General features: G+C 42.4%; 1 protein-coding gene and 1 pseudogene across 1 annotated transcript; both read left to right on the top strand.

The window, feature by feature from the left end:
• Positions 1-41,650: 41,650 nt before the first annotated feature.
• DCX (doublecortin) lies at positions 41,651-141,142 on the top strand. Its single transcript, XM_026478757.1, is given in 9 exon segments — positions 41,651-41,750; positions 41,753-41,818; positions 41,821-41,869; positions 42,190-42,575; positions 50,707-51,047; positions 113,123-113,225; positions 115,264-115,386; positions 130,026-130,120; positions 141,086-141,142. Coding segments are annotated over 9 exon segments (1,320 nt in total).
• On the top strand, positions 93,131-93,257 carry LOC113241300 (U4 spliceosomal RNA; annotated as a pseudogene).
• Positions 141,143-144,179: the final 3,037 nt, after the last annotated feature.

Genomic DNA, 144,179 nt, shown 5'->3' with positions numbered 1-144,179 from the left:
GTGAAGGACCTAAGTCAGTCAAACCATGGCCAGAACTCAGGCGCTAAACTCCAGATTCAGTGCTCTTTAGTCAGAATGGCAATATGGAAGTAAAAAAATACAGTGTGTTTGACTTAAATGTCCAAACGGACTTTTATCTTGCCCCAACACTGTTCTTCCTCCTAAAATCATAATCAACATTAAAAGAGTTATTGGCAGGGTGCCTGGGTGGTGCAGTCAGCTAAGAGTCCACTGCTTGGTTTCAGCTCAGGTCGTGATCTCAGGGTTGTGAGATCGAACCCTGCGTAGGGCTCCACGCTCAGCGGAGAGTCTGCTTGAGATTCTCTCTCTCCCTCTCCCTCTGCCCCTCCCCCACCTCTCTCTCTCTCTAAAAATAAATAAGTAAATCCTTTAAAAATTTTTTAAAAAGAATAAAAGAGTTATTGGTGGGCGGCATCTACCCAGTCACCCAAAACAGAAACTCAAAGTCAGTTTTAAATCTGACCTCTCCTTTATCCACTACATAAAATATGCCACACAGTCTCATGGTCTTCTTTCTTAATTGATCTCACTGTCTTCTCTGTTTGCACTGCCCTCATGTAAGCATCCATCTTTTTTAGCCTGTGTTATTTCCATAGCCTCCTAAGTGTTTTAGCAGCTTCTTGCTTTTTGCTTACCCTTTTGCTTACGTTTTGCCCAAAAGCCTTTTGCTTACCCTTCCTGCCTTTGTTCACCAGAATAAAGTTATTTGTTAAATGCTGACACATCCCAAGCAGTATGCTAGGTATGGAGAATTACGAGAGAAGCAGACATAGTCTATGCATTATAGGACTCAAAATCTGGTAGAAAGAGATGAATCTGTAAACAAATGTGGAATTCTGGTTCCTCCAAAATTATCACCAAAGCAACCTCTTGATGAAACAAAGCGGAGTTTCCGTTCTCCATGGTAAAGGGGAGAACTAGCTCAGAGACTTAGTAGCATCTGCAAGCCATGAAGGCAAAGTCAGGATATTTACCAGATTTCGAAGCCTTGTTTAAGGTAGGTCTTTCAGTGGAGAAGGGTCTTGGTTAGGACTGGATAAGAAGCATGATAAAACAGTTTCAGACTGGTGGACCTTGCAGGTGAGGATTTTGAGGAGGGGGTTCAAAGAGTCTTTGAGTATAAACTCTTGGTTGATGTTTTCTGTTGAGGAGTGTATGGTTCTCTCAGTAAGTTCCTGGAATGTACAATAAGGTTTATTTGCAACTTTCATCTTTCCAGGCAAGAATTTCCTGGACTGGCGATGTTGATGTAGATAATAGTGTGATGGTAGATAGGTTCATTTCTCACCAGGAAAAGCATAATAGACACATGTGTGAGGTACTGTGAGAACAGGAAGGAGGGAGTGTTCAGTGATCCCTGGAGTCAGAGTAGCAAGAATTGAATAAGGTTTTACGAACTTGAACTGTCTCCTAAAAGATGAGTAATATTCCATTCATGGATGTACCACATTTTGTTACTCATTAACGAGTTGATAGACTTTTGGGTTGTTTTGATTTTTTTGGCTATTAGGAATAATGCTGCTATGAACATTCCTGTACACATATTTTTTTGTGAACATACATTTTCATTTCTCTTGGGCATATACCCAGGAGTGGAATTGTTGGATCATATGGTAATTCTCTGTTTAACTTTTTGAAGAGCTGCCATACTGTTTTCCAAAGAGGCTGTACCATTTTATATTCCTACCAGCAATGTATAAGTATTCAAATTCCTCCATATTCTTGCCAGCACTTGCTATTTTTCCATGTTTTTTAAAAAATCGTAGCCATCCCAGTGGTGTAAAGTGTTATCGCATTGTAGCTTTGATTTGCATTTCCCTAATAAACTAGTGATGTTGAGCACTTTTTCATGTTCTTGTTAACCATTTCTAGATCTTCTTTAGAGAAATGTCTTTTCAAATCATTTGCTCATTGAGTTTTTAATTGGGTTATTTGTCTTTTAATTGTAGAGTTGTAAAAGTTAATTACTCAGGATACGAGTCCTTGATCAGATATATGATTTGCAAATATTTTCTCCAACATTATGGGTAGTCTTTTTGCTTTTTTGTTGGTATGTTCTGAAGCACAGAAGTTTTAAATTTTTTATATTGATATGAAAGTCACATGACATAAAATTAACCATTTTAAAGTGAACAACTCAGGGACATTTGGTGCATTTAATTTCGTTTCTTAATCAATTGACTGGACTTGAACTTCAACATTTTGAATAGCAGTAGTGAAAGAAGTCATCTTATTTCTGATATTAGGGGAATATTTTCAGTCCTTCATGATTATGCTGTTAGCTGTAAGCTTCTTATAAATACCCATTATCATGCTAAGAAAGTTCCCTTCTATTCTTATTTTGTTGAAAATTTTTATCAAGATAGGGTAATTGGATTCCATCAGTTGATTCTTCTGCCTTAATTAAAATCATCATGTAATTTTGATCCTCCTTTCTGTTAATGTGGTGTATTACACTGATTAACTTTCTTATGCTAAACAACCCTTGCTTTGCTGGGATGAATCCTACTTGCTCTGGTCCTTTTAATATGCTGATAGATTCAGTCTGCTCGTATTTTGTTGAGTCTATATTCCTATATTTGCATGTTTGAGTCTATATTCCTATATTTGTCTGTAGTTTTGTTTTCTTGTGATGCCTTTGTGTGGCCTCTGTATTGGGGTAAAACTGTCCTTGTAGAATGAGTTAGGAGTGTGTTCCCTCCTATTCTATTTTTGGGAAGAGTTTGAGAAGGATTGGTGCTTATTTTTCTTTTAATGTTTGGTAGAATTCACCAGTGAAGGCATCTGGTCCTAGACTTCTCTTTGTTGATAGATTTTTTTGTATTACTGATTCAGTCTTTCTGTTATAGATCTGTTCAGATTTTCCATGTACTCTTTAGTCAGTTTTGGTAATTTGTGGATTTCTAGGAATTCACCTATTTGACCTAGGTTTCCTAATTCATTGGCACACAAAAGTTTTAAATATTTATGAAGTTCAATTTTTCTACTTTTTCTTTTGTTACTTATGCTTTTATCATATTTGAAGGATTTTTGCCTAATTCAAGGCAATGAAGATTTACTCCTATGTTTTCTTCTGAGACTTTTATAGTTTCGGCTCCTACATTTAAGTCTATGATTAATGTTAATTTTTGTATATGGTATGAGATAAGCATTAATGCTTATTTATTTTTGCATGTGGATATCCAACTGTTACTGCAAACATTTTTGACACAAAGAGGATTTTGTTGCTTATTGGCCTTGTGTCCATTCGTTCCCCAAACTTGATGTAGACTTTAGCATCAGGGTAAGGATGTCGCAGGGAGCTTTAGTTTGGTGTCAGGTTGGAGGAGAGGAGAGCAAAGTTCTCAGAGAAAGGCCTTACTTTTTGGGCAATTGAGAACAAGGAAGGCTATATGGACATCTTCCTCAGGCTGGGCCCTAAGCCGGTGCAGAAGGCTGGCACTTGGCTAACACTTATCTAACATGCATCAGGCCTGAGGCTGAGGCCTTGACTGCTTGTGGCCCCAAGCACGGAGCTTTTTCTTCTCTTTCTTCTCATTCTCTCAAGATTCTACCCTCTGCCTCCCAAAGTGGCTCCAAGTAACCTGGGAGATCAACTAAGATTCCATCGGTGGTGGTGATGGTGTTGGTAGTAACAGGAGGAGGAGGAGGAGGAGAGTGGGGTAGGGAAGAGAGAGCACTCAGATGCATTAATAGAAAGGAAACAAATTTTTAAAAGCCAACTGTCAGCTCACGGGAAAGGACATTTAAGAAGTCTGAACACAGGTGTGAAACATTATTTACATTCTCCTGGGGTCTGGTCTCCATGTCTTGGACCTACTAGAAGACCAAAGCCGCCCTGATACTCTCGGTTTGGTTTAAAGCCTAGAGAAGTATAATTTGCCCTTGCCCAGATAATTAATTAGGCAGTGCAATTAATCAGGCACTGTGACAGGCCTGAGAAAGATAATTGGAGAGAGGGTGCATGTCTGTTGCACTACTGAAATTGCACTCTGGGGGGCAGTGTGGTAGAGTCGAAAGATCTCAAGTGTTGCGGCCAGACAAGGGTTCAAATATTGGGTCTACCACTTTACTCCTTGTGTGCCTTTGGACAACTTACCTAACCTCTCTGAGCCTTGATTTTTCTCTCCCCAAAATGCAGTTTTGTCTGTACCTCCAGGAGTTTTTGTGATAATGAAGTGAGAGAATGTTGGCCAAGCACCTAGCATGGTGCCTGGTATGTGTACTAGGAGGTGCAAGTATCTGCGATTTCCTTGCCTCCAGTCTCTTACCACCATTCCGGGCACAAACTGTAGCCGTCTGCTGTTTCCAAAGGTTTCCATCCCATCATCCTACTTCTGATATTCGATCACGAGGAAACCCCCAAGGAACAGAACACATTTTATGGCCAAGGATGTTCATTGTGTTTGTTAGTAGTACAAATGAACAAATGAACAAACGAAACCCTGAATACCCCAAATGTCTAACAGTAAAGGAATGCTATTATTAAAAATGACATCCACAAAGACTTTCAATAACACAGTGAAGTGCTTACATTATAGTATTAGGGAGAATAAAACCCACATATACAAGTTTATATGCAAGTATATTCAATATGTCGAACCCATGAAACAACACTGAAATGAAATACTCAAAAATATTAACAATGGTTGCCTTGGGGTGGAGGGTTTTGTGTAACTTTTTCAAAAACTGTTCTACCTTGCCCATAACATTGTTATCCTTCTGAAAACACAAAATTGATCTTAATTACAGAATAATTTTTAAAAGGCTCTTGAGGAATGCTCCACAGCAACGAGAATGATCCACAACTACACGTGACAATATGGATCAATTTCACAAGCACACTTTTGAGCAAAAGAAGTCAGCTGCCAAAGAGTACGTAGTGCATAATTAGCTTTGCGTAAAGTACAAAACCAAGCAAAACTAAGCTATGCCAGTGGTAACTGGAGTAACAGTAACCCTCGGAGGAGGAGCAGGTAGTAACTTGCACATGGCCCCTTTTGCCCGAACATTACATTCGTGAAAGCCATTGTCTGGGGGGAAGGAAGCGACTGGAAAGAGGGCCTCTGGGATCTGGTAATGTTCTGTTTCATGATCTGGGTGCTAGGTGGGCTCAGTTTGTGAAAATTCCTCACCCTTATGAATAGTGTTATACTTTAATAAAGACGAAGAAAGGATGGATGGATGGATGGATGGATGGATGGATGGATGGATAGGTAAGTAGGTAGAAATGTAGTGAGTGAATGCAAATCATCATTGGTGCCTTACTGAAGGGGAGAAAGTCATCTTCAGAACAAAAAGAAACCCCCAATTTGGCCACAAGATGGCGTTATTAGTCGCTTGGAAATCAAATTCCGAGACGCTCTTCAGCACAGTTTCAAAACCAAATATTTGGTGTATTGTCTTAAAAGAAGAAAAGTTAGAGATTTTACAGTCTGGCCTTCTCTCATTTTCCAGATGAAAGAAATAAGGCTGTAGAAGGATGACTTGCCCAAGATCACACTGCCGGTCAGAAGACCTGGGCTGAAAACCCAGGTGTCTGGGCTATCAGCTCGCTCTGCCACGCTCAAAACCTATTTTTAGCTCTGTTTCCTTCCTACCATGGTCTGGAATAAGGCACTTATCGAAAAGAAGTGCCCTTCTTTTTATAACTCCAGAAAACAGAAGTTTCAAATGGAATAGAAAATTCATGACTAGAATTGGCAGTATTGACAGGCTGCAGTGTGAAATTTCCATATAAGGACATTTGAAAACATCATATGGTCGATCCTGCCTGAGCTGGCTTAGGTTTCTACTTCCTTAGATGTGAAGGAGAGACCAGATATCCTCTGTCTGATTTTTTTTCCCTCTGTCTGCCTCTCTTTGTTTCTTTCAATCCACCCTCTCCTCCCTCCTCCCCTCCCTTCCTTCCTTCCTTCCTTCCTTCCTTCCTTCCTTCCTTCCTCTTATCTTTATTTAAACCACAGGAACCACCAATGCCTCTCAGAACCCAAAGGTCAAAACCAAATGCAATGGCTTTATTAAACAGACCAGACCTTGGCTTCCTGTGCTGTGATTCATTTGTCATCGTTGCAGAGGACTCGCAGGAGAAAAGTCCATGTGGCAGATGAAAGTGTCAAGCGGAGATGAAAGATCTCTGTCCTTGTATCCTGGACCTGTGAAGAGGCCCCCTAATGGATGAGGACAAGCCCATCCAGCAGAGGAAGAAAACCATCAGCAGGCTCCAAGATGTGCGCTGCCATCTTTTCTGATAACCTCTAATTAAAAGGTGGGCTTTTTATATGGGGACCAAATGGATTGGAACAAGGTGGGGCTTATTTGTCCCCCGGGCACATGTGGCCATGTCTGGAGGTATTTTGGGTTGTTACAAGTGGGAGGAAGGTGCTGCTGGAATCTAACGGGTGGAGGCCAGGGATGCGGTTAAACATCCTACAATGCACAAGGCAGCCCCCACAACAAAGATTCTCCAGTTCCAAGTGTCAATAATTCTGAGGTTAACAAACCTTACTCTAGGGGCGCCTGGGGGACTCGGTCAGTTAAGCGACCGACTCTTGATTTCAGCTCAGGTCATGATCTCAGGGTCATGATATCGAGCCTGGCATTAAGATTCTCTCTCTCTCTCCCACTGCTCCTATCCTGCCTTCTCTCTCTCTTTCGCTCTCTCTTAAAAAGAAAAGAAAGAAAGAAAGAAAGAAAGAAAGAAAGAAAGAAAGAAGAAAGAAAGAAAGAAAGAAAGAAAGAAAGAAAGAAAGAAAGAAAGAAAGAAAGGAAAGAAAGAAAGAAAGAAAGAAACCCTGATCTATGGGGCACCTGGCTGGCTCAAGAGCTTGGCACTCTTGATCTTGGGGTCATGAGTTCAAAGCCCCATGTTGGGTATAGAGCTTACTTTATTTTTTTTTAAAGATCGTATTTATTTATTTATTTGTCAGAGAGAGAGAGAGACAGAGAGAGAGCACAAGCAGGAAGAGTGGCAGGCAGAGCAGGCGGAGGGACCGCTGAGCAAGAAGCCTCATGTGGGACACAATCCCAGGACGCTGGGATCATGACCTGAGCCAAAGGCAGACACGTAACCAGCTGAGCCACCCAGGCGTCCCTTTAAAAAGTAAATAAAATAAAGAAAGATAAGCTAGACCTTAAGAAAAAAAGAAACCCTGCTCATTATAAAATTAGACCCCAGTGAAATAGTGTGGCACCTTAGAAGGTCTTTCTGTTTTCTCATAAAGCCAGATACAAAAGAAGGAGGAGGAGGAGGAAGAGGAAGGGGGGGAACCCAAAAATAAAATAGGCAGTATCTAACTCCAGTATCTGTCTCCTAATGACAAACAATGCAGCTAGATTAGGGATAATCCACAGTTTACTATATATCTTTCTTTTTAATTTTTCTCAGAGCAGAAACATTCAAGTCAGCTCTTAAAACACTGAGTGCCTGTGTGCACAAGGAAGGCACAGTACTGGTTCACCAAGGGGACTCCAGAAGGTCTAAGCTGTAAGGTGAGGAAGTCAGCCTTAGCCTGTTATTTCCTCTCCTCTGTTCTCTTTCCAAAATGGTGACAGAGGAATTTGAATCTAAATCTCCTTTGAAAGAGCTGCTAAATGTTTCCTAGCATCACTCCTATCTTATGTATTACCTGACCCCTGACCCCTCATTCCTGACCCCTAAGAGGACAAGATTGTCATCCCACTCTGTGGCCCATAGGGTACAGACTCCAGCTGCCCCCCAGCCTACCTCTTTCCGCCATGCTTGCTTTTGGTCCCCAGCAAGTGTAAAAGACACAAGCAGAAGAGCTTATCAGAGAGAGGAGCCTCAGGTTACCAGAACTCTTGGTGGTTGAGAGAATGTTTCTGGTTTATCTACTTTTCTGAGTAAGTGAAGGATAACCAGAAAGGGCATTGCGTCAATCCTCATGGCTGAAAATCTTTCTCATGTATGTGTCTCTTTTCTGTGTTAGGAAGTAAGAAGACCTGAAAGACAAGGTTGAGGCAGATATTTTCATGGCCTTAGTCACTGTCTTGCTCATTAGTGACCATTGTCTAGGCCTGGAGATAGTAATTGGAATAGAAGAACTTTAGAAGTAGTCCCACTCCTCATTTTATAAATGAGGGAACTGAGCTCCAGAGAGAGAAGTGAACAATCTGAGGTCACAGGGGTCACAGAGCTGGAAAGGCAGAAAACCAGTTCAATGTGAGCTTATAATTTCTAAAATTGGGAAGGAAAATAATCTTGCTTCAGTCGAAGTTCCTGGCTACAGAAACAGAAGGCATAAGTTCCCTGTTCTTCATCCACTTCTTCGGTAAGTACCAGCCAGAACTCGACTGACAAAGTAAAGGATTGAAGCAATTTTCTGAATCATTTGGACTGAAACCCCATCGCATAGCTTTAGCCTTTAAATATACGTGGTGTGGCTGTAAAGCAATGTGACCAGTTTCCACAAACCACACAAGAAAACTGGGCGCGCTATTATATATTCATACCACATGCTCTGGATTTTCCATGAATACAGGGGACAGGAAATCCAGAAATAACCCCAAACTTGTTTTGAAGCCAGTTTCTACCTCCACCTTCAACAAATCTTCTGCAAAAAGCCACTACGGAGAAGCAAAATAGACTTAGCCACACCGTCACCTTTCTTCTTATCTTTTCTCTTTGTGCACGTTGCATTCATCGTTTCCTGGTGCTAATATCATGGCAAGTGGCCAGAAGGTCAGAAAAGAAGGGGAATTATAAGAAGATGGCAAAGAAAAGTCTCCTCGTGGAGCAAAAGATACGAACGACAGAACACTGGCCATGACTCTCAGATTTCAGGAAGAGGAGGATTTGTTGGCCTCTCTGGTGAATTATGCCCAATAGCCTTGTGACTCAAGGTGTGCTCCAAGGACCAGCAGCATTGGCATCACTTGAGAGCTTGTGCCAGATTCGAAACTATCTCGGGCCTCCCTGGCATATCTCACATTAGACAAGACCCCTGAGAGATTTGTGCACACGTTAATATTGGTGAGGCACTGATGAGAATAACTGGTGAGAATAACTCTGGATCAGAACTTGGAAAACCAGGTTCCTCCTCCTGCTTCTGCCACTTGCTGGTTTAACAAATATATCCAAATCTCTTCCCCTTCTGAGCTTCAGTTTTCTCGTGGGTACAATGAACAAAATAGACTAGAAGACCTCTGAGTGTCTTTATGCCCCAGATTCTAGGATTCCAATTAACAGTGGACACCTGACCTTGCATGCTTCCTGGTAGACACCTCAAAGTCCTTCAGATTACCGAAGTTTATGATTGAGAACCCAGATGGTAAGACATCTGCTTCCTTGGCCATTTCTAGTCCCTCCTTTCAGCTCATCCCCACCTCGCTGGCCTTTCCAAGGATTCTGAGAAGGGATGTCACGCTAACTACCATTCACAGTTTTTCAGAGAGTCCACGTGAAGTGACAGGAGAAGGCAGCTGTGCTGATGGTGGGAAGAAACCAACATCTGGAGCCATCTCCCTGGAGCTGGAGCAGGCAGAGGGAAATTCTCAGGATAAGGAGACACAGGGACAGCTTGAGAAGCTGACCCTACTCCACCTGGCACTTCTTTCTCGCAAAATCCCTTAAGAGGCACCAATTTAACCCCCGCGCTTATTTTTTCTCTTTCTGCTTTTCCACCTCTTGGACCAGGTCAAGTTAGTCGTATCACTATGTGGTGTTTGGCCATGGCCTTATTTTTGAAAATGGGCTAAAATGAGATAGAAGAGAAGCATCACCACAAAGGCGAGGGGTATGTTCCATAGGGATTTGTGTGGGGTATCTTGGGTCTCTCAAACCTCAACTAAAGATCTGGAGACCCTAACTAAGTACTTGTTCCAGTAGCAATTGCTGAATCATATACCACCCTTAGCTTAGGGGCACAGCAACAATTTTATTATGCTCATGGATTCTGTGGTTCAGGAATTCAGGCAGAAATTGGCTGGGTGATTCTTTTGCTCCTTGTGGTATCAACTGAGGTCACTTGAGATACTTAGGTGATGGATGGAATAGTCGGAAGGATCCAAGATGGCTTCACTTCCGTGTCCAATGCCTTTGTGGGAATGGCTGGAAGACAGGATCAGCAGAGCCTATTGCCTGGAGTGCCCACATGTGGCTTCTCCAGCGTGGTAGTCTCAGGGTTATTAAACTTCTTATGGGACAGCTAGCTTCCCTTAGAGGGATTACTCTAAAAGAACCAGGTGGAAAAGGCATGGCTTTTTATAGACCGGTATCGGAATTAATGTAGTGTCCCTTCTACCATATTGTGTTGGTTGAAGCAGTCACAAGGCCACCTTGATTCAAGGAGAGGGAACGTAGTCTTCACATCTGGATAGGAGGAGTTTCAGTGAATTCGTGGCCATTTTCGAAAACCTCTACTGCACCCAGGGGATAAAATGCCACTGAGAAAACACTCTTTATTCAATCCTGGATTGGACCAGGTATGCTTCCAAGGACTCCTTTTTTCCATCCAGTGTGGGGCCCGTTACAAGAGGGCAAGCTCAGCAGGATGCCAGGGATGCTCTCTGGCCCTTCTCTCCACAGCCCACACCCTACCTTTCTTCACTGGGTCTTACAGCTTGGTCTAAAAGGAGGAAGTCATTGAGGACATAGGAAAGTGTTCTTTCTTTCCCCTTCTTTTTCACTACCCCTGTCTTTTTTTATAAGACCTCGATGGGCTAAGCCTCCCACTTTCTGCCTCCTTTCTCCTGGGCTGCACCTTGCTCCTGCTCAAATTTCCAAGAGCTGGGGAATGGTATCTTACTGCAGGAGCCCTCTGGGATCAGAAAGAATAAAAAGAGCAAATTATGCAGAAAAAGGGCTCCTGGAGAGCCAAAAGAAAGCAAGCGTTTGTTTGCCTTAGGCCAGCTCTATTTATATTTCCTATACTCCACCCTAGCAGGGTGGTCTAATTGTGCGGTTCTGTGGACTTCAGAACTCCATTTTCTTCTTGATCTGCACCAGAGCTCTTACTCGGAGTGGGAGGCGGCAATTTCTGTCCCCCGCCTCACTTCTCTCCCCGAGAGTGGCAGCGTGTGCCCCTTAGCTCTTGTGGGTCACTTAACTCTGTGCCAGTCACTGTGCCAGGTAAGTCAACCATCGTCAGCCCTACCACATCAGTCATCAAGGACAAATACTTTCCTCTGATTTTCCAAGGCTTCTATAGCTCTCTCTCTGGCCCCACCCTAATCTACGGACTCCATCTCTCCCCACCCCTGTCCTCAGGAATTACACCGTGATCATTCCTGCTCCCTTCTGTTTGTTCACTCAATTCTCCTTTCCTACCACTATGATCTCTAGTGCTTGTACCAGCCAAGCTACCACATAATGATATCCTTATGACAGGCACCCATTATTTCATGTATCAGCTTTGACTTCTCAACTATACTGTTGTGCTCATGTGATTTATAATGAGAAATCTATATTTGATTTTTGTTCCTGCTTCTGGCACAGAGCCCCTAAAACCCTTGGAATGTCTTAAGTGAGGAAAATGATAAAGGTGTCTTCTGTTATGTTCATGGGGCCACTTTTGGACCCCCGCCTCAGTATCAGGCTGGTTGCCAGAAGAGCCAACCATGTGATTAGTGAGTTAGAACTTTTAGTCCCACCCTTCTGACCTCTGGGGAAGGGAGAAGGGCTGAGTGTTGAATCCATCACCAATGGCCAATGGTTTAATCTTTCATGCCGATGTAATGAAGCTTCCAAAAAACCCCAACAGGACAGGGTTCCAAGAGCTCCTGGGATGGTGAACATGTAGAGATTTGGGAAGAGTGGTGCACGTAAAGAGTCCGCCCTCCTTATCAAAGGGGGCTACGTTTGGCTTTACCACTTAAAGGTCAGTGCTCTTTTCCCATCTTTCTATCCATCTTATTCTTCCCTGTCCCTTCTAAAAAACAAAACTTCATTCTGTGTCCCATCCCCACAAAGCTTGATCAGTGTGAGGGCAGTGGTGATGAGAGTGACTACTTTTGGATGAGTTCTGTCTACAAAAACCCACAGCTGCAGATTGATCAAGCTATGTTCTTTTCCCTCCTTGGTCTACAACCAAAGATGCTCTTGATTTATGATCTCTTATTTCTTCAACCCTGTGGTTCTTGCGTGAAATGTGAAAATTAGTTATGAGAAACCTCACTAAAAGGGATTCAGGAATTTTGGCAGAGGGAGCTCTTACGCTCTACCACTCTTAGTCAACTGCAGGTCCAACACGAAGAGGTGTCCTTGACCTTATATGGACTTGACCTTGCACATAGATATACTACTCTACTACTCCAGCCAGAGGAAGAGACGCTTTCTTCATCCCCCGCCCCGGGCAACAGCTCAGCCAATGAAAACCCACCATACTTCACACTCACAGTTTACTCCAGTGGACTTTTAGTTCATAACAGCCTTCCCACCTTACTCCTTTTCGCCTTAAGAAAAGCGTACCTCACCTTTGTTCCCAGGACTTGCCTGCAGATTTGATGCAGCTTTTTGTCCCAGATTGCAATTCTCTTTTATTCCTGAAGAAACTCATCTTTTGCTGGTAAAATAACTAGCAGGTTAACCTTTAAGGTTAACAGAAATAACGTTGGCGGCCACATTGGAGGACTGAGAGACTGGGGCAATGGAACATAAATCAGGTCCAGGAGGATGGAATAGCTGTACTTTTCCCTCTTCCTCCCACTAAGTCCTGGTAAAAACCTCAGAACATTATATATAAAACAAACGTGCAAAAACTGTAAAAGTAAAGCAAAGAAGGCAAACTGGTCGGGGACCTCAGGACCCAAAGAATGACACACTGGTGAGTTCCCTGAGTTTTCTTTTTATCTTCTGTTTCCCAGACTTGAAGCTGAAGGAAGCCAGCAACCTGGAAACACCAATGGCTATGGAAAAAAAAAAAATAGAAGAGCTCAACGCAAGCCTGCTGTCTCTAGGCAAAGGACCAGGACAGGGACAGATTAACATGATAGAAAACATTCATAAAATAATTGTTCTACTCCAGTCAAACACCACTGAAAAAACCATGACCTCACCTCCACCCACACCAGCAGAGGTTAAGTGGGGAATATAGACGTTCACCCTTGTGAAGCTGTATAGAACATCCCCTCCAGAAAATGTCAATGTTGAGGGCTGAGATTTTCATCCCTGCCAGGCAGTAATGAGCTCCCCTTCCACCACGATGTTGGGGAGACCATCTGGGGTGGGGAGGGCTGGACCTCTATGCTCATGCTGCTGTAGCAAGGTGTCCCTCATGTTCTGTGCTGGGATGCTGTCAAAGGTAGCAAGGTCAAGAGTAATGAAACCATGCCTCACATTATGTCAACTGAAGCTGCCTGGAGAGCTAGAAGTCCCATCCCCGCACAGCAAAAAGGAGGCGGTCCTCCCTAACTAGGATATCAACAAAGGCCAAGTGGAGAACTTGAACTTCTGTCTCCACTCACAAGGCGGCACTCTCTCCTTCCCCTGCTGGAATGGTGTCAGATAAAGTCAACTAAAACAGAAGGTTTAAATAAGATTCTGAGACTCAGGACATAATGTGAAAATGTACAGGTTTCGGTAAAGAAGCATTCATCATCGCAAGAAACAGGATGATGCCGGAGTGAAAAAAGACAGTCAATAGATTTCAATACTGAGATGACAGAGGTGTCAGGATTATTTGACAAAGATTTTAAAGCAGCCATTATGAAATTCTCCAAAACATAACTATGAACACTCTTGAGTCAAATAATAAAAAAAGGAATGCCTCAGCAACGAAACAGAAAATCTCAGCAAATAAATAGGAGATACAAGGAAAAGGGAGATGGATATTTTGGAATTGAAAAATCCAGTGACTGAAATGAACAGCTCCAGCAGATAAGCTCGACAGCAGAATGGTGTGGATAGAGGAAAGACTCAGTGAATTGGGAAGTAACACAATAGCAGTTACTGTCGTCTGAACAAGGGAGAGAAGATGGACTGAAAAAAAGAGCCTCAGGGACATGTGGGACTATAACAAATGATCTTACATTCGTGTCACTGGAGTACCAGGAAGAAGGCAGGGCTGGAAAAGTACTTTAAAAAATGATGGCTGAGAACTTTTTAATTTTAGCAAAAAATGTTGACCGACTGATTCAAGAAGTGAACCCCGAATAGGATAAACTGAAAGTAATCTATGCCGAGATGCATAATAATTAAACTAAAAATTATAGAAACGGAGAGCAGATTAATGATTGTCAGAGGTTAAGTGGGTAGGTGTATGAAGGAATGGATGAGGCTATAAATGAGCAAGGTGAGGGAATTCTTGCAACGGATTTTTGCACTGACCCAACTGTTCTGTATCTTGATTGTATCAATGTCAATATCCCAGTGGTGATAACTGTACTTTAGTTTTGCAGCATGGTACCATGGGGAAAATCTGGGTAATGGTTACATGGAATCTTTCAGTATTATTTCTTACTGAAACAAATGCATGTGAATCTCCAATTATCTCAAAATAAAGATATAATTTAGAAAATCAGAATGCACATGAAGAAAAAAAGTTATGAATGGAAATATACTATCTCTGGGTGATCAGATCATTGCTGGTTTTTTTTCTCCCCTTTTGGGCTTTAAAAGATTTTTGAGTTTGTCTAGTATGAACTGCAGTATTTGTGCATTTATTTGTTTTGTTTTGCAGATGTGTGGGGAATCATCAGAATGGTCTTTCCTTCCTCCCCCTTCTCTTCCCCTTCCATGCCAGGCTCCCATCCCTCCCTACCCCACCTCCTCCCTATCTGCATTTAAATCTTGCATTTTTGCTGTAGCCTTTCCTGCACCTAGCTGGGATCAAAGCCTTACCTTAAGGCTAGGATCCTGTAAGTGGATTTTGGATTTCAATCTAGGGAAAAGGACAAGAATAGGATTTGAAGGGTTCAGAAAAGGAGCAGGAGGGCCTTTGCAACGTCCCTGAAAAAAAAAAAAAACGCAGTGCATAACCTAGGAAATGAGAGAAGGACTCTTGGGATATTGTTGTGCTTGTTTTTCTGTTCTTTTTTCTTTGCACTCGCCCACGCAGCTTCACAAATGAATCAGGAAATAGGCACCTGGCTCCCTTTTCTTTTCTAGAAATGCTGATTCTTGTCTTCTGAGGAATGAGTGCCTCCCCCCTTCCTAAACAATAAATCAAAGCCCTGAAACTCATCTGAAAGGCACCAAGGTTTACCCTTGATTAATTTCTTATTTCACCTTGCTCTTACTCAGTGCTGAAAGCATGTGGTGCATTTCAGTTTCAACGGAAAGCTGCTGGCTTGGATTCATGAAGGATCTTCTTTGTTTCTCTCTCCCTTTCCCTCTCTCTCTCTGAAGGGAAGATTCTGGTTGAAACTTTTCAGCATTTTATTATGAAGCTTTCAAAAATACAGAGAAGTTGAAAGAATGTTTCAGTGAACACCTGTATACTCACCACCTGTATTCTACAATTTACATTTCATTGAACTCACTGTATAATACCCCTTTCCATCTAGCCATCTTATCTATACATCCATCAAAGTAAGTTGCAGACTTTGTTACACTTTCCCTACGGATTTCAGTGTGCATGTCATTAGCTAGAGTTCCATAATTGTCTAACGTTCTTTTTTCTTTTGATGTGAAATTTACATATGGCAAAAGATACACATCTTAAGTGGTACATTGGCTGAGTTTTGACATATACATACAAATGAATAATCCAAGCCCCTGTCAAGATACAGAATGTGATCATCAGAAGTTTCCCTCGTGTCCCTTCACAGTCATTACTCACCCACAACATGCTTTATAGGTAACTAGTGCTCTGGAATCATATAGAATGTACTCTTTGTGGAAGGCTTCTCTTACCTGGAATAATGCATTTGAGAGTCATCCCTGTTGGTATGTTATCAGCAGTTCACCTGTTTTTATTGCTGAGTAGTATTTCATTGTTTGAGTATACCATCATTTATCCATTCTTCTACCTGCCCTGTTTCATTTTTTTCTATTACCAATAAAGCCGCTGTCCTTGCTTTTTGTGTTAATAAATGTGTTTCATTTGAGGAAGTACCCTATTGGTATTTCCATTGCAGGAGTTGGGGTGTGGAATGTCTCCCATATGGTGGCCTGGTGAACTGTATCGTAGCTTAGTGGTTGGTTCCCTGAGATGGCATTGGACTCTAGCCTCCCCTCAGCCCAGAGCAAAGGGATACCCATGTCCCTGGCTGGATTTCTTCTCAGCTCCCTAAAAAAAAAAAAAAAAAGATTTTATTTACTTATTTAGAGAGAGAGCCGAATGCACAAGTGGAGGGGAGGGGCAGAGGGAGAGGGAGAAGCAGCTTCCCTGCTGAGCAGGGAGCCCAACACAGGGCTTGATCCCAGGACCCGGGGATCATGACCTCAGCTGAAGGCAGACGCTTCATTAACTGAGCCACCCAGGCACCCCCTCCTCTCAACTCCTAAATTGCTCTGCCAGATTAGGCCGGGCTGCATTCAAAAATGGCTTTCAGCGTGTGACTTAACTGTCAGAAACGCAAATCGGTCCGTTTTTCTCGTTGTCCAAAGGCTCCACCCTAATACTAGCTTCCACCACCGTGTTTAGCGTGTTCAGCGGCAACAGGCTCCTGTGGTTGCTCCAGTTTCATTCTGGTCGCCTATTACCACAAAGTCACCAGGGAACATTTCTAATTTTTTTTAAAGATTTTATTTATTTATTTGAGGGAGAGAGAGAGCGAGCTGGAACAATTCTAATTTTAAAAAAATTAAAAATTAACATAAAGTAAAATTGACTTGGTAAGTGTACAGTTCTATGAATTTTAACATATTGTAGAAAAAATGTGAATTTTAATGGAAAACTATGCATGATCTATAGCACACTCTTCCAGGCGATCTGATTCAGGCCTATTCATGGTCTTTGAGCAATTTTGCAAAGAGCAAAATTGTTTTGTAAATTGTAGGTAATTGCTAGGTATGCAAACTCTGTCTTATCTAGTTGAGTTTTGATTGGCTTCCCTCCCTTCTGTGGGAAAACCAATTTTGCCTGTATTTGCAATTGAATTCTTTCATATAAATTTGTGCTTTTCTCACTTTTACACCAGTTATAACATCTGCCTGTGTTCCTTCTTTGAGTAAAATAAATCTTCTTTAAAAAATGTTTTTTAAAGATTTTATTTATTTATTAGAGAGAGAGAGCACATGAGCAGGGGGGAGGGAACAGCAGAGGGAGAAGCAGACTCCCCGCTGAGCAGAGAGCCCAACGCGGGGCTCCATCCCAGGACCCTGAGATCATGACCTGAGCCAAAGGCAGACATTTAACTGACTCAGCAACCCAGGTGCCCCTAAATCTTCATTTTTAATCCAAAGAAGAGTTGACATACAATGTTGTATCAGTTTCAGGTGTACGACATAGTGATTGGATATTTATATACATCACAAAATGGTCACTACAATAAGTCTAGTTACCATCTGTCACTACACAAGGTCGTTTCAATATTACTGACTGTACTCCCTATGCTGTATGTTGTATCCTTGTGGTTTATTTATTTTATAACTGGAATATTATACCTCTTACTCTCCTTCACCTAGTCGGTGCGTGTCCTTGCCACTGGCAACCACCAGTTTGTTCTCTGTATTATTGAATCTGTTTTGGTTTTGTTATGCTCATCTGTTTCGTTTTTCAGATTGCATACGTAGGTGAAATCATACGATATTTGTCTTTCTCTGATTTATCTGACTCAGCATAATACTCTCTAGGTTCATCCATGTTGTCGCAAAGAGCCCAAAGTCATTATTATGGCCAAATAATGGTCCATTGTAGATATACATTGCATCTTCTTTATTCATTCATCTATTGATGGACGTTTAGGTTGCTTCCATATCTTGGCTAGTGTACCTAAATGCTGTGATGACCATAGGAGTGCATACGTCTTTTTGAATTAGCATTTTCCTTTTCTTCAGATAAATACCTAGAAATGGAATTGCTGGATCATATAGTCATATGTTGATTTTTTTTGTGGACACTCCGTTGACAATTGACAATACCACCAACAGTATACGAGGGGCTCCCTTTTCTCCACATCCTCACCAATACTCGTTATTTCTTGTCTTTTTGATAAAAGCCCTTCTGACAGATGGGAGGTGATAACTCATTGAGGTTTTGCTTTGCATTTCCCTGATGGTTAGTGATGTTGAGCATCTTTTCATGTGTCTGTTGGCCATCTGGATGTCTTTGGAAAAACGCCTATTCAGGTCCTCTGCCCATTTTTTAATCGGATTGTTTATTTTTGTGATATGGAGTTGTATGGGTTCTTTATAGACTTTGGATGTTAATCCCTTATCAGATATATCATTTGCACACCTCTCTTCCCATTCAGTAGGTTGCCTTTTCATTTTGCTGATGGTTTCCTTTGCTGTGCAAAAGCTTTTCAGTCTGATGTAGTCCCATTGGTTCATTTTTGCTTTTGTTGTTCTTCCCTGGAAGAAACTGATCCAAAAAATATAGCTAAGACTAATATCAAAGAGCTTTCTGCCTATGCTTTCTTTTAAGAGTTTTATGGTTTCAGGTCTTACATTTAAGTCTTTAATATGTTTTGACTTTGTATTTGTATATGGTATAAGAAAACAATCCAGTTTTATTTTTTCTCATATAGCTGTCCAGTTTTCCCAACACCATGTATTGAGGAGACTGTCTTTTCCCCATTTTATATTCTTGCCTCCTTTGCTGTAGATTAGTTCACCATATAATCATAGGTTTATTTCTGGGCTTTCTGTTCTGTTCTATTGATCTCTGTGTCTGTTTTTGTGCCAATACCATACTGTTTTGGTTACCCCAGCTACGTAGAATAGTTTGAAATCTGGGATTGTGATACTTCCAGCTTTGTTCTTTCTCAAGATTGCTTTGGCTATTCAGAGTTTTTTTGTGGTTCCATACAAATTTTCGAATTATTTGTTCTAGTTCTGTGAAAAATGCCATTGGTATTTTGATAAGGATTGCATTGAGCCTGTAGGTTACTTTGGATCGTATGGACATAAGTAAGAGAAATCTTTAACATATGTTCACTTTTATATTTGTATGAGAACCATGATTTTTCTTTCTGAAAATTGTGGGTTTTTTTCCTCATTCTTAAACTGAAATATAGTTCGCATACCATAAAATTGATCCTCTTAAAGTGTGCAATTTAGTGGCTTTTATGTATTTTTAGTACATTCACAAAGTGCAGCAATCATCCCTAATTCTAGAACATTGAAATTTATGTTTTAACATACCACTGAGGTTTATCAAAGTTGTTGTATGTATCCATAGTTCACTCTTTTATACTGCTGAGCAGTCTTCCATTGTATAGATGTACCTGTTAATTTATCCATCACTCATTGGAGGACATTTGTGTTCTTTCCAGTTTTTGGCATTTATGAATAGCGCTGCCATAAGCATTCATGAACAGGATTTTTTTTTCACGTATTGTTATTTAGTATTTTATCTCTGTCTTAGTTTTAACATCCCAAATTGTTTGTAATTGTTTTTGTTGGATTTTATAATCGATGGCTATTTAGATTTATACATAGATTAATTTCTTTGTTCCCTGTAGCAGAACACATTTTCCAAAGATAGAGGCAACCATATCTCCAATTGCACATGTTCTGCCGTGTGGACTTACCACACCCCCTTCAAGAGGTAGGGCCTAATTCTTCTCATCTTGAATCCGAGATGGCCTTAGTGACTTGGATTCATCCGTAGAAGGTGGGGGAAGTGACACTGTGTGACTTCTGAGATGAGGTCAGAGAAGGCCACACAGCTGCCACCTGGTTCTCTTGGAACGCTCGCTCTCTGGACACTCCAATGGAGTGGCCATTTGAAGGCGCTCTAACTATAGTCTCCTCTAAGTAGTCTTTGACGTATCCCAGCTCACACGCCAGATATATGGGTGAAGAAACCGCTAGATGCTTCCAGTCCTCAGGCATCTGAGTCATATGCAGACATTTAAGACTGGCCAAGCGAGGCCTCAGACATCATCAGAGACAAGCCATTCGTGCTGTGTACACAGGTTTTTGTGTGGACAGAAGTTTTCATTTCTCTAGGCTAAATATCTGTGAGTGGGAATCTTCAGTCACGTAGTAAGTATACGTTTAACTTTATAAGAAGCCACCAAACTGTTTCCGAGAGTGGCTGCACCATTTTGCATTCCCACTAGTAATATATGAGATTTCCAGTTGCTTGCAATCTTCACCAGCCTTTGGGCTTGTCATCATTTTTTATTTTAGCCGTTCTAATAAGTGTGCAGTGATATTTCCTTGTGGCTTTAATTTGCATTTCCCTAATGGAAAATGATGCAGAACATTTTTTCACGTTCTTATTTGCCATCTGCATATCCTTTTTAGTGAAATGTTCAAGATTTTTGCTGGTTTTTTTTTTAATCAGTTGCTTCAGACTGACATTTAAAAAAAATATCAACTCTGATAATATCCCATGTCTCTCCTTCCCTCCAACATCACCCTTATTTCTCAGTTTATTTTCCAATCAGTTTTTCTTCTTGGTGCACCTTCAGCGAGTTTTCACAAAATGCCTTTACCTGTGGAAACTAAACTCCTATGAAGTGATACAGTATAATTGTCACCCCAGAAACTTCCCTCATGCCCCTTCTAGTTATTCCCCGCCCCCTCTTCTGCCCCCCCAAAGTAATCAGTGCTCTGCTTTTTTTTCCACCACTGATTTTGCATGCTATAAACGGAATCATGCAAAATGTATTCTTTTGTGTAACCCTTCTTTATTTAACATGGTTTGGAGATTCATCCATCTTGCATGTATCAGGACTTCCTTCCTGTTTATTGTTGGGTAGTATTCCATTGTTCGAATGGGGCCACACTTTATTAATCCAGTCCTCTACGGTCGAACACCTGGGCTCTTTCCAACTTGGGCTATTATGAATAAAGCTGCTGTGAACCATCACATTCAGGTCTTTTACTGGATAGACATTTGCATTTATCTTGGATAAACACCCAGTCGTTCAATTACTGGGTCATAAAGACAGATATATCTGTAACTGTATAAGCAACCGCCATGTCTTTTTCCGAATGTAGAGAAATCCTTCCGTGGAAGATGCCTAAGGCGCCTCTGACTCCTGGGTTTCCCAGGAATAGAAGCGCCCTTTGTTGTGGAAATTGTGGAGGTGGAATATTCCCACCCCCTTCCTGGATCCGAATTGATTCAAGAATATATGTGCCTCTCCTAGCAGCTCTGCTCTCACAGCTGTCAGCCCTGGTCAGGGGGAGGCGGGGAGGTTTAATTATAATGCTTCTGACAGTTTCTGAGCAGAAAGCCCAGTGCCTGCTGCACCAACAGCTGAGCTCAGCCTGAAGCCGCCGTGCTGAAAACTCACCTCCCCGTTTCTGGCTCTTCTTCAATAGGGCTGCTTAATGGGCCAAGAATTTCATGTTTCCACATGCTCCGGGGCGGTCAGGTGCAGGTCGCAGGCGCCCTCCAGGAGCTCAAGAGGCTCGGGTCACTTTCCGCCTCTTACCATTGGGTGAGCTGCCCTGCGGCTTCGGCTCAACACACCTCAAGTTCGCAGAGTTCCTCGCATTGGAACAGGCATCTCCTGGCTGGCTCTGCTCCTGTGCCTCTGGGATCCATTTATATGTCCTCGGACGTTTTTCTCCCATGGCCGATCCGGCGAGCAGGAGCACCAAGGTGCTCTGGGAGAGGGCGGGGGTGGGGGGCACTTTTGTTTTTCTCCTTCCAGAAATTCTTTTGACTTCCTCTCAGAGCACTTCAGCAGTGTCTCCTTTACGGCACGGACCTCTTGCGACCCTGTATCACCCCTCTTTGAAGTCATTTGTTTACTTAATGGCCCACCTTGTTCCAGAAAGAATTTGAACTGATTTTTCAGGAAGAAATCAAATACAAATAGATATGAGTTAAAAGTAGAATGGAAGAAGAAGGAGGGTGGGAACATAAATGGAACCAGGAATACTATTTTTTGTACTGTTCTTCACCTTCTTGACAAATAGTGAGTGCCGTAAGGAAAGTACTGTTTTAGTCATCTTTGTATTTTTTAAAAGATTGATTTATTTATTTGAGAGAGAGAAAGACAGCAGGCGCGCAAGCGGGGGGCTGGGGAGCGGGAAAGGCAGAGGGAGAGGGAGAAGTAGACCCCCCCCCTCACCCCCCGCGTTGAGTGCAGAGCCGGACATGGGGCTCGATCTGACAACCCTGAGATCATGACCTGAGCTGAAACCAGGAGTTGGCAGCCCAACCGACTGAGCCACCCAGGCGCCCCTCATCTTTGTATTTCTAACAAGGCCTGGCCCATTCTTTTTTTTTTAAAAACAACTTTATTGAGAGATAATTCACGTGTTATAAAATTCACCCATTTAAGTGTAAAATTCGACAGATTTTCGTATATTCGCAGAGCTGTGCAATCATCATCCCAATCCATTTTGGAACATTTTCACCACCCCACAAAGAAACCCCATGCCCATTAGCAGTCCCTCCCTGTTTCCCCTACCCCAACCCCCCCCCCCCTTTTCTGTCTCTATGGATTTGCCTACTCAGGATTTTTCATGTAAGTGGACACACACAACCCATGGCCTCTTGTGTCCTCCTTGACTTAGCATAATATTTTCATGGTTCATCCATGTTGTAACATGTCTCAGTCCTTGATTTCTTTTTATGGCTGCATAATATTCCACTGTATGGCTGTAACACATGCAGTTTATCCATTCACCTGTTGATGAGAATTCAGGTTATCTCCACTATTTGGCCATTATGAATAATGCTGCTCTGCACATTGGTGTACAGGAGTCTCTGTGTGTGTATGTTTTCATTTTTCTTGGGCATACACCTGGCAATGGAATTGCTGGATCATCTAATAACTCTATGTTTAATTATTTGAGGAACTGCCAGACTGTTTTCCATGGTGGCTGCACCGTTTTACATTCCCATCACCAGTGCGTGAGGGCTCCAATTTCTCCACATCCTGGCCAATACTTGTCATCATCTGTCTTTATGATTCTTCCATCCTAGTGGGTGTGAAGCAGTATCTCCTTTTGGTTTGGGTTTGCATTTCCCTAATGACTAATGATGCTGAGTATCTTTTCATGTACTTTGGCCAGTGACTCTAGCTTATTTGGAGAAATGTCTATCATATCCTTTGCTCATTTTTAGTTGGGTTATTTGCTCATTTACTTTTGAGTGGCAGGAGTCCTTATATATCCTATCATACAAGCCCCTTGTCAGCTGTATGATTTGCCAATATTTTCTCCTATTCTACAGGTTGTCTCTTTACTCTCTCTTCAAATGATGCTGTCATTTGAAGCTCAGATGTTCTTAATTTTGGTGAAGTCCAAGATATATATTTTTTCCTTTGTCCTTTCTGCTTCTGATGTTGTTTGTAAGGTTTTGCTGAGGGGCACCTGGGTGGCTCATTCAGTTAAGCGGACAACTCTTGATTTGGGGCTCAGGTCATGATCTCGGGGTGGTGAGATGGAGCCTTGCAGCAGGCTCCATGCTCAGTGGGGAGTCAGAGGAAGCCTGCCTGAGATTTTCTCCCTCTCCTTCTGCCCCTCCCTCTGCTTGTGTGCGTGCTGTCTCTGAAATAAATAAATACATCTTTTTAAAAAAGGTTTTGTTTAACCGAGGTTCAAGAACCACCCAGCCCTTTCTTGCACAGACCGGACGTGTAAATGTTTATTTACAGCAACAGCTACCATTTGTTACGTGCTTGCTTTATGCTTGACATTCTGCCAGGCACTGCCCACAGGGTACTGATGTCAGTGATGGCAACGGTAGTAGCTGACTTTATTGAGCTCTTACGTGAATGGTGTCATTTAATCCTTGCACCAAATCTTTGAGGTAAATAGAAATACGTCTATTTTACAGATTGAGAAACTGAGGGTCATAGGCATTATTTGCATACGATGCCTAGAGTTGCTGTATCCATCTTCTGGCCATAAATCGATGCATTGACGTCAAGCTGTGAGGGACAGAAGGAGAATATGGAAAGGACCAGCTATTGATGAGATACCGAATTAAAAACCAAATAATAGGGGTGCCTGGGTGGCACAGTCGTTAAGCGTCTGCCTTCGGGTCAGGGCGTGATCCCAGCAATCTGGGATCGAGCCCCACATCAGGCTCCTCCGTTGGGAGCCTGCTTCTTCCTCTCCCACTCCCCCTGCTTGTGTTCCCTCTCTCGCTGGCTGTCTCACTCTCTGTCAAATAAATAAATAAAATCTTTTAAAAAAAAAATAATAACATCCACCGCCACTTTACTAGCTGACATTGATTGAGCACTTAACAAGAGTTATATTGTTAGTATCACAGTGGTTCTGGGGCGCCTGAGTGGCTCAGTTGGTGAAGTGTCTGCCTTGGGCTCAGGTCATGATCCCAGGGTCCTGGGATCGAGTGCCGCATCGGGTTCTTTGCTCAGCAGAGGCTGCTTCTTCCTCTACCCTTCTGCTCTACTCGTGATCTCTCTCTCACTCAAATAGATAAATGAAATCTTTAAAAAAAATCACAGCATTTCTTTGAGGAAGAACATTCTATAACCCCACTGTGAGGCTCAGAAATGTTAAGTACTAAAACAAACCTTATTGGTCCTTTCCATTCTTCCTCACTAATAGACCTTCGATTTGTTTCACCTTCCTTTGGGTAGTCTTGATTTTTGGGGGGAGAGGGGAGCAGAACTCCTTCCAATCCTGAGGAGGTGAATTAGGATTAATTTTAGCCAATCAGGGATCTCATTCCCCTTGCCAATAATTGGTTTCTGCATGGAAATGGAAATAATCCTAGCCAACGGAACTTGAACGGACGTCTCCTGAGGGGCTTCCCGGAGATATTTTCACCGAGAATAAAAAGACACTCACGGGCAGAAAGGTCTTTCCTGTTACTTAGAGTGGATGGTTCTGCACATGATGCCTAGACCATCTGTGACCCCATGGCTCAGACAAGTGGACATTGATGACAGACTGGGGAGGGCAGAGGGAGTAAATGCAAAGCACCGGTTTCCTGATGAGCCACTGAATTGAGAACCCTGTAATTGTCCCCAGATTTGTTATTTAAGCCACTTTTCACCAATTGTTCTTTCACTGGCAGCTAAATTCATCCTGTGTATTTATCTAAATACATAGGTAGGAAATGGCAAAGCCAGGAATCAAACCAAGGTCTTTCTGACTCCAAAGTTCATGAGCTTACTCACTTTATAACATGTCTCTGAATAGGTAGGATGTTTCTTTTCCTGTAGGGTAGAAATCATTTTGTATTGGCCAAGAGTACGTGTATAAATTTAGAAGAGAAACATAGAATCTTAGATGTCCTGATCCAAACTCCCACTTGGTGTAGGACTTCCCTCTTTAGCATCTCTAACTGACGATCCTTCCAGTCTACTTAAATATTTCCAGTGGAGAGGCAATAATTGTAATGGAGAAAAGTTAGACTTTGGAATCTGAGCTGGACCTGAATCCTGACAACTACTACCTTGGCCTTTTGGAGTCAAATCTGTAAAATGGGTGCAATAATCGTCCATCAGGGTTGTGGTGATGGTTAGTACGATAATAAATATAAGATTTCTGACACGAAATGGATTGTAGAGAGGTAATTATCTCATAAGGAAGTCATTCTTCTGTTGATTGTACAGTCATTTCTAATGACAAGAAGTTGAGCTCCTAACCAAACACCTGGGAAGAGGAAAACAAAATCCTCCTTTTTGAGAGCTAAAGAATTTTGAAGGGTGCTAGCCGATACTAAGAGTAGCAATTATACCATTCTATAGGCAGAGGAAGCCTTGGGATCCCATCTGACATTTGCTCTTTCAACTTCCAAATTTGGATTATATGGAAGATTGTATTTTCCCACAAAACCGCAACAGTGTCTCTCACCTCATATGTCCTTAAGCTATGATTATGATCTCAATAGTCCTCCCACGGACGAGGCTTTATGGGCTTTGTTTCTTTCCCTCAAGTCTGGGTAGGGGCTTCTGACTGCTCCAATCAATTACATACAGTAGAAGTGAGGTTATATTATTTCTGAAGTGAGTTCATCATAAAGATACAGCTTCTTTGACACAACCACCATAACCAACTAGCCCAAGTAGGGAGACCACATAGACAGGTTAATATGGAAGGGACCTGAGGCCCTTAGGTGACAGGCAGCATCAACTACCAGACACGTGTGAGTGAGTGAGCTAGCCTAGAGGTGGCTCCAGCCCCAAGCCTCTGAGTATTCCAGGTGAGGCCCCAGACATCATGGAGCACCCCTGCTGTGCCCTGTCCCAATTCCTGACCCGCAGAATCCATGGCCATAAGAAACGGTTGCTTTATGCCGTAAGTTTTCATGTAATTAGCTGCGTAGCCATAGCAACTGTGCTAGGTGACATACACACAAAAATTCAATAACATATCTGTAGGGTAATTTTTAACCACAGCTCCATAAATCATAGCTAGTATTTAATATCACAACTTATGGGCTCCGAACTTAGTGTCTGTTATTTCATTTAATTCTTGCAAAATTCCTACAGGGTTGGCCCTGTTCGTATTTACATTTTGTAGCTGAGTAAACCGAAGCTCAGTGAGATTCAATAACTTGCTGGGAGTCATGCAGCTAAAGTCTATACTCCTTCCACTATGTCACGTGGCTTCTTAAGGGAGGAGTATATTTTAAATATGCAACAAAAGATAGAATCTCTAGGGTTTGATTACAGAAACCTTACTTAGATTTCACATATTTGTCCTTCCCAGCTTCCACAAAGCCACTTTCACTAAATGCCTGTAAGTACCGCGTTAGCTTCTAGTTGGTTTCTCTGCTTTCAGATTTTCAGGATGCAAAGTCCTCCTGTACTTTTTACCACATTGAACTTCCTAAAATGCCAACGTGGGTCTGTCTCTCGCCCATGTTTATGACTTACTAGCTTCATCCGAAATCCCCCTTCTTTTCTGAAGGACTCCATCAGGAATGCCAACTCTTCAAAGACAAGGATCTTCCACTTCCTCTGTCTTTTTTTTTTTAAGGATTTTATTTATTTATTTGAGAGAGAGAAAGAGTGCACAAGCATGAGTGGGGTGGGGGAGAGGCAGGAAGAGAGGGAGAAGCAGACTCGCTGTTGAGCAGGAAGCCAGAGAACGATGACGACAATGATGATGATGCCACCGCTGTGGGACTCTATCCCAGGACCCTGGGATCATGACCTGAGCCAAAGGCAGATGCTTAACCGACTGAGCCACCCAGCTGAACCCCCCCTTTGTCTTTTTCATCGTTGCTCCTTTCAGTGTCTACACAGAGACTGGCAGAGCAGAGGCTCAGGAAATATTTTGTGAAATGAAATCTCTTGAGAACACTATCTTATAGGTCAGTTTTCTGCCTTCTTTCATTTTGCTCCACACAAGGATATTTTAGACAAGGAATGGATCTCTTTCTAGAGTTTGTTTCCTGGGATTTAAACTAGGCCAGTGACCACAGACATCCCTCATGCCCTTCTAAACTTCTGGAAAAACAACCTAAGCATTCACATTCCCTTTGTTGATGTAGAATGAGAACAGAATGTTTTGCTTGGTTTGAGCAAAATTTATGGGTAATACCTTTCACTGACCTTACACTTGTCAAACCTTCTCCCAGGTTGGAGATAGGTTGCATCTCATATTTTTTACAACAACTAATTCTTAATTCTATAAATAGTACATACATGATTTCACATTGTTTCCTTAACACCATTTCTTTCCACAAATTATGTTTCTTTTTGCCAAAGTGTATTCTCTAATAATTATTTTTAAAAGTTTCTGTGGTTGGTAAGTGTTCTGGGTTCACCTCTGTCCAAAATGGCTTTATTTCTCTCTCCCAATTATATAGTAGTTTGACTTGGTATTAAGTCCTATGTTCAACATTATTTTCACTCAACAATTTGAAGATATGCTTCACTGCTTTCATGTCTGATGTTGCTAATAGCAAGTCTGATGTTAGACTTCTTCTTGTTCCATTGTAGGTAATCTTTACTTTCTCTTTCAAGGTTTTTAGTATTTTCCTGTTATCCTTGATGCTCCAGAATTACACTGTGATGTGTCTAGGTTTCAGTGTTTTTAAAAAAATTACCCTTATTGTTTTTATAAGTCCTCCTCCTTGTCACTTAAAGAGTCCTTTCACTCTGAATATGCATGACTTCAATTCTAGGAAGTTTTTTGTTTTTGTTTTTTTTGTTTTGCTATTTATTCTTCAGAGAGTGATTCTCATCTATCCTCTTAATTTTTTTTTTAGATTTTTTTTAAAGATTTTATTCATTTATTTGACAGAGAGAGAGACAGCCAGCGAGAGGGAACACAAGCAGGGGGAGTGGGATAGGAAGAAGCAGGCTCACAGCGGAGGAGCCCGATGTGGGACTCGATCCTGGAACGCCAGGATCACGCCCTGAGCCAAAGGCAGACGCTCAACGACTGAGCCACCCAGGCGCCCCTATCCTCTTAACTTTTATTCAGTGGAACTCCTATTAGACAAAGGTGAAAATTTCTTGATTGGTCGATTCTTCATGCATCTTACTTTTCATTTACTATTTTCTTTTTTCTTTAATTTTTCTTATTATGTTATGTTAGTCACCATACAGTACATCATTAGTTTTTGGTGTAGTGTTCCATGATTCATTAGTTGCGTATAACACCCAGTGCTCCATGCAATACGTGCCCTCCTTAACACCCATCACCAGCCTATCCCAATCCCCCACCCCCCTCCCCTCTGAAGCCCTCAGTCTGCTTCCCAGAGTCCATAGTCTCTCATGGTTCATTCCCCCTTCGTTTATCCCCCCTTCATTCTTCCCTTCCTTCTCCTACCGATCTCCCTGCTATTCCTTATGTTCCACATCATTTACTGTTTTCCACCACTCTATCTTTTAGCCTATGCTTTGGGAGAATGCTTTAGCCTATGCTTTGGGAGAATGCATCAGTGCAATGTTCCAGCTCATTGATTTGATCTCTGTTTGTATCCATTACAAATCTTTTTTCAGTCCACTTACTTACATTTTAATTTTACCCATGGTATTTATTTCTTAAAAATTTCTTATTTTTTCATATTTACCTGTTATTGTTTCAAAACTACTTTTTCTTTTATAGATGTGATATCTTTTCTTATCATTTTAAAATTATTATGATCATTTTATACTTAAGTTCTGAGTAATTTTTCTCTCAAGACCATTTGTCTGAAGGAAGTCTTTATTTGTTAAGTTTATTGTCTGTATTTCATGGTATTTGTTTGAATGTTTGATGATTCTCTTATTATATGCTTCTCTCTGTAGTTGAGATGTCTTTTTAGACTATCTGTTCCCTCTGTTTGGGCAATCTGTTTCAGAGAATCAAGGGAAGAGATAGAGCTTCTCTTTCCAATCAGAGTGGGTGAGCTGGAGAACATGCCATGAGAAGGGCACCTTGATAAATCTGTGTGCCTCTCTATTTTTCATGAATCCTGCTTGGCCATTGCCTATCACCCAAGATACTAGACTATCTCACTGCCTTAAGCTCCCATACTCATTGCTTTCACTTGAAGAGAGATCCCTCTGTTACCGCATGTGGGGGCAAAAGGGATGGGAAAAATTTCAGTCTTCTGGCTTTTCTTCCTGGGATACGAGTAATTGCCTCTAAGACAACTCCTTCATCCTAGTTTTTACCTTTTGGCATGGAGAGCTCCTGTGGTGCTTTCATCATCTGTAAGAATACTCTACTGTGCTCTTCCATGTGCGTCCTAGGCTGTGATTTCCTTCTTTACTCAGAACCCATCTCCTCCCCATCTTTCACACGTCCCTCTCAGTTTTTGGCCTGTCAAGAGTGATTTCAAACATGACTATGTGTTGAATAATTTTTGTTGTTGTTGTATCAGGTATAATAGAGAAAGGGAAGAAACTGTAAACAGCAGTGGCTGAAGAAGATATAAACTTATTTCTCTATTACATAAACAAAGTTTGTAAACAGGTTTCTCAGGGCTGATGTGGTTGCCCCATGATCACCAGGCTCCAGTCTGTCTTTTCGTTCTGCCATTCTCAAAACCTGCCTTCCACTTCCGGGTGCAACATGGCTGCTTCACACAAATCATATCATTCACATTTCAGCCAGTAGGGAGGAGGAAAGGCAAAGAAGGGTGTCATCCCTCCCTCTATGGATACTTCTTATACTTTGTACGTGATACTTGTATATTCTGGGAGTCTAATAAATGTATTTTTATACCCACCATGCATACTGCAAGGAACTTTATATATGATGTTTCATTTATTCCTTAAAACAACCCTTATATTATCCCTATTTTATAGATAAACTCCACTAATTTGCTCAAAGTCATACAAGGAATAACTGGGATCCCAAGTCAGATCTGACTCCAAAGTTTACCTTATTAGGTTCTTTCCACTATGCCTATGGTTCTCAACTTTGGCTATAATAGGACAGCTTTGAAAAGTACTAATGCTTGGGAACTACACCAGATCAATGAAATCATAGTCAAGAATAGTTTGTAAAAGCCTCCCATTTGATTCTGTTGTGAAGGCAGAGTTGAGTATTACTGCATTTTCTAACTAGTTTTTTTCTTCTTTTCTTTCCCTCTGTGTGCTTTATATCAAATATTTTGATTATCTGATGGCTAACTCTGCTTATGTTTTTACTCGTCTGTGTAATTTTTCATTATTTTGAAGAAATACTGACAATTCATATTTGATTCAAACTAAAAAAGTTATTGAGAAATATATCAGGCATGCAAAAGTACACAGGTTTTGAAAATCTATGTACTCAATCATATTAACAGATTACAGAAGAAAAAATCACATGATCAAATCAATACATGCAGAAAAAAAATTTGACAAAATTCAACATCCATTCATTATTTTTTTTGAAAGCCCTCAGAAAACTCTAAGAATAGAAGAGAATTTGCTCTGCTTGATACAGAACATGTACCAAAAAAAAGAACTTACAGTTAATATCACACTTAATGATGAGAGGCTAAATGTTTTCCAGCTAAAGATTAGGAACAAGTTAAGGATGTTCATTCTCACCACTGTGCTTCAATATAAAACTATAGAAGATTCGGCCCCAGGCAATAAGGCAAAAAATGAAATCAAAGGTATTCTGACTGGAAAGGAATAAAGCCATCTCTTTTTGCAGAGGACATGATCTACAGAGAAAATAACAAGATAATTACAAAAAAAACTTATGGAACTAATAAGCGAATTCAGCACACTTGCAAAATGTCAGGTCAATACACAAAAATCAATTGCATTACTATATACTAACAACAGACATGCAGAAAGCAAAATTTTAAGTACAATACTCTATACAATCCTTTAAAAAAACCTAAGGTATATCTCTAACAAGACATGTATAGGATACGTATGCTGAAAATTATAAAACATTGAGAAATCAAAGAAGATATAAATAAATGCAGACACATGTTATGTACATGGATTGGAAGACTCAATATAGAAAGATGCCAATTCTCTTCTTTTTTTTTTTTTTAAAGATTTTATTTATTTATTCGACAGAGATAGAGACAGCCAGTGAGAGAGGGAACACAAGCAGGGGGAGTGGGAGAGGAAGAAGCAGGCTCATAGCAGAAGAGCCTGATGTGGGGCTCGATCCCAGATCGCCGGGATCATGCCCTGAGCCGAAGGCAGACGCTTAACCGCTGTGCCACCCAGGCGCCCCGCCAATTCTCTTCTAATTGGTAGATAGGTTTAACACAATTCCTATCAAAAATCTTGCTGACATATTTGGTAGCTACAGACAAGATTATTATAAATTTTCTATGGAAAGGCAAAGGACCTAGAATAGCCAAAACAATTTTGAAAAAGAAGAATAAAATATGAGAAATCAGTTTACCTGATTTTAAAACTTTTTTATAGCTATAGTAATCAGGATGGTTTGATATTGGAGGAGGAATAGACACACAAATCCATGGGCTAGAATAAAGAACACAGAAATAGACTCACATAAATATATTCAATTGACTTTTGACGAAGGTGAAAAAGCAACTCAATGGAGGAAAGATAATCTTTTTAAAAAATAGTGTCGGAGCAACTACATATCCATAGACAAAAAATATGAACTATAATCTGGACTTCACATCGTATATAAAAATGAACTCAAAATGGATCATAGATTTAAATGTGAAGCATACATCTATAAAACTTTTAGAATATAACATAGGAGAAAACTCCAGGACCTAGGCTTCATGGAGAGCTCTTAGACACAACACCAAAAACACAATGCATAAACAACGAAAGCCTTCAAATAGCCAACACAATCTTGAGAAATTCCTGGAGATAAGAACAAAGCTGGAGATAGCACACTCCTGGATTTCAAACTATACCACATAGCTAGAGTAATCAAAACGGTATGGTACTCGCAAAAACACATAGACTAATGGAACAGAATACAGAGCCCAGAAAGAAACCCATGCTTATATGGTCAATTAATCTATGACGAAGGAGGCAAGAATATACAATGGGGAAAAGACAGTCTCTTCAGTAAATGGTGCTGGGAAAACAGACAGCTACATGCAAAGGAATGAAACTGGACCCCCTTCTGACACCACACACAGAAGTAAACTCGAAATGGATTAAAGTCCTAAATGTGAGACCTGAGCCATAAGGATCCTAGAAGAAAACAGAGGTAGTAACCTCTCTGACATTGGCAACATTTTTCTTTCTTCTTTTTTTAAAGATTTTATTTATTTATTTGACAGACAGACAGAGAGAGAGAGAGAACACAAACAAGGGGAGTGGGAGAGGGAGAAGCAGGCTCCCCGCTGAGCAGGGAGCCCTACAAAGGGCTTGATCCCAGGACACTGGGATCATGACCTGAGCTGAAGGCAAATGGTTAACCGACTAAGCCACCCAGGTGCCCCTGGCAATGTTTTTCTAGATAGGTCTCCTAAAGCAAGGGAAACAAAAGAAAAAATAAACAAATGAGACTACATCAAAATAAAAAGCTTCTGCACAGCGAGGGAAACCATCAAGACAAAAAGGCCATCTAATGAGTGGGAAAAGTTATTTGCGGGGCACCTGGGTGGCACAGCGGTTAAGCGTCTGCCTTCGGCTCAGGGAGTGATCCTGGCGTTATGGGATCGAGCCCCACATCAGGCTCCTCCGCTATGAGCCTGCTTCTTCCTCTCCCACTCCCCCTGCTTGTGTTTCCTCTCCCGCTGGCTGTCTCTATCTCTGTCGAATAAATAAATAAAATCTTTAAAAAAAAAGTTATTTGCGAATGATATATTCAATAAGGGGTTAATATCTAAAATATATAAAGAACTTATGCAACTCAACACCAAAAAACCCTCAAACAATCCGATTAAAAAATGGGCAGAGGACCTGAATAGACATTTTTCCAAAGAAGACATCCAGATGGCCAACAGACACATGAAAAGACGCTCAATATCACTGACTGTCAGGGAAATTCCAATCAAAACCATGATGAAGTATCACCTTACACCTGTCAGAATAGCTAGAATAAAAAACAACAACAACAACAACAAGAAATGAAGAGCTTTGGTGAGGATGTGGAGAAAAAGGAACACTCTTGCACTGTTGGTGGGAATGCAAGTTAGTGCAGCCACTGTGGAAAACAGTGTGGAGGGGCACCTGGGTGGCTCAGTCAGTTAAGCATCTGCCTTTGGCTCAGGTCATGATCCCGGAGTCCTGGGATCGAGCCCCGAATCAGGCTCCCTGCTCAGCGGGGACTCTGCTTCTCCCTCTGTCCGTCACCCTGCTTGTGTTCTCTTTCTCTCTTGCTCTCGCTCTCATATAAATAAATAAAATCTTTAAAAAAGAAAACAGTATGGAGTTGCCTCAAGAAATTAAAAATAGACCATATTCCAATAATTCCACTACTGGCTATTTACACAAAGAAAATGAAAACATTTATCTGAAAAGATAGAGGCAACCTTACATTTATTGCAGCATTACTTATAATAGCCAAGACATGGAAACAACCAAGTGTTCACTGGTAGGTGAATGGATAAGGAAGATGTGGTGTACACACACACACACACACACACACACACACACCGCTATAAAAAAGGGTGAGATCTTGCCATTTACAACCACGTGGATGGACCTAGAGGGCATTAGGCTAAGTGAAATAAGTCAGACCGAAAAAAGACAAATACCACGTGATTTCACTCATACGTGGAATCTAAAAAACAAAACAAATGAATAAACAAACGAAAAGCAAAATCAGACCCATAAGTACAGAGAGCAAACTGATGGTTCCCAGAAGGGAGGGAGATGGGGAGATGGGCAAAATGGGTAAAGGAGAACGGGAGATACAGGCTTCCAGGAATGGAATGAATTAGTCACGGGAATAAAAGGCACAGCATAGGGAATACAGTCAATGACACTGTGACAGGGTTGTGTGGGGACAGATGGGAGCTACACATGTGGTGAGCAGAACATAATGTATAGAGGTGTTGAATCACGGTATCGTATACCTGAAACTAACGTAACCTGTGTGTCAACTCTACTCAAATAAAAAGTCTTTTTAAAAAGCACAATCCATAAGACAAAAAATAATTTAAGACTTTTGCTCTATGAAAGACCATGTTAAGAGGATGAAAAAACAAGCAACAATCTGAGAGAATATATTTGCAAACCACATATCTGACAAAGGACTTATATCTAGAATATATAATAAACTCTCAAAACTCAACATTAAAAAAATGGGGGTGCCTGGTTCACTCTGTTGGTGGAGCAAGAGACTCTTGATCTCGAAGGTTCTAAGTTTGAGTCCCATGTTGGGTATAGAGATCACTTAAAAATAAAATCTTCAAACAAACAAACCAACAACCCCCCACAATTCAATTAGAAAATGAGCAAAAGGTACAGAGTCATCTCCCCGAAGAAGATACACAATTGGAAAATAAACACATAAAAGATATTCAGCGCTATGACACATGAGGGGAATGTAAATTAAAACCATAAAGGATATCATGACACAGCTAGTAGAATGGCTAACATAAAAATCCCAAACGCTGGTGAGGATGTACGGAAACTGGATCTCTCATACATTGCTGGTGAGGAAGTAAAATTTTAAGCCACTCTGGAAGAAAGTTAAGCAGTTTCTTATAAAATTAAACATACAAGTATCATATGACTCCGCAATTGCTCTCCTGGGCATTTCATGACCAGAGAAAGGAAAACTTCTGGCTACGCAGAAATCTGTGCACCACCACTTGCACTTAACACCCATTTATTCTATTTCACTGTGTATAACATTCCACGTATGAATAACCGCTAATCAAATTAGAATGCCGATGATGGGCGTTTGGGTTGTTTTCATTGTTCCGCATTTCAAAAATGCTTTTATAAATATCCTTGTAGCGGTCTCTTTGAATCCATGTGTGAGCATTCCCCTAGCACGGGTATCTAGAAATGAAATTTCTGGGTCATAGATAGATACATACTTTCAACTTTACTAGCTATTGCCCAAAACTGCTCTCCAAAATTGTACCAATTTATGTTTCCTCCAACATTGCATGAGAGTTCCAGCTGTTTTTTTGTCTTTCGCTATACCGGCTATGCCATATCTTAAAGGTTTCTACCAACCTAATCGTTGCAAAATATGTAATTTCTGTTTTAACTTGGATTTCCCTAGTTATGTGTGAGGTTGAGCATATTTTCACATGTTTATTGGCCATCAAGGTTTCCTCGCCTATGAACAATCTGGACTAATCCTTTGCTCATTTTTTTTCTATTGGAGTTTTGCCTTTGCCTTATTGATATAACTTTATATTATATGTTTAAGGACATGAATCCTTGTTAGTTATATAAGATTCAAATATCTTTTCTCAATTTCTTACTTATCTTTTAGTGTTTCAATACTCTTTCACCTTCAGAAGCTTTAGATTTTCACATAATCAAATTTACAAATATTTTCCTATGAGATTTCTGCTTTTTCATCTTGGTTAAAAAAAAAGTGTTTTTTTTTTTTAAACCACAAAGATTTGAAGAGAATCTCCCATATTTTAGTCTAATAATTGTAAAGTTCTGTTCTTTATATTCAGGACTTCAAGACATCTGGAGTTTATTTTTATGTATGGTGTGAGGTGTGGATCTAATTTAATTTTTTTCCATATGAAAGTTAATTGCCCCAATACCATCTATTGAATATTCCATGCTTCCCTTACTGAATCCAATTTAAAAATACCCAAACCTACTATGTGTTAGACATTGTTCTAGGCATTTTGAATACAGTATTAAGGGGTGCCCGGGTGGTTCAGTCAGTAAGGCCACTGCCTTCAGCACAGGTCATGATCTTAGGGTCCTGGGATCGAGCCCCACATCAGGATCCCTGCTCAACTGGGAGTCTGCTTCTCCCTTTCCCTCTGTCGCTCCCCCTGCTTGTGCTCCCTCTCTCTCTCTCTCTCTCTCTGTCAAATAAGTAAGTAATAATAATTTTAAAAAAGAATTATTGAATCCAGGATTAAAAGCAAATAAGGGTGCCTGGGTGGCTCAGTCAGTGAAGTGCCTGACTCTTGATTTCGGCTCAGGTCACGATCTCAGGGTCCTGAGATTGAGCCCCACATGGGGCTATGCACTCAGTGGGGAGACTGCTTGAGACTCTCTTCCTCTTCCTCTGACCTTCCCCCCCTCTTCTACACACCCTCTCTCTCTCTCAAATAAATAAATAAATCCTAGAAAAGTAAAAACAAACAAAAATATTACTATTGGTATGGCGAATTGTATTTCATTAAAGCTGTTAGACTATTCCTGCCCTTGTGGAGCTTATATTCCACTCAAGATATATAATAAACATCATAAATAGGTATATTACATAGCATGTTGGAAGATGATAAATGTTATGGAAATAATAAAGCAGGATAAAGGAAATCGGGAGTGCTTCCTTGAGAGAGAAAGTTCTAACTTCAAATAGGGTGGTCTGGGTTGGTCTTGTTGAGAAGCTGCCCTTTGGGCAAAGACTTGAAAGAAGTGAAGGAGATGCCCTGTGAATACTTGAGGGAAAGTAAAAATTTATACTTGTATCGTATATACTATGTGCCAGGGATTGTTCCAAGCACTTTACATATATTTACTCATTTAACACTTACAATAACAGATACTTCACAACAGCTGGTATTTATGAATTTCACAAAAATTTCTGTTGGGGTTTTTGTTGGAATTTCTTCATATATATATATATATATATATAGAGAGAGAGAGAGAGAGAGAGAGAGATTACTCTGTGGAGGATTGATAGCCTTACAGCATTGCCACTCGCCATCCATAAGCATGGTCTGGTTCTCCATTTATTTGCAGTTTCTGTTATGTTCTTCAATCATTTTATGATTTTCTCAGTAAAGGTCCTACACATACTTGTTGGATTTATTCCCATGTACTTTATACTTTTGTGGTCCCCGTAAAGAGTTTGTATATATTTTCAAAGTCCCTTCCTGTTGCTTACGCTGCCCCACCCCAGATCCTGCTCTCTGTATTTTTGTTAGATAATGTATTCTAGTGACTCTGTGTGTGTGTGTGTGTGTGTGTGTGTGTGTGTGTGTGGTGGATGGTCTTGCTACCTGACCCTGATCTTTAAGCTGAGTTTGATTAACCCAGACCACAACATATCAAGCATGATCTAAGCCCTTCCCCTTCTTGATTTTGGTCCTGTCTCCTCAATGAGGCTTCAAGCTCCCTGGGGACAGTGAATGTGAGCATGTGGGAATTACTCAAAAAGGTCTTACTGCTACTTCTCCCACAATGAGGTTGCTTTACTTTTTCTTCAATCTCTTCACTCCATTCAGCCCTCAACCATGACTCTCCCTTGATCTTCACAGTTGACTTCCATACATAAAGATGCACTTTCTCCCTGGACTCACGTCTGAGCTCTTGTTTTCTGCTAGTGATTCTTCTCCTTTAAGGAAGTGAGAGAAAAATCCTGATGGGCAGCTGAGAGCTCTTTGAGAGCAAATATGTTTGTGAGATGATCTAGCCCAGTTTTTGCAAAAGGTTGATCCACAAAACATTAGTCTATGAAATGCTCTGGAAAAAGAGGTTCTGAGCTTTTAAAAATTTTATTTATTTATTTGAGAGAGAGAGAAAGAGAGCACAAGCAGGGGGAGCATCAGAGGGAGAGAGAGAAGCAGGCTTCCCTCTAAGCAGGGAGCCTGATGCAGGGCTCAATACCAGGACCTCGGGATCCTGATTTGAGCCAAAAGCAGATGTTTAACCAACAGCCACCCAGGCGCCCCGGAGCTTTTTTTTTTTTTTTTTTTTAAAGCAGGAAGCCTTTATACTAAATTGCATTTTTGAAGACACATGCCATATTTTTTGCATATTAAAGGAGAGGTTTCATGGTAAAGAAAACAAATTTTGTTTATCCCCCCACTTTTTAAACATTTTTGACCAAAGAACCATTTTTGTTTGTTTGTTTTTAAGGACCACTTGTTAACATCCACATAGCTCACATGGGGGAAACCTTGATCTTGTTCACCCGTCTGCTCTTTGATGGATATAAACAAACGAAATCATCCACCCCAGACTGTCTCCTAAAGACATTTGGTGGCTTCCAGAGTAGTGTTGCAAAGCCTATAACATGAGGAAATCCCTTCTAAAATCTATTCTAAATCCTTTATTGTTTGTTTTATTATCTCATCCATTCTATCCTCCTCCCCAAAAAAAAAAATTTGAGTTCTGATACAAAACCAATCGCCGTATATTTATGAAACACTCATGATGTGCAATAAAAAAATTAAGACATTGACCTTGCTGGACCGGGAAGTTACAACCACTGTCTGGAATTTCCGTATGTCCCTGCCCTTATTCCTTGATAGGGTCTGCCCTTGACCTGAATAACCCTAATCTTTCCGGAGATGGTCAGAATGTAAGGTAGAAACAAATGGAAGAGGACACAACAGACACATGCGGTCCCCTGAGGTAGTTATTTAGAAGTCAGAAGAGCAGCAGCAAGGTGGGCAGCCTTGACTAGGCAGGTTGCACACGGAGGCTGTCTACCCCACTAACACAGAGAGCTTAGGCTTGCTTTGCCAACACCTTCCCGAGAAGGAATACCATTTTTTTAAAAGATTTATTTATTTATTGGACGGAGAGACAGCCAGCGAGAGAGGCAACACAAGCAGGGGGAGTGGGAGAGGAAGAAGCAGGCTCCCAGCAGAGGAGCCTGATGTGGGGCTCGATCCCAGGACTCTGGGATCATGCCCTGAGCTGAAGGCAGACGCTTAACGACTGCACTACCCAGGCGCCCCAGGAATATCATTTTTTTTATCCTACTCTGAGGCATCTTACAGTAAAACACATGCACCAAAAAATGCTTACCAATTCATCAACAGCTCTATCTAAAAAGAAGGGTTAATTGTGTTAGGAATCAGATAGAAGATCATTACAGAGCCTGCTATTAGCTCTGAGCTTTCTGAAAGCCAAGTGACAATGGAGTCATGGTAGTTCAAGACTCTACCTGTTAATACACGTGGCCTCAGTTGTGAAGATGGTAGCCCGCCCCTCCTTTACTCTCTCACCTTCCTCTTCTCTTGTCTTACAGTCTGACATGATTTAAGAAAGTTAATGTGGTTGTTTCCTACCCTTTTCTAACATATTTGATATAAAGAAGACATTTTATAGCCAATAGGAAATTTGAGGAGCCATTAATATTTATCTTGTAGCCATCAGACTCACTTCACATGGAAAGGTCTCTGAGTTGGATTTGAACTCACAAACTCTCATAGGTAAATGCCACAGATCCCATTAACCAGATTATTACAGCAAGCTAAAAGGTCTTTGGGGTCCTTTTTCAGACATCATCTGCCATGAAATTCTGGAACTCTTTTCGCTTGTCTTGTCCTTTTTATTCTCCCTCGTAGTCTATTCCATTGACCTTATTTCAAAAACAACCAGTTGTTGGATGCATGAACTAAGGATGCCTTCAAGAACGTTCGGGTTTGATTGTTTTGTCTCAAGAAGGTGAGAGGAAGAGAGCTACAATTTCTAAGAACTCTGGTTTGCCTGCCTGAGTCTGGTCCCCAGGCAGATCAGGCGGAGGTTTTGGCCAAGTGAAATTGCCAATTCCCTTTTAAAAAGGGGGTGTGTGGGGGGGCTAACACATTGCTCATTAGAACATTCAGCACTTGCCTGTGCAATCTTTTTGCTACCCTGCAATTTCCTGTTGGTTATAAATGAAACCTTTCTCGCTGTTAATGCAGCCTGTGAATTGAAAAAAAAAGCATATAATTAATCATAGGAGTTGGGGGGATTCATTAAGCCTGAGTTATAGGGGAGAAGCTGGACAAGGCACTAGGACCTAGAAGGCATCTATCCACCCTGGCAGGAATTTCTTGCTTGGAGCTCAGACAACAAAGGCATAGAGAGATTGGTTTTCTTTCTCTCAGCATCTCCACCCAACCAGCAGAAAACCGGTGAGTGGGGCTTTCCAGTGATTTTCAGGCAGAATGTAACAGATGCCAAGCGGGAAAAGCACAAGGCAAAGCGCTCGCTCTAGCTCTCTCTCTTTCTCTCCTCCTTCTCCTTTTCTTTTTTTTTAAATTTATTTTGCCTTATTCTATCGGATTTTTCCTTAAGCCTCTACCTGGGATTTTCCTTTGGAAAAGTGAGTTTGATGTTCATTTGTTTTCGCTGTGATGTTGATTTAGAATAATACCCCCGTGATCCTGAAGCAAAGCCAAGTGTTACCGGCATGCCTGGGGAGATGCTTGCTACTTGTCCTGAGGAGGTGGGGTCTCTCACCACTGCAGGTTGCCTGACAGAGACAATGCTGAGCTCAGCACAGGTCATGGTGACATTGGAAGAAAAGGGGGATCGAGTCTGGCCAGCCTCCTAGGCACCAGTCCTCCTTTATCGGCTGTCCTCCTGGTCCCTTGCAAATATCTCGGTGTGGCAGTGTGTAGCAGCTGAGCCCTGTTTGCTCTGTGAGTCCTTTTATCCCCATCTGTGAGATGCATGTTAATAGTTGGGTTCCTAGGCTGTGGTCACTACCTTTGCTAGTGCTCGAGGCTTCTGTTGTGTTTGGTTTCATGTTTTGATTTCTCTCTGTCTTTTCTCCTTTCTTCCTTCCTTCCTTTCTTTCTTTCTTTCTTTCTTTCTTTCTTTCTTTCTTTCTTTCTTTCTTCTCTCTGGTTCAGCAGAAGGGGAAAAAGCAAATCTGACAAATGACCATATTTCACCTCAGCTAATGCACCTGGGCAATAGACAAGTTTGGGGGTGAATTGTTGCTGTGAGGGGCAAAATGCTCCTTCAGTCAGGGTAGAAATCCAGAACAATGAAAGGTGTGCTTGTTTCGAAAAGGTCCCATATGCTTTCCAGGGACTCATTTGGGAATCTTTCAACAATTAAATTATTCCATTAAGAGGTGGGGCTGCCTTGTTGGGGAGGGATAGAGCACATATAAAAAAAGAAAGAAAAAGAAAGAAAAGAAAAGAAAAGAAAAGAAAAGAAAAGAAAAGAAAAGAAAAGAAAAGAAAGGGATTTTGTGACCAAATGGTACCAGGGGGAAAGCAGAGCTAATAACTTGTTAAATAACTGATTTTTCTAATCCCTTTTTTTCCAGCTTATTTCTTATGAATGTCGGATAGCTGCACCAGCTTGGTGGGGAAAGGGTCTGATGAATAGCACAAAGACACTAGCTATTCCCTGGAGGCTGTCCCTTTAAAGGAGAATCCCGGTTTATTCTGGGGGGCAGGGAGGGGGTGCACACGTTAGAGTAGGAGAGGGGGTTTGGAATAAAATGAAAAACCTTCCCCTCCGTAGTCATTTTACTAAGGCACAAAGATTGCTTCCTAAACTGGAGATGCTAACCTCAGCCAGCGCCTTCTATTCTCTTCAAGGGGATTTTGTCAGGCTATGGATTCATTTACAACTGTTAGTCATGTGGGCATGTGTGAGGGAACAGATGCCAGTTTAATGTATTTAGCCCGAAGTTACAATTTGATAGGAGCCACTGTCAATAAGTCCCAGGATTTCAAGCGATTTCAAAATCCCTCCCTCTCCCCTGTTTGGAACAGTGCCCAGAGTGCCTCCCTCCCTATCTCTCATCCCAACCCCCCACCACCACCAGCATCCCCCGGCCCCTCCTTCTTCTCTATTAAGATCAATATTCCTGCAGGTCAGGGGCAAGCAGCAGATGGGTCACGGGCTTTTTGCAACCAGTTCCTTTTACAAGCAGCAGATTGCAGAACTGGATCTGGCTAATATTTGAATTCCTTTCTTTTTTTCCCCCTCCCCTTTTTTCTTTGCCTCTTTTCACCCCCTTTGTCCAACACTCAGGTCACTGAGGTTCCACCAAAATATGGAACTTGATTTTGGACATTTTGACGAAAGAGATAAGACATCCAGGAACATGCGAGGCTCACGAATGAATGGGCTGCCTAGCCCCACTCACAGCGCCCATTGTAGCTTCTACCGAACCAGAACCTTGCAGGCACTGAGCAATGAGAAGAAAGCCAAGAAGGTACGTTTCTACCGCAATGGGGACCGCTACTTCAAGGGGATTGTGTACGCTGTGTCCTCTGACCGTTTTCGCAGCTTCGACGCCTTGCTGGCTGACCTGACGCGATCTCTGTCTGACAACATCAACCTGCCTCAGGGAGTGCGTTACATTTACACCATTGATGGATCCAGGAAAATCGGAAGCATGGATGAACTGGAGGAAGGTAATGTAAGGGTGGTGGCTCCTGGTGGGGGGTGGCACCCTTGGCTGTGCTTACATTTCTTGGAGTACCCTGAAAAAAATTCGGGGATCGATTTGTCAGAGCACCAGCTTGATGCTGCGACTGCTGAGTCTATAGGCAGTGATGGGGCCATTAGCCATTATCTTTCATGGCCTTCAGTTTCTGCTGGCGTTGGAGCATGGATGGTGGTGACAATGCATTGTGCTTGTCTGCCAGGGTGTACAAAGGAACATCTGAATTGTGTCACTTTCTCTAGATCTTGTTCATAATTCATTCTAAGTAGCATTACTGAGGCAGACCACGAACTCATTAGGGCTGCAAAATGAGGAAGGAACTTTGGTTGGGTTCACAGAAAGATAGCCAAATATCCTTTGAACTGCTGAGAGACTATTTGTGCATGGCAACGCCTGGACATATGCCCCTTAAAAGCAGGACTTCCTGGTCATATTCACGAAGGACTATACTTTTAGGTAAGTGGTCACTGCTCAGCTGTCGCTTCTAAAAAGCCCACTCCAGGGTGTGTCCCTAAGGCTGAGGTCATTGAGAGAAATACCAAAGGAAGCTGGAGGTATGTCTGGTATTTTAATAAAGACTCTTCCTATTAGAATAGGAACAGACTCACTGTACCTAAATCCCTTTAAAGCCTCTCTAGACTTTGGTATTACAACTGAATGTTATGACAAGGTTGTTGAAAACCCAACAACCTGTGTACCCATTCAAATATAAGGAAAGTCTCAGCTCTTACCAAAGCCCGCTCGTCCACAATGCCTTTTTTGTGGTTATTTAGAAAATAGATCTTGGGACACGTGCTTAGTATTTTACTTTGTCAAGTCAGTCATATTGTGGATGCCTCCCTATGCCCACTCTCAAGTGGCTATGACATGTAACCAACTGATAAGGCAAATGGCCCTCCCCCAGACCTCTCCCTGACTCTCTAGCCCTCCCTCCTCCCCCCTTCCATTCCCTGAGCACAGGTGAGTTTAGAGCAGGCAGATCTCTCGGGAAAGCAAATTATGAAACAGCCCACAGGGAACGGGAATCAGCACATTAAATGACTTGGTGTGGGAGTGCCCTGCCTCCACTTCACTGCTTCTAGGTTTCTTGTGCTCTTAGACAAAGGAGCATGAGGGCTTCCCTTGCACGAGACCACGTTCTCACACTTAGCTGCTGTTTCTCAAGTCAGGTCAAGTGATTTGGGGCCAGTTACTTATAAGTGACAGTGTCCTTATGGCTACAGGATCTGCGTCTCAGGGCTCAAGCCTGAGGTTTTTCCACATAGCTGACCTTGAAAAACAACGCTGAGAAGGCTTAGACTATTGAATTGAGTGCTGGATGGCCAGGCAGAGGTTAATCCTAGGCTTTTTCTGCACATTGAAGGATTGACTATCCTAGCCCATGTCTTGAAGGAGAGTCAGGGCAAACTGGATGGACTTGGAGTGAGATTGAGGGAGCTGTCCAACAGAGTAATTGATAGGGTGTGTGTCTTTCGTCACCATGAAATCCATATCTCGGGTGAATTTGAGGGGTGTCTCTGTAATAATTGTCACAAACAAAGCACCTTGAATCACCCAGTGTGTCCTCATTTCCCCTAGCTGTGATTTTTTAAAGAGCGTGACAGATGACAGGACAGAATTCTGGACCCGGGGACATTGTATTCGGAGTAAGAATTAGAATGTTCTTGTGTCTGATATAAGAGAAGTATCATGCACACATTTCCCCCCACAAGTCCATTTTTTAACATACCTTGCTCAAGGACAAGCCCTTGATATTGATTTTTCTTCCTGGATATGTGTGTGTGTGTGTGTGTGTGTGTGTGTGTGTGTGTGTTTTGTGATAATCTCAGTTCAACATAGATAATAAATGTAATTTTGAAGACTGCACTCTTTCTCCTGACCCTTTTGAGTCCTGCTAGATTGGATTCCTCCCCTGGGTGCATGGTGGTACTTCCTGGGTTATGCAGAATGTAAATAAGGTTCAGTTGCATTTATTCATATACCATCTACAACCACAAGCTGCAGTGGGCCTCAAGCCCCTCCCAGTCCTGAGTACTGCCCATGCAGTCAAGGAAATTCTGGGGTATCTCTAGGATAGTGTTGAGGAAAGTGACCAATCTTCCCACTTCTGCCGAGTCAGATGGGAAAGGGCACTGAGATAAGGCAGATAAAGAGGAAAAAGGTCTTTTCTCTCCTGTTTTGTCCTTTGGAATGACTTTTCTAGGAATGAAGGACAGAAGTCCCTCACTTTGTTCACCATTGGAAGAGGTTGCCTGAAAGATTAAAAACATTCATACACATTGCTCTCCAAAAGACTTCACACTGGAGAAGTTTGGAAAGAGCCCTGGTGAAGAGTAAGAGGCAGTGGGTTCTAGTCATAGAGGCAGAAGGTTATCACAGGAAAAGAAGTCTTTGGAATGGGATTTGTTGCCAATCCAAGATCTGCCACCTGCTAGCTCGTGTGACCTTGGGGGAAACCATTTAGACTCCCCGAGTCTCAGGTTTTCATCCGTAAAGTGGGAATAATTGCTTTGAGGATTCAATAAGACAATGAGTATGAAGTATTTACTATTATTTCTGGCATACAGTAACACTCAGTAAAGGGTATCTATGACTGTTGAGTTGTCCTCGTTTATAGCTGGTTAGCCACATGACCATAGGTCTGTCCTTATCATCTCTGTGAATAACCTTCTTTTTTTTAAAACAGCACGTTTGAAGAAAACAACCCTTTTAAGGTGTAATTTGCATAATGTAAATATCACCCATTGAAGTGTACAATTCAATGATTTTTAGAAAATTTATCAAGTGGTACAACTAGCATCATAATCTAATATTAGGTCATTTTATTCATCCCCAAAAGGAACCCTGTACCAATTGACTATCACTGCCCATTTCCCTCATTGTCTCCAACCCTAGGCAACAGCTTACCTACTTTATGTCTCTACAGATTTGCCTATTATGGAAGTTTTATATAAACTGAATCATACACAGTGTGGTCTTTTGTGACTGGCTTCTTTCCCTTAGAAAAATGTTTTGAAGGGTTATCTGTGTTGTACTTTGTATCGGCACTTTGTTCCCTTTTATGGAGGAATAACATTCCAGTGCATGCATGGAACACCTTGAGTCTCTGTTGTAATATTCTTATCTGTAGAAAGAGACTAGTAACACCTGCTTTCTTTATCTGTCAGGGTGGTTGGGAGGATATAATGAGATAATAGATATAAAAACCCATTGACAAGGTAAAACTACAGCTACAAGGTATTATTGTTAATGATGTAAAAAAAAAGTAATATGATAATGATGATGCTAGCGAGGGATTGGGATGGCCAGAAGTTCCCAAACCTGATTGCCTTTCAGAAACTTTCAGAGATTTGGGAAAATATCAATTCCTAGGTCACACCCCTGATCTATGGAATCAGAATCTCTAAGGCTAGGGAGCCAGAATCTGTCTTTTTATAAATCTTCCCAGGTGATTCTTATGAGCACTTACACTTGAGAAATACCAGATTAGGTGATCTTGATGGTCCCTTTCAGATAACTACAGTGGTGGGAGTTCCTAGGAGTGCAGAAGGCCTTGTTCTTGTGTTTGCTTTTTTGTTTTGTAGATCTTAAAGGAATGATGGAGCATAGAACATACTATTTCCAAATGGCCACGTTGTTAAATATTTAGACTAAAAGAAAATGAAATAGAAAAAAAATCACTCTGGCCTGTGATACTCCTTGTCTAATACCTCTAGTCTCCTGTCTGCTAGATACTGAAAGTCACAAGGGGAATGTTTTGGGCCCAAATAGGTTTATTTATGTCAGCTTTCCCACACTCCTTGGTTACACAAAGAGTCTTGGCAAAGCCATGAAGGCTGTGGTTATATATGTATTAGTCATATTCCCAGTGGGTCAATGAATGAAACCCACCACTGACTTTTCCTTTTGTCTTGCTTAGTCTTCCATCACTAAGTCATTCTCCTTCCCTTCCTGCCCAATTCCTGTCCACACTTCCTTGTTTGTGAGTACCCAGATCAATCTTAGGGCTATTGTTTTGAGCATTATTACGTGGACCACAGGACAGAATATTTCCAATTGGGACAGTCTTGTTGGAAAATCTGAGTTGAATGGCGACCCTAGTTATGATCCCGTTCCTTTGCCATAGCTCATTTGAGATGAGATGAGATGAAACCACTTTCTCACTAATTTATCCTCTAGCTATTAAAGCAGGCACATCGCCAAAGAGAAGCATTTAAAGATACCTGGGAGACAGATGCATCATTAATAGATGTGATGATACAATAAAGTATCATTTAATATTTTCCATCTTGAGTGAGGAAGCTCTGGCAAAGAGGAGAAAGCCCAGGCAGAAGTGTTTCTGCGCTGAGGAAACATGAATGCACTTAATGTTTTTGAAAATGGGGTCCTCCTGAAAGTGAAGGGAGGTAGACATTAGATCATCTGGAGCCCGCAGCTTGCTCCCTTCCTGCCCTTTCAGCTGTGCTTCCATGACTTCATTTCCTTACCTCCTCATCCTGAAGCAGGTTGTCAGTTCCAGCAAATTGTCACCTTCCTTGGCTCTGAAGCTAGCTTGCCTTCTAGACTCTCAATGGGTGGGAAATGGCCCCTGGAAGCTGCGGCAGGGTGGGAACCCAGCTGTGTAAAGGTGCAACACACCTCATCCAGCTCCAAGTGCCAGGCAGCTGGGCGTGCAGGAAGCACCGAGCTCTGGCAGCGGACACTGCAGAGGTTTGCAAAATCAGAACGAGGAAGCCTTGGTCTAAAGAAGTAACACGTTTGATGTCTTTCCAGTAGTACAAGTGGAGAGTCCTCAGTAGTGGGCCCCTATTTCTTTAACATTTAATGACCATAACAACTTTACCTCCTACAGCTTTGTGGGGATGGAAAAGAGAAGCAAATTCCTTCTTATAGACCTTTAGGGCTGGAAGGGGACTGAGATGTCGCCTAGTGTAATACCTTCAATTTATAGATGGAGAAGCTGAGACTCAGAGATTAAGTGATTTGCCTGAGGTCACACCGCTCATAAAGGCCTGATTGGGACTGGAATTCAGGTCTGTCTGACTCCCCAAGCTGCCGCCCTCAACCATCATAAATATCCTGCCCTCTGGTAGGGGATGTTTTTTTACGGGGGTGGCTATGCATGTGTGGGGACAGGGGTTGTGTGGGAAATCTCTGTACCTTCCCCCTTAATTTTTCTGTGAACCTAGGACTGCCATAGAAAAAATAAAGTCTTACAAAATATCTTGCCCTCAGTGTGCATCAGCAGGGGCAGCAAGTGGCTTCGCTGGGTGTTAACCATAGAGCTCCTGCGTGTGGCATTTTCAGCAACTGGACACCTCTTAACCAGCAGGAAATCGTTATCTTTAAGGCATGAGACCTGCGCAGTGGTCATGTTATGTAACGATCATAGCTCAGTTCCAAGATGGCTGCCCTTGCTTCTTTCTTTTTTCTTTCCTTGGGCTTTTGTTCCTTCTCTTTTCATTTCGCTCCTTTCATTTCCTTTCCTTTCTCTCAGCCCTTTCTTCCTCCTTTCCTCTTTGCTCTTTCCTTCTTGTTCCCTCTCTGTTTCTTCAGATTAGGGCTTTAATGATAACGAGAGGTGGAACTTATTAAGTGCTTAGCATGCATCAGGCTCTGGGCTCAGCACTTTATATCCACCATCTGATTTGTGCCTCACTCCAACCTTTGAGGTAGGTACTGTTACTATCATTCCCACTTCGCAGACAAGCAACTGAAGCCAAGGGAGGTTAGGTAACTTGCCCAAGGACACACAACTAGGTATCGGAGACCCCATTCTGACTGACATCACATCAGCTGTTCTTTTTCCATTGCTCCATATTGGGGCCAAAAGGAGAGAGTGGAGAGACTAAAATGTACTGTTGGAAGGTGCTCAACATAGATTTGGCCGAGAGCTGGGCCCTCTGGAAAGTTCTTGGTGCCATATGATACTATAGCTGTCTACCATCATGTTCATTTTCATCTGGGGGTGGTTAATCATACTCATAGTTCAGAGGCTTAAGAGGTTTAAGACATGGGAGCAAAATAAGTCCAGAGTCCTAATAGGGCTACACAGCTGACTCTCCAGGGGAGACTGTAGATGAGTGAAATCATAAATATATAGCCTCACACATTTCTACACCACCAGTTGTCAGAGTTTTAAAGTACTTGACAAGTTCTGTAAAACATCTGACTCAAAGGCACTAACCTCTTGGAAGATACCCGTGAATCTGGTGGAGTGCTAAGGCGAGGGGTCATCTCTAGGCTGTGGGGGATATTGGCTCTGACTAGATGGGGGAATTGAAAGGGCTCCTTCACCCTTTGAAGTCACAAACTAAAGACCCTAGCCTCTAATCACTTGGGTTAGGTTGGATTAGCCAGCAAGGGAGCCAGAGAAATTAAGGTTTCTTTTGGTTGAGTTCTTTGACTACTCCATCCTGGGGGTCTTTGTGTGTGTGTGCGCGTGTGTACCGAGTGGGAGAAGATGCCCATGTTCACCTACAAACTGTCTCCTCGTCCCCCTGTCAAGACAGAAGACTAACAGCCTCTGGGACTCAGGGCAGTGTTGGAAGCCCCTCACCCTTCCCCTTCACACATACGCATAAATGTCCTCAAAAGTGTCCTTGAGAATCTGCCTGAATCTTCTCTCCGCACTGAGAAATTTATTAATTAACACGACTTAAAGGATTTGATGCTACAGCAAAACAATCAATATTTGCAAAAAGAGTGAATTATCAACCGGTGTTTCTGAAAGTCCCTGCATGGTTCTCCTGCTGAGACCAAAGGAAGAGCCATCAGACTATAATTGTGTTTAATGCTTTCTTTGCCCTGGCCAGGGTTGACTTACTTATTTCTTTAGAGTTATTACTGATGAGTTAAGCCTGATTAACTCACTCTAGTTTTCTGCAGCTCGACCTCCGGATGAACTTCTGTATACCTTGAGGCTAATATGTTTTACGCAACAAATGCAGCCTTTTCCAATACTCTCCCCCCCAGGCTGAGACTACCTCTCTTCCTCTTTTCTCCAGCTTCTAGTCCCAGGTGTCTAATCCCCCCCACCCGCTGCCCCTTGCCTCTGGCCCCCGTGTTTCTTCCGCTGCATTAGTCATTTCCTCTAGCCCAAGGTAAATGTGAAAATTATGCTAGATTCCTCCAATCTATAAATCTGGCTGTATGATGTATTCTCACATCTCCACCTCATTACTTGTGGCAGCCAAGGGTGAGCCTTGGAGAAGATGGCCTTGAACACACAGATCGAGTGTGTAGCGTTGAGGAAAATGGAAAGATGAGGGGTGGGTGGTGGAAACAAGGCAAAGTATTTCTCAAGGAACGGCTAGATTTGCAAACACAAGCAACAGTATGTGTGTGTGTGTATGTGTGTGTGTGTGTGCATGTTGTTATTTAGATAGTTTTTCCACTTGGGTGTGGGGGTGAGCAATAGAAGACACAACTACACACACACACACACACACACACACACACACACACACACACATTCAACACCCACATTTCACATTTCAGTAATCTACTGCTAGCCATATACTCTGTGCAAAGGACAATCTGGCTTCTTGACAAGTATGTACTCTATGCCCAATATGCAAGGACACTTGGGTCACTTTAACTTGGATTAAACTGTATTCATTGTGAAAGTTCTCCTTGGTTTATACTATAACCATGGAATGGGGCTGTGAGTTCAGAAACAGGACAGGAACATTAAGAAACAGAGACATGTTAAAAACACTCCAGTAATGCCCCTTAGATATTAACAAACATCCGAGAAATTGACATAGGTATTTCAATTGCAGTAAAATCCTATGAAGCTTGAGAACCCGGCTTGTTAGATTATATTTAGATGTGTTCATTGTCCTTGAAACCCTTAACTTTATAGGATTTGTCAACTTAGGTATGCCATTATAATGAAGAATGTTTTGCTGATGACTTGCCCTTGAATTTGAATGAGCTGAGTTGTTAGAGAGAGAGCCCAATTAGAAATTGAGCCTACAGCTGGTTATTATCACCATATCTCCAAAAGTCCGACTCCAAGGTCAGTGTGCGTTAGTTTGGTTAGAATAGTCCATATATCTGCTATTCAACTAATGACTTCTTATTTCTTCCCTTAGGGGAAAGCTATGTTTGTTCCTCAGACAACTTCTTTAAAAAGGTGGAGTACACCAAGAACGTCAATCCCAACTGGTCTGTCAATGTGAAGACATCAGCCAATATGAAAGCCCCCCAGTCCCTGGCTAGCAGCAATAGTGCCCAGGCCAGAGAGAACAAGGACTTTGTGCGCCCCAAGCTGGTGACCATCATCCGCAGTGGCGTGAAGCCTCGGAAGGCCGTACGTGTGCTTCTGAACAAGAAGACAGCCCACTCTTTTGAGCAAGTCCTCACTGATATCACTGAAGCCATCAAGCTGGAGACCGGGGTTGTCAAAAAACTCTACACTCTGGATGGAAAACAGGTCAGTACTTTTTTTTTCAAAGTACTCTTCTTCTCAGTTGTTCCAAATACCTGGATGCCCACCCTGTGCCTCAGGCATCATTTCTGGTTGGAGGACTCTCCCTCCACCTCTCATCATCCCTACCTGAGATTTTCGGTCTCACTGGGAAGAAAGGTCTTTTCGGCAGACCAGGCAACGGACCAGACATCTGAGGCTTTGAAATTCAATCTGCTTCCATCTTATCAAGTCGGATGGTCACTTAGCCTCAGCTTTCTGATCTGCTAAGCAGAGGACCTAGAACCTAGGTCCGACACAGTCTTACAAATATCAATGTAGCTCTTATGTGATGCAACCTTGATCTTTCGATGCACGTGACTCAAAAAGAGATTTGCTGGCTCCTTTCTTCTTAGGCAGCCTCGTGTTGGTGTTCAGCGTCCTTTCTGGTGAAAAGAGATTGAAGTAACCCCTCATAGTCTGTGAGAGGACTCAGATACAGGGGAAGCCTTGAAGTGTCTGGTTCGTTGTCTTTGCCTCACGCTAGACCACGTTTTTTCTTTCCCCATTTTCCATGTGACATAGCTGTCTTAATTTGGTTCCACTGATGGTTTTGTGTGAGAAAGGGACTATTTCAGGATCCTAAAATTAGCCCAAGAAAGATGCTGCCATCTGTTCCTCTCCAAATCAGGTTCTTCATGTCATTGGTTATGCTACTAAAGTGCCACCTATATTAATATCTGGGAAAGAATGCAGCCAGGCGTCTCCATCAGACAGATGCACCATTCTCTTGAGCATAGGGAGCTGTAAATGTGTGACAAAATACGTTCCAAAGGAATTGGAACAGTGGTTGGTTCTGTTGGCTCTAAAGGGAAGCCTGGTCCCTCATCAGAGAAGACAACTGTGGATTATTATCAGTCCATACTTTCTACCCCTTAAAATACCTTTGGTGTTTGAACAACTAGATAGATTCTAAAGAAGCAGACTCACTATACATCAGAGTGACTGATGAGTGTTCAAATGCAGAACGATGGCTCATCCCGCAATTTCTGATATATACCGCGTGTGTCCAGATTTTAAATTTCTGGTAAAACTCAAACTCACGTATGTGGGAACTTTTCTAAATTTGTGACCTCTATCTGTTCCTCATTTTGTGATCTGAGCGACACCTGGAGGCATTGGTTGTATGTGATCTGTGTTTGTTGTACCAAAGCAATTGAGTTTACCTGCAATGGGAAAAGCCCCAACTCACAAGCATCTCTCAAAGAGTATCTCTTTCCTGAGGACCAAGCACATAATAGGAGTTTCCCAGGAACAGGCTTAATCACTGGAAACCTCATCTTGGAGAAATAGAACCTAGAAATTTTGGGACCATTGGATCTTAACATTGACAGGGACCTGAGAAGCCATGACATTTAATCTCCCACCTGTGGCAAGGATATACTCTACCACCATTTTAATTTCATAAGACAGCCTATTCCACTGTTGAAAAGCTGTGAGTTTTAGAAAGATTCTCCTAATATTGGGCATAAGTCCACTTCTTTATACCTTCAGCCTCTTGAAGCAATGCATGACAAACACAAACCAGAGACATAAGACTGGGAATCGGAAGACTTGGTTTCTAGTCTTAATATTGCAACTTACTATGTGACCTTGGGCTAATCAATTCACTATCCGAAGCCTCCTGCTTCTCTGTACAAAGGGGCTGATCACACCTGCCCTACTCAGGCTCACAGGACTCTCCTGAAGATCCAAAGAAATAATGGATATGAAAGCATTCCATAAATTGAAACACAAGATGTAAATATGTATGCATATAATTCACCATTAAATGAGACAATTGCTAGGCAATTTACCTACATATCAATAAATGATAGCTCTTTCCCCTCCACTCTACCGCCATCATTCTTTTTTTTTAAATGATTTTTTATTATATTATGTTAGTCACCATATAGTACCTCCCCGGTTTCCGATGTAAAGCTTGATAATTCATTAGTTGTACCGCCATCATTCTTAGCATGAATTTCCAACGTTTTGTGGAGATATACCACTTTGTCATTTAGTGATAAATGAAGTGACACCCCTACCTCCTAAGTAAGCAAGCTCCCAGTCCAGTGATAGGTGGATTTTCATCCTACAGCAGGCCACACAGAACAGCATGTTATCTCCAATTCCTTCAAGCATTGGCTTCCATTTCTTTGGGGGACACATTACAAAATGTCAGTGTATGACATAGTGAGTATACAGAAACATTGGGGGACAGTGCTCAGGGGAGCAAAACAATGCCTTGGCAGGCATGTGTGCCTTTCTACACAGCCCACTCTCTTTAAAATGTCTCCCTCTGGGGGTGCCTGGATGGCTCAGTCTGTTAAAAGTCTGACTCCTGATTTCAGCTCAGGTCATGATCTCAGAAAGAGCCCTATGTTGGGCTCTGTGCTGGGCGTGGAACCTGCTTAAGATTCCCCCTCTTCCCCTCCCTCTGCCCCACATCCCTCCCTAAAAAAAATAAAATGTCTCTTTCTGCCTACTTGGACCCCTGGGGGTTATCTTTTAAGGCCTGTTTCAAATATCATGTGATCTCTCTAAACTTCTCTGTCTTCACCGTGCAAAGTTAAAGCAGTCTTAACTTTTATTTTTTTAATACGCAGCTCCTGATATGTTGTGGAATCTCTATAAATGATTGTTGATTGAATGGACTAACATAGATTCTCACATGGCTCAGGTAGATGTTCTGAGATGTCCCGAGAAGCCCTCTGCTCTCAGTGCCCCAAACACTCTCCTTATTCTATCAGAAAAGATAGGAGGCTTCCAAAGGAATATGCATTCCACCTGGGGAACTCCTTCCTATTTGTTACTTAGTGGAAGTCATGGAGAGCAGAGTTTTAAGACAACATTTCCCAGAGTATATTCTAAAAATTGTCCCCATTTCCTGCTCCCCAGCATCTTTTCATAAAAGGGTTCTGTGGTCAAATAATGTGGTGAAATGCTGCAAATTATATGCCTTCTTAGAGATTCACAGTGCTCGTTGGCACATTAAATGTTCTGAGAAGTCCTGCAGAAAGGAAACCCATTTAATTTAGACCCAGGATTTCCCAATTTTATTTAACCACAAACATTTTTTATGGACTATACATATATATATTCTCCAGAGCACATGAGGAAATGTTGTTTACAGAATATGCTGAATGATTAGGAACTAACTACCCTAACCTCACTGGTAAGATTGGTATGCATGGGGTAACCCACAAATCAAACATTGTTGTGTGGTTACAGCAAGGACATTAAATAACAAAATTTGGGGGTACAGGGACTAGCCTACTAATTGCAAAATAGATGCTGAGTATACTGAAAGTTAGCCAAACTCAAAATTTTGGAGCCCAGCCCGTTCCCCAATTCTGGTGGTGACAGCTCTAATGTCAACACCTGTCAGTCGCTTTGATCACTGGTGGGTATTCTTACTGCTTGGGAATATGACCTTCCTCCGTGCGGGCTGAAGGCACACGTGTTGCAATGGCTTGGACTTGCCTGGATATTCCATGTCTGTCTTTGGCTCAATGTGGCACCAGGCAGAAAGGACAACGTATGGTCAAGGCTCTTTGTTATGGAACATTTTAATCATGAAATCAAGTCCATCACTTGGTTTCGGCCTTGCTCTGACTGGATCCCCAATAGACAAAAATTACGTGGTTTTCTCCCCCATTGTTTGAGTAATGATCAGTTCAAACAGCCCAGTTGATGATTCCAGATTTACTGTTGCTTCTGTCCTTGTGTGTACCATCTGATTGATTGGCTTACGCTGATTGACAGGAAATCTGCAGACAAGGCTGTCGTCTCTTTCTCCCTGTTTTTATTTTGTTTGGATGGCTTTTGGAGCCCTTGATCTTTTTAGGGCTTAAGTTTTGCCAGTATGGAAGACAGATTTCCTCAGCCATTGCCTCTGAGATATTTGTGGTCTGTGTAGACAGGGAGACTAACCGTCATTACTACAGAGGGGTCCTGATTTATTCCTCACCTCAGTAAGAAGCTGCTAATGAAATAAGGAGTAGTTGGCAGGGCCCTTGCTACTCCCGTGGGCTGTAAGGGATTTCTAGGAGATCAGGGAAGATATGAAGGTTTAGATGATGATGCATATTGGTGAACTCTCCAGTGAGATTGTTCTTTTGATTCTTTGACAGCTGGAGTGGTTGTTGCAGTGTGTTGACAAAATTAACCAAATATTAATTTTTATAAGCAAGCCACACATTTATGCTTAAAGATCATGGGTACATAAAAACTAGAACCCAAATTTCTGGTTCACTTGGTAGTAGTAGCTCCATAGTCTAACCTTAAATTCATTTCTATAAAGCACAAAGCATGCCTCCATTAGAGATGCAGAGCTTTAATAATAGACTCCGAGCTTTTTGGCATCTTAAACAGGGGTGCAGCTGGTCCGCACACCATCCATATTCATGCTACACATATTGGCATCTCTGGTTTCGGTTTTGTCCACATTCAAGGTCTGTGCAGTCAAAGATTTATCATTGCCTCAAGACACATGCCTAAGGGATAAGTATGGCCTTTAGTATGTGTGTTAGCTTTGTTAGGCCAGTTTTCAACTGGATGAATTCATTTCGTGTCTCGGTCTCGGTCCTTCTAGTACCAACTACTTGGACCGGGAATTGTAGGTCTCAGAATAACATGAAAGGGTTTAAAGCTGATTCCAAGATTACCCATAGCCTTGGAAGCTAGAACAGGAGTTTTAAGAAATGTTTTGAACCATAAGATGATGAAATAGGAAAAATGAGAGCACAGAGGATGTTTGAGTGGCTGTTAAGTAGTCCAGAAAAAACTTGCCCATCTTGCTCTACTAAATAACTGGGTGCTGCAAGCACAAAGGTAATCACAGGAAATACAGGAAGACAAGTTGGATTTAACCTTGAAAATGTTGAGTGCATTTCCCAAGGTGAATGTGTCTTTACTTTGCCTGTGTAGCCAGTTTTTCTCTCCCCTGCCCCCCATCGTCTCTGCTCCCTCCAGCCACATCTGGTCTTACTTATATTCCCTGCCCTCCGGCTCTCCCAGAGCCAACCTCTCCCTCCTCCTAATGTTATGACCCTTTCAGCCAACATTGGGCTCAATAGAAAAGGCCACGTGGCCATAAATTATGCCCCAAGAGGGAGATCATTTACCACTGACCTTCTCTTGAGCCAATCAAGGCTGGAAAGGTGATGTTTGTCTTACCAAAAGATCCCCCCTTCCCCAACCTTCCACAGATTCAATTCCTGGAGACAGGTTTTGAGAAGATTGGCTTGAGCCCGAAATGGAAAAGAGCAAAGATGGGAAGCCAGGCCAGGCTCTGTGAAAGGAGACAGTTTGCAAACAACCTTGCCATATATAGTGTATACTTCGAGGTGTCTCACACTGAGGTAGATTCTGTACTTTAAAAGAGGGACTGTGATGGGGGTAACCAAACATCAAATATGCCATCCTTCAGGAAAGAAAGGACTAAGCGTAGCCTGGCAACTGGTTATTTCTTCAGTAATTTATCCTCTTAGAGTTTTATTGTTGATGAGACGCTCTTGGCTCTGAGCAGTGAAGAGTTGGGGCTTGGCCATTTCATTTGAAAGCTTTGGCACAGAATTCCAGTCTCTTACACTGACTAGTCTGTCGATATCCAACATTCAGCCAATGCAAAGAGCCCTAAACTGGGATTCAGAGACCTGAGTTCTAGTAGTCACTCAGTTCTCCACTATGTGATACGGGGTCAATCACATCTCTTCTCCAGGCCTTAGGTTTTGAGATAAGTACATGACCTTTAAGAGTACTTCTAGCTCCATGAGAACAGAGTATTTATCTCACGGTGTTGTTTCTGTCTCGGTATTTTTCACCAAGCCACTAGTCTTCTCAATGCCCTTCAATTCTCTGGGCTCCCAGGATCTCCAATGTGGTGAAGTACTCACTTGAGTGGGTATGTTGTTTCCTAGGAGGGTCCCTATAGTATTTGCACCGTTCTTATGTTCAGATCTTTCTTGAGACTTCTGTGATGGCATGACCAAGGAATATTTTCAAACTTATCATTTTGCTTTGACCTCTTTTTCTTTCCAGTGGATGATATGAGGAGTAGAGGGTAGAGGAATCATAAAACGAAACAAGCGACAAGCCAGCCTGCCAAAACTGTGACAGGGGTTGACAGTGTCATTATTAAGGTGTCTCCACCACCGTGGTGCCATTTTCAATGCTGGGAAAGATCACTGCCAATAAGGAAAGTCAGCATCAGAACTCTTTCTTGAGTAAACTGAGGAGGATCATCCAGTGTGGATTGATCCAGGGATGCAGGCCATTCTATGACCAGCCTTTGAAGTAACTAGCCTTCTGTCCCTCACTCTTTTCATCCTTCTCATTGTTGTCATTCCCTCAAAGTGGCAAGAAAAGCACTGTCTCCAAATATAGTGTTGAAAATATGCTTCATGAGATATAATTCCAATACTATACAATTTGCCCGTTTTAAGTGTACAATCCAGTGGCTTTTAGCATATTCACAGAGTTGTGCATCTGTCATCATGGTCAATTTTAGAACCCTGTTATCTCATCACCACACGCACACGCACGTACACACACACACACACACACACACACACACACACACACACAGTACTCCCTGTGGACATCATGCTCCAGTTCCCAATTGTCCCATCCCTAGGCAATCTCTTATCTACTTTCTATCTCTGCAGATTTGCCCATTCTGGACATTTAATATAAATGGAATCATACAATGAAGTGATTTATTGTGGTTTACTTCTTAGCATGTTTTCAAGGTTCATCATGTCATATCATAACAGTTCTCCGTTCCTTGTTATGACTGAATAATATTCCATTGTATGAATATATCCCATTTTATTTATTAATTCATTAGTTGATGGACATTTGGGTTGTTTCCACCTTCTGGTTATTATGAATGATGCTGCTGTGAACATTCATGTTCAGCTTTTTATGTGGCCTTCATTTATCTTGGGTAAATACCTAGGAGTGTTATTGCTGGGTTGTATGTTTAAAATTTTAAGAAACTGCCAACACGTTTTTTGAAATAGTGTCACCATTTTATATCCCTATGAGCAATGAATGAGAATTCCAGTTTTTCTACATCCTTGCCAACAACGCTGGTTATTGTCTACCTTTTTATTAGGGTCATCCTAGTAGGGGTGAAGTGGTATCTCATTGTGGTTTCCATTTGAATTTCCCTAATAAGTAATGATATCAAATATGTTTTCACATGTTTAATGGACATTCATATTTTGTATTTGTATTCTTTGAGAAAATGTCTATTTCGATCCTTTGCCCATTTTTAAGTTGAATTATCTGTTTCCTTATTATTGAGTTATAAGAATTCTTTATATATTCTGGATACAGGTCCTTTATTACATATGCAATTTGCAAGTGTTTTCTCCTAGTCTGTAGCATGTCTTTTGATCTTTTGAATGACTCTCTTAACTTTACAAGAGCATTTGTTCCATTTTGATGAAGTCTAATTTATTAATTTTTCTTGTATGCAGTATGCATTGGTATCATAGCTAATAACTCTTTACCTAACACAAGGTCCTCAAAATTTTCTCCCATGTTTTCTTCTAGAAGTTTTATAGTTTTATCTTTTATATTTAGGTACCTGATCCATTTTGAGTTCAGTTTTGTGTATGGTGTGAGGTAAGGGTCAAGGTTCATTTTTGGTGTGTTAGGGGCAAACCTATATCTAATTTTCCCAGCACCATTTGTAGAAAAGAAGAGACAGTTTTTAATTTAATTTATTTTTTTTTAATACTAACTCACTCCAAGGCCACTGCTATAGCAATGAGGCTGGCTAAGCCTCATAAGTTGAAAAAAACCAAGAGGGCTTGATAAAAGCTGTTAAAAGGAACCATTATTCCTTGGCAGTGTCCCCCCCACCATGCTCTAGACTACTGATGTTCTCATCCCAGACTCATCCAAACTTGCTTGTCCCATGTCTTATTTCTTTAGGGTAGTGCTAAGCAGGACTGGGGCAAGGGATGTAGGGAAGCACCCTGAATTGCTTAGGTTACTTTTTTCAGTAATAGTTTAATTGAGATATACTTCACCCATTCAAAGTGTACAATTCATGATTTTTAATATATTCATAGATATGTGCAACCATCACTATAATTTTAAAACATTTTTATCACCTAAAAAAAATCCTGTACCTTTTAGCTACCACCTCCTACCCCATATCCCCCCTAGCCCTAAGCAATTTCTAATCTATTTTCTGTATCTCTAGATTTTCCTTTTCTGGACATTTAATATAAACAAGTCATGCAATATGTAGTTTTTTTGTGACTGGCTTCTTTCACTCAGCATATGTTTTCAGGGCCCAACCATGTTGTAGCATGTATCCGGACTTCATTCCTTTTTATGAATGAATAACATTCCATTGTATAGATCTACCACATTCATCCATTTATTCGTTGATGAATATTTGAGTTGTTTGCTTCTTTGGGCTATTATTAATAATGCTTCTATGAACATTTGTGTATAACTTTGTGGACATACATTTTCATTTCTCTCGAATATATACCTAGTAATGGAATTCTTGGGTTTGGGGGTTTCTCCTGTCCCCTTACCATGAAGCCCATGTTTCTAAAACGTGTGCCTCAAGGGATGCTTCAAACAAACAAATTCACTCTTCTTTCTGTGTAGAGATTTGGCCCACAGTTCTTGCCTAAACAATACGGAAGGAAACATGGATGTCTTTTTTGTAAGCTTTCTTAAATCTAGAGTAAATACAAAGAAGTCATTTCTTTTTTCTTTTTATCTTAGTCCCTTCCTGGCCCTTCTAATTCTCCAGAATCAAAGATGCCTTCTAAACAGAGGGGACTCCTAGTACCAAGGGTCACAGACTATCCCCAAACCACCAAAGTTACTTACCTTTAAAAAGGTATATGAAATGGGATTCCTGAATCCCAGTCTATTTTTCCTAGATTTAGAATACTTTTATTCTTGATACCATAAACCCTACCCTTTCCAGGTATTGTGATATTAGCTCCTGAAAAAAGTCAGCGTGAGTGTAGGGAACCACAGAAGGTCTCTCATGGTCTTCAACCAGGCCAGTTTTCTCCCCAGGGGGCATTCGGCAATGTCTAGACACATTATTGGTTGTCATGAATTGGAGGGGTGCTATCAACAACTAGTTGGGAGGAGCCAGGGATGCTGCTAAGCATCTTACAATGTACAGAACACCTCTCCACAAGGAAGAATGATCTGACCTAAAAGGTCAGTAGTGCTATGGTTGAGAAACCCTGTGTTACAGGATAAAGAGCAAGGCATATGTGGCAGAAGATGAAGCTGAGAGGAAGTCAAGGGCAACATCCAGGAACAACCTTGTAAACTATGTTACAGAGCTTGGATGTTACCCTGTAGGGCTAGAAGCCACTGCAGGGTTTAATTAATTAATTAACTAATTAATTAATTAAAAGATGTTATTTATTTATTTGAGAGAGAGCATGAGCAGAGGGAAGGGCAGAGGGAGAAGCAGACTCTCTGCTGAGCAGGAGCCAGACTCTGAGCTCCATCCCAGGACGCTGAGATCATGACCTGAGCTGAAGTCAGACACTTAACCAACTGAGCCACCCAGGCGCCCCACCACTGAAGGATTTTAAGCGGAAGAATAACATAATCAGATTTGCAGTTTGGGTATGTCACTCTGCTGCTTTGGATTAGAAGAAGACAAGGCCAGTAGGGAGACCAAGTAGGAGGCTGTGTGGTATAGTACAGGAAGGAGAATAGAAGGATCTAAATCCAGGCAGTAGTAATGGACATAGAGAAAGAGAGAACAGATTCAAGAAATATTTGGGAGGTAGAAACTGGAGAGCTTTGTGGTTAATTGAATTTGGGTACATATTAGTTTTCTACTGCTATGTAATAAATCCCCACGAACATAGTAGCTTAAAACAGAATCCATTTATTATCTCACGATTCTGTAGGTCAGAGTTAAAGCAGACTTGACTGGATTCTCTGATTAGGGTCTCACAAAACTGAAGTCAAGATATCAGACAGGCTAGGCTTTTATCTGGAGGTTCTGGGGGTGAATCCAGTTCCAGATTCATTCAGGTTTTTGTCAGAATTAAGTTCCTTGGATCTGTTGGTCTGAGGTCCCCATTTCCTTGCTGATTGTCAGCTGGGAGCCATGTCCAGCTTCTAGAGGCTACTGACATCCTTCTCACATAGTTCTCTCCATCTTCAAGCCAACAAGGGTACAGCAAATCCTTCTCATGCTTAGAATCTCTCTAACTTCCCCTTTTGCCACCAGAGCAAACTTTCTGCTTTTAAAGGGCTAATGTGATTAAATTGCTCTCACCTGGATGATTTTCCTTTTGATTGACCCCAAGTCAACTGATTACTAACCTTAAATACATCTGAAAAGTCCTTTTTGCCATATAACATAACATAATTGAAGGAATGATGTGCTCACAGGGTCCTACCACACTCAAGGGGAGGAGATTATACAAAGGCAAGGGTCGTTCTTAGAATTCTGCCTACCATAAGCAAGGGAGGGGGAAGACTTAGGCGACTCTGAGGTTTATGGCTGACATGTATGGATGAATGATAGGGCCATTCATTGAGGTGGGGAAATCCAAGGTGAGAAGCAGAGTTTAGATATATTGAAGTTGGAATGCCTTGCTACATCTAAGTGGAGTCTCCAGAAGGTAGTGGTATACATGGGTCTAAAACTCGGGAGACAGGTCTGGGATGGAGATACAGATTTGGGAGTAATTTGCAAACAATGGAAGTAAAAATCAGGCAAGTAGATGAGCTCACCAAGGGTTCATGTGTGAAGTTGCTGCAGGAGAATATGGCGGGAGCTATTTGCATTAAAGGGATGGGTAGGAGGAGAAGCTCAGGTACTCTTAGAGCCATAGAGAGCTAGATGAGGCTAGGTCCAGAGAGGTTAAGAGAATAGTTTGAGGCAGGAGTGTGCAGCTGTGTCAAATGTGGCAGACAAGGTCTATTTCAGGTGAATATTTAGGCTATGAAGCCAATCAAATCCAGGTTGTTTGATTGCCAGTCATTATTACCAGAAATAGATCAGAGGGCCGGGACTGGCTCAGGAAGACCCTCAGAGGCAACCAAGCAGACAGAGTCATGACTGGGTCAGGCTGTGGGATTTAATGTTTCTTGGCGGCTCCCCATGCTCCAGATCTACCATAACTTGCCTGTCCAGGGTCCCATTTTCCTAGGGCCTTACTCTCCACTAGCTCTTGTGTTAGACATGGTTGCTCAAATGCCCTTCTGAAATAGCTTATGTCATACATGCATTTTACTATGCAGTGCCAGTCATTTGTCCACTTGTGCTCCACCGTACATTAACATTTTAAGCTCCATACCCAGATAAATCAGTTCTTTTTGGGGGTCTGATTTTCTCAGATCCTGGATCTCAGCTTATGGATTCAATTGGTAAGGCTCTAACAAATCAGTCCTCACTATCATGTTAGCTCCTATCAGTTTAGAGCACATTTCCCAAAGTGTGTTATATGTAATACTAGTCTGATCAAATGTTCTTTGATCAAATAAGTTTAGTAGCATTACATAGTATATTCCCCTCTTAGAAAAAAACTCCCTTGAGCCTTTTGTAAAGAAACCCGATTGATTTTGTGTAGTCCAGTGTTCCCCAAACTTGTTTAAACACCAAATCTTTTTTAAAAAAAGAAAAAAAAAAACAGTGACCATATGGTGCAATGCACTTTGGGAATCATTGCCCTCTGCCTCAGGTATTTATTTGCATTTTAATTAGGAAATCTTGAAAAGAAAAAAACGCTTCAAGGCCCAGAAGAATAATTAAATGGAAAGAAAACAGGCTCCATTATGTTTTGACAGGGGTGATAAACCCGGGCAAGAGGGGCTTTGTTGCTAGAATATCAACAATCACCACCAAGGTAACACCTATTCATCTGTGGTCAGGGTAGGGCTTGAGAGCATCTATCCTGATACGAACTCTAGAGAGAAGAGGGGAAACTGATCAGAAGGGGAGATTTCTCTAGCAGATGTTTTAAGAGCCCCCCCACCAAAGTTGTAAGAGATTAAGAGTCCTTTTGATTACAGGCATTAAAGTTGGGCTTCTCCAACCACAGTGGTAAGGAGGCTGAGATGCATTGCCGGATTTAGAACCTTCACAATAGATCTAGTCCTATAGAAACCAACACTCCTCCCACTACCCCATGGGGCGCTGTCTCACTGGAGGAATCCGAGCCAGGTTTACTAATTAGACTTAACTGCCATAAGTAGTGCTTGCCGTATATGTCCACTGCGTGCTCTCTTTTGCACCAAGTCCATGCTTCTCCAGCTGGCAACGATTTGGCAGACCCTAGGGGTCTGAATGGCTCGCCCAGCATGCTAATATTCCTTGCAAGAGGTTTTGGGCCAGAGACCAGTACCTACTGAAGTCTCTTTGTGTCCGCATATACATGCCTGTGCCCCTGTTTCTCTTAAGTATTGGCTGTCTCATCTGATGAAGTCGTATATAAATATTTATATGTCAGGACATTTCTGGTCTTACTCACCAGAGACATCACAGCCTTGATAAAAAGCTTCCCTCTGGCAGTCTTTGACTCCACAGTTTATTTAATATGGCAGTTGATAGGTGAACTTCCTCTTGCTGTTTGCAAAGAGGATGGAGCCTTGCCTTGCTTGGAGTTCCAAGTGTTCGGCTTGTCGCCTGCTGGGAATTGATACTTGTGCTTTCCCAGGGATTCCCCTGGTTAAAAGAAGTATGGGTTCTCTAATGGGCCATCCTACCCTTTAGATTTTGGATCTTCAGGAATAGTTGATACACTTCCAGATGCACCATGACTTTTGTGGGCCCTAGGTACTTTTGCCTTTGTGGACCCCTTCCTCCACTAAAATAATAATAATAATAATTTCCACTGTGTTTGTATAAAGAGGAATATATTAACATTATACATTTAAACATTTTCTTCAAACTAAGTGTTTTTTTCTGATTTTAAAAGAAATGAAATCATTTTCATGGGTCCATAAAAAGTACAGTGGGCCCCAGGCACTGTGCCACTGTAGCTAATGGATAATCTGCCTTGGATATACTGGGCTGTTTCCTGGGCTAGTCGTGAGCTCATGTAAGCCGAGCAGTGAATAAGAATGCTGTGACTCAGGATTCAGATCAAGAGAGCAGTAGTTACTTGGACCTCCCAATGACTAGTTGAGAGGTAGCAAGTAGGACCCTGAGTTTGGTTCCAGCATATTTCACCCCCAGTACAAAGCATGACAAACGCCATCAGTAGTCAGTATTTCCTCTGGTTTGGTGGATTCAGGGTTGGGAAGAGGGGCCCGCTTCCTCATCATCTTCAAGGAGAGACTTCTGCGATTGATGAGTGGTATCATTCATTTCCAGGCTGAAATTGCAGCCGAGGGAAAGGGGGTGTGGAAGCGGATTAGCAATGAGATAGATTTACTGCAGTTCATCCAGGGGAATCAGGGTGGGGGCTGGTTTTAATCTATGTCTATTTTTAGTGGCAGTTAATGTAGACACCACCATCTCAACCCCAACCATAATCTTCTTTAGCAATAGCTACCCACCCCAGAATGGGGTTCTGAATGTTCCTGCTGCTGTAATGTTGGCTACTAAAGAGTCTGTTGGCTAAAGGTCAACCAATAAGCCTCACCTGGAAGTTGGTGGTGGTTGGAATTGGGGATGAACTGATGTAGAAGGTAAGAATTTAGAAGGGTCCCTCTCATGGGGTTTACTTTACATAGCTGCCCCTGCTTTTGGATTTTCCTCCAACTGGGACTAGGGCTAGGACTCCAACTCCAGGGGAAATAGCTGTCACTGGGCAGGCTAAAACATTCCCAACCTCCCCCACCCCACTACTTGGCTTAACAGTCCTGGCTTTGGTTCAGTTCACTGAATGGTATGGGGTTTGGCTACTCCTCAGGGACCTGGCCAAGACCTTGAGGTCAGATTGAGTAATCTCTCTCCCTCCTTTCTTGTAAAGCAAAAAATCTGTTTAAATCAATATGTTTCCTTCCCCCCAGCTGAATGTGGCTTTCAAGGATGACAGCATCTGCTCCATACTGCCCTTGCCCTTGTCAAGTGCTAGCCTGAAGCAGAACAGAACGGTGTGGGGTAGCTGGGTTTGTGTATGTAACACATACAGCACAAATGCAAAGATACAGACCCTGGAAATCTTCACACAAAGGCAGAACTAGTGGTGATACAAAGCAAGAGTGAAATATAATTGGATAGAATTAAGGTTGATCAGAGTTTGCAGTCTCTAAGAAACTTTCCTTGGAATTCGAAGGAGAACTTGGTTTTCCATTACTCGTAATACAATAGATCAAGGGTCAGAAAACTATGTATAGGTCTAAAAAAGAAGAAGAAAAATAAGCAACAGAGACCATTTGGGATCACAAAGCCCAATATATTTATCATATGGCCTGTGTTAGCCAGTGTTCTTCAACAGAAGAAACAGAAGCAAAAGGATACACACACACACACACACACACACACACACACACACACATTGGCCTAGGTGATTATGCAGCCTGGCAAATCTGAACAATGCAAGCAGGCCGGTAGGCAAGAGACCCAGAGAAGAGTTAATGTTTCAGTCTAGAGCCTGAGGGCATGACCCTTTATAGAAAATGTGTGCTAACTCCTGAAATAGAGGCAGGTATAATGGAGAAGACCCTTAGGCAAAGGGCATAGAGACTCTTGCTCTTCCACTAAATAGCTGGGTAATCTACAGTAAACCACTGCCCCTCATTGGATCTTATTTTCTACTTTCATAGAGTAGATTACTCTAAGAGTTCCTTTCCACAAAGCAAACATTGTATGCACTTTACTCCTGTCTATATGTAAAGTTCTATGATTCCATAACTCAAATCTGGAAGATCCCAAATAGGCTAGCTTAAACTGCTTCCTGTTGATGTCTAGAAATGACTCCCCACTGGCAAGAATCCCAGATATCAGTAAGTTTTCATTATAACCTACAGAATAAACAAAACGCCCAATCTTTTTAATTTATCAGTGGTTTAGTTTCTGTTAAAGGTAACTGACTGTGAGAGTTCTCTATAATCATTAGAGACATCTGTTATTGGTATTATACAAGGCACTTTGGGGTACTTTAAATAAGTACCAGAAAACAGAGTATCTAGTCTTGAGGCGCTTATAATCCAGTTAGGAAGACATATGCCATACCAAGAATAAACTCTTTAATCTTTTAGAGTAGCACACAAACACCTGTTGGGGGTGGAGGCATTGGCTTGTTTATAGCTGTATCCTCAGGACCTAGGACAACGCCTAGAACATGGTATGCATCCAATACATATGTTGAATGAATGAATGAGTGGAGGATGGCTTAGTGAGTAGTAAGTACTAAAGGAAGGCAGGCATACTTAGATCAGGGCCATGTGGATGCTGATTTGGGAAGGTCTTCTAATGGAGGAAAGGGTGTGGTGAACTCAACAGAGGAATCCCAATAGCTCAAGAGTGATATTTCTGAAATACCGGGTTTCTGTACACAAAGATACACAGGGCAAAGTCCAGGTTAAGGACCATGCGGGTTTTGGACATTAAGCAGACTAAAAGTTGCCTGAAACAGAGGTCTGAGCCATGGAGTAGAAAGACATAGGATCCATCTACTACCTTACAACTGACTTAGCTTTTCCCATTGGCAGTCATTAACCTCCCTGTGCCTCAGTTTCCTCATCTGTAAAGTGCAAATGATATCTAGATTCAGAATGCCATAGATGGGAGAGAACTTATACCTCCTTTGGTCTGCTGGGTTTCAGTCCTGGATGCCCATTAGAAACACTTGGAGAACTTTCAGAGGGCCCAGTGTTCAGGCCTGGCCCCATACCGATTGGGTGAAAAATCTTTGGAACTGGAACCCAGGCATCGGTTTCAGTATTTTCACAATTTCCCCAGCCAAGTCAGTGTTCAGCCCAGGTTGAAAACCATTGTTCTAGCATGACCTTTTCATTTCATAGACAGATAAACTGAGGCCCAGAGCGGGTTGAGGAACTTTCTTCGACCAACCTCACAGGACCATTAGAAGGATAATATGACACTATAAAATTTTAGCGCTAAAGGGACCTTAGGTATCAAAATACCTGAGAAAGTGCTCTGTATAACATAAAACATTATTCATTTGTAAGAGATTATCACACCAACAGAACAAGAAAGTATTAATTGGCAACTGGGCAAAGCATCCTCTTCATCTTAAAATTACACTAGAAGGACAATGGATGAAACTTGCATCCTTTTTTATTATCCAGGTCTCCCTGAGTTGGCAAATGAGTAGATGTTCCATTCCAAAAGCTAAGATATGGATTATTGCTTTGCATTCTTGGTAAATAAAGATGGCCTACATTGCCCTAAAACTTCACATTTTCTCAGGGAGAAACATTAGCATTTTGTAAATGTAAGAGGACATGAAGCCGTAGCAGGAAGTGTTGTTTAGCCTAGTTCTCCCGTATTTCTAGCCTAGACCATCTCTTTGGGGCGCGGTCATGGCTGGAGGCAGAGGGATAAGGTTTGGAAATGTTAGCGTGCTATCAGGCATTTTTGCTTGGAAGGGCCTTCACTTGCTCCTGGCTTGAGGGACTTTGGCTTGCATTGAGCTTAAAGATGCTTTGCTTTACAGAGGAAGAAAAGCCAGGGTGATTTCCATTCAAGATACATTTCCCCATTCCTACCCTTTCCTTATTTATCAGATCCATTCTTTGTCATTGGTCCTTCCAAACAAGACTGTGAGGTTGGTTGTAAAGTGCATGTTCTAGTTCCCCTGTTTAGCCCCTGTTTTTGACATATGTTTATTCTTTGTCTGAGAGACTATTTGTTGAATTATTTCCTGGAAAAAAAGTGATAAGAATGCAAGATCATTTTTTATGCAGGCCCACTGCCTGCCCCTTTGGGGAAACTTTCTGGACTACTCCAATTCACATACCTTTTTTCAATATCTATTATACTGAGAATGCCAGAGAGTTTATTGTTCACTGTTTTGTAATTATTTTGTTGTGTTAGGTCTATCTCCCCAGTAGATCCTGACTTACACTTGATCTTTCAGCCTACCCCAGAATCTAGAATATTTTTTTTTTCAAAAGCAATGCTTGAGCCATGTATCTGAGCAATTACCCATTTTGTTAAAGGCCTTTTAGAAGCTCGGTAAATTGCTTCTCTGCTGGGGGAGGATAAGATGTGGGGGTGAGGGTAGAGAAGGTGGGGCAGTTGTAATAAAAATATGTTGGGATAGGGGGTGCCTGGTGGCTCGGTCGGTTTTGCGTCCGAGTCTTGATTTCAGCTCAGGTCATGATCTGGGGGTTGTGAAATGGAGACCCACATCCGGCCTGTGCTGGGTGTGGAGCCTGCTTGGGATTCTCTCTCTCTGCCCCTCTCCGTCTGCCCCCACCCCCCACTCCTCTCTAAAAAAAAATTATGTTGGGATATGACTAGTCCAGAGCAAGGTTTCCCAAAATTGGCCGTGCCTCAGAACCACCTGGGCACTGGAATTTCCAGGGGCCTGAGACTATATATTTCGAAACTCGCCCAAATGATTCTGATGAACAGCCAGGTCAGGAAAGCACCGGCCTCGTTGTTCTCTGGTGCTCCTCAAACTTTAATTTATACAAGATTTTGCATTTTTAACAAGTTCCCAAGTGGTGCTGATGCTGCCAGTCAGAAGACCAAACCAAGCTATAAGGTAGTGGTTCTCAGCATGCGGTCCCTGGGCCAACAATATCAATATCACCTGGGAACTTGCTAGAAATACAGATTTTCAGTTCACACTCTGGACCTACTGAATCCAAAGCAATCTGGGTCCCAACAATCCTTGTGGGTGATGTTTGTCAGAGTCTGAGAGCCACCACTATAAATAACAATAGTAATAAGGTTCAAGAGAGCAGTACGGTGGATTTGAAAAAGTTCACATCTCAGCTCTGTCGCCGGGCTTTAGGTTTTTCATCTATAAAATGGGAGTAGAAATCATACACGTCAATTCAACAAACATTTGTTTTGCCGGGCATTTCATCAGGTGTTGGGAATATATTAAGATGAGTAAGCTACATCCTGTGTTGTTGAGGATTTCACTGTTGCTTTGCCTAATGAACAAGGCTATTATAGATCTTAAATGAGATAGTGTGTAGGGAAGTGCTCTGTGAACTATGAGGTGCGTTGCAAATATGAGTTACGGTTCTAATCAAATCTGCCCCCCTTCTTTTTTTACATTTTGCATTTGTAATTGTTCTCAGTGGTCCTTGAGCTTTAGCAGACATTCCACTGGTGAAAGCTGAAAGAAGGGAGTTGAGTAGTAATCAAAATACTTGATTAGAAGAAAATATGTGTTTTCTAGTATTTAATTTTTTAATACTTCAATTTATTTAAATAAAATATTTTACGCACATACTTCATGCTTTTACAAATTCTTTCACTTCTTTTGTATAAAGATTTTATTTATTTATTTGAGAGAGAGAGAGAACAAGCAGGGGAGGGGCAGAAGGAGAGGGAGAAACAGACTCCATGCTCAGCAGGGAGCCCGATGTGGGGCTAGATCCTGGAACTCCGGAATCATGACCTGAGCCGAAGGCAGACACTTAACCAACTGAGCCACCCAGGCACCCTGAGAAGTTCTTTCACTTCTATTTACCCTTTTTAATTGTCACCACAACCCTGTAAGATAATCTAGGTTGATATGATTATCTCCATTTGACAGATGTGGAATCTGGGATTCAGTGAAGTGAAGGGACTCTCCCAAGGTCACAGGACTGATCAGTGGCAGGGGCATAATTAGAATCTGGATCTCTCGGGGCGCCTGGGTGGCGCAGTCGTTAAGCATCTGCCTTCAGCCCAGGGCGTGATCCCACAGTCCTGGGATCGAGCCCCACATCGGGCTCCTCCACTGGGAGCCTGCTTCTTCCTCTCCCACTCCCCCTGCTTGTGTTCCCTCTCTTGCTGGCTGTCTCTCTCTGTCAAATAAATAAAATCTTTAAAAAAAAAAAGAATCTGGATCTCTTAACTCCCAGGTCAATGATCTCTCTCCCATTCCATGTTGACTAATTAAGTAAAAGTCCTTTCAGATATTCCCTACATGCTCATAAGGTTACTGCAAGCACAGATGTGAAACCAACCGAAGCCTTCTTTCAAAATCTTAAACCTATCCGGCTTTTACTCATCTGCTTGAGTTAAAGCATACAGCCCCTGTCAGAGAGACATAGCTAAACTCCTCTGTTTTGAATATCTATCTATCAGGAGCCTTATCAACTGCTGGCAGGCAGTTGGATTACATGTACATTTCAGGAATCAGAGGCTTGTATTAGATAGCTACGTTAGGAAACCAGAGTAATATTCTTGCATCATCGAAAGCCCTTTAGAATGGATTACAAATAAGAACTTACTTATATCTTTTAGTGCAAGCTGAAACTGGAGGCCTCCTCTCTGCCGTTGAATTTTGGGTTTTTTTGACACATAGCCTAATTTTCAGAGTTAAGTAGATGTTGGGGAGTTTCACCTTTGGACAACCACAGTTACTAGGACTTACATCTAAACATAGTCATTTCCTATTTGCAAATCAATGCTAGAGCATGAAATATTTTGCTTGAGCAGACAAAACTCAAAGATCAAATATGCTTGTTTTCTTTTTTTTATGGTGTTCACTTAGCCAACATATAGCACATCATTAGTTTTTGAAGCAGTGTTCAACAATTCATTAGTTGTCTATAACACCTATTGCTCATTACCACACGTGCCCTCCTTAATGCCCATCACCTGGCTACCCCATCACCCCACTCCCTCCCTTCTGTAACCCTCAGTTTGTTTCCCAGAGTCCAGAGGGGAAAACTGAATGGGAAGAACCATGAGAGACTCTGGAAACCGGGAAATAGGCTTGTTTTCTAAAGGAGATGCTTTTGAGATATGTTCTGGAGAGAGTCGTCTTCTTCATATAACAGGCAGAACAAATGGCTGCCTGCTGGTGTCTTGAGGGCATTTCTGCATTCTTCCCCAACACCTCCATAAAAACCTTACTAAAAGGATAGGGTTTCTTTTGGGGATGATGAGAATGTTCTAAAATTGCTGTGGTAATAGTTGCACACCTCTGTGAATATACTAAAAACCCAATGAATTGGACACTTTAAATGGATGAATTATATGATATGTGAATTACAGCTACATAAAGCTGTTATTTCTTTTAAAGTTTCTATTTTTAAAAATTTTTAAATGTTTTTTTAGAGGGAGAGAGAGTGTGGGGGAAGGGGCAGAGGGGGAGGGAGAGAGAGAATCCCAAGCAGGCTCCACGCCCAGCATGGAGCCTGACACAGGGCTCAATCTCCCAACCTCCAAATCATGACCTGAGCTGAGACCAAGAGTCAAACGCTTAACCGACTGAACCACCCAGGTGCCACTAACATTTCTATTTTAAAGATATTCAAATTCAGCAATATAGTTCATGTATAAACTACAATGTACCCCTATCAACTAAATAATTGTATATCACAGCTTGCGATGCTTGCTTGTTTTAAAATTTTAAACACAAAATCTCCAGGTGGCCACATAGAATAACAGAATCGAAGTAAAAAATATTACATAGGGACTGGAGATGGGCGATAGGAGAAATCAGAAAGTTTTCTCCTGCTTGTGAGGTTGGGTGTAGAGTGCCATGTGAACGTGCCTGTTAGCGGTGGCTTCTAGGAGCTGAGAGTGGCCCCCAGCTGACAGCAAGAAAATGAGGACCTCAGTCTTAGAAGGAACTGAATTCTGATGGCTTGGAAGAGAACCTGGAGCCACGTGAGAACGGCATTATAGCTGATACCTTGATTGCGGCCATGTGCAACTCTGAGCAGAGGACCCAGGGAAGCTGTGCAGGGACTCCACATCCCTGGAAACCTTGAGACAGTGATGGCTGTTGTTTTAAGCTGCTAAATTTGTTAAATCACAATAGAAAACGACTACACAAACTTGCTGTGAGAATGGGACAGGGCAGCCGAGATGTAATTGGGGGTGACCTCTTTGTTTTGCTTCTGAATTTGTGCCTTTTGCCATAGCTTAAAGGGCTGTGGGCTGAATAACCCTAGCGTAACCAACATGAAGTCTCTAAATGGGCAGTGTGGTCAACTCCAACCTCGTTTCAAGTCAGTGGACTTGGAGATGGAGACAAATGGATGCTTACCAGACAGACAATTGCAGATATAGTAGTAGAGCAAGCTAGTCATGCCCCATGAAGAGGCTCTCCTTGTCCAGAGACAGAAACTGGGCCACTAGCTAATTGGGCATATGAAGTTGGAAGACAGTATCTGTCAGGAGAAATTGGTGGTGTGGAATGAAGAATATTATTTGATTACACAAAAAATTTTGAAGAGTGCTTTATGACGAAAGATACTATAAACCAATATTTTGCAGTGTTGCACATAGACCCCATGCTTATGGGGTGGTTGTTTGAAATGCAGATTTCCTGGACCCCACCCCAAACCTACTAAAACAGATTTGCTAGTGGGTGGGGCTCAGGACTATGTTGGATGATTCATGTACGTGCTACTGTTTGAAATCAACTGAGCTAATCTTTCACCTTTTGCAACACTGGGAAGTGCTTAACACCTGGGGCATTAAAAAATACAGATGGTAGGTCCCCTCCATCTGTATTTTTTTTAAGTGAGAGGAAGAGAAAGAGGGACAGGGATAGATATCTATAGATAGAGATAGAGAGAGAAAAGGAGCAGAAACAGCCAAAGAAGAGGAACAAGAGGAAGAAGGAGAAGAGGTGGAGGAGGAGGAGGGGGTGGAGGGTGAGGGTAGGAGGGGAAGGAGAAAAGAAATACCCAATTATTGAAGATGTGTATTGAAGATTAAAGATGAGCTCCATTATCAAAGAATAAAAGCCATGTGCATCACACAGAATATTTGACATTTCTGGGAAGCATCTTCATTCCCACTCCTCCCTCAACCCTACCATTTTCACACCCAGGGGTGACTGCTAGAGCAGGTGGAGGTGACAGGAAGCTGAGCCCAACCAGCTTGATCTGGCAATTGAATCAAAACAGGAAGGGGGCTTCAATTCCTGCTTATCATCTTTTACTGGAATATAGTATTAGACCCCAAGACAAAGCTCAGATTGATGCAATCCCCACCCCACCCTTCTTCTCCTGGCTTCTTTTCTATAAGTCATGCTCTCAGTGTTTGGAGTCTGGCAGCTGCAAGGCTTGGTTGCTAGGTAACAATTTCCCAGCACAAAGAACCCTCAGCTGGGTAGGTCAGGTCTGTCAGTGTGAAACAGCTGTACAGAATTTTTATTTGTCTTCCTCTTGTTTTGGTTAATCACAGGGCATGGAACCAGAATCAAACTTTTCATAGAAATGAGAAATGCTGGAGGATACTAGCTCAGCTGCTGCTGCTTTTTTGCTGCTCTTCAAATCACAGCCTTTCTACTCCGGCTCAATAGAGCTACAACAAGCCTGGCAGGCTGCAGGTGGAGGAGGGTGATAAAGGGGTCAGGTGTTCGTTAGCCTCTTTAGCATCTGGGCGGGGGAGGGCAGAACTGAACCATGAGCCAAGAAGTTAACTCCCTTTCTTCACATTGACCATCATGTTCTTAGGATAAGAGTCGCTGGATTAAGTATGGGACATCCAGTTAAATTTGAGTTGCAGATAAATGATGAGAAATTGAAATGGAACTGGGCATCTGGAATTTGTGTTTGCTAAATCTGGTGACCCTACTTAGTTTGCAATCAATTTGTTGTGAATTTGGTGTGGGATGGATACGAACAGAGTAGTAGAAGCTCAAGTTGGAGGCAGTTTTGTATAGAGTCACACAAAGAAAAGGCTGAACCCATTTCTATTGTTGTCACATTTCCTTGCAGTTATCCGTCAGATGCTAGTCCAGTGACTAAACCTGGGTGTGGTGTTCTGGGATAGAAACACATTATTGGAAATCAGGAGGCCTGGGATGTAGGACTCGATGGATGGATGGAATATTAACCAGCTGTGTGATCGTGGACAAGTCATTGCTAGTTTCAGCCCTAGTCGCCTTTTCTATACCCTAAACAGGTTGTATTAGAGCATGGTTTTCAAAGTGTGCCTCCTCCTCCATCGGCAGCATCAGCATCACCTGGAATTGTGTTAGAGATGCAGATTATCAGGCCCACACACATCTTCTGAAGCAGAAACTCTGGGGTCAGGGCCTTGCAATCAGTTTTAGCAAGCCCTCCGGGTGATTTTTTCTTAAAACCCTGTTTCCAAAAGCCCCTCCCCTGCCCCATTCTTGGTTTTTCCTATAGAACAGTGTAGAACCCCACCGCACTGTCTTCATAAATATCTGATTACAAAGGGAGGGAAGCAGAATCAAGAGGAGAAACTCAGGAAACTAAAGAGCCCTGTAGCCGGTTTCTCACAATAACTGGCATCCTGTGCTGTTGTCCATGGTGCTGAATGTGGTTGTTGAGCTTAACCTTGGAAGTCTTTGTGGGAAATGTCTGCAAAAGGAGAGGAAGTTGGATTGTTGTAGTACTCTGACCTCTGTTTCATCTCCCACTGGAGGCAACCTTATGAATTTGGTAATCACATTATGCAACTTAGTTAAGGTAACTAGGGCAATTATGTTGTTTTATAGGCTAGTGCCTTTCCTCTGGTGCTTTCCTAGTTGACTAGCAAAATAAAGGTGCTTCTAGATTGGGTAATTATATTTTATTCTGACACAGAGGGCTGTATGTAAAGTGTGGGTTTACTTAAAAGCAATGAATCATTCCCCAAATGTAACCCTGTAATCATGAATGAGTGGGGAGAACACTAAGATCTGATGTCAGTCTAGGGCCTACAGTAGGACTCACAAATCATCTTAACCATCAAGCAACCATAACGGTAGGGAAACCCAAGAGCACTGCCTAGGCTACTCACAGAAAGCTTTTTGAATCTACTCTGGGCTATTCACAAGTGGGTGGATAGCAGGACGCAGATAATTAGAAGGGATTAGCTTAACTCTGACACTCCTTCCAGCCTTGCATACTGAGCCTCTGTTTTCTTGATCTCCTTTGGGGTTCTCATTATGGCATGAGCTCTACTTTAATAACTTTTGGAGCAAACTTTTATGTGTTCATCTGCATGGGTGCCTACTCTCAAATTTCAGTTACAGATGGCCTCAAATTACAATGGTTTGACTTACGATTTTTAGACTTTACAACTATAAGTTATATGTGTTCAGTAGAAACTGTACTTCTTATTTTAAATTTTGATCTTTTCCGGGCTAGCAATATGTGGTACAATACTCTCTTGTGATGCTCCTAGTCAACCATATGAAGCATGAGGGTACTAGCAATATATTTACAACTGTTCTGTTTTTCCGTTTCAGTACAGAATTCAATAAATTACATGGAATATTCAGCACTTTATTATAAAATAAGCCTTATATTAGATGATTTTGCCCAACTGTAGGCTGATTTAAGAGTTCTGAGCACATTTAAGGTAGGCTAGGTTAAATTATGATGTTCAGTAGGTTAGATGTATTAACTGCGTTTTTTACTTACAATAGATATTTTCAACTTACAGTAGGCTTATCAAGACATACATAACCCCATTGTAAGTCAAGGAAGGTCTGTAATTTTATGGACTCTACAGTCACTTAGGGGATCAAAGTAGGAAAAGAATAGATGCAGGGAGCCCATAGCTATCACTCTAAGGAGCCTGGGTTTGCCTAGAAAAGAACAAGGCAGAAATGTATCAAATTCCAGATCACTTTAAACTGTCACATGTAATTAGAGATTGTGACTCATGTACGTTAATCAGCCTCTTTGAGCCTCAGTTTTATCAATCTGTAACATGGATAAAGTGATAGTTAATAGGCACTGTTTATTGAGTAGTTACTATATGCCGGACATTCCCTACTTCACAAAGTTCTTGTGATAATTAGATATAGCTGTTATAAAGTGCCTGGTGCAGAACAGGTGTTCAAAAAGGGCATCTAGTAAAATTATTAATCATTTTTAAAAAAGATTTTACTCCACTTCTGAGGGAGCCTGGATTCATTTGGGCCATGCATGGTGGATCAGACTCTTGTTTGGCCAGGAGTTGATGCTACATAATGTTAGGTCTTAGCATATCTGGCCGATTTGTCCCAGGAACTGCAATTATTCTCAGAAACAAGAATAAATACAACCAATTCTTTCCATTTCTTGGCTCAGCAAACACCATTTGTGTTTGTGTATATGTACTGATAACCCTAAGTGAGGACCAGGGCAATCCTTAAGATATTTGACTCCTTCGGTTGAGGGTCAAAGTATCCACACAGGCAAAATCTCCTAAAGGACTGGGCAAGTCATTGCTGGTTAATAGTCACACAATTGTTTTGTCTTTTCTGTGAATCAAGAACGAGGGAAGGGATTTCTTGTGGCTTGAACTTGTTCCCTCTGTTCCTACAGCTCTATACCTAAATGGGATGCTCAGACCCTCTGGGGATAGAAGGATAATGATAGAAAGGTCAGCCTGGCTTTGTTTTGCCCACAAGTCCAGTAGCTGATAGCAACAAATAATAGTAGTTGCTCTGGGGACATTAACTCCATGGGTGTTGTGATAATGGAACATTGACTTTCCTAACAGAGAAACTCATTTCATCGCATTGTGTTATCAGCTTTCCTCTATTGGAAAGAATCCCTTGATTACTGACTCCATCATAACCCCAGGCCCTTGTTTAGCTGAATCGCCAGCTCGTTCCCTTCCCTGGTGGAAGGGTCCCTAATAGTCTTCACAGGATGTTTTAAAAGCCTGGCAGTCTGAGATTCCAAAGGAGTCACTGAGCTTGAAGGCTCAGCAGCCCTCCCCAACTGTTCCCCCTCTCCTTGCTGCCTGCCTGCTGAACTGAGCTCCCAAAGCTTTGAAATTGATTTACCAGTCATTCGTAGGTTTTCTGATGGTGATAAAAGAAGCACTGTTCTGTTTTCAGCTGTCACCAACACTTCTTCTTAAGGCTCAGCTACAGAGTTTACTACTAGACACCCATCTGCTGCCCTGCCTAGAGCTTGCCACTCTCTTTCCTTTGCCAACCAGCTAGTGTCATCTCTCCTTTGAGGGAAGGCTGTTAGAAATGAGTGGCCCAATAGGGGAGACTGAAGGGTAAGATGGCTCTGTGTGATTCTGCCTTACTTAGGAAGAAAATGAACTCTGATGTGCATAAGCAGCCACCTCGAATGGGGCGTGGATAATTGTCCAATTTAATGGGATTTTCATTAGGGGGAAGAGTAACATAATGTAGCTTGAGTGAGCCCTGCCCATTCTCTGGTTCTGTGGAGATGTTAATCATGCTGCTCCTGGCAAATCTGTCAGAGCTGAAGCCGATGATGTAACTGATTTTCCAGCAGGCCCTTTGTCTGAGTGACTGCAGCACAGCTGCAGAGCAGAGCGCCAGGGAGCTGAATGTGTTAATGGGGAAAAGGCGCTTCCCATAGTTCTTTCTTCCAAAGGGATGTTGTCACTGGGAGCTTTGTGTGTTGGTCAGCATGGTGACTGGTCTTATTACTGGTGTTTCTCAAAGTCAGGGCTGAAGGGGCATCGTGAGGAATGCAATAGATATATATGCTCACGCCAAGGTGTAGACCAGCAACGTTGGACTTCTGTGATTTCAAAGCATTGTGTCAGAGGTCCTGTGCCTTCATTCAGACTTTGTAACTGAATAAGTTATACAAATAATAGGTATACTAATATATATTATTATATATGTTACATATATAATACTATATATAATACAACACGAGTGTAATAAATATAAGGCATTTTTAAAGGAATAGCAAGTTTTATATTATTTTTTGGAAAGAGAGAGGGTGAGGGAAGGGGCAGAGGGAGAGGGAGAGAGAGAATCTTAAGCAGGCTCCATGCTCAGCTTGTGAGCCCGACGTGGGGCTCGATCTCCCAACCCTGAGATCATGATCTGAGCCAAAATCAAGAATTGGGGGCGCCTGGTTGGCTCAGTCGTTGAGCGTCTGCCTTCGGCTCAGGGTGTGATCCTGGCGTTCTGGGATCGAGCCCCGCATTGGGCTTCTTTGCTGGGAGCCTGTTTCTTCCTCTCCCACTCCCCCTGTTTGTGTTCCCTCTCTAGCTGGCTCTCTCTCTCTCTGTCAAATAAATAAATAAATAATCTTAAAAAAAATCAAGAATTGGATGCTTCACCGACTGAGCCACCCAGGCGCCCCAATATATGACGTTTTTGAGCCCTTACTACCTGTGTCAGGCATAGAAAAGGAAGTGCGGTAGTTAGCAGTGTGGAAGTGTGATCTTTAGACTCAAACCACTTTGGGATTATATTCTAGTTCTTCCAATTATTAGCTGTGTGATTTGGGGCAAGGTACTTACCCTTTTTTAGCCTCTTTCCCTATCTGTCATGGGGATCATTACGGTAGGGCGGATTAGATGAGATAAGCCATGTGATTAGCTTAGTGCCTAGCAAATTGTAAGCACTTAATAAACGTTAACTTTATGACCAAGTTATTTATGTCATCTCATTTAAGTCTCCCAATCAACCTGATGTGACAGGTACTATTATGATTCCTCTTTTATAGGTGAGGAACTCGGGGTTCATAGACGTTAACTTGCCCCAAATCACAAGAATAGCAATTGTTTCAGCTGGACTTGGCCTCAAGTTAGCTGACTCCAGAGCTGTTAACCAACAAGCTGTACTCCTTCAATTACAAAGGGCTGACAAGTTGGAATTTGTCTACCACTCCTTAAGGGGTTCTTCACCCGGGCTGCAAATGGGAATCATCTGGAAAAAATCAGAACTGATTGCCTCTTGGGAGGTGGAGGTGGGTGTTTACAGGGAAGATGCATGAGGGGATTTTTAAATATCTTGATAAGGGTTTGTATTATACAGGTGTATGCACTTGTCAAAACTCATCAAATGGTACACTCACAATTTATGCATTTCATTATATGTGTTATCTAAAAAAAGAAACAAATATTGAACTCTAATTAATGATATGCCTGCAGAAGTGTTTAAGGGTGAAATGTGCAGATGTCTCCAACCTATTTTGAAATGTATCAAAAAAGAACATGAGTGGATAGAGAGATAGATCTGTCATAAAGCAATATAGCAAATGCTAATTGCAGAATTTGGGTGACACAGACTTTACTGCGTGTTCGAAAATGTTGGGAAAAGAAATTAGAATCAGTTGGGGAGCTTTTTAAAAATACTGAAGCCTGGGATCCCCTCAGAGTTTCAGAAACAAAGTAGTCTGGAATAGGGTCCAGGTATGGGTTTTTTAAAAAAAATCTTTCCAGGTGATTCTAAAGGGTCTTTAAAAGAACATAATGTATTCTGGGCTCTCAAAGCCAGTTCACAATAAGTGTCCCTGGGTCCCAAACTGAAAGTGTCGTGATGACATGTCAGACAACGGTAGGCCATCCTTCGTTCTCACGAATACATCTCTACTTCCTACACTCTGTCCCTAGCTTCAAACGTCTCCTCTAGCTGAAAGCAGCACTGGAGAGAATTGAAATAAACAGTGTCAGCTAAATTATAGGTGGAAGCCACCTCCCTCTCCCACCCACTGCCAGCCAACAGAATATTGTCCCCGGTTCTGCCCCCCACCCCAGGTCCCCACTTTGCAGCTCCTGGAGAGGCACACACTCATCTTTTGCCTGAGTGGTTGACCAGATAGCTAGAGCTAAATACACGGTATGGGATCATGGAAAAGAGAGCTCAAGGTTCCCTGGATTTTAGCTCCTGTCTTGTTGCTTCTTGTTTATCAGGAGTGGGTCTGGGATTGTGTTATCAAACAAGCATTATTTAGGTTTCTCCAAGGGGAGCAGAAGCTCCAGGATCTGCGTTTCAGCTTATGGGATCTCCTAGGGGGCACTTACCATGTATTTTTTGCCAACCCTACTTAGAGTTTCATCTTCTCTCTCTCTCTCCCTCTCTCTCTCTCTCTCTCTCCTTCTCTTTCTCTCCTTCTCTCTCTCTCTCTCTCTCTCTCTCTCTCTCTCTCTCTCTCTCTCGTTTTCTCTCTCCTGCCCTTCATCCCTCTCCCTTATCCCTACTGGATTGCTGTAGAACTTTAATATCTCATATACAGGAAATAACTCATGCTATGAATGACCCATAAGTTAAAGTCACGTAGAAATGGTTCCTTCCACAATCAATGCTTTAGGGGTCACAGGCTACTGATTCAGCTGATTCAACATCTTTTTATCATTGATGTAGCTCATACAAGGGATTGTTTCTCCCCTGCATTTGGAAGGCATCTCCGCCAGGAGAAGCAGGGACTCCTTCATTAGACTGACATATGGCCAAAAGAAGGGTCATGTGAAATTTGTGTCAGACTATAGTGGAATCATTTTGGGAATTAGTGCAGTCACCAGTAGTTCAGACTGAGGGGAATGAAATTGGAGCCATATGCTAGATTAAGTTAAAATGGTTACTCCCGGAGTCTCCAAAATGCAGCTAGGTACATTGTTCCAATAGCCAAACCTACTAACTTGGCCTGGCCTGAAATGAAGTTGGGTAGAAAAATAAAATTGCTTTTAAAGGCTCTATTCTTTTTTTAAAAGATTATTTATTTATTTATTTGAGAGAGAAAGAGAGAGTATGAATGGGGAGAGGGGCAGAGGAAGAAGGAGAAGCAGATTTCCTGCTGAGCAGGGAGCTGATGCGGGACTGGATCCCAGGACCCTGGGATCATGACCTGAGCCGAAGGCAGATGCTTAGCCAACTGAGGCACCCAGATGCTCCTTAATGGCTCTATTCTATCTCCAAGCATCACATATTCTGTTAACATTCCTGGCAACCCAGATTCTCTCTATGGCTTGGGCCTGCCCTTCTCCAGAGCTATATTCTGGGTTATGGTTCTTTAAAATGTGATAGATATGCCACTTCTGGCACATAATTTTTTAAAATGAGCTTCCTAGATAAGCGTTTTAAAGGTTTATTTATTTATTTGAGAGAGAGAGCAGGGGAGAGGGACAGAGGGAGAGGGAGAGAGAGTCCCAAGCAGCCCGACATGGGGCTCGATCTCACGACCCCAAGATCATGACCTGAGCAGAAACCAAGGGTCGGATGCTTAACAGACTGTGCCACCCAGGCGCCCCAAGTGTTTCAAGTCTTAATAGTTACGTTTGCTTTGATGTGTTAGGAAAAACTGGCACATCAATCCTATTATTTCATCAATATTATTGCCTAGGATGAGGTTAATTTCTGTAGGCAAAAAGAAAAAAATGGTCATTTTAAACAAGTGTATGTGGAGATGGCAAAAATCATGAAGGCAATACTCAAATGACTAAAAATTAGTCTAAAAGACTGGTCTAGACTGGTAGTTTTCAATCCAGAGTTATTCCCCCATGCCAGGGGACATTTGACAGCGTCTGGAGACATTTTGCTTGTCACCACTTGTGGAGAGGGGTGCTACCAGCATCCAGCACCTACTAATAAACGTGCTATGTTGCACAGGAGAGTTCCCCCAGCCCCGCTGAAGAAAGAATTCTCCATCCCCAAACGTCAGCAGGGCCAAAGTCGAGAAAGCCTGCTATAGACCAGTGCTTCTCTGAAGCGCATATGAGTCACATGGGTATCTTGTGAAAGCACCGCTTCTGACTCAGGAAGTCTGAGGTGAGGTCTGAGATCCTGCATTTGTGACAAGCCTTCGATGATAGCCCATGCCGCTGTCCATGGACCGCACACTGAGTAACAAGGACCTGTAACTTCCCTCTTTATCCCTCTACCAGATCCTGCCTATCGAAAGTTCCAACCCTTCCAGGCTTTGCTTAAGGTTTGGATATTCTGAGAAACTACCAAGCAGTAATGGCTGAAAGAGATTAATGTGTTTCTTGCAGTTATCAGGACTGCTGGAGCCTTAAAACAAAAATTAACTTGGATAAGAATTTCAGGAGCTGAGCAAAGCCAGAGAGAGAGGTGCGTTTTGCTCTGGGATTCCTTCTGGGGGAATAGGCAGTGTTCTCAGTAAAAGCCAGGTGCCCCTAGGCTGTGTTTGGAGAAGCTGTCTTGCATATTTTCCCATGCCTGGTACCCAGCACTGGGCCTAGCTCAAAGCAGATGCCTAAAACATGTTTGTTGAACACATTGAGAAATTATCTGTAGGGGCGCCTGGGTGGCTCAGTCAATTGAGTGTCTACCTTCAGCTCAGGTCATGATCCCAGGGTCCTGGGATCAAGTCCCACATCAGGCTCCCCGCTCAGCGGGGAGTCTACTCTCCTGCCCCTTCACCCTGCTCATGCGCTCTCTCTCTCAAATAAATAAAATCTTAAAAAAAGAAGTTATATATAGTCCTTTAGATAACTGCTGGAGCAGCAAAGCGAAGTATCTCCTAGGGCAGAACACTGTTGTCAGTCCCTTCGAGGCTAGAAAGACAAATGTCCTTCAGCAGCTTTCCATTTGAATGGGTAGCACTAAAATGGTTGCACCCTCCCAGAACGTTCTGCTGACCACCCCCACCCCCCGCCGCCCCGGGGTGGCAGCAAGATCACTGAATAGTTGTGTGTTTTCACTCTTCTTCATTCAAAGTAAAAAATCACTGAACTCTACCTCTGAAACTAACCTCACACTCTATGTTATTTAATTGAATTTAAATTAAAAAAAAGGAAATCTACAGAGCAGGGCGAGAGTGGTGCATCTGGGGGCAGGGGTGACACTGTTCTTTTCTCAGAAAGGAAGCTTTGTGGTCAGGACTGAAGAGTTCAGCCCTAGGAGAAGGAACTGGGCTGAAGAAGGGAATCATCAGTAGTGTTGGGTGAATATGCTTCGCAGTGTAGCTCTTCCCACTACCTCTGATTCTTGGAAATGTGTACTAAGAGATAATGTGATTGGAGGTCGGCCAGTCCTGCCACTGTTCCACATGTTCCCTTTCATGGGCCCACCACAGAACCCGAAAGCACCCCTTTGAGGACTATCACCTTGGATAATGCCCATTTTCTGAAGGTTCCTGTTAAGATATATGGATTACCAGGGTGCCTGGGTGGCTCAGTCGATTGGGCATCTGCCTCTTGGTTTTGGCTCAGGTTGTGATCTCAGGGTCCAGAGACTGAGCCCTGCATCAGGCTCTACACTAAGTGTGGAGTCGGCTTGAGATTCTCTCCCTCGCCCTCGCCCTCTGCCCTTCCCCCTGCTTCCACACACTCTTGCTCGGTTTCTCTCTCTCTCTCTCTCAAATAAATAAATAAAATCTTTAAAATATATGGATTACTATGTATAGAGACAGTAGATTGATTGGTTGCCTAGGGCTGGGGAGATTGGAGAGAAATGGGGAGTGGCTGCTAATAGGCACGAGGTTTCTTTTTGGAGTGATAAAAATGTCCTGAAATGGATTATGGTGCTGGTTGCACAACTCCGGAAACATACGAAAACCCATTGAGCTGTACACTTTAAATGAGTGAATTATATAGCATGTGAGTTATATCTCCATAGAGCTATTATAAAAACATATAGAGGCACTTGGGTGGCTCAGTCGGTTAAACATCCTACTCTTGGTTTCAGATCAGGTCATGATCTCAGGGTCCTGAGATCCAGCCCCACGTTGGGCTCTATGCTCAGCAGGAGTGGGCTTGAGATTCTTTCCTTCTTCCTCTGCTCCCTCCCCCTGCTTGTGCTCTCTCTCTCTCTCTAAAATAAATAAATAAATAAATAGATAGATAAATAAATAGATAAATAAATAAATAAAATCTTAAAAACCATAAAAACAAAAGTAAAAATAAATATATGGATTAATTCAAGAGCTAACCGGGGAAACCCCGGAGTACCACATGGGAGGAGAAAAGAGATGGTCCCACCAACAGGGAAAGAAACATTGAAACAAGAAATACAGGGCAGGAATTGGGAATTTTCCTTAATTTTTCAACTCCCCACAAACCCGTTTCTGCTCTTTTGGAATCCAACTGCCAATGATCCCAACTGTTATCAAGTTGTTCAACATTAGATTCATTGCTTGGAAAAACAGCCAGGAAATATTTGGATGCCATGAACAAAGAGAGCCAGGTCCCCTAAGATAAAATATCCATGGCATCATTAATAAAGCATACGGTTTGGCACTCTCCCTAAGGTTCTGGAAGCTCTTTAAATTAGAACAAGCCACTGGGATCATTGTTGCTTTCTACAAAGAGCTGTAAGACCTGAGGCCTGAGAAAAATGGCTTTCTTTTACATTGAAATGGAGACTCTGGTTTTGGAAGAGGTGATGTGAAAACCACAATTATCTCATATAGCCTTGTGGCCAAAGGCTCCAAAGCCACAGAGGGAGAACCTTTGTCTCTCCACATGTGGCTTTCCATGAACCCACTGTAATTTCGGTAGTTTGGTACGGCTCAATTGGAGCATAAGTGGTAGGGCTACTTCAACAAATCTATTAAAAAAAACAGAAGTGGCAGGGCCTAGGATCTGGAACCCCTGTTCCCAGGGCTGAGCTCATGCTCGCTGAACATCCAAGTGGTACAGTTTCAAACATAGTAAAGACATCTTCGCTGGCCCTCCAACTTGTGGTTTGAAATGCTTTTTGGGAGGAAAAATGGCATATTTAACTATTGTCCGTGTTTGTATCTTGCTGTGAACGAAGGCTCTAAGGAGTGGGGCATGATGGTTTGGCTAACTTGGGAAAAAATGGCCCACCATTGGGGGATGGGGCCACCAGCTAGGAGGTTGGGACTAATGAAACAAACTGGCCTTTTTTTTTAAGACTTTATTTATTCATTTGAGAGAGAGAGAGCATGAGCGGGGGTGGTGGGGGAGGGAGAAACAGGCTCCCCCCCCTGAGCAGGGAGACTGATGCAAGACTCGATCCCAGAACCCTGGGATCATGACCGGAACCAAAGGCAGATGCTTAACTGACTGAGCCACCCAGGTGCCCCAAACTGGTCTTTTTTTTTCAGTTTTGTTCTAGGCTTCTCCTGTCTGCAACTATCACCAGCAAGTCCTGGGCTTGCAAATATAAATTGAGATGGGGCTGTCACTGGGACCCAGAATTGTGAATTGGCCCCAAAGGGCCACTGACTACCCTACTGCTCAGCACATCGTTTGTGATTTGTCACTCTCTTGGGTGCTATTAGTGCCAGAGAAACCGAGGACAAAGGAAATTCTACCGGAAGACAAAGAGAATAGGTACTCAGTAGAGTACCGAATACATATGTATTTCAGAATGAGCAATTCTACTGGATGCCAATTGGAGCTAGTCCAGCATTTGGCCAGTGACTGACCCTGGTTGCAAAAAAAACAAAGCAAACAAACAAAAAAACAAAAACAAAACAACCCCAATTTTCAAGAAAGCATTGCGGAAACTTCTCTGAACTCATCTCATTCTTTAGAGAACAGTGGGTTATTTATAAGGCATAATGATATCCTGCAATGCTCCCTTTCCTGCTAAGAAGAGATTTTATCATCTCCCCAGATTTCACACCAGGGTTCGTCTCACTTGGCTCTGTTTTCCTTGTGTCTGCAGATCTCAAATTGTCACGGAACATCTTGTCAGGGAAAGGCCAGATGGGCAGGCAGGGACGTGATCCAGGCACCACCCCCCCAGCCCTCTGCCCCTGGGAAATAAAGTGCTCGACCTATCTCCACTCCCTCAGGGCACTGGGGAGTGAGGGGGCCAGACAGTGACGCACGAGAGGGTACCTCCAACTGAGCTTAGAGCTGCAAAAACCAGGGCCAGATGAGCATTTTTGGAGATTAAGGAGCAGGAAATTCAGATTTCCATGTTGTAGGTTCACATGATGAAATCTGATACCACCCCCTCCCCTGCTCTGGAAATGAACTCAGTCCTCTCCTTGAATCTGGGGTCCCCGAGCCCCAGAAACTCAAAATGCACTTTTGGTTCATGATACATGGTCTAAGTGCTCGCAGTGCACAGGCATGGATCATGATATGTGGTCTACGTGCTCAAAATGAGGGGCATTCTCACTGCGTTTATATTTTGATTCCCGAGAAATGTTCTTCTCTGGCAATTTTGTGGTAAAGAGATTTTAGACGAAGTCATTCCAGAATCATCTTGGCATCCTCAGCACCTAGTGCAGTGTTCCATAGGTGGTGCTCAGTAAATGTCTTCTCAAAGAGTAAGCCTGATACCTGACGTTAACCTGTCCTTGTCACTTTGGAATTTGAGCATTAGGGCCTCTGGTCTCTTGACCCCCTTAGGCAGATGCTCTCCCTTCTGTGGCCTATGTCTGCCCTGTGGATTGACTATGCCCTAGGAGCCGAGACAATGTCTACATAAAGCATTCAGGGAAGATGGAAGCATTGTTAGCCAAGTAACCATGCCTTGGATTCTTCTGTGAGCTTATCTGGGGTGAGATCTAATTGGCTTCCTCTTCTTGGCCTTGGCCTTTAGATTCTTGACTTTGACCCACAGCTGGACTGATAACTTTCTATAGTCTTATTAGCTTTCCTGATTACTCTGTCTCTTTCCGGACCCATGATGAGAACATCAGTCCACAGATGTCAGGGGGAAGAGGCTTGGCTCTTACTGTATAGTTGCTTTACTGGTGATAAGTCAGAGTATAGTTCTGGGTTGAAGAATTCCAAACCAACTAACTTTCCTAAGAAAGTTAGGATTCCAAACCAACTAAATTGTTGCTCCTAAGAAAAGGAGCAATGAGAAAGCAAGGTCAGGTTATCAAGGCTGAGGTTGAGATCCACAGGCCAGGATCTGAAAGTAAAATAGAGACAACACGCTGGCTTACATTTGGTGATGAAGATTCCTATTGTGACTATGCTAACGATGCATTCAACCAATGGTTCTCAACCAAAAGCAATTTTGCGAAAGGACATTTAACATCCACGAATATTTGTAATTGTCTTAACTGTGGGGATGCTGCTGTCACCTAGTGGGTGGTGACCAGAGATACTGATAAACATCCTACAATGCACAGGACGGCCCCCACAGAGAATTATCCAATGCAAAACGTCAGTAGTGCCAATGTTGAATTAAAGACAGATACAAATTATAGATCGCAACTATATAAAATATACAGATGAAAAAGACTGGAAGGATACACATCACAGTTATAATGGAGAGTGTCTGGGTGGCAGGATTAGGCATCTTTTTTTTTCTCTTTCTCTGGTTTGCAAATTTTCTCATATAACCAACCATATTGCCTTCAGTTTAAATTAATTTTCACCTAAATACTATACGAACATATTCCACTGGTAGAGTATTATAGTACTGCAGACCAAAGACCTCTTTGACCAACCCGGCTTCTCCCACCTCAGTCCCTTTCCCAGAGGTAACTGGTTTGCTGATGTAGACCTTTCAGAGCTCTATCTGCACGTTTGCACATAGATTATGTGCATCTACAGAAAACATATGTTATCTCATTATTTTTACAGCTTCATAGTATTTTGCAGTTTATCTGTGGACATGAGGTTGCTTCTGATCCGGGGCTATCAAAACAAATGCTGCGTTGTTCATGCTTCCTTGAACATGCTTGCCAGACTTTTCCAAAAGTAGGTATGGGAATGAAAATTTCTGGGCTATGGAAAACACACATCTAAAATTTGATCCCAGCTCAGTGGGGAGTCTGCTTCTCCCCCTCCTTCTGCTGCTCGCCCTGCTTCCTTCCCCTCTCTCTCTCTCTCTCTCTCAAATAAATAAATAAAATCTTTTTAAAAATTAAAAAAAATTTTTTTATCACCTACTACCAATTGCCCTCCAAAGAGCCCACATATTTAATTTTCTGACACCCTCACCCATACTTGATAACTTACTTTGTTTTTCACATTTGCCACTCAGATGGTTGCGAAACTGTATCTTGCTTTTGTTTTAATATGCATTTCCCTTGTTACGGATGAGGTTGAGCACCTCTCCATATATTTGTCGAACTCGTTGCATATTCTCTTCTGTGAACAGTGGTGTCCACATCCCTTGCTGACTTTTGTATTACAAGACCCTTCCAATAGTTTTTAAGAAAAAAAGAGAGCAGGGTTCGCTTTTGTAAAAACACAGAAGTCAGCCAACCCAGCATCTTCTCTGTCCTTTCTACCTAAGATAGAGCCTGAATCCCACCCAGGCCAAGATAACCCTGTCTTGCTGTTTCTGAGAACCCAAGAAAGCAACTCTATTAGGAAACACATTACCCGGGCCCGTTCTCACCACTGCTCCCCATTGCCCTGCACTGTGAGCCTTTGCTATGCCAGCATCTTAACACTGAGTAGCCAGCGGGTACTGCCAGTCAGATTCACTCCAGGCAAATACAAATCTGATATGTGATGAGGCATAAAGAACCATGAAAGGCAGCGTGTGAACTGAATGGTATCTACTGTCCGTGCAAATGGCAATTAGGACCATTAAATTTCAGTTAATCTTCATTAAGAACATCTGTTGTCTAGCCCACATGAGGAAACCAAAGATGGGGTTGGGTAATTGTGACCACTGCAAATAAGCAGTTGTATCAACTAGTTTCCCACCCCACAGGCATAAACTGAAAGAACTGTGGCAAGGAAAATGCATAATATGTGATATGTAGTGGCTAAAGAATAAAACTAGAGAGAAGGCTTCTTCAAGACTCTTGGGCATTATTCGAAACCGGGGTACCTGGAAGCCATGCCCCTTTGTGGTGAAGAACTTGATTGATTTCATCCTGGTGAATTTCAGGATCAGAAGAAGGGGCCCCAAAGACCCAACCAGAACTGGCCTTTGGTCAAGTTGGGCCTTACCCAGTCTGGTCTTTCTGCTCCCCTCTGTCTATTTTGGTTGCTCCATCCCACACACCCTCCTACTCTGTCTCCTTGGGGCCCTACTCTCTGCTGGGGGACTGTCGATATTAAGCACTTCAAATCCCTGCTACCAACATGTTGCTTGCTTGCCATCCTTCTGCCTCACAAGTGGAAGACATTTTCTACCTCATGACTCTCCCAGTTGCCTTGTGTCCGTGGTGGAGTGAACTGTTATCACCAGTTTCAGAAGAAGTGTTAGGGGAAGGGTAGGGACTTTGGGACCTTTGTCTGAGTTTAGGTAGGTTAAACTCTTTCTGACCATCGACCGCCATGTTGATGGTTTTCTTTTTGAAGTGAGTGGGGGTCAGGTATCTCACCTTGGTAGGCTGACCACAGTTGTAATTCTGCATTTGTTTGGGTGATTATTTTACCAATATCAGTCTCCCCTGATAGTCTGTAAGTAACAAGGGAGCAGGAACCAGGCCTATTTTTGTTCATCACTGTATCCCCAGCACCTAACACAGTATCTGCCACGTAAGTGTGAAATAGAATTTGTTGACTAAAAACACAAACAGTTGTGGCTCTGATGTTCTTAGAATGAGAGACAGCCAGGTGTTCAGGCAGGCGGGTGGGGAGAGGCATTTGGGAGGGGTAGGGCCTCTCGCTACCTCTCTACTGTCACCCCAGGGAGACATCTCGCCCTGGGAGTCCACAATTCACCTTTGTGAAAAGCTGTCCCCAGCTTCAGCCATCCTCTGAATCTACCTACAGTGCTCTCATTGAGGAAGGTTGGCAATGATTGAGAATGAAGCTTGCCTTTGATAGTTAACTATTTCTTGTGCTCTCTAAGCCACTGTCTTCTCCAGGACTGATGCTCGTCAGCAGGCACAGGCCCATCTTGCTCCTTGGGGCCTAGGGCTAAAACTGTGCCAGCAAGCTGTGGAGCTGGGATGATGGTGGGCAACCAAACAGCTCAGGTACTGTATTTCCACCGAATTTGAAAAGAGGACATACTGGCGCATTTCTTGAATCCTCACTGCTGCAGGAATTGGCCAATATATCTCTCTCTTGCCTCTCAAAGAGAATTGACATGGAAGGCAAGGATGGAGGATGTGGCAAAGATGCTGGAAATGGAGCAAAGATAGTGTGTTGTGAACAAACTTTGACTCAAGCCTTGATTCAAGAGAATTCTTATGAACAGAACTAGTGAGTCTTTCTCCACCTCTTCTCACCATCCCATTTAATCTCTTCAAACCCTGCTCTTTTCCCATGATCCTTCTCTTGACGTCTTATCTATTGCCCAGAATTCATGCAAGGTCTTAATACCTCTGTTCCTCAACAGCAAAAATAAGAGTTTAGCTGAATCCCCAGCCTGTCCTATGTGACCCAGGATCTTGATGCAGAAATGAAGGGCAAGCTGGATGTATGAGTACATTTTCTGTATCAGCTCCTCAGTTGCTAACTGGAATAGCTGTTGTTCATAAAACCCAGAGATTTCCAGGGAGACCATTGCTAATCCCATAACCTCAAGACACAGATAGAGCAGTTGGCTTGAGTATCACTAATTTCATTTCCATGCTTATGTTTGCCATCATTCATTCAGGGAAAAGAGCAAGTCAGCTATGATAAGGGTAAACTGTGGATTAGCATTGCATATCATAGCTGTAAATTTTACTGTAAATGAAATGCACAGATGATTTAAAACTAGTTACAGAAGAAACAAGAAGGGACAGTGAGCCTTTGACGGAAAATAACTTTGTTATTTGCTTAGTTGGGTATTTGGGATTTGTTTATTTTTCTCATTTTATAAGGAGATAGTTCCCAATAGGCCTGAGGATTGGATTTATGATAACAGTTAAGGAGCTTAGGTGAAATTAATAAAACCAAACTTCAAAATATGTTGAAATGAAAGTTAAGAGTTTGAAGTCTAGCTGTTTTTTTAAAGATTTATTTATTTATTATTAGAGAGAGAGATAGCACGAGCAAGGGGAGGGGCTGAGTGAGAGGGAGAATCTCAAGAAGACTCCCTGCTGAGCCACGGAGTCCGATGCAGGGCTCCACTTCACAACTCTGAGATCATGACATGAGCGTCTGACAAGAGTCAGATGCTTAACCGACTGAGCCACCCAGGCGCCCTTGAAGTCTAGCTCTTTTAAAGATACTGACAATTTCCCTTTAGAAAGCAGTCTTTCCAACTCAGAATATCTCAGAGACACAAAGCTCATTGCTTTTTAGTGTCTTTTGAAAATGCACACACATAACATATTCATCCATCATCATTTTTATGTGAGTCAAGCAATCGAAAAGTATAAAGAGAATATGTGAAAGTCCTTTCTCCTCCTCTCCAGTTACTCTTTCTCAGTGCAGAGGTGACCACTCTTAAGTGTCCAATGTGTATTCTTCTAGCCCTTTCTAAAGACATTTATATCAGTGGTTCTCAACCAGAGCAATTTTGTCTTTCAGGGGAGCATTTGGCAATGCCTGGAAGCATTTTTGGTTGTCATAGCTGGGGGTGGGATGTTACTGTCACCTAGTGGGTAGAAGCCAGGAATGTTGCTAAACTTCCCGCAGTGCGCAGGACAGCTCCTCCAAGAAAAACAAAACAAAACAAAACAAAACAACCCCACAATCATCTGGGACCCCTGGGTGGCTAGTGGGTTGAGCATCAGACTTTTGGTTTCAGCTCAGGTCATGATCTCATGGTTGTGGGATCGAGCCCTACACTGGGCTCTGCGCTCAGTGTGGAGTCGGCTTCAGATTCCCTCTCTCATCCTCTGCCCCTCCCCACTCGCACACTCACACGCTCTCACTCTCTCTAAAATGAATAAATAAAATCTAAAAAAAACCCACAAAAAATAATCATCTGACACCAAATGACAATAGTACCAAGGTTGAGAAACCTTGATTTACACATAGAGATGGAGGTAGATATAAATATATCTATTCTTAAATAAGATCACATAATCTCCATTTGTCCACAATCTGCTTTTGCACCATTTGGAGCTCTTTCTATGTGGGTATATACATTCCCACTGCATTCCTTTTCAACAGTTGCATGGTATTCTCTAGTATGGATATATTGTAGCTCATGAAATAGTCCTCTATTGGTGGATATTTAGGTTGCCTCCAATTTTTGCAGTTACATACAATACTGTAATAAGCATCTTTGTACATATATCATTAGATTCCTAGAAGGATAATAACTGGGTCATTGATTATATGTATTTTCTTTTGATACATTCGGCCAATTGTTCGTACCCAAAAGGCTTTATAAATGTTTACTTCCATCGACAGTGTTTAAGAGTGCTGTTTTCTTATGCTTTCTGCAACATTTTCATCAGTCTTTTAGATTTTTGCTAGTCTGGTGGGTAAAAATAATATATAATTGCTGCTTTAATTTGCATTGCCCTGCGAATATAGAGATTGAGTGAGTGAGAATTTTGGCCATTTGAAATTAATTAATTAATTAATCAATTAATTGCCTGTTTGTTTACTTTGCCCATTTTCCTATTGGATGCTTTGTTCTTTTTAAAAAACATTGATATATCTTAGAAGGTAATCCTTTGTTGAATATGAAGCCGGTATTCTCAGGCTTATAACTTGTATTTATTTATTTGATTTATTTATCACTTCTTTTTTTGTAAAATGTTAAATTAAAAGCCTCTAATTTTGGCATAATCAAATTTATTACTCTTTTACTTTGTGGCTTCTGTGTTTTAGATCTTGTTGAAGAAGGCCTTCCTTACTTGAAGATGATCAAAGCATTCTTCTCTATTTCTTCAAACATTCTTATTGTTTTTTCCTTTTATGTTCATCTCTATGTTTTGTGTTTGCTGTGAGCTATAGGGAAGTGTCTACCTTTTTTCGAAAGAGATAGGCAAGTCTCATCCCAATTTATAAAATAATTAATTATTTCTCCACTGATTGGAAGTGCCATTTTGACTCTCGATTCATCTATGAACTCGGTTTCATGGATTTATTTCTGCCTGTTCCTGGCATAATACTACCCTGTTTTAAATACTACAGTTTATTTTGATGTCTGAAGTTGTAAATCTCCGCTGGGGATTTTTTTCCCCCAAGATATCATGCATTATTCTTATACATTTTTCTTCCATATGAACTTTAGAAACAGATTGTCAATTTTCATAAAAGTGCTACTGAGATTTTTATTTGGACTGCCTTGAATTGCGTATCTAAGTTTGAGGAGAAATGACATCTTTAAAATATTTTGAAAATGAAAATATCTTTTATTTTCTTCAATAAAGACTTGTATAGTTTTTACCAACTAGGTCCAAGACATTTTTTATAGATTTATCTCTAGATATCTTATCATTTTTCTTGCTCTTGTGAATAGAATAGTTTTTCTTCTAAACTTTTTAATAATTGGCTATTGCTAGAGTATAAGAAAACTATTATTTTGTATGTTGATCTTGTATGTGGCCATCTTGCTAAACTATCTTACTGGAGCACATGGATTTTTGTTCATTTTCTGCAATTTTCTGAATAGATAATCTTCAGTGGCAGGATTGTGGCCAATGAGGTTTATCTGAGGCACAATTATTGCTAATTGAAAATAGTGATCATTTTCTCTTCTATTTTGCAAAATTTATACCTCATTTTTTGTTCTTATTGCAAGTTCATTACTTTATAAGGCTACATGTTTAAAAGTTCCTTCCTATGGTGAGTCAAAATCTGTTCCGAACATTTTTTTGTCCAGTAGTTCCAGTTCAGTCTTCTAGAGCTAAACAGAATAAGGCAAATCATTCTTCTGCAGGATAAGACTTCGAATATTTAAATATGTTTATCATGTCCCCCATATCTTCCGTTCTCCAGGATAAGCACCTCTATTATCTTTAATATATGTATACTTTTCCCATTCTGAGTCATGTTTCTCCAAATGCACTCTATTTTCTCGATGTTCCTCTCAAAACATGGTGCCCAGAGTGGAAGAGAGTTCAGATATTGTCTGACCATTGCAGAGTTCATATAGAGAAACTAATTTTACTAATTTGCACACAACGTTCCTCTCAATGTCTTGTAAGATTTCAGTGTTAGAGCTACCTGGTTTTAACATACTATTTTTTTTGCAATGGAATTTTTTTTTTATTTGAGAGAGAGCATGAGCATGGGGAGAGGCAGAGGGAGAAGCAGACTCCCCGCTGAGCAGGGAGCCCAACGTGGGGCTCAATCCCAGGACCCCGGGATCATGACCCGAGCCGAAGGCAGGTGCTTGACCAACTGAGCCACCCAGGTGCCCCTGCGATGGAATTCTTTTGCAAATGAAATCTTAGCCAGAATCCTAATTCTTTTTTTTTTCTTTCAGAATCCTAATTTTTAAAATACTGAAGAGTGGAGTTTCTCTTGTTGAAATGAAAGGAGGGTGGGAGGTTACAGAACATTCATGTCAACTTCCTTCTTGTTCCCCAAGGTAGCCCAAAAAGCATCCCAAGGATCTGAAGAGCATAGTTTGGAAACCATGAATTGAGTCCGATTTCTTCAGAGGACAATGTGGCCCAGAGAGGCAAAGCAACTAACTAAGGTCACACAGTGACTTAGCGAAATAGAACTAAACTTGGGTCTCTTAACTCCCATTCCAGAAATCTTTTCACTGTGTCACTCTATTCCTCACTATTAACTCTCACACCTTAATGACTCCTATTAGCCTTGGGATCAACTAAAACCCTAGGGCTGCTGTTACTATCCATCTTGCTCCATCATATACAGTTGATTTTTGGAAATCAAAATGTGGAACTCTACATTTATTAAGTGTATTAAATATAATCTCTCCTGGAACCCAAAGGAACATTAGAAATCTTTGCTTTTTGGCACATAAGTCCTGCCCTTTAAAAAACTTTCTAAAATTTTTTTTTTAATTTTGTTTTCAAGTGATCTCTACACCCAACAAAGTGCTTGAGCTCATGACCCCAGAGCAAGAGTCGTGTGCTCCACCCACTGAGCCGGCCAGGTGCCCCAAAAAACTCCCTGAAATCTTGATTCTGTCGTTTAACATCAATCGATTTCTTTTGGTAGGGCTGTTCAAGTAAAGCTACAATTCGTTACACTCACATTACACCCCCAGTTCTTCAATTTGCCAACAAATGTATAGTCAAGACCTAACTTCAAAAACTTCAGACTTATATTTTATGGCATTTCTGCTCCTTTATCTGGAGAACTCCTACTCATCTATTGAGACCCATTTCTTTTTTTTTTTCTTTTTTGAGACCCATTTCTAATGTCACTTCCTCTGTGAAGTGTTGCTATGCTCTCATTCTTCTTCTTTGGAGAATTGATGGGTCCCATGTTTATAACACTAGAATTTCAATGACTAACATACTTTACAATTTTATGAATTCCGGAAGGGTCTTATGTATTATCTGCATCTCCAGACCTTGAACCTGGGATGTCAGGTGGACTACAGTGACTGCCTACTGAGAAGGAGTGCACGTTGGGGAGGAACTCAGCGCTAGCGTCTTGTGAGGGGTTAATGATTACTGCCATGGGCTCAGGAAGGAAGTATTTTGCCAACCCTGGCCCAGGGCATAGTCAGTACACAAAATATGTTTTTTAGACTATATTTTTATATCCCCCACAGATGTCTAGAAGTTTTATCAAAAGAAAAGGTAGCTGGGCATGGCTTGTGCTGACCCTTATTTGTGTCTAGCGATCCTAATTTCTCTTGAGTGCTCGCAAACAGTATTCTAATAGTCCTTTTGCAGTATTTTTCTGGGTATCAGCATCAAGTTAATTACTGGTTTATATTTTCTGAGATATACTTCTTTCCCTTTTCAAAAAGTAGGACAACATTTCCTTGTCTTTAGCCTTCTGGCGCCTCTTCCATTTTCCAAGAACTTTCCAGGTGGTGGTGACTCACTTGGAGAAAATGGCCCCATTCACTCGGACCTTTCAACAGCATTGTTTGTCATGGTCAGGGGCCATGACTAGGAGAGCTGTTTCTTGGAAAAAGTATATTTGAATTGGGCAAATCAGAGACTGAAGTCAGGATGGCCAATAAATGTGTTATTGACAGAGGCCTGGCCTAGAAAGACAGCCAAGTCTAAGGAGGCAGTTTTCTCTGAACCATGGCCCAGCAAGCATTTCAGATGGCTCTCCCTGTCTCTCTTCCCTTCCCCTTCTCTTGGCTCCATGCTCTCCTCTTGCTGTAGTTTGTCTACTCTGAGCTGAATTTGGATGGCTGAAGCATAACCTCAGCACAAAAATGACCAGAAGAATGCACATCTGCCCTTGAGTTCCGGATGAGGGCCTAGGTCAGTAACTGTTAATGACAGAGATAATAAGCAAAACAGGAAGCAATTTCAAGAAATTGAAGATATTAGGTTAATAACAGATGTACTTGAAGCTGTACGTATGTGAAAAAGAGAGATCAGCTATGGAGACACACACACGAATACAGCAAAATGGCGATTTGTTGGAATGCTAAAAAAGGAAGTGTTCTGTGAACCTACTAGATGCCCAGTCCTGCGCCAGCCTGGGAGGGTGCAAAGGCACGATCCTAAAGATGTTGCAATAATTAAAACAATTTTTCCACCTTGATAGGGGAATAACAAATAGCCAGGGTCTGATGTTCAGTTGGTTTTTTTTTCCAAACCTTTGCTTGAACAAAATTTGGAACCAAAGTATAAGTGAATTTTTGAAAAGGCTAACCTTCAGTGACCGGGAAATGAAATTCATCCAAACGCTCTGTTCCAACCATCTATTAAATGACCCTTGATCTACTGTAAATGTGGAGAAAATGAGATTCAAGTGACCATAGCTTGTCTCCCACACTCCACTTAGAGCTTACTTTGTAGAGGCTGCAACAAGCCTGGTTTTCGTTGGGACGGGGAAGTGTCACCATGCAGGTTCCGTCCAGCTAAGGTTCTTGTCCCCTCGATGTGGATCTTACCACTTATCTGGGTAAGAGGGAGAGTGAGAAGTAGGCCCCCAGCCCTCCAAGGGGTTGTCCTGTTGCTGTAAACCATTGAAAGCCTGACTCGTGATCCCAGTAGCCCATGCAAGGGACAAATGTAAACAGGGGCTGCTTTGCTCTCAGTGGAAAGGTTTGAGTTGAGCTCCTTCCAGGCGATCACACTGGCTGCCATTTTATACAGTCTATTTCTGTCTTCCTGTACACATCCCTCAATTTGCATTCCTTTTTAAACTTGCCACTAGTCCTGCCTCTCTGTGTGGGAGGTGGAATGGATTTGAAGAGGGAAAAAAAGAAAGAGCTTTTTGTGAGGAGGGGGAGAATACAGAACTTTCACTAGCTGTTCCTCCTGGGTGTCTTCAGAGAAGCATTTTGTCTCCCGGCCTCCTTGAGGGTTGTCACAGAAGCTCTCTTTCTCACAGGAATCATCCTAATTTCTTTGTGTATTTGACTTTTAGCTGTGTTTGAACCAATTTGGCACTTGGTGCTTGGCATAATGGAAAGATGAACTAAAAGAAAGTGGAAATGGAACGTTAAAGATGGTTTACATGAAGAGAGTGATTTGAAGGGCCCGTCAAAGGCTCTCAGATATCCTTTACCAAATGTTTAGGGATAGGAGATGTCTACTATTAGGGCTTTATTCCTGAGGGTTCAGTTATAGTCCTCTCTAGGCATTACCTACAACCCTGGCAGGATGCAGATTAAGCTATGAATACTCTAGCATCTAGAAATTCGTTTTCAGAAATGTGCAACCAACTCATCCTTTCCCAGCAACCAGTTGGATAGGTTGCCAATATATTGGACTTGGATTATTTCCCCCATTCTTAAGGGAAACTAATTTAATTGTGTAAGTTTTCAATCTTAACAGGCTCAAAAAACAATTGCTATGAGTTAAAACTTGGAACTGTGAGGCAATTTAGCTGATTGTATAAACAGGGTCCCAAAGTCAATTTTTCAGACCATTAAATGTAGGTCAGAGGCAAGAAGAGAATTAAATTGTGACAGAAGGAACTCAACCAAGGATTTTCCACGAGACTGACAGCTCCTCGAGGACAAAAGCTGTATCTTATTCTTTGTTACCTAACGGTTACCATGGTGGCTAAATTCTCATAAGCATTCAGTGAATCTTATTGAACAAGCGATTGAATTGAAAAGAACTTTTTGACTAAAAATCGATCCTGGAATGCATTACCAAGTCATGTTAGGGAGTCCTTTGTTGCACAGCTTTTATAAAAGGAGATAGGTACAGCTATGCCCAGGATGTGGAAGTGAAATGCTCTGTGTGGGCAGAGAAAGACAGTGGATTTCCCTTCTAGCTTGGGTGCTGTGAAGCAGGATGAAGATAGTTCACATAAGATTCTCCGTCTCTCTCTGCCTCTGTCTGTCTGTCACTCCCCTGCCCCTGTGTGTCACTACCTCTTTGTCTCTGTCTCTCCTTTGTCAAAACCTGATTTACTTTACCAGCTTGGCTTGGTCCCACCTCATCCACTTTCATTTCCCCTTAGGTCACGCATCTTTTGCAAAATAATTATAATAATTTGCATTCATAGAGCATGAATGCTTTTCATGGCACTTTCATACACACTATCTTTTTGTTCCAAATTGAAAGAAAAACTACAGTCATAGTCATACCAGTTCCACTTTTTTAGATGAGGAATAAAGTGTTGGAGTGACTTGCCCATGATCACATAGCCGTGTGACTGAACCAGGACTAGGAGCCAGTCCCTTTGCACAAATATCACCCTGAGTCTCAAAATTCAGAAATAAAAGTTTGTTAGGAAGACAGTAGTTACTCCTACTTGCCGTCATGGTTATAATCCTCATACTTTCTGTTGTTTCAAATTCTTTTTTGTATTCCTTCCTAGGCATATGAGGCTGACACTTGAGAAAGGGCCAAACCAGACATTATCTCAACCACGGGGTCTCAATTTATCCTTGGTGTGTGTGTTTTTTTTTTTCTTCTTCAAACATGAAGTACATGCTTGGCGAGATTTAAGACAACATTGTGCAGGACATCTTTCTGTCTCTCCTTAAACCAGCTGACATAGAAGTCTTTTGAAATGTGCTGCATCAGAGAGCGTCTTCTCGGTCTTTCTCTTACAGCTTTCTTTGACAGTCACGGAAGGAGTACCTCTTGTACTATTGATATTTCATTGAGTCTTTTCCTTCTTAGGGCTGGCAACTTTCTCACACAGATTCAAGAGGCAACAGGTCTAGGGTAATTACCAGCCCAAACCCTATTTGGTGTCCCAGAATGGAATGAGTAAAGCAGTGTTGTACTGAAACCATGGATGAAGTTGGACCTCAGAGCCTGGGAAAGATGCCAGGACTAGAAGAGCCAAGGGCTTTGCAAAAACCAGAGGTCTAGGCAGGCTGTGAGTCATTAACCAGACAAGCAGTTAAGAACTAGGAAATAAGCTTCTTAGTGGGGTTAAAGTAAGGCCAAGGGTCAAAAACTCAATAGCGATGAACAATAGTAACAACAAACCTCCCTGGGAAATGAGACGAATTCTGCCTTAGCCCAATAGCCTGCTGAAATTGGGCTGGCTCTAGAGAGTTGCCAGCCTGCCATCCACGGGTGGAAGCAAGGAGGCCATCTTTACAGCTGGGGAGTGGAGAGTGTTGTGGTCATAGCAAAAGTAACATCTTAACAGTTGAGAGATGCCCTAGAGCAGGGTTTCTCCAGCCTGGTACCATTGATGTTTTGGTCCAGATCATTCTTTAGTTCTTTGTTGTGTGGCTCTGTTCTATGCATGGTAGGACATTTAGCAGCATCCCTGGCCTCTACCCACCAGATGTCGGTAGTAACCCCACCCCCAGGTTGTGACAACCCAAAATGTCTCCAAATATTGCCCAACGTCTTTGGGGGAGTTAGAGGGAGGCAAAATGGCCCTGGGCTGAGAACTGCTCTAGAATCTATGAATCATGAAAGCTCATTGGCTTTGAACTTTCTAGGATTCACTGGCTTCTAATTATCTTTAGAACAAGGAATTTAAGGTTGCAGGCAGAGGCATCTGCAATTCCATCCTTCCCAAACGTCCTTTCACATCTAGTGCCTGACTCATCTCTTCCATTAGGCACTATGCAGTTCCTAAGAACACTGAACCCTCAGAATTTTCCTCCAGTCTTACTTAATTGCAAACTCAAGGGTAGACCAACTCCTGGTTTTCCTTCTTGATTTACATGCAAATTAGGACACGTGTGAAAACACGTTTTTTTTAATTTTTTGCAACGGAGTTCAAAAAGACATGGTAAGTTTCTGTTTCCTTATGATTTGCCTTGAGCTTTTACTTCTTCATTTCCATTTCTTTCCTACTTTCATGCTATGATATCCTCTGCAGCAGAAGTCTGCAGCTGATGAGGTAGGACACCCAGCGGCCAGAAATGAAGAAAGAGAGAGGGTGGGGGAAGAACTGGGTCTAGGACTCTCTGCTCTGGAAAATAGTGGCAAGGAACATTGTACCCACTTATTTATCTTCCAACTCAGCCTGTTTTCTCATCACCGCATTGTACTGACCCTTTCTTCAAAATGTGAAGAAGCAGTCCATGCAGTTTTGCTCCCGATTGCTGCCTTTGTGGTGGATTTTCGCATTTGTCAGTAGTAGGAGTTCTATAAAGGCTTGTCAGAGCGGCACTGTGGACTGAGACATGACCCAGAAAAGACCATAAGGTATAGTGCAAATGGCCCGAGACTAGGAGTCCAAACCCATGTTCTATTCTAGTCTCTGTCTTCCTCTTTGTTGACATTCGAGCTTGCAAATTACCTTACCTTGGCTGAACCTCAGGTTCCTCGTGTGTAGTCTTAGAACCACCCATTTGCCTACGTGGTAACTCTATGGCTCAGATGAGACAATGAGGTGAAAGCAGCATGAAACACGTAAAGGCTTTCACACATGCAAAATGGTATCATTGTTGCTTAATTGCAGTTCACACCTCTTCAGTTATTCTTGCCCAGATGTCACAGCACCCGCTGGGTGGATGTCACGTTCAAGGCCATGATAATAGTTCCTTTCTCTTGCCTGCAGTGACAGACCTACTTGCCAGGACTTCCTCTTCAGATTTACTCTCTACTTTCTTCCCTATGCCACCCTGCTCCATGCCCCGGGAGGCTGACCCATGTCCACAGGCTCCCTCGTCTTCTGGATTCCGGTTGTGTTTAGCCCATGGGGAACCCTGGCAGAGAGGAGAAAAGTAAGGTTAGGCTGTTTATTTCCTGGCCCCTTGCCTGAAAAGTTGCTGGGCGTCTTTTGACTGAAAGTCACAGCTCCAGTCAGGGAGCTCTTTTCATATCATTTTCATGCTCTCTCCTTCCTCTGGGTTCTGGTAACTGCCGCCTTCCCTCTCTCTTTCAGGAATAAGGATGATAATGGACCCCACCTGGGACACTGCAGTATCCCCTGTGGCTTCTTTGTACCCTTCCCATACTTTTGTAAACAAGCCCCTTTGTTAAACTATTCAGTTTATCCACTCGGAGTGTGTCGTGGGTTTCTTACTGGGATCCCAACTGGTACACCCAACCAAATCTCTTTCTTTTCTTCGCCCCTGATCTGTTTTTAGTACTAAAATCTAGTGTTATAAAGGAGGGACGTTATGTAAGGAATGCAATCGGTTTATGGCCATTAACATTCTGTGCAGCCATGTTGAGAATCAGCTCCTAAGTCACCAGCTCAGAACATCTGCAACTGAGCTGTATGTTCCTTACCAATTGGATAGTCCATGGTCTTTGTCCTTTCCCCAGCGAACCATTGAGGCACATTTAGAGGCCATGACTCTCGTGCCTACTCTCTCCCACAAAGGTCATATCCTTGCTAAATTCCAGCATCCTGGGAGGCAACCATCTGATGCACACTCCAGTCTCTGGTTTGCTGTAAATCAGTTTGCACCCCTTTGCTTCCCTTGGACTCAGTTTGCAGAGAATGAGCTTACATCCTTTTGCTTCCCTTGGACTGGAGTCTCAGGAAGCCTGGGAAGGGGGGTACAGTTAAGCCTCTGGGATTCCACCGCAGCTGCCAGCATTCTGGCCCTGGTGTCTCTGCTCATTAACTGTGTCCAACTTGGAATGTTTCAGAGACTGTCAGAGCTAGAAGAGACCTTGGAAATCAACTAGTCCAGAGGTTCTTACGTATAGATGGACTTCAGGGAAATATTTAAGCCCTGAAACGATAAGAAAAATTAGCTATCTACCTACACATATGCATTTTTCTGAGAAGAAGATTGATAGCTTTCATCAAATTCTCAAAAGGGCTTGTGACACAAAAAAGACATGGACCTCAAAAGGCTCCAGACCAGCACTCTCGCCTCTAGCAGGGGAAACTGAGACCCAAAGACAAAGCAACTTATATGATTCCACAGTGAGCCGAAGGCAGGATTTAACCCAAAATCTAGGAAGACATTAACTTCCTTTTTGAAACAAACCTTTCCTTCCTCTGCTGAATTCCAAAGCCATATTCCCACCATACTTTGTGCACAGCAGACACCAGATAACTCGTTAAATGCAACTGATAACTGCAATGGGCCTTACAAGTACACTCTCTTATTTTAATTGACCCTGCTGAACAGAATCTAGAGTTGTGTGGGGCTCAGGGCCAACCTTAGAGCTTAGTGGTGCCAAGGGATCAAGCAGGGTTTTTCCACCCCAGTTCTCTCTGATGAATGGAGTTCTGTCTCGTCCCTGTTTCTCTGAGCCAACTTGTCCCCAGGGCCCTGTGGAAGGGCAGGTGTCGGTCCTGGGCATGGACTCAGCGGCCCAACTCCAGCGCCTCTGCAGCTGTTCTCATCCCTGTGAGGCCCCAGTGGGAGCTGACACAGAGACTCTTGGAAAATGGCAAAGAAAAGCTAAGGAAAAAACACCCTTGAGCATTGAGGGGTTGCCAGGCTTCCAGGGGAGCTGGCACTGGTTAGCTCAGGTTATTAAATCACAACCAGCTTCTGGTAAAATAGGGTAGAAAGTCTTGCTCCTTCCCATCTCCCCTTCTATGGTCTTCTTTCCCAGGGCACAGATGTTTTCATATTACCCAGAGTGCCCTACTGGATTTCCTTACCCAGGTCTCCCCACCTAGGAAATAAGGGCCTTTGCTGTGTAACTTAGGTATCTGGTGTGTCAGAGTAAAAGAAGTCTTGAGTCCTAGTATCAGCTCTGTAACTAACTAGCACTGCGGTCTTGCACAAGTCACTTAACCTTGATAGGCTTTCATGCTTCGTTCATTTAAAAAAAAATGGGGCTAATGAACCAAATGAGGTAATGGAGGTGAGATCACTTGACAAATGCAAAGCAACAAAAGGTCATCGTCACCTTTGGCCATTCAGAGATAAATTGTTTTAAAGGTAGAAAGAATAATCTGGAGGGCTGATAGCCTAGCTGAGATCTGGACTTCAGTTTTGTGGGGGAAATTCCAGAATGAAGGTGAAGGGAGAGTCACCATTGGCTGTGAGAAATCTGTTGACAGAAACTTGATCTATTCCTGAAGTTTCGCACGCTACTTTACATCCCAGAGACCTATGAGAAGAGCTTCTAAGGACCAGTCACTCTTCACCAGGCAAGGAAAAAGAAAAGCCCAGGCAGGTCTAGTGCTGGAGAATCAGAGGGAGTTAGCTTCACTATGACTTGCTATAGAAATAGGTAGACCAGCTTGCAGAGGGGCATAGAATTCCCAGAGGGTGGCACAAGATAGTGGGAATAGAACATCCATCTCTCCCACCTCAAGCAGCCAGTCAACCCTGTCTCCCAAGGCCCTCGGGATGGGTCACACACTAAAGCTAAGCCCCTTGAGGCAAGACAAAGGAAATCAGAGACATGGTCAGTGCCTTCAAGAAGTGGATGCTCTGATGGACGGAAGTGAGATAGGACAAGCCCCATAAGGCAACTACGGTGCTTAAGAAACGGTCTTTAGTGGGGGAGCAGCTTGACGCTGCGTTGTTTTATACAAGTAACTGGAAAGCGAATAGATCCCAGAACTTAGTAAACAAGTCAATCTTCATCTCTTACGACTTTGCCTAGTATGTGGCGTAGAGGACAGTGATCACTAGCGGTCTAGAATAACCTTGTCATACTGTAATATCTTTAATTAGGAAACTAAAATTTGATTATTAGGATCCTTCGACTCTTGCTATTATTGATGATGATATTTTTTAAATGTTTGACTTTTTACACTTGAATTTAGTGGAGATGCCGTGGTGAACAAGACAGATGTGGGCTCTGTTGGTTTGGAGTTGCCATGGTGGTGGTGGTCTTGGTGGTGGTGGTTCTAGTTTAGATCAGGAGATAAGGACGCCCTCTCTGAATAGAGGAAGGTTGACTTCTGCCTCAGCAATAGGGCTGACCAAGTATTCTAAAAAGCCTCCCTGTTACAATACAACTAAATCCTAGATAAATTATAACGAACTACAACTATCAACTGCTCTGTTGATATATAATTCACATACTATACAATTCACCCTTTTAAAGTGTATAATTCAATGATTTTTGGTATATTACATTACTTAAGGGTTTTAATTGTGGTTAAAAATATATATTACAGAGATTCGTCAATTTAACCATTTTATGTGTGCAATTCAGTGGCATGACTTAACACTCACAGTGTTGTTCAACAATCACAACTATCTAGTTCAAGAACTTTTTTTGTCACCCTAGACAGAAATTATGTAATTATGAAGTAATAACTGCCCAATCCCCCTTTCCTCTAGCCTCTGGGAACCGCTAATCTACTTTGTGTCTCAATGACTTTGTCTATTCTAGCTATTTCATGTGAGTAGAATCATACAGTGTTTGTCCTTTTGTGTCTGGTTTATTTCATTTGGCATAATGTTTGCAAGGTCCAGGCTGCATGTGTCAGAGCCACATTCCTTTTGTGGTTGGATTGTATGAGTATAGTGTGATTCCTTCGAATGTATTTTGTTTACCCATCCCTCCCTTGATGGACACTTGGATTGTTTCTACCTTTGGGCTATTGCAAATAATGCTCTAATGGACACAGCATACAAGGATCTATTTGAGTCACTGTTTTCAGTTCTTTTTTGTATATACCTAGAAGTGGAAGTGCTGGGTCTTATGCTGTGATAATGTTGTTTATAAGAAATATATATATTTGGTCTTTGTCCTATTTCTTTCAAAGAGCTCCTAAAACTTACCTTGGAATATCCTAAGGGATGAGTGACAAAAGTGTCTTTTGTTATGTTAATGAGGGGACTGGGAGGGGGGCGCCTAAGGATGTGGGCTGGTTAAGGAGAGAATCAACCAGTTGATTAGTAGTGGAACTTTTGGTCCCACCCCCAGACCTCTGGAGAGGGGAGAGGGGCTGAATATTGAATGGGATCACCCATAGCCAATGTATGATATAATCAACCATGCCTATGTAAGATGCCTCCACAAAAAACCAAAAAAGAGAGTGTTGGGAGAGCTTCTGGGTTGGTGAACGCATGCAGATGCAGGAAGAGCCGCACATTCAGAAGGCTTGGCAGCTCTGTGTCCTTTCCCCGTACCTTGCCCTATGCATCTCTAAGGAAGTGCAAGCTAATAAGAGAAAGGCAAAATATTCATTCCCTTGGCTATCGTTATCTATAATAGATAAACTGAAAGTAAAAGACAAGACTGTGTCAGACCTTGATGCTAAGCCAAATGCAGATTTCAGAGAGTCTGAACTTGGGCTACTCGCCTCAAAGCTGCTCCCACCCCCGCAAGGTAAAAATTGTGTAGGGACGACAGAAAGCCCCTTTAAGACCTCTGGTCACCAAGAAGGTAGTCAACGTGGGGGAAGGGCCAAACCAAGAAACTACCGGAACCAGGGAGTACAGTGTGAAGGAATTGTTTCATTTTGTGGATCGGTATCATCAGCTTCCTGAGGAGATTTTATGGAAATGGATTATGAGAGTGACTAATTTAGGAGCTGTGTCTTTGGGTGTGAATGCTGCAGAGTGGAAGAGCCTTCCCTTGAGAGTTTGCAATGCAAAGCTGTTCTAACATAGGTCTGGAGTTCAAATCTATGGTCCTCATGTCACAAGGAAAAACACCGCTGAGAAAAGGTGGCCCCATGTTGTTAGTGCCTCTTTGGCACCTGACAGAAGCAAATTCACATCTTTTTTGGAAGAAAGCCTCCCCAGCCTAGACCCCTCAGGATTCCCCAAGACTTAGTTCAACGAAATAGGAGCTCACATAAAAAAAAAATATATATCTATCAAACATAAAAGAAAACAAGCCACCACAAGGGAGAGTTAGCACAAACAACAGATTTGGATTCCCAAGGACTTCAGATACTAGAATTAATTAGATACGGGACACAAAACCACTCCAGCTGGATTGTTTCGAGAAACAAAACATGTAATCAAAATGGAATAAGAAAAAGAGATTATCAGCTATGACCAGGCAAATTTGGGGGGAAAATGAAATAGAATTTAGTGAATGGGCCAAACAGCAAATTAAATACATCTGAAGAGAGAAAGAGTGAACTGGCAGATCTGAAGATTTTTTTTTTTTTTCCAGAATGGAGCACTGAGAGATAAGAAGGTAGAAAATATAAAGGTGAGGTTGAGCCACAAAAGATAGAGTAGGAAGGCCTAATATGTGCCTCATTTCAACATGACCCCGCGGAGAAAGATCTAAGATGTAACAAGGAAGGGTGAGTAAATAAACTGGTAAATATGTAGGTAGATCTGAATAATATTAACTGTATAAAGTAATTAAAACAATAATGACTAGTTCGTGGGGTGAAATAAAATAACTAAGAGTCTAAGCAACAACAGCATGTAAGCTGAGGGTTGCACGGACTTAAATACATGATTCTTTAGATCTGACTCAGATTCTTTAGATCCAGGTGGAGGGAGCTTCCAGGGCGAAGGCCCAGAAGCAGGAAAGGTCTTGGTGTGTTTGAGCGGCAGAAAGCAGGCAGTCTGACTGGACCCAGCTAGCATGGGTGGTATAAAAGATAGATATAAAAGTATAGGTATAAAGGTATAAAAGTAGAGCTAAGGTCCAAAGTTTGGAGTTTGTTCTCTCTATGATGGGCCGGCTGAAGGATTTTAAACAGAGAAGTGATATGCCCGATTAGCGTTGTAGAGTACTGCTATGGTCACAGTATGGAGAGCCATAGGAGTGTATGTGTAGAGGGTGGTGGGTGTGTGCTGCCAAAACCCTGGTTATGAGGCTACTGTACTAGATCTTGGACTAGGCCAGTGACAACAGGGAGGGGGAAATGTGACTGCTAGTAATAAATGACTTCTAAGTTTCTGGTTTGGGCAACTGGAAGAATTGTGGTACCATTCAGACGAGGGGGAGAAATAAGAGTTTAATCTTGGACAGATTTAAATTTGGGGTGCCCATTCCTCCATCTTGGTTAAGTGAAGCTATCAAGCAAGCAGTTGAATATGAGTCTAGAGTTCAGTGATAAGAAGGGCCTAGAGATATTAATGTGGGAGTCATCGGTATACAGATAATATGTAAAGACTTGGGGGCTAGCCATGATCGCCTAGTAAATAGGGGAGAAGAGAGGAGGTCTGAGGACTGAGCACTAGGGTTTTCAAAAATGGAGCTGTCTGGAAGAAAAAGAGAATCTAGTAAAGGAGGTTGAAGTGGGAGAAAACCCAGAAGGCTGTGGGATCCTGGAAGCAAAGAGGGGCAAGTATTTAAGGACGAGGACTTGCTCAACTTACACCCAGTGTTGCTAGGAGGTTGAGTAAGATGAATCCAGAGACATGACCATGGGATTTGATAACATGGAAGTCATTGTTGACCTTGACAGGAGCAGCCTTGTGGAGTGAGGGGAATGGAAGCCTGGTTGGGTTGGGTCAAGGGGAGAACTGGAGGTGTGGAAGAGAACATAAGATACTATAAATGTAGAGGTACTTTAAAAACAGTAAAAATATTTTACAAATGCAAGTAGCATTGTTATTTTATCACCAGAGATTTTAGGGACATTCAAGACATTGAATAAACAAACTTGTGCCAATAGAGGTCCTGCAGAACCAAGGAGCTGTTTACCCAGGCAAAAATGTTGTCATGAGAAACCACAAGTAAGACTTCAAGATAACCACAGGAAAACAACGCTGATAAGAAAGCCAGGGTGGTCTCAGAAACGTTGTCTCAGCTTACCAAGCCAACCATTGTGCCAACCTCTGGAGCCCTACCAGGGCTGCAGGCAGGAAACGTTCCAGAATAAGGATGGCAGCAGTATTTAGAAAAAGCTGCATCCGTAATGTTTACTGAATCTTTCATTTACTCATCTTGCAAAGCTTGCCAGCCACTCTCCATGCGCTGGGCACACTGTTGGCAAGACTGGGAAATCAGTGTGATTTGTCTTCCTCCCCGCAAGATTCCCTCTTCTTTACCGCCCTGGCCGCACCTCTTCCCATAGACGCTCCGCTCCCTGCCCTTCTCTTCACCCTGCCTCGCACCAGTAGGCAACTGTATGTTTTGTTTGCAAGGCTGGTAGATGGATCCAAGCACTTGTGCTTTGGAGAGTTAGAATCTGGGACCGTAGTCGATGAGATGCAGGTCTTTTTTTCTAGGGCTATTGAGAAAAGACCCGTTCCTGCCTTGGTGCAGGTACCCGGAATATCCTTTACTGCCATCTCCATCAACCTGCATCCCACGCATCCCTCAAGACTCAGATTCTTTGGCATCTTCTCCTCTGTTACCTTCTCTCCCGCTTCTCATGATTAGAATTGTTCTCTTTGTCCTCTGTGCTCCCCTTGCTCTTCGTGTCTCTGTAGTAGCGCTAACAACAGCACATCTCGTATTCTAATTATTTGTGTGGTACTGACTTGCTTATTATGCTGGTGACTCGGAAAGCAGGGACCTTTTATTGTACATGTATGTATCTCTCACAGAGTTCCTTTGCCATAGGAAGAGCTTCATGAATGAATATTAGTGGAATTGAACCTTCAGTGAAAATATTTGGCATGTTGAAAGTGAGTCTCATACATATACAAGACCTTACTTCCCCAGCATTTCTTGCTGAATACTTAGATCATGAAATGTAGGATCTACTCTGTGAGGGCTGACTGCCAAGGGCACCTGGGTGGTTCAGTCAGTGATAGCATCCAACTCTTGGTTTCGGCTCAGGTGGTGATCTCAGGGTCGTGGGGTTGAGCCCATATCGGGCTCCGCACTCAGTGTGGAGTCTGCTTGAGATTCTCTCTCTCTCTCTCTCCCTCTGTGCCCCCAACCTCAAAATAAATAAATAAATTTTAAGAACTACCTGCCAGCATCTGGAGATGTGGAGAGTCTAATCAAGCTTATATCAAGCCACGGAGATAACTTGTCATTCGCAGCTAATACACCTGCTGGTTTTTTTTTTTTTTTTTTTTTAAGGAAGAACGCCTAGTTAATAGTTCAATGTTAAGATGAGTTGATTTTATTGCTTTTGTGCTGGCAGTTGATTAATTACAAAGGCAGGCATCATGCTTTTGTGTTCTTGTCCCTGACTTAAAGACCCAGGTGTGACTCAGGCAAAAGCTGATGTCAGTGATACCCTTGGTCTCTGAGGATGCTCTGAGTGGTATCATAATGATTATTAGATTTACCGCATCTGTTGCCACCTCATGACAGAAATTTTATCTCAGAAAACTCAGTTGCAAAATTACGCGTTTGCCATGTAAGCTAAGGTAGACTTTCTGTGCGTTACCTTCATGGAATTTTACAAACCAGCTGTGAGTGTGAGTTTCATTTGGAAATTATTTCTGACACTCCATTCTTCTCCTTCTCCTCCTTCTTTTCTTCTCCTTTCTTCTTTTTCTCTCCTCCCCTCCTTCTCCTTGTCCTCCTTCTCTACCACATACTCGGTTGTCAGTTACAGTAATGAATAGGAATCTTCTTATCCAGGAACACCTGGGTGGCTCAGTCAGTTGAGCGTCTTCCTTCGGCTCAGGTCATGATCCTGGGGTCCTGGGATCGAGTTCCATATTAGGCTCCTTGCTCATTGGGGAGCCTGATTCTCCCTCTGCCTGCCATTCTCTCTTTCTTTCTATCTCTCACTGACAAATAAATAAAATTTAAAAAAAAGAATCTTCTCATCCGTAGATTCAAAATACAATCCATACAGATGCTTTCTTTTTTCAATCTAGTAAAATGTTCTAATGAATATCAGGCATTGATTAGGACAAAGGGGAGTCTCCCGTTTTAGGCTCTATGCAAGCCTTTGACACCAGGGCTTTAGGAAAAGCATGTTCTCTCAGGCAATTGCTTTGTCCTGAACTGACTCAGGACACCTGAGTGCTAGTCTCAATTCTGTCATGAGCCGTATGTGTATCCTTGGGCCACTTTGACTCTCTGTGCTTTGGGTTCCTCATATTTAAGATGGAGACCCTTCTATTTCCCCATCTTTGTAACAAAGGCAGGGAGAGCTGTTGTGTCTCAGTATCCAAGACCTTTGGGAAAGCTGGGTATTCACATGCACAATGTGAACTTGTCTACATTTGGGAGCCAGTAAAATGTAGGGAGGGATCACACAAGAAACCTGATGCTGAACAGCTGGATTGCAAAATGAATGTTTTCGAAGCCAGCCACACCATTGTGAGTTTGTCAGAAGCATAGGGGGCTTTGCCTTTCTTAGAAGCTCCCCAAAGGAGGGGTTATCCAAAGGCTTTTCCCAAAGCCTGGGTGGGGGCAAAAAGGCTTGGGGTTGGAGGAGGGTGGGTCATTGTAACAGCAACCCCCAGAGCAATCTGTGAGGGCTTTGTTGTCTTACAATAGGATATCATGGTGTGTCACTGCAATGACTGTTTTTGAGCTTTTGGTTTTTCTTCTTGGGAAGCAATTTCCACAAGCACCTCCAAAATGAGTGTTCCAGTGCCTTTTGGGGGCAGGGTTGATGTTTGAAGTGTTTGCTAAACTCTTTTCATGGCTAGTAGTTGGTCGAGATTTTCTAGTTCGTTTTGAGCTAATCTCATTATTTACATTTTCATTTAAAATCATTCATTTCATCTAAATTTTCACCTAATTAGCATATTTATGCAAAGAAGAACTTCTGAATGCATAATCATTATTCCTTTCTTATTCTTAAATTTGTGTATTTGTGTTACCTTCCAAATCCTTTCAATGCTAGTTCCTGTTGTCTGCCAAGATTAATTTCTTTTTTGTTCCTACTTTTCTGCCTTTGTATATCCTTACAAAGCCTCCTTCTTATTTTCTTTACATTTGGTTGAGGCAAAAACAGCCCTCGCTAAATTCTCACTCTGTGATAAGCACTCTACCAGGAACCATGGGGAGATAGAGAGAGAGGGATAAACTTCATTGTTACATTCAGGAAACCTGGGAAGGACGAGGGGAATACTCATAAGAATACAGGCAGGTCTGTATTCAGAGTGCTACGTCCTAGAGGCCACTCCCACAGGGACACCCAAGAATGAGCCTTCCCTAAACCCGTCGTGACCAAAACTAAAGTCAGGGCCAGGGCCAAGCTTGAATGTGGGGACTTGGCAGAGATCTTCAGGGCCAAGGAGGCACCAGGGGGTAAACAATTCAGAGACACACCATGTATCAGAGCTAGGGGCTCCAGATTTTGTGGCGCCAAGGTCCAAGATATCAGTTGGAGTCCGCAGCAGAGTGCAGAGCCATGGAGCCTCTGTCATTGGATTTGCCACCAGGACAATATGGAGGATGCTGATTGAATGCTCCCATGGCACCTACAGATACTCCCATCCTAGCATTCATGACACGACACTGAGATGCTACATCCTAGCATTCACGACTACGTTGAGTATCTCAGTCCATCAGATTGTGAGCTCCATGAACTGAGTCTTACACATCTCCATTTCCCCAGTGCCTGAACTAGGCACGAGTGCTTTGTATTACTGAGTGGCCCAAAGCACAGGCTTTGGAGTTGGATAGATCTTTTGTTCGGCCTCACTTCTTTTCACCTGAATAATTTGCTTATTGTCTCTGGGCCTCGGTTTTCTCATCTGGGAAACAGTGATGACAATAATATCAACGTCTAGAATTTGGGGGGAGAGTAAAACGAGATGAAAGATTTGGAAGTACTTAGCAGAGTGCCTGTCACAGAATAAGAATTCAATTAGTGGTAGCTCTAATTGTCATTACGTGATCACGGAATGAATGGGAGGGACAAGTGGGCTGAAGAGGGATGTTGGCCTGTTTGATGAGGTCAGGACCCAGGGCTGGGAAGAGGCTTAATAGGAGCAACACAGGCAGTCCTCCAAGTCTCCCTCCCTTATCTTGGCATCTCCTGGATGATTGGGAGGCCGAGACAATGGAGATATCCTTAAGCATCTCTTACTTTGTGTAAATCTTGCAATCATCTTGGCTGGGTGGGTGAGGATTGAATAGACCCTGAGTGGGGGATGATGTTATTAATATAAACATTTTTTCAAGTGTGAAATATTGCTCTCTGCACCCAGAAAGCTGTTATTAGTTTGTGAGCTCTGTGCCTTTGGAAAGCCATTGCTGGCAGCTTGAATGGGTAGCTTAGAACAATTAGAAGCTTCGAACACTTTCAAGCTAAGGATTGGGATAAGAATGTTTTGACTCTATGGTTTCTCCTGGGATTTCCCTGGTGTGCTGGACTAATTATCAGATGTAATTAGGATGCTGAGAATTGGGGAGACTGCGGGGAGCAACATACTTTCCCAGGGACCCTCATTTCTTTGTGCAGAAAACAGGTTGGGGGACTATCTCTCTGTTGTGGAGAAGCAGCAATGCATAGGGCACTAGAGGGCAGGAAGGATCCTGGGAACATGGCTTTACCAGCAGAGCCTCAAGCCTATGGGGACTCATTGCTCTTGATTAAGTTTTAAGTGGTCAGGACAGTTTTCCCCCCTTGATTAAGTTTTAAGTGGTCAGGACAGTTTTCCCCCCTTGTTCTTGGGGGAGGAATGGTATTCTGGGCCACTTCCATGTTCTTGGTCCATTTTTAGCAAAAGTCCAATTTCCCGGGTCCAAATCAGTAAGGAATTTGTGCCCCTCTTTCAAAACTCATGAAGATGAAGAGAGGAACTTCCACTTCTTGGTCAGCCACAGAGTCTATCTACTGTAGGCTGCAGGAGATCTTTCTCATCTGCCTTGGCTTACACCTTTAGCCCCAGAGTTGGGCTAGGAGCACTATGTCTTTGAAGCTCTGAGGAAAGGTAACATTTGCAGGGCCATCTGCTTGTGAACTTTTATTCAAAGGCAGGGACATTCCCTTTGGGCATGGTCTTGAAGTTCTTCTTCTTCTTCTTTTAATGGAGAGAGCTTGAGCAGGAAAGGATGGAGGGAGAGGGCTCTGCACACCCAGTGCAGAGCCCAACTCAGGGCTCGATCTCATGACCCTGAGATCATGACCTGAGCCGAAACCAAGAATCGGATGCTTAACTGACTGAGCCATCCAGGCGCCCTGGTCTTGAAGTTATTCTTCATGCAATGGAAATGAGACTACCACATATGAAACATGGAAAGACAATGGCATTCCTTTGTATCTTTACTCACCAGGAGCTGTGATACAGACCATAAGCCTGGTAGTTTAAAAAATGGAGATCCCTGGAGGCTAAAGATGATGGCCCAGATGTGAAACTTTTTCCCCCTGCCAACATGATATGAAGTTTATTGTCACAAGATAATCACATGCCAATCCAATGTCTTTGCTCTCTCCACAGGTAACCTGTCTCCATGATTTCTTTGGTGATGATGATGTGTTTATTGCCTGTGGTCCTGAAAAATTTCGCTATGCTCAGGATGACTTTTCTCTGGATGAAAATGGTAAGCACAACCACTGGATTTTATTGCTTCATTGTTCTCCCTCCTTCTATCCCTTAGGATTTCCATGGGTTCATATGGCCCAGAGAACATCCATGGATGGACCCTCAAGGGCAAATATTGTTAGTCTTTCTCCTGTATGTTTGCATACATGAGTCACTAAGTGAAAGGTTGATTGAATGTCCCAGATTCCCAGCCTCCAAACTCAATAAAACTCACTCTCTGCCCCAATAGTCACCATATTTCTCGAACCACATATTGTGTCACGTGGGGTGACAGGCGCAATCAGATTATGGGAAGGAACATTTGGAGTCAGAACTTGGATATTATATGTATACTTTTTTTCTAGTCAACATCCTCCAGCAACTTGGCTCATGTTGATGGTTCCATTTTAGAAAGATTTTCCACTGTGTTCTTAGTGTCAAATCTTTCCCCTCTTCTAAGCTAGTGTCAAGCTTTCTGGCTTGCTGCCCCATTCCACCTGCTTTGTGACTCAAGATTCCAGAGGTTGTTAATCTCAGGAAGGAGGTAAATATCTGCCCACCTCCCTTTGCATGAGTCCAAGTTCCATGTGGAAGTTAATGGTGAATTAGCTCACACAGTGACGAGGTTAGGATATGATCCTGATGGGAAGACACATTCAAAACATCCTTCCCAATTATGAGCGGTAACATGTGAGAAAAACAAACCAAGCTGTATTAATATAGACTTCACCAACCGCTCAAGTGACAAGGACCCTGACAGAGGTGGCATTTCTGCTGTGTTCACTTTGAGAAGAGACAAATGGCCATGAGATAGCTAAACAAATCCCAGGCTATCTCCAGTTTCCTATACCCTTCTACATCTCCAGCTCTGGACCGTGATCACTAAAGTTCATCAACCAAAACAAGAAGTAAAACAAACAAAAATAAACTTTCTGAGTTCAGTTTCAAAAAAACTGAGTTCTTTTTCCAAAAAAACTCAGTTAACCAGAAACGATCCCCTAATCTTTCTGGGTAATTGATATTTCAATATATCTTTAAGTAGGAGGCGACAAGGAAGTGTCCAAAGAAGACACTGCCCTCTACCTAGCCATGTGGTTCCACTTTGAGCATCATGGCACAAAGTTGGAAAACCTACAGGGAAAAAAGCACTAGACTGGGACTTAGAAGACTTGGTTGTAGTCCTTGTTCTGCTATTTTCTTGCTTTGCGGCCCTAAGCAAGAGGTTTATTTACACTCTTTGTCGTCTCATCAGCAAAGTGAGTATGATAATTCTCCTAATGCATTAGCACAATCAGTGCCCCCAAATTACCACAGTAGGGATGCTGAGTGAGCTGCATAGAAAAGGTACCCCAAGCGTGGCAGACTGAGGTTGAGGCAAGTAGCAGAAACATTTGGCAGATGCCCCTACACACCCAAGGGCTTTCTATAAGCTCTGAGCCACAGAGTCACTGCTGGCTCATTTATGTATTAAACCAGCATAGGGATTTATGATAATGTGCTTTGAAAATCAAAAAGAGCTCTATAAACGCATGGTGGTGGTGGTGGTGGTAGTGCCCATTTATAAAAATGACATGACATCCCTAATATGCCTATTACAATACATGGCGTGTAATGAACAGTAAATGGTTACTCCCTTTTCTTCCTTTAAATTACTCATGAATGTTTCATCTGTGTGGCTGCAGCCTCTGAGCTGTCAATCTCTTCTCCAAGGAAATTAATTAATTATGTCAACAGGTGCTATTCTGAGACGTGGCTGGGCGCTCACAAATGATCGAGTTGACTGTTTAATAACCCACCCAACCTGTTTTTCAACTCCTTCCCTTGTTTCCATAATCCAGGGATTTAAACACCTGGCTTGGCCCAGATGACTTCTGAAAGTTTCTCTCATGCCTCCTCCCTCAGAGCCGTCATTCCTCCGAACAATGAGGACCACCTTGGAGTCCCGAGCCGTTGGGTACTTTGGCCTGTGGTGGATATTCCATTTTCCAGAAGTTGGTAATATGCCAAAAGCTCGTTTCTCCCCTGGCTTTACTGAGCTGTCTGTTCTTTTCTACCAGAATGCCGAGTCATGAAGGGAAACCCATCGGCCGCAGCTGGCCCAAAGGCATCTCCAACACCTCAGAAGAGTTCAGCTAAGAGCCCCGGCCCTATGCGCCGGAGCAAGTCTCCAGCTGACTCAGGTAACGACCAAGACGGTGAGTGCTCTTCTCCTAACTGTGCACGCTGACTTCATTTACAGAGGCCCCCACCCTCTGCATGCGGGGGAATGAGTTTCTCATGAACACCACTGTGTCGCCATGACACCAGTTCTCCCAGTTCAGAGACGAGCAGGCAAACTTGTTTGGAGTCATGGAGACACAGCCACGACCCCCGATTCTACTCAGATGGATGCAGACCAGAAATCTGTCCTCTTTACCGTGCTTGCTGTAATGCTTATCATCATGTTCGTTCTAATAGTCATCATCTTCAGCGTCATCCAGCAAGAAGCATAGTCGAGGAAAGAATCAAGTCAAGCATAAACTTGAAACAGAAAATCAAAATCGAAAACAGAAATGTAAAAAAAAAAAAATTGCCACCCCGAAGTGTCAACAGAGTTGATGTGCTTGACCTTCGATTTTGACTTTGAACTTTTTAGTTCTCTTTTTAGAACAAAAAGAGAAACGAGGTAATTTGCATCATTCCCACAATGAGAAAAAATATATACATAGGCCAAGTTCTGAAAAGAAACACAGAGCTTTGTCACACAGGACTTAATTAGTGGATAGTGAGTGATCAAAAAAAAATGTGGTCTATGGATCACTGCCAACACATGAACTATTTATCAGTCTGTGACAAGATTAGAAGCTTGTGCCAAATGCAAATTATGCCACTAAGCAAACATTTACTTCAGCTGACTCTTTTTTCCTAGCATGATTTTTTTTTTTTTTGATAAAGGCAGCAGTGTGTTCTTTTAAATTCTGGTGCAAAGGCTTGCACCCGCAGTTTGAGTGACACTGATCTGAAAGGTGAAAGGTCACAGAAGTTCAAGTTTAGAAGCTTACTAGAGTCAGGCACAGACGGTGTGAGTTCTTCACGGGAAGGAAATCGCGTGGTCCGGCAGACTCACATTCGTCGTCCCAAGGCTCAGGGCTCACCATGAGAATTCTTCTAGCCTGGAGTCTGGGAACTTTGGGGCAGAGAGCCCAAATGCTCTTTATCTCTTTTTCGGTTTGAGGCAGCTCGAGCAGCCTATTGGCTTTGAAATGCTCATGGCCTAGAAAAGCAGCCTGGCCTGCCGGCCTCACACTGCCAGGAGCACGCACATCACCGGCCCTGTTTTTTTTCCTCAGGCAGAAGGAACTAAACGAAGAGGCAGCTCGAGCTTTTCATACTTTCATGTCTTTGCTCACCCCATTTCCCTGCACTTGGAATGCCTTCCCCCGAGCTCTACCACTCCTCTCTGCTTGAAAACGTCTGTTCATTCAACACCTCCAATAGAAACAGTTCCATTTTCTGCAATATCATAGCATGTTGTTCATGCATCTGGGTAATAGTCACCACACTGTGTTGTAAAGTCTGTATTTACCTGTCTACTCCCCCCACTAATACTGGGCCCCTTAAGGGTAAGATGCCATGTTCATTTTGTATCCTCAGTGCTGAGCACAGTGCCTGGGTCCTAGTCGATGCTCAAATAATGTTTGGAGTGGACAGACGCCTAAGAGTGCCTATTTCACCCAGCGTGGTGCTAGATACTTAGTTAGCATTTAGGGAATATTTGCTAAAGGAACAAAAGTGCATGTGTTCGGTGATATTTTGGTGAAGTTTACAAAATAGCACATGCGTCTATCTAAGCAAATTTATACTACACTACAGAGACCTAGGTTTTAACACTTGGGTAAAAAATGAAATTATTTGTAGAAATTCTAGGCAGAGCCTTGCAGAAAAAAAAAAGGACTTTAAACACTTGGTCAAGATTCATAAAGTCTGGCAATAACTGCTTAGCCAGTCATTTTTTTCAGAAATATCACTGACCATTTCTGGGATTTCTAATCTATATTACTTATCTCTTGCTATGAAACGAATTACCCTCAAACTTCATAGCTTAAAACAACAAACAGTTATTATTTTATTGTTTCTGTGGGTTAGGAATTTTGGATTGCTTAGCTCTGTGGTTCCGTCTGGCTCAGGATCTCTCATATAGTTGAGGTCAAAGTGTCGGTGGGGGCCGCAGTCTTCTGAAGATTCAACCGGGACTTGTAGGATCCACTTCCAAGATGGCCATCAGCAGGATCTTCTCCCAGCGAGTGAATCGGGAGAGTAAACAAGGAAGAAGATGTAGTGCCTTTTATGATCTAGTTTCTGAAGCCACATACTGTCTCTTCTGTTTTAGTCTATTCATTAGAAGCAGCCATTAAGTCCTGTCCACATTCAAGGGAAGAGGAATCAGTCTTCACCTCTTGGGTGGGGGTGGACCTGTTTTTAGACTGCCAAGAATTTGTGGACTTATTTTTAAACCACCACATAACCTATTAGTTAAAAATGCTGAGGCGGCGGCAGCTTGAAGTCAATAGATTCTCTGCAGACTGTATCCAGGTGGGTTATTCAGCACATGTGAACACAACCACCTGTAATTAAACACAGCTTAAACATATGTCAAATTATTGATCACCAGCATGCTACCTACAGAATGTCCCTTCTAGAAACTATGCACCTCACTGACTCTAAGATATTAGAGACAGAGAAGGAATACATTAGGGCTCAATGAATACTTGGCAAATTAAAAGGAGTTATAATAGGTCCCAACCCAGGCGAAGGCAGGCAAGATCTGCTTTTGCTCCTTCAGAACTCCCTTGCTAAAAAGAAGGAATGAGGATAGATTCACACACACAAGATAAAAAGAGTAACCAATTTGAGGCGGGGAAAGGGGACTTGACTTGGCAGATATCAGAACCGCAAACAGCCCTCGCTCCCTACCAGCAAAAAATCTAAAGTGGTGTTCTCAGGAGAGAGAATGTAAATCTTTATTTCAGATAGTTCGTGAACATAAATGAAGCCAAACTCTAGTCTAGCTAGCCTTAATGGCAATTTCCAGAAAGTTTGAGCTCATCAAAGATGATGTGTCTAGGTCTTCCATGTGATTTCAGCCCCAAAGCGTAAAAGAATCTATGTAACATAACCTTGTCCATTGCATGGCAGTTTAGAGCCATGTCCAGGCCATCCACTTAGTGAACATTCCACAGGGGCAAAGCTGATCTCAGGCAAACAGTACTTTAGGTAAGGTTTGGATTTAACATACCCATTTCCCCCATCCCACCTCCAAGTCCTTCAGGACCATTCCAAGCTGGGAAGTGGAGGGGGATAGGATATGGAAGAGGCAAGGGAGGCCCGGTGACACCATTTCCCAGCTTTTTGACTTGGGACAAGTTTTTTACCTTATCTAAGACTCGGTTTCCATTTTGGTTAAGACAGAATTTGCATGTCTAATAGGTAAAAATCACTTTCCAATATTATCAGCTATTTCCAATGTATTACAGAGTTGTGCAATAGCTTCCACAGAACCAGAATTGGATAGCCAGAAGGATGAGTTATAACAATACATAATTTTGCAGCAGCAAGTGTAAGGTTTTTCTGAGCTCTCAGCAAGGGACGTGGGCAGGTTAATACACATTTAACCAAAGAATAATCGTGTGGAGTGGGGCTGAAATTCTTTGTTCTTTTCTAGGACATGGCAGTGCCGCCCTGTTTCCATCCTGGGTTAGTCTGTCTTGGATCTGGGACTTGTGGGATGGATTCACATTTTTTTCATTCAACCTGAGTAACTCAAGGTTGAGGAAGATAGGGCATTTCCAGGGAATTTTAACTACCTTCCTTTGAAGGCAAATGACAGCCAAAAATGTTCCTCTGCAGCAGGGACTCAAACCAAACGAAACATTGGCTCAGTTCAGGTTCAGCTAAAGGAATGTTTTGATGTTCTAGTTCATTAGAAAATATATAGGTTTGATTCTGGTTTGAACAAGTTTGCTAGATTTTCAAATATTTTTAAAAAAGAACAGAGCAATGGAGTTGGGAGAAAGCAAATATTTATTTAAATCTATAAAATAAAACAAATCTTTCAGAGGAGGGTACTAGTGAATGAATAAGAGAAATGAGTCAATTAGACATCCATCCATATATATATGTACATTTGATCCAATTCATGGTTCAGTTAATATCTGGGTTCGGTTTGCCTTGAGGTTTAGTAAATCGATGCAATCTGGTCTGTAATTTGCATCATAATTTGATTCCTTGGTCCTTAAGTTGTCTTTTTTTTCTGTTCTTCCCATGAATAAATCAAACTCTGTATACTTTATTCCCTTTGATTTCAATCCCCACTCCTGCCAATACTGAGGGCGCCCCAAATGGAATGTCTGTTGCGAAGCCCTCCACGTAAGTTAAGGAAGGATTCGGTTGTCTACATAATATTGCTAGAAGGAGCTCTCGTTCTCGCTGGGCAGAGCTGATGGACTCTTAGCATCCAAGTCCCATTAGTCATGACTGCCTTTAAAGTAGGACAGGGAACTGGGGTAAGCAGATCAAATCTAAGCCCAGAGGTCTCCTATGGGGTGTTTGAAGAAAGCTTGTATAGTGCCCCCATTTTGATTAACCCAGGACTTGCCATTTTGATGGGCAAAAAGGCGAGCCTGCCCTCAGAGCTACAGGAAGACCCTTCTGGAGCGCCTCTTGCTGTTTGCATTTCAGCCATGAATGTGTTAACGTTTCCTTTTCTGCAACTACCCCCAATTGAATTGAATTGAATTAAAAGGACAAAGTAGCTAGTTGCTGGGAAGGAATCTTTTCTTTTTCTTTCTTTCTTTCTTTCTTTCTTTCTTTCTTTCTTTCTTTCTTTTCTTTTCTTTTCTTTTCTTTTCTTTTCTTTCTTTCTTTTCTGAAGGAGCCTCCAAGGAAGCTAATTACCCACCCTGGTAGGCTGAGAGAATTGTAATGTGATAATTAGTTCGCTGTTGTTCAGCAGTAAGTCATTGTTGCAGCAACTCAATATTCCCCACCCTCCTTCCCCCAACCTCTGCGTACCTAGTCCTGAAAGTCAAATCTTCCCTGTTCCCAGAGCCCCGAGGAAGAATGGATTCGCTACCAAAATATGCAGCCTTTGTAAGGGGAGGTCCAGGGACACAAAACAGCGGTGAAGGTGGGGGGGTTGTCATGGGAGAATTGTATCCAGGAGTATTTCTCTTCTGAACCTAGCAGGCTGCTTTGAGTCGCCTGAGGAGGGACCTGGCTGTTCTGCCCATCCTGGATGGGGCTGTCTGGACCAGCTCTGTCCAGTAGAAATATAATGTAAGCCTAGTAGAGCATTTTCAATTTTCTAATGGCCACAATTAAAAAGGTCAAAGAAACGGGTGAAATCCGTTTTGATAATATATTTTACTCAACTCGATATATCCAAAATATTACCATTTTGACATGCAATCGAGGTAAAAAAAAATTCTAAGGAGATATTTTCCATTCTTTGAAAACGGGTTGTGTCTTACACTGAGAGCACGTCTCAATTCTGGCTAGCCCTGCTTCAGGTGCCCAAAAGCAGCGTGTGACTAGTGGCTAGTGTACTAGACAGCACAATAACTTCCCTAAGAGAGGTTCAAGATAACGATCTTCGACATAGATGAGATGCTCTGCACTTTGCAAAATACTTCCAAATCCGTCCCCTCAGTTGTCACTCATAATAGCACCATGAACGAGGTTGTGAAAGGAAGATCATCCAGTTTTTGTTCTTTTAGACTGGGGGACTAAGATGGAAAGAGGTTCAGTATCTTGTGGTCTTCTCAACGCCGTGCAACTATTTAGTACCCAAGAGCTAGAGCCCAGCTGTCCTGACTTCCAGGCAGGCAATCCTCACACTGCCCTTAAGGCAAGGTGTGGGAGCTCCAGAGTGGCAAATAGAAAGGTCTCTGTTGGCTGGTCCTTGCTTCTCTGCTTCCTCCCACCTTCCCTCACCTCCAGGCAAGGGATGTGGAGAGGCTGGGGAGCGGAGTGGCGTCTGTGTCATTCTCTTTGTGCTGCATCGAGCACAGCTATGAGGAATTAGGCACCTCTGTTTCCAGTGCCTGGTCCTAGACCTTCCTTTGGCTCCCCTACTGTCACTCCAAAGGGAAGTGGTACCCTTGGCAAAGTTGTGGGAAGAGAAAAACGTCCCTTACCCCTCCCCCATTCTGAGTCTTTCTAAAACCACAGCCTATGTCTAGTTTCAGTGGAAGAACTGCCCTACATCTAAGGCAACATTTCCGTCATCATTGGAGGGCCACTTAGGAAATTGTTGAAGCAAGCAATATAATGGGGGCCACTGAGCATGCTGCAGGGTATGGGATGTGGTGGTGTCGACCCACCTCCCTGTAATAGGGGTCCTATCAACCTGCAGCAGTCTGGGACTTGTGTTTAAATACGATTGAATCTCTAGAGTTTTGGTGGGATACCTAGTAGTGCGAGGTGCTACGGGGAAAAGGAATAAGACGAATTCCCTGTCACTACGAATTGGGGCACCATTAGGCATATAAATTTGATTAAAAAATTTATTTACAAATACTTATATAGTTCTTATTATGTGCCAAGCAACTGTTCTCACCACTTTGTATGTATTAACTGATTTAATCTTTACAACAACCTTACGAGGCAGGCACAATTGCCCCCATTTTGTAGCTGAAAAAGCTAGAGCGTATGAGAGCTAAGTGACCGGCCCAAGACCACACAGCTAATCGGTGGGAGAGCTGGGGTTTGAACCCAGGCAATCTGGCTCCACGGTCCACAATTTAACCATGGCTCTGTAGTGCTAAATAGGAGTTAACAGTAATGGTTTAAGTGCCCAGTGAATGGGAGATGCAGGCAGTAAGTGCTAAGGGAAGTCTTCCTGGAAAAACTGGGGCTTGTAGGAGGGATATACTTCAATTGATAAGGAAATGGATTATTTCTGACGGGGGGGAAAGCATGAACAAAAGAGCAGGGGTGGTGATGAATATAGCATATGACGGTACAGGGAGATGGCTGTTAAATCTACATCTCCAGCCCCAACCTTCCTTCTGGCTGTTAATCCCATGAATGCCTACCAGACAATCCTACTTAAATATACCAAACACGATGTGTCTAAAAACAAAAAACATTTCCTCCCCTCAACTCCCTGTCTGACGATAGAATAAATTCTATTCTGTTCCCCGGATCCAGTGTCTTCACGTTATCTTTGATTCTTCCTATGCTTTCATCCTTCAAGCCACCATACGCTGCTGTTGTGGGACCTGCGAAACATCGCCACATCACTCACACAGGAGTCCCTTCCTTTCCCTCATCACCTGATGGCAGCGTCACCCCACAGACTCCGAAGTAGCATCTCTGTTTCAAATCTCAGTCCCCTCACGCATCTGGTGCGGTGCTGCCATATTTCTCATCCTAAAACGCATTTCCATCGTGTGACCCCCACCCCCACCCCCTGGCTGCTGCAGAACCTTCAGTGGCTCCACATTGCATTTGTGGACCACCTCCATGGTAACGGCTGAGAGAGTAAAAAGAGAAATGCAGGGGGTCAAGTGCAAGGGCTATGTTTTTGGAAGCACAGCCATAGAAAGCAGAAACCAAAAAGCAAGGGGCTTCACTTGGAAAAACTTCAATCCTCTAATGCCTGACCTGCTAGCCAAAGAAAGTCCTCAGCCCATAGAGATTGGTAAATCATCCCCGTAGAAGGGGGTTTCCAAACTCAGTGTTTATAGGTTGCATAGTTACTCATGTAGTTCCATTTCTAGTAGTGGCAATATTAAGAGAAGAAGATGTCATTACAAAACCCTTTCTATGCACTAAGGCACTTGGCTAAGGATTTCATGTATAGTCTGCCATGTAATCTTCAAAACAACAATGACTGAGATAAGCAGTCTTTTCATTCAAATGTTACAGATGGGGCAACGGAGGCCTACAGAGGTTAGGGGACACCTGAGGTCACACATCCAGGCTGAGCCACAATTTAGAAACTTGACTGGTTCCAAAGCAGGTGTTCTTCCTACAGATTAAGAGCACAGTGTTTTCTAGTTTCTACCCCATGAAAACAGTAGTGAGCATAGACAACAGGCTCACTCTGCCAGAAACATGTTCTCCACAAAACCACCTTCAACAGGAAACAAATGTTGTCAGCATTATCAAGTCGGAGAACACAATCCTGGCACTCCAGCAGCCTTCTTACAGATGTCCTCTTCTTGCGGGACACTGATCTGTGTCAAAATATTGCAGGAATGGGTGTACATATTTGTTTTGCAAATTCTTCTCTCCTCATTTAGAAGATTCAAAGCTGCATGCTGCCCAAGACTCTGTAGGAAATAGATTTAAAATTCCACTTCCAACTCTTGAAGTGACGGTATCTCACAACCTATGATTGAATTTGGCCTGGGAACCAGCCCTCTGATGGGATCCGTGAAGACCTATGCCTGTGCCCTCAGTTCTGGCTTCCCTTGTGGATGGGTCTAGGGAAGAGGGGCACAAGCTTTTCCACTGAGCAGAAACAATTAGCCAAACGAGTCCAGACACCCATCCCAAGGGTGTCTTTGGAATGAAAGTGTAAAAACCACAGGCTCTGTCTCTTGGCCTTGTTCTGAAGTAAGTTGAAACCACCTTGGTTCTACTTGGATGGCCTTCCAGAAAAACTCTCTGTGTATGTAGGGAGAAAACAGGGTGTGTTTGAACTGGAATGAAGGAACACTTAGAGCATCTCAATATGAGGAAAAATGAAGAAATGGCTGAATTATGTATTGAGATCTCCCTCCACCAGGCATTAGGGAATGAGAGGAGACAAGACAGAAAACCAATCACCACAAGGTCATGGTGGGAGGCATATCATGTGCAAATCCTCGAGGCCACCATCCATTGAAGAGAGGCAATTTTTACCCTTTAAGCAAGTCCTACTCTCTCTGAACCTCTATATTCTTGTGATTAAAAGGAGACCACCAATTCCTGGCCATCATTTCTTGGGGCTATCAGGAGAATCATGTGAACTCAAAAATGGTAAAATGGTGTGAAAACAATTGTAGAAATCCAACTGCAATTATTAAGACGGCTCTCAAATTATTGTCATGGCTATTTTTTTTTTTTTAGACTGGGGTTATTTTTAGTGAGCAATATTTCAAAATAGACATCCAACCAAAACCAATAGGCTTGATTTTGAGTTGAGCTCAAGTGTTGGGATTAGATGGGAGGAAAAGCCAGAGCTAAGTGAATGAGCATTATCAATTTGGTCTCCTGGCAAAGGTTGAGTGAAAAGCAGATGCCAAGCCCCCCCTTCCCTTGCTGTGCCATTCTGGCCGTCCAAACTTGAACCCATAAATTATAATAACTTGTCTAACTCGCTGCCCAGACAGTTCTATAATTTCCACACCTGGGACTACTTACACCTACCTTACGTGCAGCTGCATCCCAATTTTCAGGGATCAGTCCAGCCTCCAGACAAGGGAATCCATAGGCTAGGAGCTCAGCATCAACTCTGCTTACCTGGTGACCATACTCTGTCCTTGGCTGCCCATGCCAGAAATTGGACTCTTTCCTTGTTCTTTGGGAACTAACTCAACCTGTCTTATTCCTCACTCCTGGGAACCCATTTTCCCCCATACATGTAAATCTCTGTAAATCTCAGCCTTGTTACCTTACCAGCTATCTCTTGTTTGGGTTGGTCCTCCTCCATTCTGACAGAGCCGAGAATTTGAAGATAAGCACTGGGGCAAGGGCAGACCTAATGAGTCAGGGAAGCTATGGAGACAAGACTGTATGCTGAGCCAAGCTTGGCCATTGTGATGCATAGCTGAGGGGCAGCAGCTGAGGGGAGTAATGGATATAGCACAAATACCATCTTTCCAGAAAGCTCTGTGATGTGATGGAAGTTATATGCCATGCTGGCTGCTCTGTCTGCTTCTGTTTCATGACATTGTCTATGATATCCAGTCATTTTGGTGAATAAAAGAAGGTTCTTGCTCAATACTTTCTAATCTAAATTAGATAAGTGGAATAAAAGTCCAGTAGATGTGCGTAAGCTCTGGCGCTACTTCTACCTTGTCCAATTCCTCTCTCTTTTCTCCACCCCAACTTTTCTGCCCCCTCCTTCCTCCATCAGAAAGTTGTCATAGGAAGGAGTCCCAGAAGCAATTCATTTATTAAAGCAAAAGCAATGTAGCAAAAACTGAAAACAAACCAAAACACACATAGGCTTTGGAATCAGAGAGACATGTGTTCAAATCCTGACTTTGCAATCCCCAACTGTAGCGAGCCTCTCTTTCCTCATTGGAAATGAAAAAGAGACTGTTTTTTGGGGGGAGAGGGTGCACGCTGACACTGAATAAGCATTAATTATTATCTTGGGTTTTATTAATAAGATTGATAAGATGACCCGTTGTACCTTGTTGTAGAGGGAAAAATGAGAAAAAAAAGAATGAAAGGATTTGGACTCTGAGGAAATAAAAGTGGCCACAGTGAAACAGGGCTGTGGTTCTGAGCAGGGAAAGGAGAAAGACAGGTCAAAGGGGACAAAGTCTCCTCCGGTGCATCCCCAAATGGCAGCTGAGAATTAGAAGCTCAGAGACAAGAGCTGAGGATATTTAGTAAAGAAAAATGAAGGACAATAACGGATGTCAAGCAGTGGTGTTATATCCGGCCACTCTCACGATGAACTGTCATGGCTGTCCGTGTGGACTGGCCGATGCGAGACCGTGCATAGTTCTTCCAACCGTATTTGTATTTTTTTCCTGCTTCTTCTCTTACTTGACATTTTTATGAATTGGCTTCAGAATCTATATCAAATGGCACCCTCCCAGGTATTTCTTCCCATGTGTGAATGTATTTTTATCTAGTCTGTAGACACAGGGGCTCCATCAGCTTGCGAGGACTTGACATCTGCTTGTGTGTGTCTATGTTCTCTCATGCCTCCGTGGCCATCTTTGGGTTTCAGTCCATCAGGAAGTCTGGGCAAGTGTTTGCATTTTCCAACACTGAAGTGAGTGGCAGTTAAGGTATTAAAAAACGGATTTTCAAAATGCTTGGTGAATGTGGATGACAAAATAAAGTCTTTTATTATAGGTAGCTTAAGACTGACTAGCCGGGGGGGCACCTGGGTGGCACAGTGGTTAAGCGTCTGCCTTCGGCTCAGGGCGTGATCCCGGCGTTACGGGATCGAGCCCCACATCAGGCTCCTCCGCTATGAGCCTGCTTCTTCCTCTCCCACTCCCCCTGCTTGTGTTCCCTCTCTTACTGGCTGTCTCTATCTCTGTCGAATAAATAAATAAAATCTTTAAAAAAAAAAAAAAAAGACTGACTAGCCGGGGAATGGCAGAGAGTAAACAAAGACACACACACAGAGAGACTAGAGAGAGACGTATTGATAAAATATAGATTTATGTATTACCCTGACCGTTTTTGAGTGAAATAGTTTTCAGGGATATTGGGAAAAGTACTGGAAGTTGCACAAGAACCTGTCTGTGCAGGTTTATGGCCAATAACTAAGTGGAAACCGCCTCACCCACAGACATGCTTGTGGTTCACAATTTTCTCCATTTTGGCAAGACCAGTGGGCTCACCCTCAGCTAGATAAGCATGTCGGTGAAAAAGATCATTCTCACATTGGGAGTATAGTAACCACCGCTGTGTAGCATGGCTGACAAATGCTGGGGAACTACGATCTGTTGTTGCCGAAGGATGCATCGATCCCGTGGAACAAAATGCCAGAACTTCCCTGGGGATGCCTACATCTGTGAGACCTCATGGCTGAGGTCAAGGCTCTTTGGGAAGACTTGCATTATGGTAGCTCAGACCGATCTCCAAGATGGTTCTCTAGCTTGAATACTACAGGTCAGGTCCTGCTAGGGAGGCCTTTCAGGCACTGTAGGTGGTCTAGCAACTCCTTCCTTGGCCTGTAATGGACTACTTTGCCCCACTGTAGCTCACACACTTTTGCCTTTTCCACGATGCCTCCTTCAATCACCAGAAAGCCTGGTGCCCTGGCCAAGCCTAGTGCCCACAGTCTCCATGCTGGTTGGCAGAGATCACACTTTTCTGGCGTGGCTCACCAGTGCATGCACATAACCCCCTAAGCTTATCCGTCCTCTAGGTCTCTCTCTTTTGCCTTGCCCCTTCTCTCCCTCCCCGTTGCTTTAAAAAGGTATCATCACCTCTCACCTAGACTCATGCATTGTCTTCTTTTTTAAAAAATGATTTTGAATAAGAATTTAAAGAGAGTGGGGGAAGGGGCAGAGGGAGAGAGAGAGAGAACCGTAAGCACGCTTCTTACCCAGCGCAGAGCCTGACACAGGGCTCGATCTCACGACCCTGAGATCGTGACCTGAGCCGAAACCAAGAGGAGGACGCTTAACCAACTGAGCCGCCCAGGCACCGCTGGACTAGTGCATTGTCTTCTAACCAATCTCTTTGTTTCTACCCTTACCCCAGCCCAGCCCACCCCAGCTTTATCACAACAACTGGAGTAATAGTTTTAAAATGCAAAATTGAGAGTATCCCTCTCAGATTTCTTTCACAAATGAAACCCAAACAAAAGGCCCCACAAAAGGCCCCCACGGCCCATGCCATCTCCTGTCTCATCTCTTGGGACTCACTGCTGACACTCTGTTTTTGAGCCATTTTGAGCTATTTACACTCTGTAAATGTATGGTATTCTTTCATACTCCCATGTCCTTGCCCCTACTGGTACAATCCTGAAGTCTACAATATCCTTTCTGCCCTCTGCCTAAGCCGTTCCAATTCTTCTTTTTGTGATGGCTTTATTGGGACACAATTCACGTACGAATTGACTCTTTTAGAACATACGGTTCAATGGATTTTAGCTTAGCCATCGAGCTGTGCAACGGTCACCACGAGTGCCAGAACATCTTCATCCTTCTAAAATAAACTCTGTACCTATTAGCAGACACCTTTCATTTCTCCCCACCTCCCCACTCCAGCCCTGGCCAGCCCCTGGCAACCATTAATCTGCTTTCTGTCTCCATAGGTTTGTCTCCAATGATCCCAGAGTCATCTTTCAAGATTTTTTTTTCAGGCATTGCCTCCTCCTGTGTGTTTCCTAGGCCCGATTTCAAAACTTCTTCTCTGGGCTCCAATAATTACATGGCTCTGCCATAGTACCTGGCCCACCGCATTCTTGCGGCTCACCACAGGAGTGACTTACTCATCTCTGAAACCCCAACGTCTAATACTTGGCCTCATTTTGAGAAAGCACCCCGTAACTACTGGCTAAGGGGATGAATGACTTTCAGGAAGCCCTGACAGGGAGAAAGGCCTGTCAGTAAGTGGGTGAGAGAGGCATTCTCTCACACACAGCTCAAGTCAGTCAGGGGACACCTATGTGCCCAGTTTTTAGCTTACTTGCACTGGGGTAAACTCGGCCACCACCCCACTGGGGTCTCTTCTATTTCTACAACTGCTACACAGGTTCCAGAACCTAAGAGAAACATGATCCTAAGTGAAGATGAGGAACCATGTCTTCAGGAAATATTCATGATACAAACAGTTGAAGCTTCATGTGTGGGACTAACAGCAACATTCTCAGGCCATCCTCGTGCTTAACTTTTAGAATTTTCTATTCTCCCTCCCTCTCTTTTCCTCTTGCCTTCCCTTCCTTCTTGTTTCTCTCCTCCTCTCCCCTCCCTGCCCCCCCCCCCCATACCTTTGGGATATTTAAAAAATATCCCTTTATTTTTAAAGCGCATTTCAGAATATCTCTGATGAACAATGCTGGTCCTTAGCTTACAAAAAATTAACTTTAGCATGAGATGTCTAAACACAAATCCACTCGAAAGCTGTTTAATTGTTCCATTTCCATGCACCACATTTTTTTCCACACGATTGGATCTTGAAAAAGCTCATTAGCAAAGGGAATAAAAAACCATTTGTAAATGCAATGGAATATCAAGATGGTACGTACTAAACCACCTCCTTTTCCGCATTTTGTTGACCTGGAGAGAAATGGGGGTGCACCCTGACTCTGGCCACCGTGGTCTGCCTTCCTCTGTCTCTGTGCCTTTCTCCCCGTTTCAAACTTCCCCATTCTTTCCTTCTCCTACTCTCTTACCTCATCTTCCTGGTCTCCCCTCTCCACTCCTGATCTCTTTCTTTCCCTCGTTTTTGATTCCCTCCTCTGCCCATCTTGCTCTGCAAACCTTTTTGTCTCACACTTTTCTCCTCCACTTTCTTTCCTATTCTTCTTCCTGAGTAGTTTTCTTTTTTCTTTCCTTCTGTTCCTTTCAGCCAGGATGAGGCAGGGAAGAGAGAGTGGGGCATGGGGGTGGGTGGGGGGAGGTGAGCAGGAACAGAGAGAGTGGAGAGAGATTGACCATGGGGCTGTCCTGTACCTGCCACACCATCTGTGACCAGAGGGGATGTGCCCCTGGTCCCAGTCACCCATATTCCCTTCCCCTTTAAGGTAAGGCACAGAACCTCTTTGTGCCTCACTTTTTTTCTGCCTCGTAACATTGAAACCAAATCATATGTTCCCAGACTACCTCCCGGAGATGGTGTTAGGGTCAAACTTGGGAATGAATATGAGAAAGGTTTGAAAAGAACCAGAGCCCTGTAATTGGAAGCACTCAGGGGAGAGGGTGGGAGGATTACGGCCCTGCACTGCTCCAGGATCTAATTAACTGAGGATCGCAGTTCTGGCCTTTCTGAGGAATGTGTTTCTTCTCACCTTTGTTCCGCTCATCAAATCACTTGGTTGTCTGTGTACCTTGCTTGAATGTTCTTAGTGTCTTCGGAGGGGAAGGATAACTGGTTCCTTTGTATGCTGTTGATTCTTATCCCTTCCTTTTCTCTTGCCTCGGGCTAGCAAACGGGACCTCCAGCAGCCAGCTCTCTACCCCCAAGTCTAAACAGTCACCCATCTCCACGCCCACCAGTCCTGGCAGCCTCCGGAAGCACAAGGTATTATGTCTCTTATACCTTACTAAACCCCTTTGCACTCGGACTCCTTTGAATGGCTGGGTGAGGGTCTGCTCTGCCATCTACTTCCGCCATGCATCAAGGCCAGAATTTCCCTTCCTCTGGTCCTTGAGCTCGAAGCCCTGGGAATGCCAGCAGGGGCCATGCTTCCAGTCACTTTCATTGATTCCTCTGCTCACCCCCTCCCCGCCTCACGTTTACCTACTCCCAGTTACACTTACCCAAAAGGAAGAGGTAACAAAGGTCCCAAATACCCCTTCTGAGTTCATGGTGTCCCCAAATGATGGCTTGGAGGATGAGCTAAGTGATTTTCACTCCAATTCAGAGGCAGAGCAAAGAGGGCGTTGAGGGCAACTTATGTCCCCAGGCACTAGTCGGTAGAAGGGACAAAGTCAGCAGTTAGAGAAAGTTAGCACTGAGTGACTCCCTTTAGATTTGCTGTTCATCAGACTATGAATAGACTCTAGTCTCGCTATGTACGCTTCATTACCAGGCACATTCTGGTTCAGTGAGGGAGCAGAGGGTACATACACGCCACACTGGCCCTGCCTGGACACCGTTTACGCCTCTAAGTCATTCCAAATAAATATCCCGCTAAAATAAGAGAAGTTTGTAAACTCGCTGGTCCCACTTTCCAAGCAGATTCCCACCCAGAAATCTCTTCTGATAGAAAATCTGGAGTGGGAGCGGTCACTGCCTCCAACCTCATCTCTGAGGCCATGGGAACGTGGTTTCTGCTCTGAGGGCCACACTCCGGAGCGGCTTCCTCTAGAATTCTTTTGTCTTCTCCCTGCTTATAAGACTCGGTGTGAGATGGAAAAAGGCAGAAAGTCACCTGTGTGGCCAGCTTCATCAAGGAACCACAGATGGTCGGAGCTGAAAGAGATTTTAGATGGAGATAAATTACTTTCATTTGATTCTCTCGATCATCTTGTGAGGTCGACCTTTTGTAGGTGAGGAAATTAAGGCCCAGAAAGGTTAAGTTACTAGGGTGACACAGCTAGGGGGTGGCAGACATAGGACTGGTGCCCAGGTTACCGCCACCAGTACTCCCGAGCCAGGTCATGCTAGCTTGCGAGAGCTGATTGTGTACGTCCCTCCCCAGCTCTGTGTTCAGCGACGCCATGTTGGTACCAGAACTCAGCCGTGGTGGGAATATTTGCACCATGGAGATCAGCACACACGACACATCAAAGCTGTTGTTTTCTCCCCCGGAAAGTCGGTTGTTAAACGTGTAACAGCACACCAGTGCCGACATTCACTTTCATTTCTCTACATTAGGATATTAATTTCCTGGCTAATCTGACCATTACCCGTTCCATCGTTCCTACTTCCTGTTCCATTCCTGTAATGGCCCCTGTAAGTTTCTGGTATCGACCCTGACCAGAACCTTCTAATTGTCCTGCTCAGCTATTTGGTTTTCCCAAAGGACGGTCTGCTGCACTGTCTGTATGGCCAGTGTTACCTAGAGGTTGTAGCATGGATGAAAACTACTCTTGCTGTCAGCTCCCAGTTATTCTTCTGAGCAAAGCTTGTTAAGACGGACATTCCAAGATGGGAGTAGCCTACTCCTGTTGTTCCACTCTCCAACAGAAGCTCCTACGCTATACTGCTTCTTGCTGTGTCTTTGCCCTATGCATTTCTGCCCTTACCGCCCCTCTGAGAAGATGGACCTGCCCCAGCACCTTCCATCAGTACCTTCCCAAAAGGATGGGGCAGCTTGGGCGTTTATGTGGCCTGCTCCCTTGAGTCGTTCAGCTTTTCACTTGACATGTTCAGTTCGTTTAGGCTGAGGACCCATCGTCCATAAGCTCATTGAGGTGAGTGCTGGCATTGTTAAACCATTTCTCCTGGTTGGGTTTGTGTGGCTTTGTGTGTGTGTGTGTGTGTGTGTGTGTGTGTGTTTTGTTTTGTTTTGTTTTGACTCAGTTCTACAAACCAACTTAACCATTGAAGGACTAGAACAAGCTATAGGAGGCTGCACTGTCAGAGCCTCCCTGTGGGATTTTCAGTGTGTCCTTTCATTTTTAAAATGACTCTTTTTTTTATGACAGTGAAGCACACAAACATTAAGTTACACATTATATGATTTTCTAGAGCAAACTTTTAAAAAACCCTTGGATGTTGGTGTACTTCTTACCAACTTTTTAACTTCCTCCTTTGATATCATTTCAAATGTACACAAGAGTTGCAAGAATAATATAAAAAAGTTCTGTATGCTCTTTGCACAGATTCACCAGTTGTTTATATTTTCTCCCCATTTCTTTTATTTTTTGTGTTCTCTCTCTCCACACCACACACACACACACAGACACACGCACACACACACTTTACCATTTTTTTAACCATCTGAGATTAAGTTGTAGACATCATACTGTTTTACCTCTAAATGCTTGTGTGTATTTCCTAACAATAAAGACATTTTCATTCCTAACAATAGCACAATGATCAAAATCAGGAAATTTGCACGGGTGAGACACTCCTATATACCCAACAGCCCATACTCAAACTTTATCAATCGCCCCCAATAACATCCTTTCTCTGGCCCAGGATCCAATCCGGAATCACACATCGCTTGTGGTTTTATGTCTCTTTGGTCTCCTTTAATCTAGAAAAAAAGTTCTTTGACGGTGTATTGTAGAAATGGAGAGTGCAGGCCAGTTCTTTGGTAGAATGTCCTTTGATTTAGGTGTGTCTGATGTTTCCTTGTGATTAAGTCCATATTACGCATTTGGGGCAGAATTGTCATCGAAGTAATGTTGTGTCTCTCTTAGTGCATCCAATCAGGAGCAACAGCCTCATGCTTAACACCAACAATGATGCAGGATAAACTGGTTTTTCTGAATAAGCTAAAAAGTTTCATGACCTTGGCGTAGTCCCCCTGGGTCTCAGGACTCAGCTTCTTGCTCCTCCTTTTACATAGCTACCTGAGCTTTAGTTAGCACCATCAAGGTCCTTGGGCGGTGGGCCTAAGCAGTTCTCATCTGAACTTCCATCCAAGTGGATCTGAAAGGTGTGAGTCATGGTGGAGACAGGAAGCAGGTGGCTGAGGCCATGACTTTCCTCCTGCGCAGTTGGAAACAAACTTGAAGTCCCAGCATCCCTTTGGTAACTTTTGATGGCCGTGGCAGGGCCCTAAGCTGTAATCAGCCTCTTGGCTTCCCCTCTTAAGCAGCTCATGGAGAATCCTCTTTAATGCAGCTGTGAGGGGGTTAGCCAAAGTCCGCATACTCAAGTGCTACAATATGGACACAAAGTAAGTCCTTGGATAGTTAATGAGAACAACATTCTGCATTTCCATACTGCTTTATCTTTTTGCACAGTCATTTTCCTATTTACCCTTGTGATAACACTGCGAAAGAGATAGGACAGGTAGCGTTTCCATTTTGCAAACGAAGAAAAGGGGGTGCTGAGGGCAAAGACAACCCCAGTATGATTCAACAATTTGGAGATGGTAGCACATTAAAGATGTTCAAAAAGCCTAGAAATATAGGGAAACTCTTTTGTTTATTTAAAAATGTTTTCCAGATTAGTGATTGCACTCATGCCTTTAAATGTGGCATTTGGCTTGCAAAGTTGTCTAGAGATCGGAGGGAAATATATTTGACATATTATTTGAAAATATAGTTAACATTATTTAAATACACATTTTCTTCTATGTTTCTAGACCTTTTTCCTGTCGTCCTATAAATGCTTGGAGAGATAGTTTGACCAATAAAGCAGGGTCTTGATCCTTAAATAACAGACACCACTCCAAGTGGATTTTGGTAATCAAGAGTGGACAAAAGGACCATAGGAGCACAAAGACGGGTGGGAAAGGCCTCTGCCTGGGGGAGGGTGGGAGATGGGGCAAGTTTTGCAGACTAGGTGACATTTAAGTGGGACATTGAAGCCCGGGTAGGCTTCTGATGGCTGGTGAAGAGAATGGGCACTCCAGCATTAAAAAAAAATAATCAGCAAGAAGAAAGCCACACCATCAGAAAAGTACAGGGCACATTTGGGAAAAAGCAAACCCAAACCAGAAGCCAGGTTTCTCAAAACTCCTGACTTCCTTTGGACTATAAGCTCCTTGGACCAGAAACCAAGATTTTGTTTTCTCTAACGCAATAATATCGCCAGCACAGCTGTATTTGTTACAAACATTTTGTTCTGTAGGGCTCCAAGGGACTAAGCAAATGAATTTCAGGTGCAAATTATTTGTATTGTTAAGCAATATGCGTGTTTCTGTATTTCTACATAGCGATCGACAAAAACACAGAATTGAGATAACTCCTTTTCCTGAACATTGTTCTATCCACACAAGAAAATATCTTTTGAATACGAAATAAGTGGATGAGGACAGAAGTACAGAAGTTCATTCCCAAGCCTAGTCCTATGGACTCCCTCCCCCACAGCCTGCCTCTCACCTTACCCAGCCCAAGTCATAGCAGCTACAAGTGCAGTCTCCTCCTGATTCTATCCCTACCGTCCCCCTGCCTTCTTCTGAAATATGTCTGAAATAATCTTCTATAATTATTTCCACCAGCCAACCAACTACACCGAAGTGTCTGTTACATGAATAATCAAGAGCAAGGGTGAATGCTGAAGCCCAGGGTTCAGTGTGGTGGGACTCAAAGTGGCCTCCGTAATGAAAAGGCCCTTCTGTATTGCCTGAAAAATGCCCAGGGAGTTCACGAACTAGGCAGTGTCTGTCTGTTTTTCTCTTGCTGTGGTCTAACTAATAAAACACAAAATGCAATGATCTGACTTAGAGAATTTTAGAACCAGAAGGAAACTGAAAGATTTTCTAGTCCACATCTGCCTCAACTTTCAGATATAGAAGCAAAGGTCCTGTAAGGGGAAGTTAAATAGCCAGGATAGGGCTGGAACCTAGGTCTAGTGACTCTTAATCCTGTGCTCTTTCTCTACAGTGGACTTGCATTGTGTGTAAGTTTGACTAATGGAATTCATCAACAGTCACAGTAGAGTCATAGAACAAAACAACTACAACACTGTCTCTTACATTTGTACACATCGTTACATGCTGGGTAGTACTATGTCCATTATATACCGATGCATGCATTTTGCTGTATAGGGTAGCATTCTCAGGAATCACGTAATCAATGTTCAGTTGTCAGCATAAGGGATTTTCAAAGGTACGATTTTTTTTTAATAACAGCTTTTTGAGATATAGTTGACATATTGCAAAATTCACTTTTTAAAAGTATACACTTCAGTAGTTTTTAGTATAATTATGAAGTTGTACAAAAATATAGTCATCACCATCAAAAGTAGTCATAGCCCCTTGCCCTTCCACCCAACCCTGGCAACCACTGGTCTACTCTCAGTTTCTATCAGTTGGCACATTCTGAACATTTTCTATAAATTTCCCTCTGAACGCTGCGTTAGCTTTATCTCGTAACTTTTGGTGTATTGTTATTTCATTTTCCATTATCTCAAAAGTCTTTTCTAATTTCCCTTGTGATTCCTCCTTTGACCCATTGGCTATTTAGCAGTATGTTGTTTAATTTCCACATATTTGTATATTTCCCAAATATCTTTCTATCATTGCTTTCTAATTTAATTCCACTGTAGTCAAAGAACATACTTTGTATGATTTCAGTCCTTTTGCATTTATTGAGACTTGTTTTGTGACCTAGCATATGATCTATTCTGCAGAATATTCCAAGGGAGAAGAATGTGTGTTCTGCTGCCGTTGGATGGAATAGTCTATAGATGTGCAGTTGTTTGTAGTGTTGTTCAAGTCTTCTCTTTCCTTGTTGGCCTTCTGCCTAGTTATTCTGTACATTATTGAAGGTGGAGTATTGAAGTCTTCAACTATTCTAGATGAGTTGTTCATTCCTTCCTTCAATTAAGTTATTTTTTGCTTTATGTAGTTTAGTGCTCTGCTGACAAGGCACATGTATGTTTATGTTTTCAGATATATTGACCCCTTTTATCACTAGAAAATGTTCTTATTTGTCTCTAGTAATAATTTTTGTCTTAAAGTCTATTTTTTTCTGTTATTCGCATAGCCTCTCCAGCTCTCCTTTGATTACTAACTGCATGGTAAAGTCTTTTTCCATCCTTTTGCTTTTAACCTATGTGTCTTTAAATTGTACTTCTTTCAGGCAACAGAAAGCTGGATCATGTTGCTTTTTGTAAAATCCATTCTGCCAATCTCTGCCTTTTCATTTCAGTGCTTAATCTACTTATGTTTAATGTAATTACTGGTAAGGTAGAAATTACATCTGCCATTTTGTTATTTTCTACATGTCTTGTGTCTTTTTTGTTCCCTTATTCCTCAATTTCTGCTCTTTTTTGTGTTAGATGTTTTTTCTAGTGTACCATTTTAATCTCCTTGTTGTATTTTTACTAATTTTATTTTGAGTTATTTTCTTACTGGCTGCCCTGGAGAGTGCAATTAGCATCTTAGTGTAATCTACTTTGGAATAACGTCAACTTAATTTCAATTGAATATAAAAAAAATTTACTATAGTAAGGCTTTATCCCTTCCCCCTCCTTTTAGGCTCCTATTGACATACAAATTACCTCTTTAAGCATAATAAGTCCATCAGCACACTTATATAATTACTATTCCATGCAGTTGTCTTTTGAACTGGATAATAGAAGAAAAGAGTTACAAAAATAAATGTGTACTGTCTTTTGTATTTACCTATGTATTTACCTTTACTAAGTGTTCTTTCTTATGTGGATTTGAATTACTATCTATTGTCCTTTTATTTTCCCCCTGAAAGCTTCTCTTTACTATTTCTTAGAGGCTATGTCTGCTAGCAATGAATGTGCTGTCTTTGTTTATCTGAGAATGTCTTGTTTTCTCTTTAACTCTTGAAGGATAATTTTGCTAGATTTTCTTAAATGCCTTGATCTGATAAGGCTCTCTGCCTTGGTTGAGATGCTGTGTGTGTGTGTGTGTGTGTGTGTGTGTGTGTGTGTGTGTGTGTGTGTGTGTTGGGGCATGATTTCAACGCTCCATCAGGCAGTTTATAATTTTGCCTTAGTCTTCATTTGCTGCTTGTGCAGGGCCTCAAGGCCAACCAGAGGTGAGAGATTAGGACCTTCTTAGGTCTTTTCTCAGAATACACCCAGTCCTGAACATGTGCCATGTCATAGAGATTCCTGGGAATATGTGAATATGTTGGAGCTTTTCAAAGTCTCCCATGGACATTAATTCTCTAGCTTTTCCTTTTAAGGTTTTGAGCAGCTTCATTTGCTCCAACAGTTTCCTCTACTTTAGGCAGCTGTGATTTTAAACAATTGCAGCTGATTAATGCTCCCTGAAAAGGCGGTCCAGAGTGAGCGTGCTCTGCATCAGGTCAAATAAAGAGCCCTACGAGTGGGAGTTTCCAAACAGGTCAAATAGTGACAATTCTCTGGGAATGGGGCATTTTGGGGAGGTTTCAACTCATTCTACACCCTCTGGTCACTACTAAGTTGCTGTTTTTCAGATACTGAAATTGGGAGGCTGTTGGGTTTCAAAGCTACCCTGGAGTTGGGGAAAGGGAGAAGGGGGAATAGAATAAGCTAAAGCACTACACATTTTGGTATTCTTACTGAGATTCAGCCATTTTTCTTGAATAAACACTTTTTGGATTGCTGAAAGCTTTTGGTTAATTTCCAGAGTTCTGAAAAAGTTGGCTTCGACAATTTTTCCAGTGTCACTGTTGGAGCAGATTTTCGAAGAGTCTTTCTTTGCCATTCTGGAAGTCTAGAGCTAAAAGATACTTTTGGCTATGTTCACTTTTCACTTTACTCAAGTACAAGGGGACTAAAATCCCTTCAGAGAAGTGACCCCAATTGTGTGCCACTTGGCCTGAGTTCCATTTTACAAATTTTTATTGAACTCCTATTATTTCCTCAGTCTTTCACTTCCTGTTTATCAATTGCATAAGAGATTGTGTTTGTTAGTTTAGAACAAGGGTGCTAAATACTGCCTATGGCCTGGTTGTTTGGGGATGCCCCCCCATGTTAGAAAAGAAAGTTTCTTATTCTTTAAAGAGTTATAAAACAAACGAAACCCAAACAAACAAGACTGCATGACAGAGACCATATACGACCAGCAAAGAGAGCCCAAAATATTTACTATCTAACCTGTTACAAAAAAAAGTTTGTCAGCCCCTGATTTACCATGAGGGGATGGCGGGTTGGTGAGAAGTGAGTCTATTTGCTATAGTTGCCTTTCTTGTGTTTTTTAATGATTAAGTAGTCCCTTGAGGGTCTTAAATAACAGTCTACAAAGTGGAAGAAACCTTACATATTGTCCTTTCCAATACTGAATTTTCTTAATGAAGATACCAAGATTCAAAGACTTGTTCAATGTCACGGTACTAATTACACAGGACTAAAAGCTGAGGTTTCTGAATATACTTTGCTCCTCTTTCCATTGAAGCTGCCTAAAAATTTTCTTACCCTTTCTCAGCAAAAAAAAAAAAAAAATTCTTTTTAAAAAAGATTTTATTTTTAAGTAATCTCTACACCCAACATGGGGCTCGAACTTACAACCCCAAGATCAAGAGTCACACCCTCTACCGACTGAGCCAGCCAGGTGCCCCATAGCAAAAAAGCATTCTAACATTAGATAAATAAGTCCCTCTCCTCCTTCCTCATCTTCATATTTTTCCTCTGGCTCGCAGAAACTGTATGCTCCAATTTTTTGGACAGTTCTCTAAGTTCTTTCTTTGTATTATACCAAGGAGGATCTCATAAATATCCACAGAGTTGACCCTACATTTTTTGGTTCCCTTTAGTATCCTGCTGATACTGTGAAAGATTACAGTGGTTTTCAAACTGCTTCATTTGGAGATGGGTGAGATTCTGCCTCCCCCGTGTCCGATTCAATCACAACAGCTACGCTTTTATTTATTTTATGTATTGGGCTTCCAAACAAAATTTCATTTGAATAGAAGATTTAGAAGAAGAGAGAGAGATTAAGAGAGAGGGAGACAGAGGTTTGAAAATCGCTGATTTAGACTAATGGGTGAAGTAAGTCCAAGAGGAATCACAAGTACCTCCAAATACAGCTCTGGGGACAGTGGGAAAAACCAATGCCATATCCTTTCCCCATCGCCTCAAGATGTAGACAAGCCCTGGGCAGTATTGGAGCCATGGATCCTAATTCCTGGTGCAAAATGGAAGAGCATCAGGAAATAAGTTGCAAGTAGGCAGATGGGGTTCATTTTCTGCGTTAGGCATTTATTCAGGACCTGGCCGTTCTCCGGGAGCCTGAAATGAACTGACACATATATTCACAACTGATTTTTGACAAAAGCACAGATTCAATCAAAGGAGGAAAGATAGTCTTGTCAATAAGTGGTGCTGGAGCAACTGAATATCTATAGGCCAAAAAATGACCCCTAACCTAATCCTCATATTTTATGCAGAAATTAACTCAAAAATGGACAATAGATTTAAGTGTAAAAGAGGTAAAAAGGAAACATAGGAGATCTTGTGATCTTTGGCTAGGCAAAGAGTTCTTAGGTTTGACAACAAAAGTACCATCCATAAAATAAAAAGAATAATAAATTGGACTTCATCAAAATTAAAAACTTTTGCTTTGTCAAAGACCGTGCAAAAGGTATGGAAAGACAAGCTACAGAGTGGGAAAAAATATCTGCAAGCCACATATCTAACCAAAAACATATATAGAAGATAAAAACAACTATTAAAACTCAACAATAAGAAAGAAAAAAAAACAATTAGAAAATGAACAAAAGACCCGAAGAGGGGCACCTGGTGGCTCAGTTGGTTAAGCATCTGACTCTTGATTTCAGCTCAGGTCATGATCTCGGGGTGGTGAGATCGAGCCCCCGAAAAGGCGGTCCTTTTGGGCTCCACGCTCAGCATGGAGTCTGCTTGAAATTCTCTCCTTCTCCCTGCCCCTCCCCTTGCTCATGCTCCATCTCTCTCTAAAAAAAAAGACCCGAAGAAAAGAAGAAACGTTTCACTGAGGAGGAATTACAGATGTCAACTATGCATGTGAAAAGGCGTTTAACACCAGTAGCCGTCAGGAAAATGCAAATTAAAGCCTTAATGAGATACCAAACGAACCCCCAAGAATAGCTAAAATAAAAAGTAGCAAAAACACCAAATACTGGTGAGGACATAGATAAACTGGATCACTAATACTTTCCTGGTGAGAATGTAAGGAGTACCCCCACTCTGGAAAACAATACTGCAGTCTTTACAAACTAAGTGTGCAATTGCCATAGAACTCGGCAGTGGTACTCCTGAGCATATCCCAGAGAAATGTAAACTAATGTTCACACGAAAACCTTTATAGGCATGTTTATAGCAAGCTTAATTTGTAATAGCCCGTGATGCCTTTCGATGGGTGAATAGTTAACCAAACTGTGGCATAACCGCACTGTGGAATGCTGTTCAGCACTATAAAGGAGTGAGCCTGCTGACGTGTTCAACAACTTGTACGAATCCCCAGGGAATTATGCTAAATGGGAAAGGCCAGTCCCAAAAGGTTACATACCATAGGGTTCCATTTATATAATAGTCTATGAATGACGAAATTGTAGAGATGGGAAACAGATCATTGGTTGCCATGGGGGGTTTAGAGGTGGGAGACGGGGGACTGTAGCTCTAAATGGGGTAGCTCAAGGGAGCCCTTTGATGAGGGTACAGGTCTGTATCTCAGCTGTGGTGATGGGCACACAAATATACACGGGTGGTAAAATCGCATAGGACTAGGCGCGCGCAGGCGCAACACGAGTGCATGGAAACTGGCAAGATGTTACCGTTGGGGGAAATTGAGTGAAGGGTACATCAGCACAAGTATTCCTCCGGATACTTTGGCTTCCTCTGGATCTGTAATTAGTTCAAAATAAAAATGAGAGGAAATACTAATAATAAAAAAAAAACCCAGTCATCTGATGTTGCCCATTTCAGAGCCCAAGATGGCAAGAAAAGGAGTTAACTTTATCTCTTATCTTCTTACAGGATCTGTACCTGCCTCTGTCCTTGGATGACTCGGACTCACTTGGTGATTCCATGTGAAGGAGAAGAGAATGTTCAGAGTCCAGAGTACAAATCCAAGCTTACCGTTACAATAGGGTACTTCTGCTCAAGTGTCCAACAGGGCTATTGGTGCTTTCAAGTTTTTATTTGTTGTTGTTATTTTTTAAAAAACACACTGTAATATGTTGGGTTTATGTTCCTGTGAATTCTCCTCTGGGCCACTGATCCACAATTACCAATTATAAGAGATAGATCGATAACCATCCTTCGGGGTCACTTTCCGGGGATGCAAAATGTGCTAGTCCATGACCTTTCTATTGAAAACTTAGGCGCCTGCGTTACTTCTCCCGTGTCTCACTTTGCTCATACACGACAGTCTTCCTTCTGTAGAGGGTTGTTTACATACATAGCACTTAAAATGCGTATGTGGGAAAGAAACTCATTGGCAAATCCAAGAGTGACAAACACAAGTGCCCCTTGTCTCCCGATCTCAAGAATGCTGGAGGTTCCTGGGAAGGCAGCAAGGCAGCTCCCCAGCCTCGCTCTTCACTCCCGACTGAGCCCCCAGTTTGCCGTCTAGCACCGACTCTGGCTGTCAAGGGGGAGAAACACCAGCAGCTTGTAATTCTGACGCCAGGTGCTTGGGACCCCGGTGCAGGGCTAGTGAAAAAGAGACTAGCAAAACTGAGAAACACTGGAGGCGTTTCGGTAGACTTTCTAAAGCACAGTGAATTGCTTGTCAATCTCTCCAGTGGGGCAATTTGGAATCAATAAGCAATTAAGAGTTGGCGGTGAGGGACTTCATGTGCCCGATTCCTCTAGGAGGCTGTCTAACATAGCGAGTTATTACACAAACTGTATGGTATCCATCTATCTCTGTTCTATTGAATGCCTTGTAAACAGCCAACACTGAAAACACTGTGAGAATTTGTTTTCAGGTCTGACACCTTTCGGTCGCTTTTTATAGCAAGAAAACCAATATCCTTTTTATAAAACTTCGTGTCTGTACTTCAGGAGCCAACTCTTCAGGCTCCTTTTTTATAAACTGGTGATTTTTCTTTTGTCTAAAAAACACATGCAGAAAATTTACCAAAAAAAAAAAAAATGAAGAATAACGTAGTTTAGAAATCATGCTGTCACTGCCAAACAGAAACCTCCAGGAGGAAAGAAAACGAATAGCAGAGGCCAATTCAATAGAATCAGTCTTTTGATAACTTTTTAACAGTTACGCTTACATTAATAATTTCAACGTGGACCAGACATTCTAATTATATTTTAAAGGAAATGTTATGGCATATTTTAAGCAACTCTTTTTTATCTACAATCCTGATATTTCATACTGAAGACACAGAAACCTTTCACTTGTCTTTAACACTAGAAAGGGTTTCTCTTTGCTAAGGACCGATCATTCGAAATAGTTCTCAGTCTTTGAGGTACCGGTTCATAACACTGCTTTTTGTCTGTGATCATAGCCCATAACGGCGAAGACAACTAAATTTAAGGGAAAGCCATGCATGCCAATTCTGTGTTTGCTTTTAGCAGATATGAAGATTTTTTTCCTTATTGCTTTGTAATTGTTCAGATAGTTTGCGAGGTGCAGCATTCAAAGCCAAGCTGCTGTTTGGCTCCTGAGTGACTTGCAACTGTTCCTCCGCTTGAAGTGGAATGAGCTTGGGGTGTGTGCATGTGTGTGTGTGTACCCGCAGTTGCTTCAGAATCAGGAGATACTACAGGATACCCCCCCACATGGATCCGTGGCAACTTGGTGGCATTGCTGGCATGCACTGTGTGGAAGGGAACTCGGTGGCAGAAGGGGTAGCTCAGATGTCCCTAGACAAGCTTCAGATGACCTTAGCTACAAGAAATAGGTTCGGTTCAAGAGAAGTCCTGATGATGGTAGTACTGATTCCTGGTTAAATTGGTCACCGAAGAACCCCAAAGCGTGAGAATTGCTCATTACCCCTCTCCTTTACGTGTAGGCTTGTTGGAAACCACGACAAAGCCCATTTTCCTTACCCCCTACTTCCTTCTGGAAGCTCAAGGTTTTTCCTTAGTGCCTCCCAGAACAATTTGTAGTTAATTGGGAAAAAACTGGTACTAGGGATGGTGGGGGGGGGGCAGGGACAGTGTAGAGAGAGTGGTAGATGGTCTATTTTTCATCTTCAGGCCAGACCCCCAAAGATTCTACTCTCTCCAGATCTCATTTAGCCTAGTTCCTTCCATTTAAGATGAGACGGAGGCTGAGTCCGCTAACCCACAGACTGGTGAGGAGGAGGACGAGAGGAGGAGTTCAGATTTTCTCCTGTCCAGGCCCTGTGCTACCTCCCTGAGCACTTCCTCGCTGGTGGCGTGTGTACTAAATGGACACATTTTCTTTAGAGCGACCTTTGATCCAACAGTCTTCAGTCATAAAAGTAGATTTTCCATCTCTCTTTTAATCAATTATAAGAGAACGTTTCTGTACTGCCACTTCACAGGGCTTGGTCTTGTTCCAAAATGCAAGCCTTTAATGATTGCATTTTAAATTAGTCCATTTTCAAGGCAGAAGAAAAAAATTGTAACTGCGCGCCTTCACCCCTGTCATTCATGCTGGATTTTGCCCAATCCGGTTTTACCACTAAAGTCCCATTGTGTTACCTTCTGTGCACTCAGCAAATATCAAGTCATTCAGCAAGCATCTGCCACCACTCCTCCCATCCTCCCTCCCTTTTTTACGCATGTGCGTGCCCACGCATGCACGTGCACACACACACACACGCGCGCGCACACACAGTCCATCTGTTGCTTGTTCCTACCTCCTGATTTTTCTCCCTTACAGAAATAGAAATAGGGACAAAGAAGGGGAAAATGTATATATGGGGGCTGGGCTGAACAACTTCATAAGTAGTGTTAACTAGGGGTAAATTGAGAGAAAATTTCCTTTTCTCTTCACTGTTTTGGAAAGGATAGCCATTAGCATGACTACTTTGTGTCCTTAAGGACTTTAGTATTAGCCTAGATTGAATCATAGAGTTTTCTAGCTGGAAGGAACCTTAGGATCACATCATCTACTCCAAATTCCTCATTTTCAGGCCAG

The sequence above is a fragment of the Ursus arctos genome, chromosome X (genome assembly GCF_023065955.2).
Source record: "Ursus arctos isolate Adak ecotype North America chromosome X, UrsArc2.0, whole genome shotgun sequence".
NCBI classification, from domain to species: Eukaryota; Metazoa; Chordata; class Mammalia; order Carnivora; family Ursidae; genus Ursus; species Ursus arctos.
Note: the sequence above shows the minus strand (reverse complement) of the source record. Positions and strands in the feature narration are given on the sequence as shown.